Consider the following 143,402-nt stretch of genomic DNA (forward strand, 5'->3'; position numbering starts at 1 on the left):
ATAAAGAAAGCGATTGGGAAATGAGAGCTAGAGGAAGGCATATGGAATTCCAAGGTAGAAGGGTTGGAGACCACCAAGTGGCTAGAATTACAGCTTTGTTAATTGGGTGTAAACCTTGAAGGGTTGTGGGGAGAGTTAGTAGGCTGTAAAATGCAGGCTTTGAAGAGTCTGATAATTATGGGCTCCAGTCTCTCTAAGCCTTTAGAAGCCTGGATGTTGAGCCTGATGCACCAAAGTGGATAGCAACAGTGAGACAGGGTGGGGGAATAGGGGTGGGGGTGGGGGCATGGGGTGGGGTGGGTGTATCCCAAGGGAGTCTGCACGACAGAGTGGTAGAAAGGAAGTCACTTCCACGGGGGCTTTGTGATGGACCGATTGTAGAGGTATGTATGCAACTTTTCCTGAATGCCGTGTTCTGGGTCAGGGGTCAGATAACGAGGAATGTCCAGGGAGGAAGGGGAAAGGAAGGTACTAACAGGCTGCTCAGTAATGGACCTGTCTCTCTGGGTTGAGATAGAATGCCCTCCACTTCAGGAAATTATGGAATTATGGTTGAAAAAAAAAAGGAATAATCTGCCCCCTGTGTCAATGAAAACAGGCACTGTCTTGCTAGCGAGTGACAGTGTTGTCCCAGGTTTGATAAAAGTGACAGTAATGGGAATGGCAGTCTGTCACTTGGTAGCACTTGTCAATCCCGATGAATCCACCTGTCTTAGGAGTCTGGTGTTTAAGATCTAGCAAGGACAGACGCTTAGGGGGACTGGCATCTTTCTTTGCTCTGGGTGATTTCCAGTGTCCTTTTCCCCACACAGAGAGCAGGGGCAAGGCAGTGGCCCCGGACTGGGGCATGTTCTTGTCAGGTGGCCCATTTGGCTACATTTAAAGCAGGCTCCAGGTGTCTAGCCCTGAATGGGGAGAGTGGCACTCCCATGTTTGAGTTGCCCTGTGACGAATCATGGTATAAGGCGGCCAGCAGCACTCGCTACTTCCCCTCATCTTCTTGAAGGTTTTTATTTTGAAGATTCTTTGGTCACTTCTATACAGGCTCTTTGGAGGGTCTAGTCTTTGAAGCTGTTGTCACTATCAGGTGCCAATGGAAAGCTGAAATGAAGGTGTTGATGTAATTTCCCCATTGTTATCCAAGGTCAGGTTGGTCTATTTAGTTTCTGGTAAGTGTTAGGTCCAAAGCAGGCCCCCCTGAAGGCTTCGGTCTACCAGGAACCTTCCTTGGCCCGCCCTAAAGGTCAATTACCTTGGACAAGGGCTCAAGTTCCTGGTCAGTCTGAACAGCTCTGTTGGCTCAAGGACCACACCCTGCTGACTGTCCAATAAACTCCGCTGGCTTTCCCACCATTTCCCCTTCTGTCTGACCGCTGGGAGAAAGCCTTGACAGTTTGATTCCCAATAAACCTTTCTTTCTGCCCCTGGAGAGGTCTTGTTTGGTGATTTCACCGCGCCCTCGCACACAATAAGTGAGAGAAAAGTAAGGCTGGGTTTTCATAGACTCCTTAAGTCATTTCTTTCATCTTCGTCAAAACTAACCACTGTGAAGGCTGCCACCTTCCTGCCAGGAGGCAAGTAATGATGAAGCCTTGTCTGTGGAGATCATCCGACTTGGACTGGTAATTCAATAAAAATGGGTGCATGGAACCCACACAGTTCCTACTACATTATGGTATCCTGGACGTGAAGAATGTTACCACGTCCCTGTCCTTGGGAGACAGGGTAGAGGTCAGGGTGACGTAAATGTCAGGCCTGGTTAGGCTTACAGACTGGGTAATATATTGAAATTGTGGTAGAAACGGGTGCCAGACAAGAAGCCCAAACATTTTTCTATTTGAGAGAGATCAGTGAGGGAGAAGGGGACATGGGCACGTGTGTGTGTGGGGCTCAGGTCCAGCAACTCTGTGGAGTGGGAGATCAGAGTGGGGCTGAATGAGGGGAGTCAGATGAGAGCAGGTGTGTGGGGGTGAAGGGAGGGGCAGGCCAAGGTTGATGGCGGGAAGGAAAGTGGGTGAAAGGCTGAGGCTAGGCCTGGGAGGATGGTCCTGGGAATAGGTCTGGCTGACCAGAAAAGAGGGGTGGTGGCAGGCAGAAGGGGTTATTGTTAGGGGGAAGCAGTGGCAGAAGAGGAGTCTTGAGGTTACCATGTACCTTGGAATCTTTTTACAGTTCTAGGAATTGTAGGAAGCAGTCAGGAACATGCCTGATTCTCACTTACCCTAGGATAACTCCCACCCCCCTACAAACAGTGGAAAAGCAAGTTTGGCCCCGATTAGCAAGTTGATTTCAATATTTCCAATCGATGAATTTGGTCCTTGAATTCCTTGAAGACATAGCAGTTCCTTCATTTAATTAACAAATTCAATGAATGAATCCTCTAACCAACGTTTACTGTGTATTTGCACAAATATCATGATTTTCTGAAAACCGTTCCTGAGTTTTGAGATGAAGGAGGGCCCTGTGGCAGAAAACCACATTTGTAGAGTGTCCGAGGGTCTGGGTTCAATTCTGAGCATCAGAATAAAATAATTTAAAAAAAAAAGAAACTTCCTTAAAAATAAAGTTCCTGGGGCTGTAGACAAGGATAGCTGGTTAATGATAAAGGGATTCAGAAACCAAATGGCCCATTCAGTCTCCAAGTTCTGGGTAAGAACAAGGACTAGGACCCACTTCTGGCTCTGTCATTTCCTAGCTTGTAATCCTGGGCAAGTGACATTGAGTTTTGTTTTTTGAGACAGGGTTTCTGTGTAGCCAGGGTCTGTCCCGGAACTCGCTCTGTAGACCAAGCTAGACTTGAACTCAGAGATCTGCCTCTGCCGCCTCCAGAGTGCTGAGATTAAGGGTGCGTTACCACTATAACCACTGAATCCGAGATAAATTCTTATAAAAGAAAATACCAAAGATTAATGTTTTGGCTAAGTTTGGTTAAGAGTTATCTGGGAAGAGGAACTTAAGTTGAGACACAGTCTGCACCAGATTGCCTGTAGGCAAACCTGTAGGGCATTTTCTTGATTAAGGATTCAAGTGGAAGGGGCGGTGCTCTCCTGGGGAGGTGGTCCTGGGTGAAGCAAGGCCTGAGGAGCTCGCCAACAATCTGTGTCCCTCTAAAGCGTCCCCGATGGAGTGTGGCCTGAGACTTGTCTAAGCCCTCCCCTTCCCCAAGTTGCTTCTGGTCGTGGTGCTTTATCACAACAATAGAACTAAGACGAATTAAAAATGAAAATAAATCCACTGGGGGACTTAGATGAACGTACAGTCTCGTTCCCTTCAGGAGGGTGCGTGGGGACAGGTGCTGCTCGCCCGTTTTTTTTTTTCGTTTTTTTTTTTTTTTGCGTTCCCTCACGTGTAGCAGAAGCATCTGTTAAGTGCATTTTTTCTCAGCTGTCGCGTCCACTAAGAGCAAAGTCCTCAGCACACTGTAAGCATATATCTCAACCGGAACGGACCTATTTGCCTGCGAGAGAAAACCTGGAACTTGGGGCTTGCGCACGAAGCACCCAGAAACCCTTCCTAGAGTGCACCTCCAGCTACAAAAGTGGTAACAGCGCATGCGCAGCCCCGGACCCCCCCCCACGCGAAAGACAGCAGGCGCCTGCGCAGTGGTGGGCCGGGGGGAGGCGGCGGACACTGCGCATGCGCGGGGGAATAGTAAGGGGGGGCGGCGCTGGCCGGCCAGGGGTGGATAAGGGGCGGGCGGAGGGCGGGAGCCGCAAGGGAGACAGGGCGGGCCGAGGGAGCGGCGCCGTGGGGTTGGCTGCTGCCCTGAGGCCGGACTCAACGGATCCGGGCCGCGCCACCGGGCAGGCGAGCTCGCCGCCCGGCCCCAGCCCGGAGCCAGCGAGTGAGCGAGGCGGTGCCGCGCGGTAAGAGCCAGGGCAGGGTCTTCTCCGCTTATGCCGCGGGCATGCTCGTCTCCTCAGCGCCGCCCGCGCGGCCAGGCCCGGGCGGCCCCGCAGACCCTGGCGGCGGCCCCGCGCCTGCGCTGTCCCCCCCTTGCCACCCCCCCACCCCCAGCCATCGGCGCCTGCGCCGTGTCCCTTCCCGGGCGGACCTCACAGCTTGCCGGGCAGACCCCCCTCCCCCACGCCGTCCCCCCCCCCCCGGGAGCCCTGGCTGGCGTGGTACCCAGCTAGTCGGGAATCTCATCCTTGCGGAGAGTCTAGGTGCGACCCTCGTGCTTGGAATCCCCGTAGTGCCGGGGGAGACGGGGCTTTCACCCTGGTCCCTTGCCCTGGGCTGGGACAGGTTGCCTCCTCGTCTGGAGGATTGAGGGTGGGGAGCAGGGGCGGGAAGCAGAGGAACCCCCCCACTCCCCGAAGGCTGCGTCCTACTGTTAGGACCTGGCTGTTTGCAGTTGGCAGTGTTCTTTATTCTTGAGACTTGGCTAATTGTTTCAGGTTGAATATGTGTTGTTGAAGAAATGATGCATTTCCAAGCAGTGGTTACGTTTGAGACATCCGTAGTTCTTTGTTGTGTGTGTGTTTCTTGGTGGGTTTAGCTATTTGCAAACAAAATGAAAATTTCGGTGATCATTCAAATCCAGGCAGCCTTGATTTCTTCACTCTCTTGAAGGATCTGTCCTAAAGTGCAGGTGGGGAAGAAACCCCCTGATAAAATGGAATATTGACTTTGTCATGGGAAAGAACCTTAAGCTTTGGCCCATACCTGTAATACTGGTACTTAGGAGGCTGAGGCAGGATGAGCTCAGAGTCTGGCTGCAGAGTGAGACACCTTGTCTCAAAAATAAATAATAGACGGATCGTGGAGCCCAATAGGGCTTGCCCTTCAGGAGTGAATTCAGCTGTGGACCACAGGCAACAGCAGTTCTTTCTAAAAGTTTGGAGCGAGGGACCTGTGTTGTTACATAGGCGGTTCAGTCCTCCTTAAGTACATTAGGAAAAAGTTTGAAAACGGTATGTCTGTGTTAGAGTCGTACAGATTTTTTCCTTATCCTTTCATTGTACTGGGTTAATATAAGAAACTATTGATGATTGAGGTGTGCTTTGGGATTAAGGGCATGGCAAATGGCTAAGCTATATCCCTAACCCTACTAGCCTCTTAACCTTTAATTGGGAGATAGATGGAGGTCAGACCAAGTATCCCAGACCGCTATAACCCTCACCTTGTTGCCACTCAGGCCTGGAACGTTCAGTCCTGCTTCAGCCTCTTGAGTAGCTGGAATTCGCTGCAAGCCTATCCCACACCACCAGCCTAACTCCATCATTCTGTCTACCCACTTTAGTTCTCTCCAGGGGGCCTCTCATGCCCTGTGCAACCAGAACAAGTGTAATTTTTTTTCTTAATTAAAAAATAGAAAAGTAGTGCATGTATGTTGCGAAGTAGTCAAACCATTGTAGAAGGGGTCTGGAGAAAAAGAATTGGTTTCGTTACAGTTTTTCCTATTGAGAAAGAGCTGGTGTCCTCCTTCCCTTTATCTCCCATTAAAAAGTCTCATTTTCCCCTTTGGATTCCAGTGTACACCAAACAGTGTTCTAACCTCAGAAACTTTAGAAAGCTTGAGAATGTTTTGTATGTTTGCCTATATATTTTCTATGTATGTAAGGATTTCTTTGATGTTTCAGTAAGAAAGGTGATTAACGTGCCGTAGAAAAACTGTATCAAGCTGTCTCTTGGTACCAGTCAAAAATATCCGAGCTGATGCAGAGCGGACAGCTTAAGTGAAATTTGCTCAGGCCGTGACCCTGCATTTCGTTTTCTTGACAACACGTGACTTCTGAAGCAGAGGTTCACTTTCTAACTGACTCAGGTATTTGATGGGTCAAAACTCTTGTCAGGGATGGGTTTTCTTCATGCTCACAACTGGCTAAATAACCATATGCATATTCAAATCACACGTCTGACTTGCAAACATCTCACCCCAATAGAGGAATGGTGACAGTCTCACGAGGTTGGAAAGATTTCTTTTGGCTTTATGTCTTTGGGCAAGTAAACCTTCTTTTCTGGTTCTCACTTTCTCCATTCTGTGTGCATCCATGTGAAGGAGCTCTTGGAGCTTGTCTGCAGTTTTTAGCAAGTGTCTTCATAATGCTATGAAGTGTTGAATTATTCATTTATCAATAAAAACTCGGGAATCAGATATGGGGGGATCTGTATGATCAGAGAAGCGGTGGAGAAGCAGCCCTTGACCCCCCTTTCTCATCCTTCCTTGATCCAAAAGGCTGAGATTATTTGTAGGCTGCTCCCTACTACTTTCTGTGTCTATCTATATGTTCTAGGTTCTCTAAATCTCTATGGCTAATTTTGGTCAGCTAGTAGCTAACTCCCCTCTGATTCAAGGTAAACTTTATTGGCAGAATCAGGAGTGTCAGAGTGTGATCAAAATATCCCACACAACACTGGAGTTTCCTCAAAATTTTGGCTATGTAGTAAGGTAGGTGAGAATGAATTTGGGACCCTCTGGTGTGAAGGAGTATTGAGTAGTCCTTTATATAATAAGAGAAATAAGGACAGTGTTTGGAGTTTTAATGATACTGAATTTTAGCCAATTTTAAGGACCGTCATTTCTAAAAAACAAAGTAAACCAAAACCACTCAGTTTCTTGGTGATAACATTAAGCATTCAGGGACTGGAGAGTTGGCTCAGTGGTAAAGAACATTTGTTGTTCTTACAGAGGACCTGGGTTTGGTTCCCAGCACCCACGTACATGGTGCCTCACAACCAGCTGTAACTCCAGATACAAGGGACCCAACACCTTCTTTGACCTCCCTGGGCACCAAGCATGCATGTAGTGCACATACATACGTTCTTGCAAAGCACTCATACATATAAATAAACCTAAAGCAATCTTAATACAAGCTTGTAGTTTCAGTTATTTCGGAGACTGAGGTGGAAGGATTGCTTGCTCTAGTCTGAGCGATATAGGTAGGCCCTGTGTAGAAGAGATTTAAGTGTCATTTATGGTGGTGTGTGGTGATTGCAAATGCTAAATACAAGATAGTTTGTGGATTGTGAGTGTAGACCTAGAGAGAGCATAAAGTTGTGTTTTGCTGTTCTTGAGTTTAAGGGGAAATGTCTGGGCTGTTGCTTTTAGGAAGATCCAAATACAGCTGCAGCCCTCAGGAGGCCCAGGCAGATGGAGCTCCAGGACAGCTGAGACTACATTAAAGAGACCCAGTCTCAACACCAAGGGGAAAAAAGATATACATACATTTTGTCTGTTTTTTGTTTGTTTGTTTGCTTATATATTTATTTATTAAAGATTTCTACTGTTTGCTTATTTTTGAGACTGTATCTTTTGTAATACAGGTTGCCCTTGAACCCACTGTGTAGCCAACAGTGACCTCACACTTTTGATTCTTTTGCCTCCATCTCCCAAATGCTAGAATTATAGTTGTGGCACCATGTCTAGGTTTTTGTAGTGCTGGGATTAAATGTGGGGATGTGTGTATGGTCAGCAAACACTCCATCAGCTGGGCTATATTCCTAGGTCTGAACTACTACCCAAGAGAAATGACTTTGGGGTGGTTTACCATGCATGTAAAAAGCCATTAAGTTCGATATTAAGCGTGTCCTGTTTTGATTATGTTTAAAATAAAGCTCTTGGGCTGGGGGGTTAGTGGGGATTAAGGCTCTTGCTGCACAAGATTGGGGACTGGAGTGTGGATCCCCAGAATCCGCATAAAGTTGATGTGGTAGTGCTTCTCCATCACTGCAGCACTGCGGTGGCAAGTTCCGAGGAGACAGGAGGATCCCTTGACGCTTGCTCCCTGGCCCGCTAGCTTGTGGTATGCTACAGCACACAAGGGGCCCTGTGTCAAGATGGAAGGTGAGGACTGGCACCCGAGTGGTCTTCTGAGCTCCATATGTGCTATGTGGCACTGGATGTCTGTGAGAACACACATAGACACGCTATGCGCAAACATCAGTGTGTATTTCTTGTGTTAATATAAAATGTCAGTTTTTTCCCTCTTCCATTTGTGTGTGTGTGTTTGTCTATGTGTGTCATGTGTATAAAGTGTCCACTAGTGGAGGTTGACTGGTCCTTGGAATTGTGTGTGCCAACAAAATAATGCTAAGGGAAATTCCTGTTGGTTAGAATTGTTAGTACTGAATAGATTCGCTGCAAAGTAAAAAATTCCTGTCAACTCAGAAGTTTTTTTTTTTCCTGAATTTCTTTCTGATCTGAAACAGCATGATGATCAAATTGGTCTTGGGATGATAGCTTAGTACTCAATATCCCTAGAAATCAGGGACATGCAAATGAAAACTACTTGGAGATACTATCTCGTTCTAGTCGCTGGCTAGTGAGAAATCTGATATGGGGAAAAGGAACTCTTACTCACAGATGGTGGGAGTGCATATTAATATAGTCATTATGGCAGTCAGTTTGGCAGCGACTCCGTACTACTCCTGGGCATTTCCCTAAAGATAGCCTATCAGAGATATTTTCACATCTGTGTTGAATTGCTGCAAGGACGTGGAAACAGCCTAAGTGTCCATCAACTGATGATGGCAGAATGAAAATATAGTGTGTACATACAGTGGAATAATATTCATCGTAAGTAACAGCGAAATCATGACATTTGCAGGAAGGTGGATGAACCTGGAAAGCTTATTAAGCGAGGTGACTCAAACTCCAAAAAACCAGACCACATGTCCCCCCCCTTATGTCAGTCCTAGTCTGTGATGTTCATGGTGTGTGTAAACAGGGGTAAGTGTGGATTAGATCCAGAAGTTGAGAAGGGAGACTGCCAGGTGATGAAGAAATGGGCAAAAGGACATAAGCCATGAGGGAGGACTCAAACTTCCTTTCTCTGGTTTTGACTTGGTCCTGGGTGGCTTTCTGTGTGTAGGGGATGTGAATTAAACTGTACGTATGTTGAAATAGCAATGATCAGTTCTTTCCAAAAGAGTCTACCATGTGTTAGTCTTTTGAGGCAGTGATTGTGATGGTTGGGCTTTCTTTTAATTCCATTGATTAGCACACTATGACATGATTAGCACACTATGAAATGATTAGTTGCTGAGTACATTTGTCTCATTGACCCACTTTTAGAAAAAAAATGATTTTTTAACTGGAAATTTTTCTGTATTTTTTTCTTTTAAAGCTATCAAATCATTCTATTACACTGTTATTTAATGTGTAAATTGTATTGCTATTTATAAAGTATTGTTTTAAGAAAACTTAAGCTTGGGAAGTAGCCTAGTGGTAGAGTACTTGCCTAGTGTGTACAAGGTTCTGGGTTCAGTTCCCAGTATCACAAAAATATGTCAAATAGGCTTAAAGAATTGAAAGGGCGGGAGATATTGAGACAGCTTTGATCCATAGCAAATATAGAGGACTTTGATGTTCATGAAGCTTTTACTACAGATTATGGTAGTCTGTTCTGCACTTACCCTCCAGAAAATACATTTACAAAAGCATACTGTTAAAAAAAAAAAAAAAAAAAAAAAGCAGAGCAGGCAGATCTCTGTGAGTTCACGGCCAGCCTGGTCTACAGAGCCAGTGCCAGCACAGCTAGAGCTACACAGAGAAACTTTGCCTCAAAAAAACCAAATAAATAAATAAATATAAAACAATAAACTATATAGTCAGTTCTGCAGTTAAAGAACTCTTGTTGTAGTTCAGAATAGCCTTTAACAGTGTGCGAATGAGCATAACTAGGTTTCAGTAAAAGTTAAGACTGCAGATTTTCATGTTGTGAAGTAGTACAGATTTACTCTCCAATCTTTCAATAATACAGTAATATAATCTGAGTTTGTGATGGTCTGATTCGGCCAGCTGTAAAGTAGAAATACTTTACAATTTTGAGTTTGCACTTGTTCCTTGCTGTGTATGGAGAGATAGTTGATTCTCACACACTGTGCTGTGCTTAGATTCCTCAGTAGTGCTTGCTGTAGATTCTATCGGCGGTTTCATTCACTGGGGTCTAGGAGTCAACGCAGTTTTATTTCCTCCTCCCCAGTTTGAATACCATTTAGTTTTTGTGTTTGTCTCTCTTTCCTGGCTAGAACCTTTGATATGTAGTAACACAGAAGTGAGAGGAATGGGCTTTCTTTCTTTTCTCTCCTCACATGGAGGCACCAGCTCCCCTGGAACTGGAGTTACAGATGGTGTTAGCTGCCATGTGGTCCTCTGAAAGAGCAGCCAGTACACTTATCTGCTGAGCCATCTCTGCAGCCCTTCAAAATTTTCTTCTAGGACAAAATTCTGTTTTATGGCATTCAGCATGACATTAACTACCAGTATTTCATAGAAACTATATGTCAAGTTAAAGAGATTTATACCTTTCTTGGGGTTTTTGTTTTATTGAATTTTTTTCTGCTGAACTAATTGTATTGCTTTTTTTATTTACGTGGTAGCTTTGAATTGCATTGAATTTTGAATGTTAAACTTTGATTTGTGTATTAAGTTACTTACATATGCTCTTAAAAATTATTTATCCAACCAAAAAAAATTTTTAAAAAGCCAGGCAGTGGTGGCACATACCTTTAATACCAGCTCTCGGGGAGGCAGAGGCAGGTGGATCTCTGTGAGTTCAAGGCCAGCCTGGTCTACAGAGTGAGTTTCAGGACAGTCAGGGCTACACAGTGAAACCCTGTCTTGAAAAACAGCAAAAATTTATTTATTTATTGGTGTATGTATGTATGTATGTGTGTGTATATATGTGAGGTTTGTGTATGTGTGTATACATGAGTGTGAATGTGTATGTATGTGTGTGCGTGTGTGATATACATGCCATAACACAGTAGTACCAGAGGACAAGTTGTAGGAGTTGGTTCACATCATCAGATTTGGTAGCAAATTCCTTAACCCAACAAGCTGGCTCACTGGGACTCATACACCGTTGGCTTTTTTTGTTTATTTTCAAAACAGGGTTTCTCTATGTAGCTCTGGCTATACTTGAACTCCGAGATCCACGCACCTCTGCTTCCTGAATGCTGGATTAAAGGCATGGTCCTGATATTCATTCTTTTTTCTTTTTTTTTTTTTTTTTTTTTTTTTGGTTTTTTCGAGACAGGGTTTCTCTGTGGTTTTGGAGCCTGTCCTGGAACTAGCTCTTGTAGACCAGGCTGGCCTCGAACTCCCAGAGATCCGCCTGCCTCTGCCTCCCAAGTGCTGGGATTAAAGGCATGCGCCACCACCGCCCGGCCATGATACTCATTCTTGATACATAATCTTTGCTTTGAATTGTTGAATTAAATTTGCTTCTTTTGTGATACAAGGACTCAAACCCAGGGTCCATGCTAGGCAAACACTGGTACAGTACCCTCAAGTCGAGTTTTCTGAAATTTTGTTTAGAATTTATACATTCATTTTCTTAAGAAATATTGATCAGTAGGGTTTCTTTTTTTTCGTTGTTTTTTTTCTCTCTCTCCCTCTTCTATGCTTTTGCACAGGCTAATTGATAAAATGAACTGGGAAATACTTTTTAATTTTCTTGAAGAACATTATGATTTGGATGTGTTCCCCAAGAAGAATGCTTTGGAAACTCGATCCCCAATGCTACAGAATTAGGAGGTGAGGCGTAGGCAGCTCTTGAGTCAGAATTCACTCCCTCAAATGGATTAAATGGCAGTTATAAAAAGGCTTGAGGCTATGTGTTCGGGCTCTTGCTCTTTCAGGTTGTCTGTCTTTCACCTTTCTATCATGGGTGAGCCACAGGAAGAGCTGGCCAGATATGGCTCTTCTAGACTAGACTTCTCTATTTCTGTGTTCCAGTCCATTTCTGTTCACAATTACCCAGGCTGAGGTTTCCTATTAGATCAGTTCAGAACAAACTAGCTGTAGAAAATTGATACCGAGAAGTCGGACTGTTCCTGTTATCAATACCTGACAGTATATATGCAGTTTGGGGCCTGAGTGGAGGCTAGATGAATTTAGAGAAGCAATCTAGAGAAAAATCTACATTTCTGTGAATGGAACATTTCAAGCCCCATCCATAGGAGAGCCTGGATGTTAGGGATTGGCTAGGTGGTTGTTATCAGAATTTGCACAAGAAAGACCATTCTGATGAGGTCTCAGGTGGAGCTAAGGACTAGGTGCTGGAAACCTGAGTGAAGGCTCTGTGGTTCCCAGCTGCAAAGATCTTAGTGGCGTGCAGAACCTAAGAATAGTGGCAAGTGAGTGTCAAGGTGCAGGATGACCTTTGGGGGGGTGGTTGCTTATGGTGAAACAAGAGAAATGACAAGGATGGATCAACAAGAGAAGGAGAATAGAAAGGGCTGGAAAATGTAGAGACTAGCCATTTACAAAAGCGTGGAGCTGGATGTAATGGTGCGGGTTGGAATCCCAGCACTCACATGGCTGATGAACCCGTGTTACAGAGTGATACTCTTTCCTCTCTTAAAGAACCCAGACAGCCGGGCAGTGGTGGCGCACGCCTTTAATCCCAGCACTTGGGAGGCAGAGGCAGGCGGATCTCTGTGAGTTCGAGGCCAGCCTGGTCTACAAGAGCTAGTTCCAGGACAGGCTCCAAAACCACAGAGAAACCCTGTCTCAAAACAAAAACAAAAACAAAATAAAGAACCCAGACAAAACCAGGCGTGGTGGCTCACAGATGTGATGGCAACACTTTGGAGGAGGCTGAGGCAGGAAGGTTCCTGTGAGTTCAAGACAGTTTCTGAGCTATGTAGTGAGTTCCAGACTAGCTTGGACTACAGAGTAGAACCCCATCTCAGCAAACCAACCAACAAATCAAACAATGACAACAAAATTCTCCCAAAAGTAAAATATAAAAGTGTGTTAGATAATACTCAAGGTGTGACCAAGGAAACATCTGCTAAAAAGATTAAACAGGTTGAAGAAAGAAGGTTGTATTTGTGAAGAAAACAGGAGAAAGACCCTGAAGACATCTGAGAGACATTGAGGCACAGTAAAGTCTTTGAGGGTTGTGTTTGCCAGCAAGACACTGTGGGGCATCATTTGCTGTGCCGTGCTACCCGTTGACTCTGCTCCCTGAGTTTCCCTTTGCCCCAACTGTGACACATGTAGGTCCACGTCCAGGTCAGCTGTCACTCTGAAAGTGGAACCAGTGAGCCTTGGTGCTGTCTACGTGGTACCATTTGCAGAGGATGAGCTCAGTGCACAGGCTGTGGGCAAAGGGACTGTGCAGTCTCCTTTAGACTTAAGGGGTGGATCAGACAGTCTAAGGGGCTTCGGCAGGAATTTCTTATGGAGTCTGCCCACCGCAGAGCCTTCCGCATGACACTATCAAACTATGGAATTAGGACGCTGTGTAGACTCCAGCACTATAGGACCCATGAGAGAAGCAGGCACAAGGGCCTGGGAGCTCTGTGGCATGGCCATTGCGCGTGAAGCCTTGTGGACAGTGCTGCTTGAAGATCCCACAAGTCCAGAAGGTGGGGTGTAGAGTTGGAGATTACTGGGGACCTTATGAGTTAATGGAACTTTGCTGACTTTTGAACTTTGTGCGAGCAGCTGCTCTTCTTCCTGCACCTAGTCTCCTTACCATTGCTTCGCCTTCCTAGTTTCTGTTTTGAGCAAGGTCTCACTGTGTTGACTGTATAGCCTCAGGTGATTTCAAAATCATCCTCCTATCTCAGCCTCCCTGATGCTGGGACTACAGGTGTGTGCTGCAATGCCCAGGGCAGTGAAGTGTTTCCTTCTGGTTTTAGTTGTCATTGTATTTCATTCTAGAATTGGAAAACAGATCCTATGAAATGTAGGAAGTGTTCCAGGTAGGGAAACCTTAGCCATAAATCGGACTTCTCTCATAAATACTGGCCATTCAGGTTACCTGCTTTCCACCCCGAGGCCATCTCTACTTTAAGGAGCTTTTGTAGTCTGCCTTCCAAGGGATTTGTTTCAGCTAAACTTTTGAACTCTGTGATTTAAAGTGAATCTTAGGTGTAGTTCTCTTTGGCTTTGCTGTTAGTCTTTCTTTGTTTTGCTTACCTTGATTTTCAATGCTTTTCTTTAAAATATTTGAGTTAAATAGATTTATATGTGTATATATATGTGTGTCTATACATTATATATATATGTGTGTGTGTATATATATATATATATAGTGTGTGTGTGTGTGTGTGTGTTAGAGAGAGAGAAACACATGTGTGGCTTGTAGATGTTGTTTTGTTCCCTCCACCGTGTGGGTACCTGGGATTGAATTCAGGTCATCAGGCTTGGCAACAAGTGTTTTTATTCGTTGAATCATCTTGCTGGCCCCTTTTCTTTTTCTCATTTCTTGAAGAAGCAACTGAAGTATTGCTTTGAGTCTTTTCTTTTTCTCATGTGTTGTATTAAAATTTACCCTCAAATATTGCTTTAATATTCCCACACATTTTTGTCATGTTCTCATTTTTATTCAATTCAAAATATGTTCTAATGCCCCATTGCTATCTCTATTATTATTATTATTATTATTATTATTATTATTATTATTATTATTATTATTATTATTATTATTATTATAAATTGTGAAGGGCTCCTGTTGTCAAGCTGACCTTGAGCTCCTGGGCTTCAGCCACCTTCTGCAACCTTCAGAACTGCTGGCCTCCACCACTATTCCTGGCTAATTCCCCATTTAATTTCTCCTTTGATTGTTTAGCAGTGCTTGAGAACTTCTTAGAGATCTTTTTGTTATTTTCTAATTAACTAATAGTCTTTTAAAAAGAAAACAGGCACAATACCTCGGAAAAGAAAGCAATAGTGCACAAGGATAGGAGATCTGTGTTAATCAGAGAACTGTGTTCAAAGGCCAGTGGAGTGCGTCAAGGAGGGTGGAGTGAGTTGATGGCTGAGAACGCGGTGGACAGGTAGATGCCTGGGCAGCCAAAGAGAAGGTTAAGTGTCAGAACTGCTCCACAGGTGGAGGTTATGCTGAGAGACAGCAGCAGCAGTGATGGTTGCCTGTTGGAGCTCCCAAAGCCTCTCTGGTAAGCAAGTGACAGAGGGAGAGCTGTGAGCCTTTCCAGTACCACAGGGAAATAGAAAAAATTTGGAGTGAGCATAGGACAAAGGACATTGCCTACTCGCAGTGCTGGGGGCCAAGGTTCATCATGTCACCCTTGTCGGTTCCCACACGGTATTTAATGGGGTCCTTGTAGAGTCTGTGTCATTTTGCTCTCTAACCTACCCAGCTTATGCTGTTTCAGATTCTCAGCTGTTTGCCCCGCTACTGAGATATGAGTAGTTGTGGGGTGAGTTGTCGAGACCGAATGACAGGTCACACTGCAGTGGAGTGACTAAGTGACCTGACTCACGAAGCGCTAAGCTCTGACTCTGACTGCATGTATTAGCTCTTCAGACCATAGCTTTTATTGTCTGTCTCTCGGGTGTCTGGTTATGGTTTTCATATAGTTGCTGAGTGGTGTCTTTGGCACATGCCCTGTTTGCTTCCTGTGCATTCTAGGAAGAAATGTATACATCACTGATGTATACTTTCAAGCCATTGTCCTCCAAGCACCCTAAGCTCAAGTTTGTTTCTGTTAGGTTAGACCAGCCGTTCTGCCGGTCATGCTGCCTGGGTCACACAGTCACTTCCAGGTGATGTATTATTCCCCTCATCTTCCGCAGCCAGTCTCAGAGGACTACTTCCCCTTTCCCACATCCCATCCCATGCCGTCCAACCCAACTATGTGAGCTACAACTCAGAGGACTTAGTTTTTTTCCCCGTCTCACTGTCTGCTTTCCTCATGAAACCCCAAACACGTGGCTTTAACTCCTAGCACTCACCAGCAGCCCTCAGTGGCAGTTTTGGGTTGGTTTGGGTACAGGTACACAGATGTAAATTTTTTTTTTTTTTTTTTTTTTTTTTTTTTGTTTTTCGAGACAGGGTTTCTCTGTGGTTTTGGAGCCTGTCCTGGAACTAGCTCTTGTAGACCAGGCTGGTCTCGAACTCACAGAGATCCGCCTGCCTCTGCCTCCCAAGTGCTGGGATTAAAGGCGTGCGCCACCACGCCCGGCTACACAGATGTAAATTGATGTTCTTAATTAAAAGTGAATTTTTATGAATACTGTATTGTCTGAGTTTGCTACTGCCTACCAAAATATCTGAGCATAAAGCCATCATGATTTGAAGGGTCTTAAATAAAAATTTTCTTTTTATAAATGCTAAGAAATTGTGGCAGAGGAGGGAATGGCCAGAGAAGACTCACAATTTCTTGGATTCTGACTTTAACTTTGAGAATCAATTTATTTTGGACTAAATCTGCAAAAATAATTTGTATACTCTAGCCGTAAATTCTTTGAGACGATCCTTTCCCAGTCTTGTCGCGTTGTTAAGTATTATCAGCAGTTCAACAGTCTTCCTCAGCGGTGCCCTGAAGCAGATCGCCAGGCCATGATTTCATGTCTGCTATGCTTTTAAAAGCAGTCACAGAAGAGGATGTAGTTGGAGCTTTGGAAACCCCAAGCTGTTTCTATTTGTTTCTTGTATTTCAGTGAACTTTTCTGTGCTAAAACAAAGAACTTCTGAAGACGAACCCATTTCTTGTGGTATCTTCTTAGTTGTGATTTAATGGAAAGAGCAGCCTTTGGGCAGACCAGTCGCTGAGTTCTCTAGCTTTTCTTTCCCACTTAGCCATTATCCAGCTGCAGTCTGACTTGGACACATCCTTCGCTGGAGCTAGCTTGGCTCTGCTCACCATTATTGACATCAACTCCAGGGCCATTTGCACACAGCTGATGAGTGTGTCCCTCTCCCGTGCCTTCCCCTCCAGACTCCCTTTACCATGGCCAGGCAGAGAGGAGGGAGCTGTGAGGGAAGAGAATCTCAATGTGAGGGTCATTTGCAAAATTTACAGTTACAATCTTAAATGCATACATGTTAATAATTTTAGATGTAGAAAAAAACCTGGTCTTAAAAATAAGAAAATACTGTTATATTTTAAACATTCAAAACTTGGCTTTCTTAGACCAGTAAGTATTGAAATTTCTAAAGCAGCGCTAGGCTTTTGCCTGTGGATTTGGACAAAGAAGAGAAACCCATAGCTAAAGGTGCCTCATTCCTGTGTCTCCTTGTTTTAGGCATTTTGGCTACACGCAAATCACATGTATGTAGATTTCTGATATGACAAGGCTTGATCATTCCTCTGGGGGGTCCTTGCTATTTGCTTTGAAGTTACATTCCATATTCTACTTTTAAAGTGGTTATTTTTAATGTATTGTCTGAGTGTTTGTTATAATTCATAAGCATAATAGTTGTGGTGGAGTTGGGCTGGAGGACTGGATCAGCAGTTAAGACCACCTGCTGCTCTTGCAGAGGACCTGGGTTCAGCCACATTGTGTTTCGTAGCAGAGGCTATAATTCTGGTTCTAGGGGATCTAATGCCTTCTTCTGATTTCTATAGACATTGCAAGCATGTGATGCCCTTGCCTAAATACAGGCACAACATTCATACTCATAAAATAAGAAGGGCTGGAGAGATGGCTTAGCTGTTAAGATCACTGGCTGCTCTTCCAGAAGACCCAGATTCCATTACCAGCACCCATAGGGTCACTCACAATGTCTTTAACTCTAGTCCTAGGGAATCTAATGCCTTCTCCTGGCCTCTAAGGGCACTGTATGCATGTGGTGCAGACACATACCTGCCGGCAAAATACCCATACATGTAAAATAAAGGGAAAAAAATGTTTTAAATCTTACTTTTAAAAACCTTTGTTGACGGATCTCTGTGAGTTCGAGATCAGCTTGTTATACAAGAGCTAGTTCCAGGACAGGCTCCAAAACCACAGAGAAACCCTGTCTCGAAAAACCAAAAATAAATAAATAAATAAATAAAATAAAAACCTTTGTTGAAGAATTTAGAGTAGAATTAGTTTATTGCATTATGAATGATTTAATAAAACATTTTTATTGGCTTTTCAAAATGAGTTTGGTTTTTGTAGGCATGATTTCTATCAAATTGACTTGGTTTTGATTCATCTGACACTGACTTACCCTTGGCGTCTCCCATTCAGTTCTCCTTTGACTGTGATTCCTTTCCAGTGTTTAACTCTGTTCTTACTTTATAATATTAAGATAATCTTTATATTTTAAGTACAGAGTTATGAAACTAGATTGCCTGGGTCAAGACCTTTTGTAGATATTAAATGGGATAATGCTAGGCATAAAAATCACAATTAATAAGCAATTAATTTTCTAAAAAATGTTTTGAGCACTCCTTGCTGCTGTAAACAAGTTAGCTGTTTACAGAATGTTGGCCTGGGATGTAATCTCGGTCTCTTGATTATCATTCTGATGGACTCCTTACCATGCATCTGCAGCATTTCCTGGTTTGTAATTTACAGTGGGAACGATCTAGAAGCTTCTGTTGTTTGTTGACATCTACATGCTAGAATATGTAATTTAATGTAAGTAGTAAGTCAAACAGTCTTTAGTCATTCCTTATAAAAGAGCCTCAGCCAGGCATAGAGACACACACCTTTAATTCCAGCATTTAGAAAACAGCTTGGTAGATTCAAGGTCAGCCTGGCAACACAGAGAGTTCTGGCTAGCTAGGGCTACAAAGTGAGACAGACCCTGGCTTAAAGGGAGTAGGGGAAAGATTTCTCTTATAAAGTACCCTTTGAAGTGCTGTCTTAAAATTTTATGTTTGCTTTATGTGTGTGTGGGGTTTGCTTTTGTCGATTCTGTACACGCCTGTGTGCCCGGTGCTTGTAGAGGCCAGAAGAACGCGTTGGATTTCCTGGAATTGTGGTCACAGATGGTCGTGAGCCACCATTTGGGTGCTGGAAATTAACCTGAACCTAGATCCTCTGGAAGAGCAGCCAGTGCTCTTAACTGCTGAGCCAGCTCTCCAGCTCCAAGTTCTGCCTTTCAGTTAATTGTTTGGAGGTGGTCTCAGTGTAGGTCAGGCTGGTCTCACACTTGTGTGTAGCTGAAGATGACCTTGAATTGATTTTCTCTGCTTCTCAAGTGCTGGGTTTCAGGGATCCACCACTATGCCTGGCTGCCTTTATTTTAATAAGGCTTTATTAATACTCAGGATTTATAAGATGTTTTTCTATAAATTTTGATAGCTTTTTACCTATCTGGTCGTCGTTGTGTGCTGTTGCCCTGATAAGCATACTAGGTTTATTATTTGATTATCTCAGCATCCTTAAAAAGTACATACTGTTACTGACCCCATTTTATGAATGAGGGAACTAAAATTTCAAAAGTTAAGCAACTAGTCCCTGGATACAGATTTGATCTCAAGTAGTTATTAGTTTTTATATTTTTGGTTGTGAGCCTAGCCTTTAACGGCTGAACCATCTCTCCAGCCCTAGTTTTAAAACTAAGCATGGAAGTTTTTTTTTTTTTTTATCATCCTCCTCAACATGGAAGATCTTACGATAGCAGTTGAATTCAGATACTTTACAATATCAGTACATCTCTTTTGCAGGAGGAAAAACGATTATAATGAAGGTTAATGTTTAAAGGAAAAGATAACATTCCTGTGTGACATAGAAAGTAGCTTGTATGTTTGTGTAGTGTCCAGAAAGTCTCCTGTCCCTCACTGTTAGGTTGGAGACACCCACAAGCCAGGGAGTGGCTTCAGAGCCCCTCTGGTTTCCAAGACAGTTGGTGTCCTTGATTCAGGGTGGCTTCTCTCTGATGAATTCATAGGGTCCCATTGGCATTGCTTCTAAAACTTGATTGGTGTACCTTCTAGGTTGGAGAGGCTCAGGTTTCTAAACCACTCTCTAATCTTGGTATGGTGTAACATTTTTATAACCCCTGGCCCTGGTGAAATAACTTCTAGAACTAGGATGTAAAGACTTTCCCTCGAAATGGTTTACATGTGTTATTTGTACCAGAAGTCTGTAAGCAAGACTTTATTAATTCTTATTTATTAGAGAGGAAGTTTATAAAGATAAGTGATTTGACCTTGGTAGCATAACTCATAGGCAAAGCTAGAGGTTGGACCCAGGCCTCCTGACTTTATCCTATTTATTAAAACACTGTTATCATATTTAGTATGTATGTATGTATGTGCACGCGTTAGCATATGAACATATGTACATGGCATGTGAAAGACAGAGGGTAAAGCCTAGCTTGACTCTTCATGCTTCTTGCTGGAGAGGAATATCATTCTTCATTGGGTGTGAGGCCCAGAGGAGGCCTCTTTTGGTACACCACAGATGCTATTGTTGCTTTGTCCTATGTAACATTGTTAACAATTAGGTGAATATCTTAGTTTCTTCTCTATTGCTGTGAAGAGACACCATGACAAAGCCAATTTATAAAAGAAAGCATTTAAGAGCCAGGCAGTGGTAGTGCACGCCTTTAATCCCAGCACTTGGGAGGCAGAGGCAGGTGGCTCTCTGTGAGTTTGAGGCCTGCCTGGTCTACAAGAGCTAGTTCCAGGACAGGCTCCAAAGGTACAGAGAAACCGTGTCTTGAAAAGCCAAACCAAAACAATTCATTTAATTGAGGGCTTGCTTACAGTTTCACAGAGTGAGTCCATAACTATCGTGGCCTGAAGCATGATGGTTGGTAGGCAGAGAGGGAAGGAGGGGGTGGGGAAAGAAGGGGAGAAAGAGAGTGGGTTCTGCTTGGGCTTCACACCTTCTCCAACAAGGCTACACCTCCTAATCCTTCCTGAAACAGTTCCACCAACTAGAGACCAAGCATTGAAATGTGAGTCCGTAGGGGCCATTTTCAAACAACTACAGTGAGTTACATTCAGTTATGAGGATGCCTTACACAGATTCCTTACAGTGCAGCTTACTCTTAGTGCAGAAGTAATAATAGCATGCGAGGCAAGGATGGCGAGATGAGTGAACAGTGGCTGATCTTCAAGGGGTCCTGGATTTGATTCCCAGTATTCGGGTGGTGTGTCACCCTCTTCTGGCCTCCACAGGCACCAAGCACACAAGTGATGCATAGACATACATGTGAGTAAATTATCCATGTACATACAAAAAAAATACATGTATGTTTAGAATGGTGTGTTCAAGTCACCTAATATTGACTCTGTCCTGTGGTTATTAGCCATTACTCTTATGCAGATTTACATTGAGAAAGAGGATACAGGGCAAAAAGAAAAATACAGAATGTACAGTTTGAGGAGAAAAAGAGCACGGGGAAATTTGATGTTGGGACCAAGGTGTTGCTGTGCTGAAAGAGGAGGAGAAGCCTGGTGGGAGAATACCGAAAGGGAGTGGTGCCCTCAGGGCAACATGCCACCCAGCTAATCCTGCAGTGTGTGAAAGGAAAAGGTCTGAGGGATTTCCTCCACCTAAAAAGCAACTACAAAGGAATGCCTATGCAATTGTAATTCGAGGAAGGTTCAGGTTCCCTCCAAATCAAATAGACTTGGCAGCATCAGGCGCGTGATTCTGGCTTTAGAACCACGAAAGATACAGGAGTAAAGGGGCTGTGGAATCTTCCTCAGTGTTCAACAAGAGCTGCAGAGGTTGGGCCTGTGGCAGTAGAGGCATGGAGACCCTGAGAAATCACTTTGTGAATGTGAAGCCTGTATTGTGTTAGAGACCACAAAATGTTGGAGGTGCAAGAGCCATGCATGGGACACACGCCAGGGGACACTGAACAGGGAGTGGAACCAGCTGGAGAGAGAAGTGTGTTGTGGTTGGTAAAGCTGGGAGGAAAGAGCCATGTAAGTAAGTCTTTTGACACTGGACACAGAGCTGCAGGATTTGGAGTTTGCCCTGCTGAGTTTTGGATATAGAACTATCCAGCACACAAGGTGTTCTTCCTTCCTTTCTTCTCTCTGTCCGCCTGTCTGTCCTTCCTTCTTCTTTTTTTTTTGTTTGTTTTTTTTAGACAGGGTTTCTTTGTGTACCTTTGGAGCCTGTCCTGGAACTCACTCCTTATTCCAGGCTGGCCTTGAACTCACAGAGTAAGTTCCTTTGCCTCTGGGTTAAAGGCTTACACCACCACTGCCGAGCTTAAGGTGCTCTTTCTACTCAATGAAATAAAGTACATTATAAATCAGTAAAGTATTACATTTTGGTAATGTAATTTAAGTATTGAAATTACATTTCGATAATGTGAGTTTAAGGATTTTCAGCATTGTTTTCTGTTGTGACATCTGTCTTTCAGATATTTTTATTACAGGGTGAAATTCTTTAGAAATAAGTTTTAAAGAACTGTTTTCCAATTTTTTTTCAACGTGACATTCTTTCTTTCTTCCCACAGGTTTGATTGTAAATGCATCACCAAGAGGCAGCCCAGAATGAAGAAAGCAAACAGGAGTGTTGGCTCAGTGCCTAAGGTGTCTGGCATAAGCAAACCACAACCAGTAGAAAAAAGCAAACCTGAGAACAGCTCTTCAGCACCCACAGGAGGCAAACCTGTAAAGCCGGGAGCCGCAGCATCTTTGTCAAAGGTATTACATTAGCATAGCAATATTTGAATATGCAGTGGATTCTAGGCCTGTATTTTAATATGTTGAACTTATTAAATGAGTATTATTTGGGGTTCACTCTCTACTAGGACTAGGAACAGAGTCTTTGAAGGGATCTTTTTTTTTTTTTTTGGTTTTTCGAGACAGGGTTTCTCTGTGGCTTTGGATCCTGTCCTGGAACTAGCTCTTGTAGACCAGGCTGGCCTCGAACTCACAGAGATCCGCCTGCCTCTGCCTCCCGAGTGCTGGGATTAAAGGCGTGCGCCACCACCGCCCGGCTTTGAAGGGATCTTATAGCAGGGAGCCTTAATTGGTGTTTTGGTGTATCCTTATGAATGGAACTAATAACAGGCTCTGCATGAAAAATAACCCAGTGCCTGCTTTATGCAGGGTGTCGTGTGCAGGTGAGCTGGAGGTAGAGTCTGCCTTCAGGGAGCTTGAGGAGGGAAGGATGGCCACCATGAGACGCAACAGGAATAACTGACCCACCACGAAATGCCAGATGCCCAAGACAGTATGGACAGTAGATAATGCTCCTAGCTCAGGAGGACTTTGAAAGGAACTGGCAAGCTGTGTGTTAAAGGATGACTGGTTGTCATGTTTCTGTGACTTCTTGACAGTGTTTCTTCCGTCACACACACAGCATAAATTTTTCTTTCTTTCTTTTTTTTTTTTTTGTGACATGATTTCTCAGTGTAGCCCTGTAGTTTTTGGCTGGTCTGGAACTCTCTGTAGACCAGGCTGACCTTGAGCTCAAAGATTTGCCTGCCTCTGCTTCCTCAGTACTGGAATTAAAAGTGTGTGCCACACACCTAATTTACAGTATGGATTTCTGTCTTGTCTTTTGTTTTCTTTCTTTATTTTTCATTGGTAGAAGGCTGTTTGTGGGCGTCAGTCTGTTGTGGGAGACTGCTTGTTTGTTCCCAGCTGCCCAGACTCCAGAAATAATCACACAGAAACTATATTATTTAAGTCACTGCTTGGTCAGTCACTTAAGTGTATTGCTAGTTAGCTCTTATATCTTTGATTAACCCATTTCTATTAATCTGTTTATCGCCATGTGGCTGTGGCTTACTGCCAAGGTTCCAGTGTGTTTGTCTGCAGCGGCAGCTACATGGCTTCTCCCTGACTTCGCCTACTCTCTGTATCTCTTTCAGCCTGACTTTACTCTGCTAAGCCATTGGCCGAAAGCAGCTTTTTTATTAACCAATGGCAATAAAGCATATTCACATCATACATCACCTCTTGCATCACTTTTCCATTTTTTTCTCCCGGTTTTTGAGACAGGGTGTCTCTATAGCTTTGGAGTCTGTCCTGGAACTAGCTCTTATAGACCAGGATGGCCTCGAACTCACAAGAGATCTGCCTGCCTCTGCCTCCTAAGTGCTGGGATTAAGGTGTGTGCCACCACCACCAACCCAGCTGGATTTCTGTTTTTTTTTCTTTCTTAACAGCTGATCCAGTATTAGTCCTAGTCAGCATTGGGTTTTAATCCAGTAAGAGCTTAATTTTCTTTAGACTTTCTTAGAGAATGGATTCTTTTTTAAGAAAGAATTGTAATTAGACCAGAATCTCTGGGGACAGAGGTGAGTCCATGGCTTCAGAGGACTGTGTTGTAAATCAAAGAATTTGTAAGTGGACAGCACAGATCAAGGACTTAGTAAATGACAGGCAGTAGCAGGTTTGTTGTTGTTGTTAGATTTGCATCTTTTAGCCCGGAATGGATTTTGGGAACATAGCAGTTTTCCAGGGGTGTTCTTTATTGGCTTGGGCTATCCAGGGTTGCTCCATGCCAGTCAGTCTGTCCATCAGTCTGTCTATCTAGTATGCACCTGAGTACATGTGTGTGTGTACCATCTTTGTGTCACAGGGCTTGAACTTAGGTTGTTAGCCTTGGTGACCCACATCTTTACCTGCTGAGCCACAGCCACTGTTCTCAACCTCTACTTTTAAAATGTCTTTATTTTTTTGTTGATGTTATGTCTTGAGACAGGATCTTGCTGTGTAGTCCAGGCTGGCCTCAGATTCCCTGCAGTCCTCCTCTCTCAGCTCCCCAGGTGCCAGGATTACAAGAGTGTTGTTCCGCTAGACCTAACTCCTAGTTCAGTGTTGGATGCTGTTACATAGATCCACATGGGCTTCTCCAGCCCTTCCCATTTAGCACTCATCCCCTTACTCACTTGCCTGCTTCCTTGCTGTAGTGTTGGGATGTTGGGGTCAGCCGATGATACAGGCTCTAGGAAGGGCTGCTGCTAGTCTGACAAGGAGAGACCAAGCATGGCTGACCTCTCCAGCAACCCTTCGTTCAGGCAGAGGGTTTTATTTTTTCTTTTTCTTTCTTTCTTTCTTTCTTTCTTTCTTTCTTTCTTTCTTTCTTTCTTTCTTTCTTTCTTTCTTTCTTTCTTTCTTTCTTTCTTTCTTTCTTTTTCGAGACAGGGTTTCTCTGTGGCTTTGGAGTCTGTCCTAGAACTAGCTCTGTAGACCAGGCTGGTCTCGAACTCACAGAGATCCGCCTGCCTCTGCCTCCCGAGTGCTGGGATTAAAGGCGTGCGCCACCATCGCCCGGCTAGGCAGAGGGTTTTAGATAGGGGATTAATTTTAAAAGCATTTCAAGTTTGGCGGTGGTGTCACACGCCTTTAATCTCAGCACTCTGGAGGCATAGGCAGGCGGATCTCTGTGAGTTCAAGGCCAGCCTGGTCTACAAAGCGAGTTCCAGAATGGGCTCCAAAGCTACAGAGAAACCTGTCTCGAAAAACCAAAAGAAAAAAAAAAGGAAAAAGCACTCAGAGGAACAACATGTGAGGGATTTCCATGCATGTTCTCAAAGATCTAGCAGGAAATTTCAAGGTTATTGAAACTGAACCTGGACTGATTCAGTGGGCGTGGAGGGCCCTAATTTTTTCCTTGCTATATCCTTGATGAAGTTGCTAGTTGTCATCCTGTGGCCTGGGGGGCAATGCCAGGAATGACCTTTGCCCTACTTCCGATAGTCAGAATCAACATCCTGAAGTGTCCCCTGGGTGTCAGAGCTGCCACTCTTTCGTGTAAGAGAGGTGGCATGTTCTGACCTAACTGGTTACTTGCTGGGCTGTCTTCAGAGTGGAGTGCCTGTGTCACAGGAGACCTGTTATTTGTGTGACTGGAAGAACAGGTTGAAATGTTGTTGTTGGATGTGTACCACTGCCTGCCTTCTGTGTCCTCTGTGTCAGATTCACTGTGGTATGTGCACTGAGCAGGCATGCCGCATCTGCGCTGTGGGCCTGAAGTTGCTGGGAGTTCGGTCTTGAACGGTGAGTACTTTTCCATTGTAAAGCCAGCACGCACCAGCTGTGCAGGCTTTAGGCTCTGTTACATTAGCAGCTTTGTTTGAGTGTGTACATGTGTGTTGGGGTAGGGTGGATAGATTTGTATGTAGTAGGGAGGGTCAGATGTCATACTCTCTGGAACACTTTGTCTGAACTGGATCGGTTACTGTCACTTAGAATAAAAACTGCTGTTGATTAGAAATTGAAGAAAAGATAGGAAAGAAAAAAGTAAAATAAGCAAAAGAAAGAAAGAAAAGAAAACAAACATTAAAGGACTTTTTGAGAGGCTTGGAATTCAGCTCAGTACCAGAGTGCTTGCCTAGCATGTGTTATGCCCCAGGTACCTACCATCCCTAGTACTGTGCAAAAGAAGGGGGTTGCCACATCTCTGGCTTGTTTATATTTTGTTTCTCAGAGTTACTGTAGTTCACTGTTCCTCTGGCACAAACCTCCCACAATCTTCATTCCTGGAACTATAATGGAGCATTGATGAGGGGCAGGATAAATGAAGTGTTTTGTTTCTGGTTATTTAGACATCATGTGTACATACTTAACCCCATTCATACATTTTTGTCATTGATCAATTTTCCCATGACCCCTTTCTCGTAGTGTCAGGGTAAAAGCCCTTGAACTTTTTAGTATCTTATTTCAGATGCCAACTCTAGCTGAGAGTTGGAGGATGATCTTGTGACTTAGCGCTCTGGTCACTGTTGATGGTAGAAGATGAGCAGTGAGATAAGGGAGGTCATTCTCACTCCAGCCAGGGGCTGTACAGATCCCGCTGGGGCTTCGGCTCTTTTCCCTGCTGAGGAGGTCCCTCAGTACTGGCATCTGCCAGTGTGCATACTGCGTGGTTCTTCCTAGTTAGTACTTGAAGAAGCAACAGAGTTCCCATTATACTGGGAGATGTTTTTTGTAAAAATTGATGGAGGGAACTAATCAGCATCAGTCAGAACTCAAATACTGATAGTACTGTGTAATTATTTTGATCATCTCTTCTGCGATTATATTTTGTAGTACAAAATACAGGATTGTAGCTTAGAAACAGGCTGCGTGTATAGTATGTAAAAGGCCCTGGGCAGATCCTTAATGCCACACACACACACACACACACCACACCACACCATATATATACACACTACACCACACCACACACGCATAAAATACGCGCAGAGGGCCAGGGCGGGGGAGAGAAAGGAGGTTAAAAGTGCACCAGTTTATGTCTGAAATGTACAGTTTGGAAAGTAATCTTAAAATTTAGGAAAATGTGTAAATTAGACTTGACCATGAGATGTAGGCAATACTTTGTGAGATTTCACTGTCTGAATCTGCAACATTTTTGCCAAATTAATTTAATCTTGCATCTGCTGTTAAGGATGTATTCATAACATGCTCCTTCATCAAGCTCGTGTTTTGGGATGGTAGGGAATATTTACAGGGATGTTCATCTATTTACAGAATCTTGTAGTGCAATCAGAAGAAATGGATAAACAGTAGTGAGCATACAAGCAGTTTACTGTAGAAGGCAAGCTGGAAAATACAGCACTGTTTTGAGCGTGTTTGTACGTTGTTGTGTGGCTGATGCTCTTAAGGCATACCTTGAGCTTAGTGAGTCCTTGTGCAGTGAATGTATCCTGCAGCCATCATCCAGATCAGGAGACAGCATCCCTGCTTCTCAGAAGCCTCTCTAGTGCCTCCCCAGAAGTAGCTACTGCCCAGAAATTAATTTGCCAGTTTTGAGTTTTATACAAACATAACATAATAGGTTAGTTACATTGTTTACTTCTTTTGTTTTAACCACTCAGGGCTGTGTAGGAGGAATAATTTGCTTCTGTTGTGTTATGAATGAGATGGAGCACCTTTTGGTGTGTTTTGTTTCTTCCTTTTAGAGACAGTCTTCCTATGTTACTGAGGCTTTAGACTCCTGGTCTCACAGGCTTATACCACCATGCCTGACTCTACATGTATTCTTTACTAAGAATCACCACATACTAACTTTTATTTCTGCAGTTTAATCATTGTCCTGTGTATACATGTGCAAACATGCATTTATATATATTATGTATATATATATATATGTACACATACAGTTTTTCTTTCTATTTAGTTGTAAATTATAGACAGTAATGGTCCTTTACTGGTGAATATTTCTATTTTATAGGAAACACAAACATTCTCTTTTATAGCCATAGTATAATTATAAAATCAGGGCATTATATTACCATAAGCTAGTAGCTAGTGTATAGCCTCATTGCATTTGTTAATGGCAATAGTGTTCATTACCAAAAATGAGAATTTCTTTTCTCTTTAAATGAGATTTGCTTTTGTGTGTGAAGGTGTTTTGCCTGCATGTGTCTTTGTACAGCATATGCATGCAGTGCCCACAGAGGCCAGAAGAAGGTGTCAGGTCCCCGGGAGCTGGACTTAGCGCTCTGTTTAGATCCTCAGCCCATTTTAAAAACTGAGTCGTTTTGTTTCTTCGACTCTTTGATTCCTGAGTTTCTTGTCTCTGGTGTTAGTCTTCTGTCAGAGGTGGAGCTGGCGCTCTCCCCATCCACTGGTTCCTTCTTCCTCATACAGCGGCTTTTTAGTTTTGTGAGGTCACACTTGTCGATTGTTGGCCTTAATTCCTGAGCAAATGGAGTCCTCTCAGGAAGTCCTTTCCTACACCGGATCTTGTCGGTACTGCTGCTGGTTTCATTGTTTCAGCTTTCACATTGAGGGCTTTGATCCACTTAGATATCATTTTTGTGCATGGTAATAGATGTGGGTCTAATATTGTTTATCTGTGGACATCCAGTTTTCTCTGCACCATTTGTTAAGATACTGTTTCTTACCCAGTGATTTGGACTTTCTCTCTTTCTTGTGTGTGTGTGTAGAGGTCAGAGGACAACTTGTTGGACCTAGTTCTTTCCATCATATATGTTGCGAAGGTTAAACACAGGTCTTCAGGCTGGGTGGCAAGTGAGCCATCTCTCCAGCTCTCTGTATCACTATACTGACTGTTTTTTAATAGCTGTATACCACATTGTGTTGTGTGCCAATATAGTTTAAACCATCCTTTTAAACAAAAGAGTGTGCTATCATACTTTTTGTGTTTTTGCCAGCCTGGTAGGTATCAAGTATTTCACTATCTGGTTTCTTTTCTTTCCTTCCTCTTCGTTTTTATTTGTTTGTTTGCTCATTTATTTATTTTAACTATGATAAGGATTTTTTTTTTTTTTTTTTTTTTTAGACACGGTTTCTCTGTAGCTTTGGAGCCTGTCCTGGAACTAGCTCTTGTAGACCAGGCTGGCCTTGAACTCACAGAGATCCGCCTGCCTCTGCCTCCTGAGTGCTGGGATTAAAGGTGTGTGCCACCACCACCTGGCTGGATTTTAATACTTTCTAAAGTTTTGTTTTTATGTACTTAATTAAGTTGATTGAGTTTTTGTTTAATGATTTCAGAATTTCTGGTTGTAGTTAGAAACAGTACACTTTATTTCTGATGTGTATATATTTCAAACTCATTTTTTTCCTACTTTGTGAATACACAGTTGCATGATATTTTGTTTGTGTTCTGACAAGTAAAGCTTGCCTGGAGCTCAGATAACAGAGAACTAACCTCTAGTTAACCAGAGAGGCCAGGCAGTGGTGGCACATGCCTTTAATCCCAGCACTTGGGAGCAGAAAGCCAGTGGATCAGAAGTTCAAAGCTACTCTGGGCTGCAGGTCCTTGAACCTGTCTAAAAGAATGCCAGGCAGTGGTGGCTCACACTAGGGAGGTGGAGACAGCACCTGGCTCCAATCAGTCTGAGGATTTGTAGAGACAGGATCTCTCCCATCCAGTCTGAGATTTTGTAGAGGTGAGAAGTGACTGTGGCTGGCTGCTCTGCTTCTCTGCTCTTTCAGCTTATTCCATCCCCTAATATCTGACTCCGGGTTTTTATTTAGTAAGACTAATTAGGATCCCACTTCACACGGTTGACCTAGCATGGTTTCTTGTAAAACCTGTGTTTTCCGAATTACTTTTAAAGCCATAAATCAACTATCTTCCTATATGGTTTCTTTATAAATTTTTTGCTTATTATTACTTTGGTTTTTTGAGACAGGGTCTCTTCATGTTAGCTCTTGGCTGGCCTGGAACTCACTATGTAGACCAGACTGGCCTTCAACTCACAGAGCTACACCTGCCTCTTCCTCCCGAGTGCTGGGATTGAAAGTGTGTCCCACAACTCCTGGCTTATACTATCATTGTGGTGCTGAGAGTGTAACCCAGGACCTCACATGTGCTGGCTAAGAGCTCTGCTGCTGAGCTGCACTCTTGCTTTCGACTCTTATTCTGCTTCACTGATTTCTTCTTATGTTCATAATGTGTGATCTGAGTTACACAGTCAGAGTTTGTGATTTGGTATCCCAGTGTGTGTTTGACTTTGTCATTACCTGAAGGCAAATTGCAACCAGAGAAGCGTGACTAGGATTAGTTTCCCTTTTCACCTGACTTAAAGGAAAGAATATTTCAGCCTGGTCTCCAGAGCTAGTTCCAGGACAGCCAGGCTGCTACACAGAGAAACCCTGTCTCGGGAAAGAAGGGGAGGTGGGAAAGGAAAGAATCTTTAACATAATGGGAAGGAAAAATTAGTTTGAAGATAGCTTTTTTTAAACATATGAAAGATAATTTGAAATAGAGTATGTTGCTCTTATGTAACTGCTAGTGGTTGAAGATTGATGGGATAGGGAACTTGAGATTTAAAGGTATTTCGTGCCATAGTTGACGGCAGAGACAAGTCTTAAAGAATGTACATATTTCTGGTTAATTTCCTCCTTTCTTTTTAAGTATCAAACAGTATGACAACCCTTAATTATCAGAGTTTAATTCTTTGTAAATGTTTGAAAAACTGATCCCTTTTCTGTCTAATTTTAGTTTTTAAATGGAAAAAAAAGAGTGTTTTGCCTGAATGTGTCTGTGCACCTGTTATGTGTCTGGTGCTCACAGAGGTCAGAAGAGGTCATCAAATTCCCTGAAACTGGCATTACAGACGGTTGTGAGCCACCATGCGGGCGCTGGGAATTAAAGCTGGGTCCTGTGCCTGTACTCTTAACCACTAAGCTATCTCTCCAGTCCCTTATTTTTCTTTGTATCTTGGTGTTGGGCTCAAACCCAGGTCTGTGAGCATTCTATGACTTTTTTTTTTTTTAAAAAATATTTATTTATTTATTATGTATACAGTATTCTGTCTGTATGCCGGCAGGCCAGCAGAGGGCACCAGACCCCATTACAGATGGTTGTGAGCCACCATGTGGTTGCTGGGAATTGAACTCAGGACCTTTGGAAGAGCAGGCAGTGCTCTTAACCTCTGAGCCGTCTCTCCAGCCCCGAGCATTCTATGACTTAACCTCATACCTAAGTCTTCTCTTTTTTAAGTTTTTCGAGACAGGGTTTCTCTGTGTAGCTTTGGAGCCTTTACTGGCATTTGTTCTGTAGACCAGGGTGGCCTTGAATTCACAGAGATCTGCTTGCCTCTGCCTCCCAAGTGCTGGGATTAAAGGTGTACACTACCACCACCTGGCCATTCTGACTGTTACCTATCTACACTATTGACTGTTGAAGGACAGGAGAGATGGCACAGTGATTGGAAGGACACCCTACTTGTTCAGAAGATCTAGTGTGGTGGCTTGAGTGGGAACTGCCCTCATAGACTTGTGTTTGAATGCTTGACCCATACAGAGTGTCACTATTAGGAGGTATGGCCTACTTGGAGTAGGTGTGGCCTTGTTGGAGAAAGTGTGTCACTGTGGGGGTAGGCTTTGAGGTCTTATTTGCTCAAGCTATGCCTAGTGTGGGACACAGTTCACTTCCTCTTGCCTGTAGACCAAGATAGAGACCTCAGCTCCTTCTCCAGCACTATGTCTGCTTGTGTGCCACCATGTCCCTCCATAATAATAATGGACTAAACCTCTGAAACTGTAAGACACCCAGTTAATGTTTTCCTTTATAAGAATTGCTGTGGTCATGTTGTCTCTTCACAGCAACAGCAACCCTAACTAAGTCACCTAGGTTTGATACCCAGCACTCATATGATGACTCACAACCATTTGTAGCTACAGTCCAGGGGATCCAGTGCCCTCTGCTGGCCTCTGTGGGCACCTGCTCAAATGTGCTGCACAGCCATATATGAAGGCAAAATATCCATGCATATAAAATAAAATTAAAAAGATATGTTAGACAGTTGAGTGATGAGGACAGACATTTCCCTATGGAATCCCTGGTATTGAAAACTGGAAGAAACTTTAGAGATTACTCATGTATGAGCCATTTTAACTTAAGAAGTCAATGATTATTTAAGAGCATTGCTTTAGCCAAAGATAGAAAATCGATCAGCTAATGTGTGCTTTCACCTTAAGTGGAGAAAAGCTTTGAGTTCTTTTTTTTTTTTTTTTTTTTAAGTATTTTTTTTCTTGGTCTAGAAGATATTCAATGAGTAAAGCATTTGTTGCCAGGCCTGACTACTTGTGTTTGATCTCCCGGATCCCACATAGTGGAATGAGAGAATAGACTTGTGGGAGTTGACCTCTGACCTCCACCTGTGTTACATTCGCTGTGCAAGAAAGCACATGCATGTGTACACACACATGCATACACATACTAAATACATAATTAATAACAAGTACTTTTCCTTTTCTATAGTTTAATTCCTGGTGTTCAAATAAAAGGTAAAAAGAGGTCTGTTTAGTTACTTTTGTATTGCTCTGAGAAGACACCATGACCAAGGCAACTTAAAAAAGGGGGAGGGGGACATACAGTTTCAGAGGTTTCAGAACTCTGTCATAGTGGGGAACATGGCAGCAGGCAGGCTGTCGTGATGCGGAAACAGTAGTTGAGAGCTTAAATCTTGATCCATAAGCATGAGGCAGAGAGAGCCAACTGGGAATAGTTTGGAAACCTCAAAGTTTTGGAACCCTGAATCCCACCCCCAGTGACACACCTACTCCAGCAAGGCCGTATCTCCTAATCTTTCCCAAATAGTCTGCCAGCTGGCGACCAAGCATTCAAAGATAGAAGCCACTGGGAGCCATTCAAACCACCACAGGGTCTCTTCACTGTTTTTTCCTTAATAATTTTATTTTTCCCTAATAATTTTAAAGCTGTTATCATCATCATCTATATAGTGTGTTTTCTTTGAAAAAATCCTCATAGTTTAGTCTTCTTCTTTTGTTTGTGTTTTTTGTTTATTGAGACAGGGTTTCTCTGTGAAACAGTCCTGGCTGTCCTGGAACTCACTTTGTAGAGAAGGCTTACCTTGAACTCACAGAGATCCGCCTGCCTCTGCCACTAACACCTGGCTTTAGTCATTTTTATAAGGTATCAGTGTTAGGAAATAAACCTTAGTGGTGTGAAATTAACCCTTGATGTCCCTATGAAGTCCCAGATTTTGTTACTGTATTACATGGGTCTTGAAAAGTTTTCCGGTTTTTGCAAATTTAGCACTAGTGAATTAGATAAGCTAAGATGCATTTCAAAATCATTTCTTTTAGAGTCATTTTAAAGTAATGAAGCTTTACTTGAGTGTTAGTGGCAATTTTCGAACTTATGGCAGTGTAGGCTATCCTCATTGTCACCTGCGTAGTCTCATTGAGGTGATCCCGTTCACGAGTGATGTGCCAAATGAAAGTTATGGATGACGCCTTCCTGTCTCCCTGAATCTGGCACAAGTGGGCACAGCAGGCATCCATAAAATCTTCTATTGTGTGCATGATTTAGAATCTAAAGAAACACTTGTGTGGTTGCCTGCAGCTGTAAAGAGACTTGGTGTCTGATTGTGCAGCACAGTGGTGCACTGCCTGTTTATTAAATGTCAGAAAGTCTTAGTAGAGTTCTGAAGGATAGAATAAAAGAGCCTTGCTTCTCCTTCAAATTAATCTTGCTTCATTTAGTCAATGTTTTTTTATTTTCTCTTGCTTCTAGACCAAGAGCAATGATGACCTTTTAGCTGGAATGGCCGGAGGAGTAAATGCGACTAATGGTGTTAAAGCAAAGAAGAGCACCTGCTCATCCGCAGCGCCTTCAGCCCCTGCCCCTGCCATGACCGTCGTGGAGAACAAATCCAAGATTAGCACAGGTATGGGTGCCTTGTACTTACCTGCTTTGGCTCACTTCAGCCTGACACCTTCATATCCACCCTCCTCCAGGTGTGTGTGTGTGTGTGTGAGAGAGAGAGAGAGAGAGAGAGAGAGAGAGAGAGAGAGAGAGAGAGAGAGAGAGAGAGAGAGAGAGATAAGGCATAAGAAAGAAAACTAATTGGCCACCATTATAGCAGACCCTCTTCAGTCATTATGTAGTCTCGGCCCTTTTGTTTGTGTTGAACTTTCCTAGCCCAGGGTCCTGCTGTCCTCTTGCCCCTTTGAACTTCTGCAGTTTCTTCTTACAGTCCAGATCCCACTCTAACATTCGTTTTAGATTAGCGAGGGAACATTTCCGTCTTTTATATATATATATAAGCATTACTTTGTTTGATCGTCATTGTAGCTTTTGAAGTTTAGGCTGTATTTTCTTCATTGTAGATATGAGATAACTATACTGAAGTTTAGCCTAATAGCCTTGCCAAAAGCCATCCTTTGTTTCTTGGGAGTTCATTTTGTACCAGGCTATATAAGGTACAAACCTGCTGATGGAATGAGGTTTGAACCTTCAGTGTATTACTTCCAAGCCTGAGGTCATCACATTTAATGCTCTACTCAGGACAAGGATGTTAAGAAGAAATACTCTATTCCCATCTCCTCTTTGTGACTTACAGAGCTGAGCAGGTGGTCATCCCAGTATTCATGCGTGGTTGCCTATTGATGAGCATTCCAGTGTTCACGCGTGGTTGCCTACTGATGGTTACACTGACCTTAGGATTCATTCATTACTAGGTACTCTAGTTCAGATTTGTGTGCCTCTGTCAGTCTGCTAATACACTGTAATAAAATACCACAGACTGGGTGGTTCACACAACAGAAATTTATTTTATTATAACGTAGTCTGTAAATCAAAGTCTTGGCAGTTTCGCTGCTTTCTCACTGTGTCTCCACGATGTCTATGCTTTTGTCCTAATCTCCTCTTTTTGTAGTCACAAATCACACTGAAATCACACTGGATCAGGGCCACCCTAACAGCTGTCTTAGTCAGTGTTCTGTTGCTGTGAAGAGAACCATGACCACGACAGCTGTTATGGAAGAAGGCATTTAAATTGGGACTTGCGTGCAGTTTCAGTGGTGTAGTCCATTATCAGCATGGAGGAAGCGTGGAAGCATGCAGGCAGACGTGGTGATGAGCAATAGCTAAGAGTTCTGCTTCTAGATCTGTAGGCAGTAAGAAGAGACTCTGGGTCAAGCTTGGGCTTCTGAAACTTCAAAGTCCTCCCCCAGTGTCACACTTTCTCCAACAAGGTCACACTTCCTCTGACAAGGCCACACCTCTGAATCCTTTAACTAGTGCCATTCCCTAAGCATTTAAATTTTGAGCCTATGGGGCCATTCTTATTCAAACCATCACACAGCTCTACCTGAATTTAATTGACTGGTTCAATTAACCTGTCTACAAAGTTTACAAGAATGGAAGTCTTAGCAGTTCCAGTGTAGTGCTGGAGTCCTTGAGATTGAATCCTGAAGTAGTAGTAGTAGCCTTGGCTACAGGATCCATAAGCTTACCAGAGAGAGAAAGGGCAAGGATACACAGGCACAAGCTGCTATCAAAGGTGTGGCCCAGACAGAAGGTGGGTCTTCCCACCTCAAATGACCCAGCCAAGAAAATCCCCTCACATCTGTGCCCACCTGGTTGGGGTCTAGTTGATTCCAGATGTAGTCAGCTTGACAGTGAAGATTAGCTGTAATAATCTTCTAGATTAATTTCCATAAATATCCCCTTTCCTTGTTTCTTTTTTGTCGTTCTTTTGTGTGCCATGCTCACTTCCACTTCCTTGCCTTTGTCTGTCTTGTAACCAGTCTGACTTCTACCTTACCCTGATTTTGTGGTAAAATGGACAAACCAAGATTTCTGTCAGTGAGTGACTGTAGAATCTATAACTTAGCCAGTAGTCACTGTTGCCTCTTTTGTAAAAAGTGTTTTATACACATTAATCAAATTCATTGAACAAATATACTTTGGAGTTGAAATAGAACCTTAGCATTATCCCCAACTAGCCTGGAACTCAGTATATTGAATCCTCCTGCCTCTGCTCTGCCTCTTGTGTTAGGATTTCAGGTATGTGCCAACCACTCTATCGTGAAAAATTTTTAACTGCTAATGTTTTAAACCTTTGAAAACTGGCATGATTGTTTTGCGTGGTGTAAAAGAAATCGAAAAAAATATAAAGAGCAGTATTTTTTACTTCAAAAAACAAGAGCTAGACCTGATTTTGTAGTCTGTGTCCTCCTACTGTTTCCCCATGTTGGGATGGAACATGAGGCCTAGCAGATGCTAAGATGCCCTGCTGCTGAACCCCAGCCTCCGTCCTCTCATCTTGAGACAGGCTGCCACTGAGTTGTCTGGGCTGGCCTTGAATGTGTTCTGTCCCACGTGCCACCAGGCCCAAAAAGTCCTTGAAACCAGGGGATCATCTTCTAATGAGAAGCTATACATCTGATTTTATACATGAGAAGGGTAGATTTTTATGGTCTGTGTCAGTGTGGCTGGCTGCCCAGCTTTCATCTCAGTAGTCCTGGGTTCTGAACACATGCATTTGGTTTTTAATAATTTTATCTTAAATTCTTTGCTTGAAACATGTAGGCACTAGTTCCTCAGCCAAACGGAGTACTTCAGCCGGTAATAAAGAATCCAGTTCTACCAGAGAAAGATTACGTGAACGCACACGGCTAAATCAGAGCAAAAAACTGCCTTCCGTAAGTCAGGGAGCTAATGACGTAGCCTTGGCTAAGCGTTCTCGGAGTCGCACTGCTGCGGACTGCGATATTCGCATGAGCAAGTCTAAGTCGGACAATCAGATCAGTGACAAAGCTGCCTTGGAAGCCAAGGTGAAAGATCTCCTCACACTGGCCAAAACCAAGGATGTGGAAATTTTACATTTGAGAAACGAACTCCGAGACATGCGTGCTCAGCTGGGCATTAGTGAGGATCCTCTGGAAGGCGATGAAAAGTCTGCAGAGAAGGAAACCATTATTGCTCACCAGCCAACTGATGTGGAGTCTACTCTACTGCAACTGCAGGAACAGAACACAGCCATCCGAGAGGAGCTCAACCAGCTGAAGAATGAAAACAGAATGCTGAAGGACAGACTGAATGCATTGGGCTTTTCCCTCGAGCAGAGGCTGGACAACTCTGAAAAACTGTTTGGCTATCAGTCCATGAGCCCAGAAATCACCGCTGGTAACCAGAGCGATGGAGGAGGAACTCTGACATCTTCAGTAGAAGGTTCTGCCCCTGGGTCAGTGGAAGATCTCCTGAGTCAAGATGAAAATACACTCATGGACCATCAGCACAGTAACTCTATGGACAACCTGGACAGCGAGTGCAGCGAGGTGTATCAGCCCCTCACCTCAAGTGATGATGCTCTGGATGCCCCCTCGTCTTCAGAGTCAGAGGGTATCCCAAGCATAGAGCGCTCTCGGAAGGGGAGCAGTGGGAATGCGAGCGAGGTCTCCGTTGCGTGCCTGACAGAACGGATTCACCAGATGGAAGAGAACCAGCACAGTACCAGCGAGGAGCTTCAGGCAACTCTGCAAGAGCTCGCTGATCTCCAGCAGATTACCCAAGAACTCAACAGTGAGAACGAGAGGCTGGGAGAGGAGAAGGTCATCCTGATGGAGTCACTGTGTCAGCAGAGTGATAAGTTGGAACACTTTGGCCGACAGATTGAATATTTCCGTTCCCTTCTGGATGAGCATCACATTTCTTACGTCATAGATGAAGATGTAAAGAGTGGGCGCTACATGGAACTAGAGCAGCGTTACATGGATTTGGCTGAGAATGCCCGTTTCGAGCGAGAGCAGCTTCTAGGTGTCCAGCAGCATTTAAGCAACACTCTGAAGATGGCAGAGCAAGACAACAAGGAAGCTCAGGAGATGATTGGTGCCCTCAAAGAGCGCAGCCACCACATGGAGCGCATTATTGAGTCTGAGCAGAAGGGCAAAGCAGCCCTGGCAGCCACGCTGGAGGAGTACAAAGCTACCGTGGCCAGTGACCAGATAGAGATGAATCGCCTGAAGGCCCAGCTGGAGAATGAAAAGCAGAAAGTGGCCGAGCTGTACTCCATCCATAACTCTGGAGACAAATCTGATATTCAGGACCTCCTGGAGAGCGTTAGGTTGGACAAGGAAAAGGCGGAGACTTTGGCCAGTAGCCTGCAGGAAGATCTGGCTCATACCCGGAACGATGCCAATCGATTACAGGACACCATTGCTAAGGTATTGCCCAAGTAAAGATGCCCTCATTTGGCATTACACAGTTGCTATACATAGCATGCTTATTGAGAAACAGAAGTGGTTGCTTAATGTGCCATTGCCTTTTATTGACAATCATCTCAAGTTCTAAATTGTGCTGCCTTAAATAGAATAAAAGTTTTCTTTTCACTTTTCATTTTCTTCCCAGATGGTTTATAGTTAAAATGAATTTGTGCCTTTTTCTGGGCAATAGAGAATTTTATATCCTCATCTTTATTATACTATGGCACGGGGTAGATGCTGAGTCAGGATTTCAGTTTTCAAGGATCGGCAGTGTCTGCTGCCTTTTGTCTTGCTATAGTTGTAGTTTCCTCAATATTTTATTGTGAGTTAATTCTACTTTTTAAGAGCATGGTTGCTCCTGTTTCTTGACGGTGTGGGATTTGTTGCTGGCAGAGAGCTTAGAGATGATTCCTTCCTTTGCTTACGTCACAGATGTTCAGTGTAGTGGTTCCTAGTTAGGGTTTCCGTTGTGTCGCCGTGACAACCCTTCTAAAGGAAAACATGTAATTGAGGTGGTGGCCTAGTTTCAGAGGTCCATTGTCATCATGGCAGGACATAGCGGCATGCAGGCAGATGCAGTGCTGAGGAAGGAATGAGTTGGCTACATTTTGCAGGCAACAGGAAGTTAACTGAACAGTGGGTGGTATCGTGAGTGCACACACACACACACACACACATACACACACACACACACACACACACACGAGACCTCAGAGCATCCTTTCGCAATGATACACTTCCTCTAGCAAGGCTACACCTCCTAAAAGTGCCTTTCTCTTTGGGGGCCATTTTCTTTCAAACCACCGCAAATAGTGAAGACTCAGTCAGAATGGCTGGCTAAGTTACTGGTGTTCTGACCAGGGTTTTATATCCTGAATGATTGTGGAAGTGAGTGTTTTTGTACAAATTATCTATTCTATCTGATATTTTGGTTCTTTTTTAATGTGTGTGTGTGCTTGTGTTATTATGACGCATTTGTATGTGCCCAGCCCACAGAAGCTAGAAGGGGGTGTTAGAGTCCTTGAAGCTACAGTTACAGTCACTTGTTGAGATCCTGACATGGGTGCTGGGAACTGAACTAGGGTTGTAGAAGAACAGGAAGTGCTCTTGATTGCTGAGATCTTCCCCACCCAAGTGCCTTGAGTTTTTTTTTTTTAAATATTTATTTATTTATTATGTATACAATATTCTGTCTGTGTGTATGCCTGCAGGCCAGAAGAGGGCACCAGACCCCATTACAGATGGTTGTGAGCCACCATGTGGTTGCTGGGAATTGAACTCAGGACCTTTGGAAGAGCAGACAATGCTCTTAACCTCTGAGCCATCTCTCCAGCCCCAAGTGCCTTGAGTTTTAAAGAGAGAAGTTTTAGTGCATCTTTGATTTACATCAGAAGTGAGGAGATAGAGTATGTGTGTGTTGCTGGGGGTTCAGGACATCAGAGGTGGGGAGATAGAGTATGTGTGTGTTGCTGGGGGTTCAGGACATCAGAGGTGGGGAGATAGAGTATGTGTGTGTTGCTGGGGCGGGGGGCGATGTCAGTCAGGACAACTTATGGGAGTTGGTTTTCTCCTTCTCTCATGCGAGTTCCAAGGATTGGACTCTGGTATTCAGTTTGGCGTGGTGCCTTTCCCTCCTGAGCCATCTTGTCAGTCTGATAGTCATCACTTTCAGAGATACAGTTAGGAGGTACATGTTGAGGGGCGCTACGACTAGAGAAAGACTGTTAGAAATGAAAAGTTATGTTTTACTTATTTTTTGTATGTGTGTCTGTGTGAATGTGCTATGGTCACATGAGGAGGCCAGAAGGTGACTTGGAGTATGTCCTCTTCCTCCACCATATGGGCTCTGGGAATTGAACTCAGGTCCTCAGGCTTGGCAGCTAGCACTTCACCTGCTGAGCCAGATTGCTAGTCTTAATTTTTTTTTTAATGGTTTCATATTTGATTTGAGGTTTTTTTTTTTGTCATAAGTACAGCATTTTTTTTAATGGTAGTGCCAGTTGTTCATCAAATGCACACTTTAAGTCCAAACTGGAGAAGAGGAAATGTCCCCAAAATGCTTCATAAATAATCTGGTTAAGTTCAATGGTACATCAGTGTAATTCCCATCAGTGACATAGTGGGGTTTGTCCTCATGTTGTGTTTAGCTAGGTTTTCAGTCTGCCTGAGGCTGCTTACGCTTAGCCTCCATCTCAAATAGTAAATACTTTGCTAGTAGAGTTTATCTTAAAAGATCTCTCCCTTTAACTGCTACCATTTCTTTAGGTAGAAGATGAGTATCGAGCTTTCCAGGAAGAAGCCAAGAAGCAGATTGAAGATTTGAATATGACGTTGGAGAAAGTAAGATCGGAACTGGAGGAGAAGGAGACGGAAAGGAGCGACATGAAGGAGACTATCTTTGAACTTGAGGATGAAGTAGAGCAGCACCGAGCTGTGAAGCTTCACGACAACCTCATCATTTCTGATTTAGAGAGTGAGTAGAGGCAGGCTCTCCATTTCTTTCTATTCCACCCTTTGTGTGCTTGTGTTTAGTGTGGGAAATAATAATCTGCCTGGCACGCAGTCTGGACACAGTAGCACAGCTGACTGACAGAAGTGTGCTTCCCACGTGAGGGAAACTTTGGGTCTCTATGTTTTGTTCTCAAATGTTCACTAGAAGCATTACTTGAAAATCATATCTAATTAAGCAAAATCATTTACATGAAGAGCTAATGGCATCCGTTATTTTCTAGACCGTAAGAAAGGCCGTTCATTTTCCTTTAATGACTGTGACTGTACAGAACAAAGAAGAAAGGGCCAATCCTGCAGCACCCTGATTATGAGCACTGGTTTCTGTTCTTCTTTTTAAATTTATTCTCTTATTATCCTAAAGATGTTGCATTATGGTAGAATGGAATCTCCATTTTCAAGTTTCATTGTACTTTGCATGAGTAGATTTTTTTTAAACTTTATTTTATAGTTATTTTGGATTTGTAAGAAAGTTGAGAAATCAGGTTTTTATATGAACCTAATCTGTTATCTTATGAATTGTTTGTTTATTAGTTACAAATGAGCAAAAAGAAAAACAACTGCTTGTGCAGTAGGGAAAGCTGAGCAGTCCTTAGGATTTTCGTATGGGTGATGGAGGCACATGGATATTAGGCACAGCACAAGTGAGATGCGTTCTGACTGAGGCATGTACTGACCACTGAGAAACATTAGACAGACAAGGCAATGCATGTCTAATACAGAGGTGTGGAGGGTGCTGTAGCTCTGAACACATTAGTATCATGAAAGAGAAAGGCTGTGGAAATGTCAATATCCCAGACAACAGAAGATTCAGGAGACATGATAATTAGATGTAATTCCCATGTCTAGACAGGTCGATTACTACAGGGAAAAGATGACATAAAGGCACTAATCAAAAATTGAGTTGTGGCTAAGAGATTAAAGATATGTTAATAGTACATTTAGGATGTTGATAATTACACTGTGTTTGCATAAAATATCCCTGTTCTTAGAAACCACACACCGAGTTTTCCAATGAAGGGCTGTGATTACTGCACCCTCAATGAGTTCTGGGAAAAAATGAGGTTAGGGGTAGTAGAATCAGAGACAAGGGGCAGCGGTTGATAGAACAGTTGAGCACACTACTGACAGCAGGGCCGTCTGAATAAGTGGGTTTGTACTGTTTGCCACTTCTTGTGAATTTAAATTATTTCCAAACAATGCATTTAAAAAACTCTTTGTGTGCCTTTCACCTAGCTCCTAAGTTATTAACAAGGGTTACGGTGTCTCGCTCCTGCCTCCTCCTGTGGTGCTGGAGGTGAAGCCTAGGAGCTTGTCCATGTAAATCGCACTTTCTCACCACTGAGCTACAGCCTCATTTCATACACTGTCCTTTACATTACAGAGCTGGAGGCAATGGGGTAGTCTTTTCTGACGCATTAAAGTCTTCAGATTATTGGATGTGTGCAATACTTCTTTAGACACTATTAGTTTATTATTCCTTGACAGCGTTGATTAGCAAGTACAGCATTAGGCCTATTCATAGGTTGGTGGGGATATTTGAAATATTGTCAAAGAAGAACAGGTCATTTGTGGGAAAATTTCAGGTTATAGCTTGGGAATTCTGAGCTCTGGTTAGCTGACCCTGAATCTGTGGGTTGACTAAGGTTTTGTTAAGCATTCTCAGGCCTGTCTGTTGAAATAACCAATGACAGGACAGGATCTTTTTGAGAAGATGATGTTGTGACTGTGTACTCTGGCTGGTTTTCTGTGTCAACTTGACACAAGGCTGAGTCATCAGAGAGGAAGGAACCTCAGTTGAGGAAATGCTTCCACAAGATCCAACTGTAAGGCATTTTCTCAATTAGTGTTCAATGAGGGAAAGCCCAGCCCGTTGTGAGTGGTGCCATCCCTGGGCTGCTGGTCCTGGGTTCCCTAAGAAAGCAGGCAGAGCAAGCTAGGGGAAGCAAACCAGTAAGCAGTATCCTCCATGGCCTCTGCATCTGCTCCTGCCTCCAGGCTCCTGCCCTGCTTGAGTTCCTGTTCTGACTTTCTCCAGTGACGGACTATGATCTGGAAGTGTGAGCCAAACAAACCCTTTCCTCCCCAGCTTGTTCTTTGGTCATGGTGTTTTGTTGTAGTAATAGAAACCCTAACTAAGACAGACTAACATGAACTTTCTCATCTCCAACTTAAAAAAACCTTTGGTCTGATCTTAGTGACGTGTGTGACGCAGTGCTTAATAGTAATGTATTAGAGTTCTGAGCCATCTTCAGCTACCGCAGTCAGATCTGTGGCAGAACAAAAAACAGACAAGAAAGTCAAAGAACTTAAAACTTAAAAAGCATATGTATTTAGGTTTTTTTTAAAAGATGCATTTTTATTTTCTAAATCGTATGTGTGTGCGCATGTCTCTGTGTGGGTCTATGCATATGTGAGTTCAGAGGAGGATGTCAGAGCCCCTGTAAACTGTCTGACACAGGTGCTGGAGACTCTGGAAGAACAGCAAGCGACCTGAACCACTGAGCCATCTCTCCAGCCCTAGATTGAGTTTATATTTTATATTTGAATTTGTTTAATTTTGCTTTTCTTTATTACACATTTTAAAGTTTTATTAGCATATATTATTCTTACATAAGGATGTTTCATTCTGACCTTTTTATGTGTATATTATATATTTTGACCATATTCGTCCATTATTCTATTTGTCTCCTGCTGGTGTCTTCCTCTTTCAGCTAATGTGTGAAGCAATGAGTTTTATTATGGTTTTTTTATAGGAATGTGGGTAGATTTTTTTAAAAAAAAAAAAATCAGGTTGTTTATAGGCACATAGGCAAGCCACCCGTGGCTACACTGCTCTGTCTACCCCCTGCCAGTAGCTGCTTATAAATCTTCAGAGAGGGGCGGGGCAGTTTTGCTTCTTGCATGTAAGAAGGTTTTACGTTTTCCAGATTAACTCTGGCAGTTCACTCAGTGTCCTGTCCATCCAGTAAACCAGTGCTGCCCTATTTCTCAGGCAGTCCTTTCAGTTTTGAATAGGGGAAGAGCGACATCTTGTGGTAACTGAGCACTAGCTAGAAAAAATGTTAGATGATGAAGATTTGGGCAGCAGAACTCTATAAATCATTTTCAACATAAGGAATTTAACTAGAAAATGACTAAAAATCCTGAGTAATTAAAACATCTGTATAGCTTCTTTCCCAGCTTTTTGAGATGAAAAGTATGAATATGTATCATATTGGAAGAGTACTTAGTGCCTCCACTTGATAGTCCTCACAGTGTGTTGAACTACTAACAAGTTCCACCCTATGACACTTCATTCTCAAATATTTCTAGGTATGATCCCTGAAAGAAGAGTTCACGAGCACGTCTAGCAAAATTACTCTTAGTTTCCTACTATCAACTAGTAACTATAATTAGATTTTTTTCAGATGTCACCAAAATGTCTCTATAGCTTTATTTGCTCCCAACCCTTAGTGATTTTTAAAATAATGCTACGGATCTGTCCCAGGGCCTCGTGAATGTTAGGAAAGTTTCATACCAGCAGTTTGGGGTTTTGGCCTGAGACCAGTTTCAAACTCCTCACATTTCTGCCTCTGAGTTTCCACAGTTCTAGGATTATATGTGTGTGCTGCCACACTCTCCTCGCTCTCTCTCTCTCTCTCTCTCTCTCTCTCTCTCTCAGATGATAGTCAGGGTCTAAACAAATTTGACACTTTATGTTGGATCTCTAGAGTTTGATGGCAGTCAATTTTTTTCTCTAGAAAATCCTCACATTTGGAGTTAACTCAGCATATGCTATGTGAATTTGATGACAAAGAATTTTTATTTAAGAAAGCAAAATTTTTTCTGTAGAATAATTTAACAGTCATCACCACAATTCGTCAGTCCCTAAATAAGCCTTGTATTCAATAGTAGTAGCTCCCCAGTGACCCCAAGAAAAACCCATATTAAGTAGAGTAACTTTCTCACCCCAATGTAAATTCTGGAATTGATACATAGGGATTTACGACAGCTCCTAAACTCAAGAATGTGGAGGGACGCATGCTCACAATGAAAGGACAAGTAGAAAACTACAGGGAATTAAAACTACACAACGTGACAAGTAGACACTTTACAACTCCAGATTTAGCATGTATTATAAAAAAAACTTACAATCCTTTAAATATCAAACTAAATGAAGAGTAGTGGAGTTGAGGATTAATCTGCTCATTCTGCAGTATGAGGTATAGGGAGAAAACAGTTGAAGAAAATAAATGGAGATTAATGACCTATGAAATAATCTCAAATTTGCAACACATTTAGAGTCCCAGGAGACTCCCAGATCATACTGGCACCATACAGTATACCTGGCCTTCTGTGCTCTAGGCCATGGCTTTAGCATTTAAGCCGGAGAGGTGTGATGTAAACTCACAACTTCCGGTTCAGAACATGGCTTCAGATCACCACTTTTCCCCCACCACCACCAAAAAAAGAAAATGAATGAAATATAAAAGCCTTGTAACACTAACACTGAGATAGAAAACAGTTGGCTTGTGCCAGTAGACAGTGATTTGGAGTAATTTCTGGAATATGGAAAGCAGATAGTATCGGGTATGGAGAAATAAAACAGAATAGAAAAACCTACAGACCAGGAGAACAATGAGAACCAAAGTAATGTTCCCAGCAAGCTTTGGGTGGAAGGGGAGCGTGTGGCTAGAACTGCCCACTCAGGACTGGGTACCGAGGCTCCCGACTTAGCTGGCTACACCCCTCTTGGGCTGAGAATCTTCTGGATAAAGGAGTAGAAGTGCAGGCTACCATGTGGTCCAGGAGAGAGGACCATACAGAGGGAAAAGAAATCAGTTTGACCCCACCGTAAAATGGATGTACCACCCAGCACCTTGGTTGGAGTACAGTCCTCCTGTTGATGCGTGTCATCAGCAGAGCCTTTACTGTTGCTGTGCCGTGAATGAGAAGCCTGTGGGTAGAAGAGTGATTCCTGCAGTCATTAAGAAATGTGTAAATGTTGCTAATGCTTAAATAAATAAATAACAGGACTTACTGGGCATTTTATTATCTTAAAAAAGAAACAGCCAACTAAAGAAAATCAACTGAAGAACACCCCAGATAGAGCCGGGCGGTGGTGGCGCACGCCTTTAATCCCAGCACTCGGGAGGCAGAGGCAGGTCTACAAGAGCTAGTTCCAGGACAGGAACCAAAAAGCTACGGAGAAACCCTGTCTCGAAAAATCCAAAAAAAAAAAAAAAAAAAAATAAATTAAAAAAGAACACCCCAGATAAAGCTAGGGACTTCATCATCCCTGCTATTCTGGGTGTGGTGGTGCAACATACCTTTAACCCCATCATAGGCAGGTGATCTCTATGAATTCAAGACAAGCCTGATCTAAACAATGCGTTCCAGGCCAGCCAAGGCTATATAATGAGACCCTGTCTGAACATGATGGTGGTGGTGGTGATGATGATGATGATGAGTAGCATCAGGGTCTCGTTGAGACAGAGAGCTGGCACAGTGGGTAAAAGAACTTACTCTGTAAGCATGAGGGCCTGAATTTGAATTCTAGCAATCGCATAGAAATGGGCATGGCTGTGTGTGCTTGAGAGAGCTCACTGGCCAGCCAGACTAAGTGAAATAGCAAGCTTTGGTTCTGTGAGAGACCCTGTCTCAAGGGAATAAGACAAAGAGTAATGGAGTTTAATATATATAATATATTGAAGTAAAAGTTTATGAAAATACAAATCAGAAAAAGACAAAACAAAGATATTTGACATAGAAAAGAAAGTAAAGAGCAAAACAAGATGCCAGTATTCATTGAGCAAATGTGAAAATTGACACTTTACCTTACGAGATGAGGGTAAGACCATTGCAATTTGAAAAGTTCTGAAACTGGTTCCAGAGAAAGACTAAGCATTTTCCTGATGACCCTGCACAATACTGTGAGGAATATTGACTGCAAAAGCCTATTCACACCGCCTTCTCTTATTTTCTGCCCATTGACAAACCTCTCCCCATATTTTGCAAAGAAAATTCACAGCAAAAGTCCACATTATGTCAGCTTTCTCATATTGAGAGCTCTGCTATGCCACTGTTGAGTTTTCCCCAAGATTTTGCCCCCTTTCAATCTTTGCTTCCTTGGACAGATTTGGCAATAGCTTTGTAAGTGATGTGGACAAAATTGCCTACAATAATGAAAACCTACAAGAATTTTTATTTTTCATTTTCCCCTTAGGCATAGTTAGTCTTTTTTTTTCCCCAGGCAGATCATTCTGAGTGTGCGAGTGTGTGTGCACATGTTAAAAAGACAACTACCATGTTAATAAAATATTCAATTTGGGAAAAAAAAAAAGCTTGATAGCATGCAAGAGGAGAGAGCGATCCTCTTCCCCTCTCCCCGCCCCTCCGGCAGGGTGTCCTGGCACTCTCTGCAGACCAGGCTGGCTTTGAATTCACAGAGATCCACCTGCCTCTGCCTCCCAAGTGCTGGGATTAAAGGTGTGCACCACCACCGCCCCACTGGGAGTGATTTTATGTGCAGTTAAGGAGTATGACCACTGCAGCTTTTTAAAAGAGTGTTGATAAGAGCTCCCTTAAAAGATTTAGCAGTTGTCTTCCAGGACCCTTCTGTAGGAACAGCTTTATAGTTTTGCAGGTATCTTGTGGGTGCTTGCTGCAGGACTGCTTTGTTAACACAACATTTGGAAATAGTCTATTATAGTTTTTGAAGATATATATATTTTATGTGCATGAGTTTACCTCCATGTATGCAAGTGCACTGTGTATGTGTCTTGTGCCCCAAGAGTTCAGAAGCGGGTGCCGAAACCCCTGGAACTGGGTTCCAGATGGTTCTAAGTTACCATGCTGGTTCTGGGAACTGAACCTGGATCCACTACAAATGTATCCAGTGCTCTTAACTGCTGACCCTTCTCTCCAGTCCCACAGGCTTACCCGTTGTAATCTAGTAAACAGCGATGGGCGCAGTGTGGGTCTCCTCTGTTCTCATTGCTGTTTTGCTAGCGAGACTGGAAAAGACAGATCTGAGTCTGTTAGCTAGAAGATGAAATCTAACCAGCCATAGTGCACTTCTGTAGTTTAGAACCACTTAAAGTTTCAAACGTAATGTGGAAATGATAGCCAGACACAACAGTGTTCTTTTTAAAACTGCTGATTTCATTATACTCTATCAAGCCATAAGTAAATTAGTAATTTTTCAAAAAAGCAGAAAAACAAAACCCAAAAAACTTAACAAGTCATGTTCTAGTATAACCTGAATTAGCTCATGTTGCTTTTTGTAAGTGTTCCGTCATCATTTCTACTTTTGGAACTTTTCTCCAAGTAATTTCTGAACAACTTTGTAAAGACATTTGCTGTATTTTAAGAAAAAGTTGGAACTATGTTAACTTCATTAGTAGATTTTAAAAGCTAGTTCTGATATGTTCCATTGATGGAATACTCTGGGGCAATCTAGCTGGTGCTGCACATCTGGCTCTTTCTCTGGGGCCATCTAGCTGGTACTGCACATCTGGCTCTTGCTCTGGGGCCATCTAGCTGGTGCTGCACATCTGGCTTTGCTGATAGTGGATTCCATTATTTACTACAGGCTTGTGAAGCAGTACAAACATAATTTTATTGTGCTTAAAAAAGAGAAAACTAGCCAAGTGTGGTGGTACATCTCTAGTCCAGAAACAGGAAGAACATCTTGCCGCTGCAGGAATTTAAGGCCTGCCTGGGCAACACAGCAGGACCAAGTTCAAACAAAACCAAACCAAAATGATAATATTCATATGAAGTCTAGAAAGATGTAAGTCAAATGCAAATAAAGGTAATCTTATTTTGTTTCAATTTCTGTTTTTTTTTTTATTGTGAACATATCTTACTTTGAGAATTAAGAAAAAAAATCTTACTTTTTTTTTTTTTGGAGTTGGGGAGAATGAAGACTTGAGCAAATTTTAAAAGTGGAGTAAAACCACATAAAGTTCATTTGGAGGTCGTTGTGTCTTTCAGGATCTGTGCACAGCTCCCAGGTCTCTTCACAGATTATTTTGCTCTTGACTTTCCTTTCCTCTGAAAATCGCATTTAGTTATTCACTGGGAAATGCTGGACCAGATGGAAGCAGCTGATGGCACCCAGAGAGCTTCCTGGGCTTTGGAGGCTAGGAAGGTTGTTATGGATGTTGTTGATTTTAATAAGTTCTTGAGAGTACCGTAGCCTGAGCCTGGGCCCATGGTAATGCCTGGTAACATCTGCATGATTGGTGGGCATGGAACCAGAGCTAGCATGGATTACTCTTGATTTGTCAGGGGCAACAGGTCACTGGTGGCGAGACAATTATGGAGCCATTACTAAACAGGAAGGGCAGTGCACAGAACTGCTCAGAACAAAGTTAGATGGAATAATAATGCAGCAGCAATTTATCTGATTTCTTGAACAAAAATAGCACTGTAAAAATAGAGGTTTAAGCCGGGCGATGGTGGCGCACGCCTTTAATCCCAGCACTTGCGAGGCAGAGGCAGGTGGATCTCTGTGAGTTCGAGACCAGCCTGGTCTACAGAGCTAGTTCCAGGACAGGCTCCAAAGCCACAGAGAAACCCTGTCTCGAAAAAACAAAAAACAAAACAAAAAAAAAAAAAAAAAATAGAGGTTTAATCTGTAGTTTAAAAACAAGGAGATAATAGTTTTTGGTGGAATTTGAATTGAAGACAGTAGATGGCAGTGTCGTTCATGTTAGGAAAGCTGGAGAGGAAGGGAGCACATTTGAAGGTTCCCGAGTGGGGGGATGCTTCCTTCTCCTGTGACCCCCGATTGTGCTAAGTGGCAGGAGTCTATAAAAAGAACTTAAATAGACACTCCTCCGATATCGGGAAGGAAAAGCTTGTTGCCATTTCTTAATTTTTTATCTCAGAGGAAAAGTACAAACATGATCATAAAGTTTAAATTATATCCCTGAAGACCCGTTTCGTACAGTTTATGATGTCTGAACATGTCCTCTGGCAGCTTTCCTTCCATTTAAAAGGAATAATGGCAGGGCAGTAATTCATGTGTAGTACCAGCTGCAGCAGATGCCTCGTTAAGAAGGACTGTGTGCCATCTGTGGACACGAATATAGAGGTCGGTGGAGAAAGGACCAGAACAAAAGGGGTTGGTGAAATTAGACTGCGTGGGAGTTTAGTGGGCTGCAAGAATCGTGACGGCAGGTGCCAAAGGTGAGCTGGCCTGCGGTCGGCTGTCCTGTGAATTGTGTCTGATGATGTCCTCTGTGACCAGAAAAAAAGGAAAACAAGTTTTTTTAAATTGAATTTAGTTTGTATATGAGTGTTTTGCCTGTGTGGATGTGTTTCGGATACCCTGGAGCTGGAGTTACAGACAGTTGTGAGGTGCCATGTGGGTGCTGGGAATTGAACCTCTGTCATTTGGAAGAATAGCCAGTGTTCTTAACCATTGACCCAATTCTTTAGCCCCGGGAAAACATTTTTTTTTAGCCAATTCAAAGAGAATTTTGTTTTGTTTCACTGTTTTTCTTATAAAATATCTTGTGCAGGTAACTCCGTGAGTTCAAGGCCAGTCTAGTCTCGTAGCAAGTTGCAGGCCAACAGGGACTAAATGGGGAGGCACCCTGGAATCAAAACGAAACAACAAACAACTCTGTCCATCAGTGGACCTAGTATACAGAAAAGCAGACTCCCCAGTGTCCTCAGCTGCTGTCTGTGTCCGGGTGTCTGCATTCACTCCCTGGGAGTTGACAAGGAGCCGGCTTCCCTGCTGGTTTCATCACCTTTGTTTCTGTCAGCAGGGAACCGGGCCATGACTTGTTCACTCGTCATGTTCACTTTGCCGTGATTGGACTGGGAGGCCTGTCCAGCCCTCACTGTCCAGGTTCGAGGAGGTCTGAAGTAGCTTGTAACTTTCACGTGAGGCAGCCTCTAGTTGAATCCTTTGACCACAATATCATCCTGCTTTGCTAGTTCAGTGCAGTCATAACTTTTTTTTAAATCTCTAAGAACGTGGAAACTATGTCTCTTTTTCTTTATATCTTCATTATCTAGAAAATACCCTGATTCATGGTTGATATAAGATGATAGTTGATTAATGAATAAATTTTGAACACTTTGTTTCATGGGCCCTGACTTTACTGACAATTTTGGGGTAACGTTTCCTAGTGGAGACATTAGCTATTGGCTGCCATAGGCAGTCCCTCTGTCCCATACCTCATTTTATTCTGTCCTCTCCATTGATTTACCTCATTTTATCCAACTTTAGAAAATATTATGTGCTTTAATAATAATTCATGCCATTATTTTATTACTGAAGTTAATTCATATCATTTAACAATATCATGGGTTTATGAGTGACTGGGCAGAAGTATTTGCCATGCATGCCTGATTAATCTGAACTCACTTTTGCAACCCAAGGTGGAAGAGAAGAACCAACTCTTAAAGGTGTGTCCCTGACCTGTACACCTGTGCTCACTTGAGTACACAAACACACACACACATTCTCTCTCTCTCTCTCTCTCTCTCTCTCCCTCTCTCTCTCTCTCTCTCTCTCTCTCTCTCACACACACACACACACACACACACACACACACTGATTTTAAAAAAGTTGAATGTGGTGGTGCATGCCCTTTAATCCCAGCACTTTAATCCCAGCACTTGGGAAGCAGAGACAGGCAGATCTCTGAGTTTGAGGCCAGCCTGGTCTACAGGGTGAGTTCCATATATATAAATCATGGCTGGAATGTAGCTCAGTGGCTGAAAACATATGTGTGACATACATGAGGCCCTGGATTTACTTTTATTTTATGTGTATGTGGCGGGAGGAGAAAGAATATGGATGAGAGTGGAGAGGGAACTGTAACATCAATAGGCAAAATCTTAATAAAGGATTATCATCGTACGTAAGAGCCCTTTCTGGTGCATAACCGAGAAGTGACTTATTCCTGAGCTGTCAGAGTTCCGAGTGTGACAGCTGTCCAGAGGGACAGTTACAGCATGGTGCCCGCCTGAGAGATTTTTCTTTGTGCATGACTTTTAAGGCAATGTTTCCTTCCAACCAAACAGTATGTGATTTCCTATTGTATTTACTGGTACTAGTCCATAGACTAATTGGTAGCTCTTTGGATATTACAAATTAGTTGTATAAATAATTTTACTGATTTCACTTTTCTTGAATTTTTTTCTAGTGTTTAAAGGGAATAATGCTTACATGGTTAGAGTGGTAACTTCTCTGATTAAAAGTTTACATTTTAATAGCAGTCAGTGCTATTTTGATTGACTCTGTGCCAATAGTATGTATGTTTATAACAATTGCTTTCAGTTTACTTAGGAAGTGAAGCAGAAACTGTGATCTTGGATTGAATATTTTTTCATGCTTTCAAGTCCTGTGATGAAAGGCAGATAAGTCTTAGCTCAGGAAAACTTTTGATGGTCATATTTTAGCACCTCTTTTATATCATTTCTTTGGAACATGTAATATCATTAAGAACTTGAGGTCTAAGGAGAAATATTTAATCTTTGTGGTCTTTTCAGATACTGTTAAAAAGCTCCAAGACCAAAAGCACGACATGGAAAGAGAAATCAAGACCCTCCACAGGAGACTCCGGGTAGGACGGATCTTCATGTGCTGCCAGTACTGATGTGCTAGTGATTTATGGGTAGTGATTTTAGGGAGATGTAGCATGGGAAGGTATTACATTTTGAAAAGAAAATTTATTAACTTTTGATTTTAAAATCACAAACAAGGCTGTTTCTGTGTAAGATTTCTGCATTCTCTGGGTTGGGTTAGCTGCCAGCACCCAGGCTGCTAGGATGTGGAGGGAGAGAGTGCTAATCATAGACCTCGAGTTCTGACGCAGTTGTTCTGGCTGCTTTCGTGGTATTAGAAAATTGCTTTGAGGTTGAGAGGGCTCATGCAAGGCCCAGCTGTGGCTCTGGGGGAAGTGAAGCCCCCGGGGAGACTTCTCTGCCGAGCCACACCCGCATCCTTCTTGTCTGTGGGAAGCGGCAGACCACTCGGTTCCTTACAGTCTCTTTCTTTGTATGATTGTGTCTGCCTATATTGAGTTCAGTTTTTCTTCTGGCTTCCTCTTCCTTTTCCTTTACTTTAGTTTTTTTTTTTTTTTTCCTGCTGGTTTTTGATGTCAGAGTATTTATAGATTTTCACTGTATGGCTCAGATACCATTTATATACCTTCACAAACCACTTAGGTACTTTCACATGCCTTTACGCACTTTAACATACCATTTATGTACCATCATAATACAGTTTATATACCTTCTTAAGAGTTCAGAGGTAAAACTCTAAGTTTTTAATGTTCTTTATTTTTATAAGACTTGCTTTGAAATTTGCATGAGGAAGGGAAGTCTAACATTTTTTCTCATTAATATTTATTGAGTACTCTGAATACTTGATGGCTCAGTAGGAAGACCAGATGGCAAGTCTTCCCTTCATTTAGAACAAATTCACTGAAAAGAGCTACTTTGTCTGTTAAAATAACAGCACTCTTGGGATTAAAAAAACTCATCATTCAAGAATATGACTCGCGAGGGCAAACTAATCATTAACAAATTTTACTGCTTTTAAATAAATCTCCATTACTCCTTTTTGGAAATAAAAATTAATCTTTTAATGTAGGAAGAATCTGCAGAATGGCGGCAGTTTCAGGCTGATCTCCAGACTGCAGTGGTAATTGCAAATGATATCAAGTCCGAAGCCCAAGAAGAGATTGGTGACCTAAAGCGACGGTTACATGAGGCACAAGAAAAAAATGAGAAACTCACAAAAGAATTGGAGGAAATAAAGTCACGCAAGTATGTTCTGAGAATCCAGTTGTGTGTTTCAGTAACGAACAGTTTAGCCTCAGTCTTGGGATGGGCCTGTGGCTAGTGCTGTCTTGTCTGGACTCTGGCAGTCCACCACTCGTACTTCTCTGTAGACTGCAGTCTGGAAGCACACAGTCGGCTTCGGTCTGACCCTGCCTCTTGGTAGATGTGTGATCTGTTAACAGTCCTTGCCCTGTGCTTCGGTTCTCTCACCTGTGAATGAGGGCAATGTGAATTGATTTATAGTCTTGTAAGAGTAAGTGAACTACTGCCTGCAAAGTGACCGACCAGTAAACTTGAGTTACTGGTTTTGGGAAAACAGCTGATCTGTTCAGTGTAAGTTTCTTTCCCTCACTCACTGTCGGAATTTCCATTTTTCAGTGACCTGCAGAGTAGTACCCCCCACATCTCACAAAGGGATCACTGGGAATCCGTAAAGATGACTGTATCAGGCTTTTCACCTCTACCTAGGAGTCGTCCCACTATTTTGCTACATAGACGGGTTGGTTCATTTGTACTGCTCTTAGGTAGCTCGTTTGGTTTCGGGGTATCTAGCTAAAGGTCTCTTAGTTAGATGTTTTCTAGTTAACTCATTATGCAAAAGGTACAAGGTTTAATCTTTGCTTTTATTTACTTTTAATTATTCTTTCATCTTTCCCTTGCGGTACTTTCTCTATTGCTCCTAAGACAGATTTCTTTCTCCAATACTTTCTTTTGTCAAATGTTTTGTTTTATTGTTACCAATAGTTATATTTAGAATATGTTAGGGCTAGATTTAGTTCATAACGTCCATTGGTTGTGGAGTCTTCTGGGTGTAGGCCAGATGCTTTTGTTAAGCTACATTATGGTTATTCCAAGCACATTTTCCAGTATGCTTACCTTGTTACGACTTATCTCCTCTCATAAAAGTTTGATTTAATTATGTATAGTTTTCGTTTATTTAGTTTGAGCGGTGTGTGCGTACTTCATTGCTCTATTCAATTAAGCTCTCTATTCTTAATTTACTACTAAATCCTCCTTTGTCCTTTAGTTTCATAAAGGGTAGCGTAATGTTCTTAGAAAGAAAATATAGCCCATTGCTTCCCACCTCATTGGCTACATCTTGACCTAACGTTTTTATGGTGATTCTCTTGCTTTTGTTCCTTTTTAGGGTTTGCTGAAGATGGCGGTATATAGGCTGTATTAGCAAGGGGTGGTGAGGTATAGCGGGGTTTATCGATTATAGAACAGGCTCCTCTAGATGGATATAAAGTACCGCCAAGTCCTTTGAGTTTTAAGCTGTGGCCAGTAGTTCTCAGGCAAATAATTTTGTTTCTAAATTATTGAAGTTTAGGGCTAAGCATAGTGGGGTATCTAATCCCAGTTTGGATCTTAGCTGTCGTGCATAAGGTTAATTAGAATTACTTTTGTCATTGGTCTTAGGTCCAGCGATGAATTTTCACATATTGGATGGATTTTTATTCTATTTTTAGTATTTCCAGTGACATATTTTACGCCGGTAATAATTAGTTTGGGTTAATCGTATGACCGCGGTGGCTGGCATGAAATTTACCAACCCTTAGAGAGGCATGGCTTAGTCAAACTTTCGTTCATTGCTTAATTTTTATCACTGCTGAGTCCCGTGGGGGCGTGGCTAGGCAAGGCGTCTTTAGCTATTGTATGTACTTGATGCCCTCTCCTAAGAGTTAGGCTGAACTCTGTGGGATTCTACACTGGTTTATGGATGTTTGCATGTGTAATTCTGCCTCCAACTAATTATAAGGCCAGGACCAAACCTTTTGATGTTTATGGGATGCTTGCATCCATCTAAGCATTTTCAGTGCTTTGCTTTCAATAAGCTACATTAACAGCAAAAAAAATCAGTACTGGAATTGTACTTGAAAATTTTGGGGTGTTGGAGTTGTTTTTTGGTATTAATTTTTTTTTTTTGTCAATACTAAATTTTAAGCTATATTTGCGTGATTACTCGAATGTGCGAGAGCCCGGTTAGGATTACCTTGTTTCTAGAGTTTTGTGGAGTTGAATTTATGTCTATCTAACATGAAAAGTATGCCCTTGGAGGCTTGACAAGAGGTACAAAGCATTTGCATAGTTAGAACGGCTTGTATATATGTCCCGGACCCATTAATTAATATGCTATGAGGGTAATTATGAGGATGAATGACACTTGAATAGGAAGTCCAGCTACACGTTAAGCTGACCGTCATGCCTTGACGGCTATGGTGAGTCACAGCATACCGAAAAATAAAAGATACCAACTGCCCGAGACCACAGTTATGTTGGGCATGGGCTGATTAGACCCGTATGACATGCTCAGTTCCACAGTGAGACTCCACCTGAGTGGGGGAGAGAATTTATGTGTTTGATGTTATTATTAAGATTTGATTTTACTTCACTTTAAATAATTATTAATTAGGCATAGGGAAAGGCAATATATCTTTGAAAGGCTTTTATTTAATTAGTGCTTAGTTCTAATGTGTTGCTAAGTGTTTTTTATTGGCATCCTTGGGCAGAACTTGGAATGAAGCTTAATGAATCTTCATTGGTATAAAGCTGGCATTACTCTTTTCTCTGTATATTATTAAATAAATAGTTTATTAGAAATGGCTCATTTGATAGTTAACCCTGAGTGATTGAACTTGGTTCTGCCTGTCCATCCACCCATCTGTCCACCCACTCACGGCCCACCCATGACCCACCCACTCATTCATCCATCCTTCCGTCGTGCGGTGGATTAATTTAAGGCCTTACACATGCCAGGCAAGTGCTCTATCACCTAGCCCTAAGATTCAGTTCTTGAAGGATCTTTCCACTGGATCCTGAAAGTTTATTAGTCTTTATATTTTAGAGAAATGCCTGTTAAAAGAGGCAGCATCTTGGGGCTGGAGAGGTAACTAAATGGTTAAGAGAACTTCTTCTCTTCCCAGATCTGAGTTTGGGTCCAGCCCCCTTATCAGGTGACTCCAATTGAGGGGACATGTTGCTCTTTTCTGGCCTCTGTGGCCCCACCCCCAGCGCCCCCCCCCCACTATTGAAAAAGGAAGAGATAGCATCTTACAAGCAGTGATTATCAGAGTGATGTTTTAAAGTACAAAACTACCTAAATGAAAAGTGTGGGGTTTCACTCAAAATATCCTTCTTAAAGGGGAAAGTGTTACTTTTACCAAATCCAGTCTTGGAGGGCCTGATTTTCAACCTTCCGTGTTACAAAATGGGAAGTGTGGCAGGCACTTCTGCTTAACACTGTGTTTCCAAGTGTGAGGTGGTCTTGAGGTGGACACTGTGTGTGACCTTTCCAGTTTGAGCTGCTTTCTTCTCATGGAACAGCGTTTTTATTTGAGAATGATTGGGAGAGAAACTGGCTATTCAAACTCTGTTCTTTGACATTTTCTTTGAAAGTGATTAGGACCCTGTCCCATTGAGGAAAACACCTGGTGGTATATGTTGTTGTTAATGAAATGTAGGTATTCAAGGGAGTGGAGAACCTTTATCTGCCATTGCAAGATGATTTAAAAAGTTTTTTTAAATTAATATTTCTTTATTTTGTGTGTGTGCCATTCTGCACATGTGGAAATGAGAAAGCACCTTGTGGAATACACTTCCTACCGTGTGTAGTTTGAGCATCACACTCGGGTTGTCAGCATTGGTAGGAAACACATTTGTCTGCTGAGCCATCTCACTGGCCTTAGAGCATGTTGATGCCATCATTTAGCAAGTGTGGCTCCAATGTATTATATGATTTAAGGCATTTGAAAAGCCTCTGTATTGCCAGTATTTTTCTTATGATCAATATATGATGTCGCAGAATCAGATGGATAAAAAGTCTTTCAAAGTATTTAATTGACCAGCGAATTTTAGTGGATAGGGTAGGAGAAATTTACTTACATGACTTCATTTTCCACATTGAAGCTACTTTTTTCTTCTTGGCGTGCTGGTTCTCAGACAGGGGGCCTCATTCATGCTCAACAAGTACTGTAGTGCTGCACCATGGCTCCAGTCTGCAGCTAAGCTTACCACTTTGGCAGTGCAGATTTAACCCAGGGCCTTCTACCTGTTCAGTCAGGGGCTCAGGACTAAGTTACTTTTCTAGCCTAGCAAAAATTTGGTAACTACCCATTGTTTAATTTTAGTGTACTGAAAAGGTTATTAAAATATTCTCCTGTCTCGAAAAACCAAAAAAAAAAAAAAAAATTCTCCCCTTTTCCAAACACACGTTTGTTTGAGATCTGCATTTTTTATATCTCAGAAGATCAAATACAGAAGAAATGAGAATACAGTTGTCTTCTCAGCAGTTAAATACATACATCATTTCTGTTTATCTGTCTATTTATTTTGAGACAGGGTCTCTGTAGTCTTGGCTGTAGCTCACTATATATAAACCAGGCTGGTTTTGAATTGGCAGAGATCCACCTGCCTCTACCTCATAAGTGCCGGGATTAAAGGCATACACCGCCACACTTGGCTAAATACATATTTTTAAAAATGTAAGACACTGTTATTTTTCTTAGCAATTTTTTGAATTTGGAAAATAAAATTTTTAAAAATATTCTTAGATTTTTATTTACTTACTTTTTTTTTTTTTTGAGATAGGGTCTCATTGTGTAACATTTGCTGATCTAGAATTCCCTGTATGTGGACCAGACTAGCCTAGAACTCAGCTGAATAAAATATTTTATGGTCTTAATTTAGTGAGCTTTTCCAGTCTTTGCAGGGATTCTCTTTCTGTGACAGTTTTGTATCATTCTTAGGGAACTGGAACTTTTGGTTCTGTTTCGTTGTATGTGTATGCACAGTGCGTTAGCCTCTGTGATCTGCTGGTGAATTCCCAGGTGACTGAGAAGGGCTGTGCCTTCCTGGCAGCACAAAACCAGAGATTCCCAGTTGAGTCAGGCTGCGGCCAGTCTGCCTCCCGATTTACTGCTAATTGATTACTGATGTCCTCACCTGACACTTTATGAAAATGGAACTTGATGGCTATTTAACTTGCTTAGGATAACCTGATAGGAGCATTTCAGCATCATTTCCTGGTGTTTACCAGGCAAAGAATATTAGGTCAGGCAATTGCTGTGTTCAACTGGTACAACTTATAAAAACAAAAACCAAACCCTGATACCCTTCAATGCTTTTTAATCAGGAAATTTAAAATGTATATTTTCTCATACATGCAGATGTCTTCATTCCGCTGTCTTTTGTTAGGCAGGAGGAGGAGCGAGGCCGGGTGTACAACTACATGAATGCTGTCGAAAGAGATTTGGCAGCCTTGCGGCAAGGGATGGGACTGAGTAGACGGTCCTCAACTTCTTCAGAGCCTACTCCTACAGTAAAAACCCTCATCAAGTCGTTTGACAGTGCATCTCAAGGTAAGTGAGTCCTTGTCTGTGGTTCCCAAGACTTGTGCTTCTCTGTTTGCTTGATTCAGTTGCCTGATATAGTTTGCTATTCTGTAGTTTCGTCAGCTTGCATATAGGGTTTGTCATACAGTGCCATGTGTATGTAGTGTCACATACGTCATATTAGGTATCTTGAGTCAAAGCAAGTTCTGCAGGGGTTGGGATGCACTGCTTTAGAAAGCCTGGTCTCGGCTGCGCACCCTACTTCCCTTGCCCAGCACTATCTTTTCTCCCTAGATGGATCACACTCATTCCTGATTTCTAGTATCTTCTTTATGCGCAGACTTCCTGATACGTAACTCTAGCTCCTAACTTTCCTCCAAATTTCCTAATTCTGTGTACCCAAGTGCCTCATTGACATTGATACTTGAGCATGTGTAGGCATCCTGTGTTTTCCAGCTTCATCGCTTCTCAAGCCTAGTGTCAGCAAGGGTCTACTGAGTCACTGGGACCAGAAACCTAGGACTCTGACTTAAACCCTTTTGCTCACTGTCTGACTTCCAACGTGGACTTCTTTGTTCTGTTCTCTTTCTTCACTCTCAGTGGCATTGACTTTAGTTCAGGCCATCTTCAGTTAGTAACCAGTAAGCTTCTAGTCTCCTCTTTGTCATCAAGAAAGTCTGTCTTGTTTAAAATGCTGTCGTTATCTTATGATAGAAGGAAGTGCAGATCAAGGTTGTGTAACCGCTGGGCTACTCTTCTTTTACCTTGTACAGCCCACAGTACTGCACTTCAGGGTCAGAGCAAAGCTAGACTCTTGATAAGGTAGCTCTTACAACACTGACCCTGAAGACACATCTGCAGTCTTTCATAAAAGCTGTAGACGGTCTTATGTGACTGTGCGCATGCCTTACTTATTGAGACAGGATCCTACTGTGCAGCCCAGGATGACCTAGAATACTCGCTAAGTATCTCAGTCTAGTCTGAGCTTGTTATCCTCTTCTGCCTCAACCTCTGAAGTGCTGAGATTATAGGTGTTCACTGCTGTGTCTGGCCGTTTATTCTACTTGTTAAAAATACATAAATAATGATGCTGGGGATAGAACATGGAGCCTCTACATGCTACAAGTGCTCTACCCCTGAGCTGCGCCCCATCCCTCTTGTTTCCTTTCTTTAGAGTTCATTGATTTATGGAGTATTTTAGCCATGTGATTAAATAGCAGAAATCAAGTACTGACCTAGGAAAGCATTCGTCTGGTAGGAAAAGAAATACCTGTGTCATAGGCTCTGCCTGTGAGTATTCAGCATAGGTCAGGCATTGTTCCCAGGATACAGTTTGCAGGAAATTAGGAGCACTGGCTAACAGGCGAATCCTTCCATGGAGATGAGTAGGAAACTCCCCCTGCACCGTGATAAGTTTATTATTAACTTTCTCATTTACTATTTTTGTAGTGCCAAATGCTGCTGCAGCTGCAATTCCTCGAACGCCCCTGAGTCCAAGTCCCATGAAAACCCCTCCTGCAGCTGCTGTTTCCCCCATGCAGGTGAGCGCCCAGGATTATCGAAGGCTCAGAAAGGTTGAGTTGCACATTAGATCATCTTTTCCAGTCGTGCATGGTGGTGAATGGACTGCTTCAGAAGAGGGAGTGGTAAGGTTCGCTTGGTAAAATACCACCAGTAGCCTTAACGGAGGCAGTTTATAAATTGTGACGCTCTTCTGGAAAACACTGATGTCTGAGGGACTGTGTAGCTGGCATATTTTATCTTTTGCTTTCTAACAGATCACTTCAAAACTTTGCAGACTTAATGGCTGGAGAGATGGCTGAGCACTTCAGAGCGCTTAGTGCTCTTGTGGAGATCCTGAGTTCAGTCCCCAGCACTCGTGTGAGACAGCTCACAGTAACCTGTAACTCCAGCTTCAGGGGTGGATCTGACACCTTTCCGGGCCTCCTTGGACACCTGAACTCAAGTGTACATCCAACAGTAGTTAAATGTGGATCTACACAAGGCATGAGTGGAGAAAAGAGTTGTTAATTGGAGGCCATTTGTCACAGTTGAGCTCAAGGACATGGCATTGCTGATCTACTGTAAATGACTTTCAGAGTTGCTATTCTTTTTCGTTGTTGGGAATAGAGCCAGGAATAAGGCAGAAGGCTTTTCTCTGTGGAGCTCAAGAGACCCTCTTGTTATGCCATTTCTATAGCCACTTTAACATGGGTGAGAGTAGCCACAGGAAAAATAGCCCCTGAACTAGTATTCTGTGATAAGGATAGCCAGGGCTGCCATTTACCTTAAAATTGAGAGCTTGGGGCATTTTATTTTTTTGACTTCTATATTGGGTTAATGATTGACCCTGTGATTTGAGAGTGGACTTTTAAAGTCTAGGATAAGTGAAGTTTCTCAGACAGTGGCTTGGCATTTGAAAAGTAAGGAAGCACCATGGTTTGGCTGCAGATTTAATGCTTTTTAGATGTTCTCTATTAATCAGACTTTTAAAAGAAAACCTAAAGGTACAAAGCAAGATGCCAAGTAAAACAAAACCTCAAATAAGATGAATAAGACAAAGCTTCTCTAGCATTTATCTGTTATATTTCATGTCTAAGATTTTGTAACATCTTTTTGAAGATAGGAAGATTAAAAATACCTTTAGCTAGCAACAAAACTCATTATAATGCTCTTTAATACGTAGTTAGTCTGTCCAGTGTCTCTCAAGCCTAGCTGCACAGAAAACTGCATAAAGAGTTTAGAAACACATTCCTAGACATTGTCTTTGCGAATGGAATCTCTGGGACAGCATTCCATTTTAAAACACTCCATGGGCAGGAATAATTCTTGTCATGTGAAATAGCAAGAGTTGTCACAAACAAATGGAAAGCTGGACAAAAGCTAGGAAACAGTGGTTTTCAGACATTGCACTGCTGTGGTCCGTGAAAAAATTCCCAGCAGATGAGGGAAGCCCTGGTGTGGCTCACATTGTTTGCCCGGAGGCAGTTTCGAGGTGGAGGTTTAGGGAGGATGAACTAATTTAGGACAGAGAGGACAGACCAGTTGTATCTAAGGTTATAAGCCAACATTCATAGAAAATGAGACCGCTAGAATTTTCAGGGCAGAGTCCCTGGGAAGAGGAAACTACAGAGAGGGTCCAGACATTCCCATGGGTATCCTTTTGAATCTTTGCCTGAGGCTGGCTGCCTAGCTGTATGGTGGAAGCTCTAGAAGGCCTGCCTGGAAGAAGTCTTCAGCAGCAATTGCGGGGACTTCTCAGACACTTTCAGTAGTTTACGTAGGGTAGGGAATAATGTGAGTTCGTATCAGCCACCATGAAGAAATTTCCTTGAACAGATAGGGAATAGAGTACACCGAGACAGCTTTTGAGTCTGAATACTCTACGTCTGCCCAAAAGACCTCAAAGGTACCTTCCAAAAGGATTAGCAGAGCTGGAAGCAGCAGTACTGTAGGCAGTCTATAAACTCTTGCAATGAGCTCATCTGCTGGTAGTTAGCGTTCGTGTTCTTTGCTCTTGTTGAGTGTTGGCTGACTTGGTGATTTGTTTCTAATAGCAGAAGTGTGCAGTGGTGCTTCCGAGAGAAAGTCACAGAACGATTGGATTTTGCTGTGAGTGCGCTTCTCAGGTTCACTCACTCTGAGGGAGCCCTCTGTAGTTGCCTTGTGCTGAGCTTGGTCTTGTGGAGGACCATGGAAGTAAGCTTAGCAGCCACTCTGAGACTCACCATCAAAGAGACCCTACACCTTCCTCCTACCTGTCTTTGTGATAACCTGTGATAGCTTGATTTGTCTTCTCACCGAAGACCTGGAGCTACAATTATCCAGCTAAGCTTTTGGACCCATAGAAATCATGAGATCATAAATGTTTATTGTTTAAAGTCACTGGAAAGTATGGGGATACTTTGTCATGCGGCGTACATCAGTAATGCAGTAGGTTATTTTCCTGCCAGAATGGTCTTACAGACTTTAGTAGAATCCAACAAAATAAAAGGTGCTTTTGTATTTATATGGAAATGCAAAGGGATTTGAATATGTAAAACATTTGAAGACTTGGAGTGCTTGATTTCAACATTTACTGCATGACACAAACATTATGTTTCACTGAAGAGAAATCAGAAAGTGGATAGAGTCCTGGGGTAGACGAGCTGATTTTCAGCACAAATGTCAGGATTATTTAGTATGATGGCAGGAGTTGTCTACACGGGATTCTGAGTAACTAGATAACATAGGATAATACTGTCAGGATTATTTAGTATGAGGGCAGGAGTTGTCTACACGGGATTCTGAGTAACTAGATGAACATAGGATAATACTGTCAGGATTATATAGTATGAGGGTAGGTATAGATTCTGAGTATGAAATATTGAGGTTGACCAGTAGACCCAAACTATATATAACGGTATATAATATAAAGCTTAAAGGCAGGAACATTAGTGAAAATCTTTGTGTTCTTTGAGCACACAAAGGCTTCTTCTTTAGGACACACACACACAAATGAGTCATAAAAGCAACTGATACTTGAACATCAGGATTTTTAAAATTTGAACGCAAAGGCATATTTTATATAGGAGAATATATTCACAGTATTTACTTGTCTTACAGAAGACTTGCATGTGATAACTTGAAAACAGCATGTAATAAGGGGCAAACAATTTATATGAAAGCATAGAAGAAGGAGTTCAGCATCATTAGTCATCAAGGAAATGAAAATGAAATTCACAGTAAGCTATTAGTCCTTATGGCTAAAATTAAAGGTTAATGATGTAAAGATGTAGCAAAGCTGTACTGTTGCATAGGTCTTTTGGGAGAATGAAATAAGTAGCTAGAAGTTAGTTAGATTTTTTTAAAAAAATGGCTGAGGGTTGGGGTGTGGAGGCAGAGGCAGGTGGATCTCTTTGAGTCTGAGAGCAGCTTGGTCTACATAGCAAGTTCCAGGACAGCCAGGGTTACATAGTGAGATTCTGTCTTTAGGGGTGTGTGTGTGTGTGTGTGAGAGAGAGAGAGTGTGTGTGTGTGTGAGAGAGAGAGAGAGTGTGTGTGTGTGTGTGTGTGAGAGAGAGAGAGAGAGAGAGAGAGAGAGAGAGAGAGAGAGAGAGAGAGAGCGAGCTGGAGAAAAGCCAAGGAAACGGAAGCACAAGGAAGAAGGGTGGGTGGCCTGTTCTGTATATTATGGGTTAGAGCAGTAGTGGTGGGTATTTTAGGCTGCTGTGTGTGTCTACATCAGGGCATAAGGAAACTCCTTATATTGCTGTTGGCAGGAGTTCTGAGTTAAAGACTACAGCCTGAACTGGGACAGTTGTCAAATTATCAAGTGGGAGACATAGTTGAGGTCTGTTTGGAACCAGGACAAGAAAAACCAATAAAACCACAATAGAAACACATCCATATTTTGGTTTGGAACCTAATTTTGTGTTTAGCACATTGGCATATGGTAGTTCAAGAATCTCTTTAAACAAAGGAATTAAATTATATTCCGAGTGCCAGAGGCTTTCAGGGTCAGTGGTATGCGTAACTATAAAAGGCCCCAGGGAAACATCTTTGTGGGGAGCAAGTGTCCTGCATCTTGACTGTCTGCATTCTGGTTGTGATGCCTTAATACAGAAGTATAAGGAAATCAAGTGAAGAGGGTGCTGACTGTTAAAACTGTATAAGAATATACATTTTTCTTATAAGTTTATTTACTTTAAAAAATGATTAGTTTAATTTTTAATTTTATTTTATTATCTAATTTGTTCATTTTATATGCAATCATGTTTTGCTTTCATGTTTGTGTGAGGGTGTCAGATCCCCTGGAACTGGAGTTGGAGACAGTTGTGAGCTGCCATATGTTTGCAGGGAATTGAACCCGGGTCCTCTGGAAGAGCAGTCAGTGTTCTTAACTGCTGAGCCATCTCTCCAGCTCCCAAGTTTATTTTTTTTAAGAGTATTGACCACACAGTGTATGTTTATATCAAAGGAGTTATGCATTGTTTGTAACTGACATCTACTCTCTGAAGCGTTTGTTTTCTCTGTGAGTCTCAGTACTAGATTTAACATAGCTGCTTTTATTTCAGAGACATTCCATAAGTGGACCAATCTCAACCCCCAAGCCTCTGACATCCCTGTCGGATAAGAGATCAAACTACGGAGAAATTCCTGTACAAGGTACAGCTAATGCATCCTTTGCATTTCACTTTTTTGTTAATTTTTAGACTCTTTGGCTAACAGCTTATTTTCTTGGTGCTGACATTATGCTTGCCAAGCTGGTGTATGTCTTTTTCAAAGGTTTTTCCTAATATGTCTTAACTACAAGTAGGAAAATGAGTTATTAGCAAATGAAGCTTTCATGACAAATGTATTTTTTCCTTTTGTTCTGAGACAAAGTCTTGCTATATAGTCAGACTAGCGTTGAACCGAGTTCTAGGTCTTCCTGCCTGATGCTCCAGAGTGTGGTGTTACAGGGGCGTGCCACTCTCCAGGCTGGTACCTTTAAATAATGATAAGTAATGCAGAGTGTGTGTCACTGCAGGACATGGTTCACAGCTCTTCATGGAAAGTGTATTGCTGTCGTCTGTATTTTACAGACATCATCAGAACACATAAAGCCTTTAAAAACCCACACTTTAATATACAGGCATAGATAAAAGCAAAACAAAGGAAAAGATTGACCATGGAAGCCAAATGTGGTAGCACATGCCTGTGATCCCAGCACAACAACAACATAGAGGTCTGGCGTTACCTCCTTAGTCTGACATAAAAGGCATTGACCTAAGCACTTGGGTAGTTCAGCCCATATTGCAGTCTCCTCTAGGTCCCCTACTTCCATAATCCTAGCAGGTACCCAGTAATGTACAAACCAAAAAGGGAAATTTTGGGAGAAAAAGATGGGAGCACGTAACTGAAAGCCTGAGGTGCAAGGAATTGTAAAAGTGAGGCTGTCTTCTGAGGGTTTGGTGGTGCTGTGAAGTTGGGTGTCACTCTTTTGTTCATACCTGTGGTGCATTAACCAGAGTGACAGTGAGCTCTCATAGTCATTGCCATCTTGATGATGTCATTAACCAAGGTAGTGACAAAACAAGGTGGTTACTTTTTGCTTATGGTAAGTTCAGCTTCATGGTAATATGAGCCTGTTGTAGGAGGCTGCTTGTTTGTTCCCAGCTGACCAGAAATAACCACTCAGAAACTATATTAATTAAATCAGTGGTTGGCCTATTAGCTCTAGCTTCTTCTTCTTCTTTTTTTTTTTTTTTTTTTTTTGGTTTTTCGAGACTGGGTTTCTCTGTGGTTTTGGAGCCTGTCCTGGAACTAGCTCTTGTAGACCAGGCTGGTCTTGAACTCACAGAGATCCGCCTGCCTCTGCCTCCCGAGTGCTGGGATTAAAGGCTTGTGCCACCACCGCCTGGCTAGCTCTATCTTCTTATTGGCTAGCTCTTACCTCATAATTTAACCCATTTCTCTTAATCTGTGTATCACCATGTGACTGTGGCTTACTGGCAATGTTCTGTCCAGGATCTGTCTCTGGCATGACTACATGATGTCTCCTTGGCAACACCTTCTTTCTTCTGGCATTCAGTTTAATTTTCCCCGCCTAGCTCTATTCTACACCATCACAGGCCAAAACAGTTTCTTTATTCATTAATCAATTAAAGCAACACATATACAGAAAAACTTCCCACACCATGAGCCCATTTCTCATAGGGCACAGATCTTTTGGGCACCATCTTTCTCATAGATTAAAAGATAGACAGTTATCCCTTTCCTTTAAAATGACACCTGAGTTAGGTTACCATGGATATAGGAGACAGTACATTGGCCTAGACAGGTAAGCTCCAAATAACAAAGCAAAGGAGGAAGGAATTTCATGGCGTTAGTGCAAGAAAAGTGAGTGTGTCTTACCACAGAAATTGTAAGTGGGAACACTAAGTGGTGCCATCTGGATCTGGCTTTGATCTCCCGTCAGCTGCCCTCCACAAACTGTTGCTGGGAAAGGAGCTCATGAAGAAATCAGAAGGAATAGGAGGTGTGACCACCATCTATAGCTTGCACTGTTGCTCTGGGAGACATGGAGAAACTGGGACAGAGTCATGACCTTGGTACCATTTTATTCCACTTGAGCATGACTTGAGCTGGGCCAGAAAGATCTGTGACTATTGAAAGGGCCAAAGGAGTTGGTTATCTCCTGTCTGGGAGAATCCCTTTCCTTAGAAATCTTTTTCCAGTATTGTTCTACATCTTGGCTTTGTGCTGTTAGCCCATTGGAGCCTCAGCCTCTTGTCATGGAGGTTTCCTATCTCTGGTAATGTAGGGTTTTTGTCTTGCTTTGTATTCTGAGTTGGAGTGCTTTGTTCATCTCCAACCACTTCCCTCACTTGGCGGTGTTCTATCTTAGGAGCTTTTTAGGAAGCTAAAGTCATCAAGGACACCCATGGAGCTATGGACCAGGAATCTATATTCACTTCATGCCAGGGATATGTCTCATTTACTCTCTTTGTCACCCTCCGGATGTCTTGATCCATCAACAAATACTTTGTGATTCTTTGCATTTGCTACCTTGGTCTTATATATAAGAGTTGGTTCAGTATTTTCTTGTGCCTTCCTGGCATTGCCAAAAAAAAAAAAAAAAAAAAAAACAACTTTCTGTCCTGAGGTTCTTATCGATCCAAAGAGTCACTCACCCTAGATCCCCCATCACAACAGGGGTAGGGCATGCCTCCTCCAAGGGAGAGGATCTCAACCTCATCCCATGTACATTTGAAATCCCCTAGAGCCCCCAAATTGTAGAAAATAAATACTTTTGATGCCACACAATGAAACAGTAATTTGGCAAGTCAGTTTTCCTTTTTTCAAATGGAGGAGACGTCCCCACACCAGGCTAATGAGCACCTGCCAGAATGGCTTCTGTCTTTCCCCTCTGGTAGGTGATGACTGTGTCTTCCCATTGTTGGGCACTCAGCTTCACAGTCTGACATGCTGGCTAATTGAATTAAAGGGGGAAATGGGTAGGCCCTTCTCAGGCTGCCTTTGATAAAAAACAGACGAGCCAGCCTGTGTCTCACAAGTGCTGTCTCCTTAGACTTTTCTAGACTTCTCAGACCAGTCTCATCAGTTCCTGGGTCCCAGAGCCCTTGCTTTTCCTCCCTTGAATACTTTACCACAGAATAGTAATTGTCTTGTTTTTGTTCTAGATTCCAAGTTCTGCAAGGGCAAGCTTTGGTTTCCTTTCCTTGACCCTTGCACTAAGCTTAGCTCCCAAAAAGTGGTAGATGCTCAAATGACAATGAACGATTTAAAGATAAGGCCAGTGGGGTTTCTCATCAGATAAAGGTGCTTGCTACCAAGTCTGGGGACCTGACTTTGATACCTGGAACCTGCGTGGTGGAAGGAGAGAACCAGACGTCAACAGAGTAGACTCTGTCACTGTAAAATAATATACACTAATCCTATTCCCTGAAGAAGGCTAACCCAACTCTTACCTGCAGATGAAAGCAGCTTGTTTACTACAGACATAAACAGCCTGTGTCTTACTGTGGCAGGTGTGTCTCAGCTCAAGTTTTTGGAGTGAAATGCTTTAAGAAATGCCAGTAAACTGCTTTATGACTGTTGAGTCACTATAGATGATTTTTTTTTTGTACCTGGGGATGGAGCCTGGGGTCTTTTTGCACCTGTCGAACACCATTGTGGAGCTGCTCCTCTTGTCTTCCTACACATAATCTTAAGAAGAGTAATTTAGCCAGGCATGGCGTTTCATACCTGTAAACCTGGGACTTGGGAGGCTGATGCAGGAGGACAGCATTTGAGACCATTCTGGGCTACGTAGTGAACTTCTGCCTCAATAAAATGAAATAAAAATTAGTTTTTGATACATTTTTGGAAAGGGCAATTGGGTTATGGCAGGCAGGGAGCACATGCTGAAATGAGACATGGGTGTGGACCTTTAGACATGCAGTGTGAAAACACAAGTGGTCTGATGTGTTGGGTATTAAATTTCATGAAGTTTTCCCCAATTGTGTGCATGTAGGGTAAGATTGGATAAGGGGACACTTCCATGCAGGGAATGAGCGAGTTGTGCGCTACCATCCATAACTGACACTCCTTAGTTTGCTTTTTGAGACAGGGTCGTATTGCATAAACGGCCTGGGACTCTCTATTTAGACCAGACTGGCCTTGAACTCATAGAGATTTATCTGCCCCGTTGAAATTAAATGTGTGTGCCACCAAAACCTTGCTAGACACTACTTGTTTTGTCTTTATAACTTTTGTTTTACTTTCTTAATTTGCTTTGTTGTTTTTTGGGAGACTGGACTTTTAAGGAAATGATCCTTATTATTGGTTTATTATTGACTAAATTTAAAATATTACGGGACTAGAGAGTTCAGTTGGTAAAATATTTTCTGTGCAATTTTGAGGTCTTCAAATGAACCCCAAGCACCCATGTGAAAAATTGAGCATGGTGGTGCACACTTTAAGCCAGCACTGGGGAGGCAGAGACACAGATTCTTGGGGCTGACGGGCAAGCCAGCCAGGCAGTGGCAAGACACTGGTATCAGTGAGAGATCCTCTTAGAAGCCAAGGTGAATTGCTCCTGAGGAACAGCACCTGATTCGACCTCTTGCCTCCACATGTACACACACACACACCACAACACGCATATATAAGTAAATAAAACTTTGATATCTATTTCCTCTTTCTGTTCTGTCTGTTAGAATTTGTGCATGCTATATTTTTCCTGTAAAAGTCGATAGGGTTTTGAACTCTGCTACTTGTAAGCTGTTTGCATAAAAATGATGTATGTTAAATGATAAAATCACTAATGATTTTAATCTGCATGTGTCCTACTCTTATGTATAATGTAAGCTATCCTTCCTACTCCCTGGGCCTCATAAGTAAAAAGGATCAATTTTTATTTCAACCTAGATGCTCCTAAGACTCTTGGAAAATATTACTTGGGGACTGTGGAGATGGCTAAGTGCTTAGGAGCAAACACTGCTTGTTCAGAGGACTTGAGTTTGGTTCCCAGTGTCCATCTCAGGTGGCCCATAGCTTCCTTTAATTCCACTTCCAGGGAACCATTATTTAGAAACAATGTTGTATGCCTTTACTTTTCACATTATGATGGTTTAAGAGTGGTATCATTTAAATTCATAAATTCTTTGGTTTTCCCTGTTTGTTTTTTGGTGGTTATTGTTGCCAATCATTGATCCCAGGGCCTCATGCATACTAAAACATGCTTATTGTTGACCTGCTTTTCCAGTCACTAAATAGTTGCTATGTTTAAAAAAAGAAATAGGTGGGCATTCGTGGAAAGCAAGGCTAATAATAGTCCTTATTAAATAAAAGCCTTATTGTTTAGTTTTACACTGGTCATTTATCCCTAACATACCAGATCCTGGCCAGACAGAATACATACATTCATATCTTCTAGGCCGAGGACAGCCAGTTGGGTTTGTAGTTGTAGATAAGACATGTACAGGAAGAGAGAATTAGCAGGAACAAAGAGATTTCCCCAGTGTTCCCAGGAACTAAAGAGACTCCTAAGAAAGCTTGTGTTCAAGAACCAGGCTGAAACTGTAATAGAGGCGGTATCTGATTGTGCCCTGTTAGCTGCTCAGGAGAGATGAGACTAGACTGGCCCTCAGACTCGAGCTCACAGATGAGGCTGTCGAGGCTCTCAGCCCCATCCTCCCTGGAAGAGCCCCTCCCGAGCCCCTCCTTCACACCCTGTTGTCCATATAATATACTCCATGTTTTATCAAACCAGGTTCTTGTTTCTTCTTATTTGTGTCTTTGCTTCTATTATTGTGTTACTGAAGTGCAGTTCCCAGCCCCCCCTCTTTTTTTTTGCTAGTAAGGCCCAACTTAATAACATTATATATTTCTTTTTAAAAAGAATTTATTTGACTTTATTTTATGTGCATTGGTGTGAAGGTGTTAGATCCTTAAGAACTGTAGTTACAAACAGTTGTAAGCTGCCATGTGGATGCTGGGAATTGAACCCAGGTCCTCCGGAAGAACAGCCAGTGCTCTTAACCTCTGAGCCCTCTCTCTAACCCTATCCATTATATTTTTCAATCCCCATCTCCTATCTGAAATAAGAATGAATTATTCTCCTTCTATAGTTGTGTTATGTGTTGCTGTTATGAAATTCTAACCATACGATGGTAATCCAGGTTTATTTGTGGATACACGTATAGGGGATGTTCCCTCTAAATAGGCACAGAGGGGCAAGGTTTTATTTAGTTTGTTCCGTAGGCCCATGCAATAAGGGACCTCTTAATTTTGATTGAGTTGCTTTGAAGAGCTAAGTGGCACAAAATGATTTAGAACAGTTGTGTGTAGCGTGTCTCACTGTCATCTCCAGAAACACATTATTGACCTGGAGTGTTTTACACAGTCTTTGTCTATGGAGGTTATTTTTAATAAATATGCTGTCTGGGGGTTGCAGGGTCTTGGATTAGGAAGAGGGGTGAGCCTCAAGGTAAAGAAAAGTCAGTCATCTTTCTTGTACTCTGACCACCTCAGCACTCATAGTTCTGTTTCTGACCTTTCCACTTGGTGCAGAGCATCTTCTAAGAACGTCTTCAACTAGCCGGCCTGCTTCTCTACCCAGAGTCCCTGCCATGGAGAGTGCCAAGACCATCTCTGGTAATGACTTTTGTCTCAAAAGTTATTTTAAAAACTCCTGCAGAGGTTTTCAGTTGCCTACATCATGGTAGATGACACGTGAAGGCGCATCTTTGCGGAAGTTGATAGAGCTAGGTGTGCAACGACTGATCTGAAGAGTCAGAACACCGAAGAGTGTCTGGGAACTGACTGTGCCAGTGTGATAAAGCCAGGCTACAGCAATGACTTCGAAGGCTTACCGTGGTTGTCTTCTGGACTAACTCTTCTGTCTTTCAGTTATTCATACTGTTTTCCCTTGTGCCCTTTCAGTTGCACCCGGAAAAGAAAACTGATAACCCTGCCATGCTATGGCTAATGTCCTCCATTACATGGAGTGAGCACACACACACACCTGCCGCCTTTCCTCTCACCCTTGCTCCCAGCTTACTGTAATGAAGGCTTGTCAGCACTGATAGCCTCAGCGGACGTGTCGCTTCAAACACTGACCTAAGACATGCAGCGTACTTGAGAAAAGGAATAGCCACAAAATTATGCTGAAAAACGTAGTATGTTATTCTAAGATCTCTTAATAGGAGAAGGCATCTGCCCCTTCCAGGTCTTTAATGTAACACATTCCTAACGCTGCCCATGTTTGTCCTGACTCATCCAGACCTGGTGTGGCAGCCAAAGTGAGTGTATGCCACAGGCAGCATACCTGTGCCCGCTTGCAGAGGCGAGGCAGGAAGGCTGCAGACTTCCAGGACAGTGTTTTGTTTTGTTTTTCCTATGTCAGGCTTGCAAAATTATAGATGACTGACTTGTTACCTTTTAGTTTTCTGTCTTCCTTGTTTGTTTGAACATGGAGCCTGGCCCAGAGCTGCATGGAACTCTATGAAGAAACATTTTTGCTTCTGCCCCTTTAGCAGTGTCTTGCTACATTTAGAAGGGATGTGTTTAATTGTGGGTGCTGGGTAGGAGTGAATAGTTGCAAATGTGCTCCCTCTTGACTTTTAATTGTGTCTGTATGGTACTCATTGTGTACCTGGTGAGTGCTGCAAGGCTCTTGTTCACAGAGACGTAAGACAGTTCATATCCCACTACCACCCTTTCACAGATTGTAATTTTTTATTTTTTATCACAATGTCTCATTCTGACCCCATGTTCATGGTAGTCCTCCTGCCTCCGTTTTGAAAGTATAGGGATTCTAGTTATAAATTCCCAGCTGTCTAAGTGTTTTGAATGAAAAGTAAATACTGTCCAGTCATCAGTAAGATCAAGTATTAGTTTTTTCTTTCACAAGGTATTATTTGTTCTTTAGGAATCATCAGAAGAAAATGTCAAGAACTCAGACAAAAAAACCCTTAAAACATATATATCACTTTATGCTTTTTAAAGATATATAATTATAATTTTTCAATATATTCACTACATTTCAAACATTTGATGACGCATTCTGGTCTTTTCTCTAAGACAACCATCTAGATGTCAAAAAATAAGATAACTATTAATCTTTCCAAGATATTTTCTTCACAGAGTTTTCATACCTTTTAAAAAACTGAAATAGATTTCATACAGTATACTCTGATTCTATTTCATACTGTATGTTCTTACATTTCCCTGTCCAACTCCTCTCAGATTCTTCCCCACCCACCCAAGTCCACACCCTTTCTTTCTCTCTTATTCGAAAACAAACAGGCATCAATAATAATAGTAACATAAAAACAATCCAGAATAGGGCAAAACAAACAAACAGGAAAAAATATCCAAGAAAAGACACAAGAACATATGCAGAAGCTCACACACACAGAAACCTTTTCTTAAATTAGAAAACACATTGTGTTTGTTCATCGCACATGGCACCATGTCACATGAGGGTTTTCATACAACTCTAAGGTGATCATGTTCCCCATCTCCCTCCTCCATGATTTGTTTCCCTTTAGTTCTGGTTGTTCCCCTGGACAGTTCTGTTTCCTGTCATGTGTTCTTCTGTTAGGACCTGTATAGCATCTAGAAACCACAAACGAGAGAAAACATGTATTTGTCTTTGTGAGACTGACTTAATTTGTGTAAATAATATAAATGTTGTGAGATCATCTTATCTAGAGTCTTAACTGCATCCCTTTCCCTGCAACTGATGAAGTCTTGTTCTTTTGGCTGGGGAAAGAAATCGGCTGTGTATATACATCACAGTTGCTTTGACACCTGGGCGGGTTCCATAGCTCAGCTAATGTGAATAGTGCTGCTGTCCACAGTGACAGCCAAGTAGCTCTGTGCTGTATTGATCTGAACAGCCGGTAGTTCTAGCTGTAGTTTGGCGTGAAGCCTCCGTGAGCTCCACAGTGGCTGGACTGCTTATACTCATGATCACTTTCACAGTGTCTCGACGAAGTAGTGAAGAAATGAAACGGGACATCTCGGCGTCTGAGGGAGCATCACCAGCCTCTCTCATGGCGATGGGCACCACCTCACCACAGCTCTCCCTCTCCTCCTCCCCCACGGCATCAGTCACTCCGAGCACCCGGAGCCGAATAAGGTAGGAGACATGTCCTGTGTATCTTTCCTGGCCTTTCCAAGCAAAGGGTCGGCTTACAGATCAGTGCTGTCTGAGCACTCCCCTTTCTCTGTATTATTCAGTGTTGACTAACTGCATGCTTTTGTTTGGTTTTAAACTAGAAATGACCAAGTAAGTACAGGTGAGGTGTCCCTGGTGTCAAAAGCCAAGAGCCTGCCTTTTTGTGTACCAGCATGAAGGCCAGAATGTTTCAGACTTTAGATTTTCAAAATAGAGATGTTCTACTGGTAAATTCTATGTGAATACCCCCAAAATCTGGTGCTTGCTTTTCGGGAGGGTGTAGCTCAGTGGTTAAATACTTGTTAGTAAGTGAAAAGGCCTTGGGTTCAATTCCCAGTGTCCTAAGTAAATAAATGAAGTTAAGGGAGGGCTAAGAGAAATCAATGTGAGTAGAAGTATGGTGTGCCTGCGGTCTCAGCCTTTAGAAGATGGGGGCAAAATGGCTCGAAGTATGAGCCAACCTTGACTACTTAGGGAGGCTTTGTCTAAAAAAAAATTAAATTAAAACAAGCTGAAAAGGCTCTGAAATCTGAAATACTTTCTGACCTTATATTGTGAAGTTGAACCACGGACATCCTGTTAGAGTATTAGAGAGAGCTTCCTAGGTATGTAGAGCCTTGGTGAAGCCTTGAGGATTGTGCATAGGGACATTATTGGCAGGATACATAACTTGAATAAACATGGGAACGGGATGAGTAAGCATATGGTCAGGGATGTGATCCATGGGGCAGATACAGAAAGTCACAGAACGATGTCTCTACTGTCTCAGGGTGGAGAAGATGTTGTTGAGTAGCTAGCTTTTTAGGAACCTTTTCAAAGTCATAACAGGTCTCTTTGGTGTGATTAAGGGTTATCAAGTGGAGTGAATGAATTGAGATGATAGAAGAAATTTTTTCTTCTTCAGGAGAGTCCAGGGAACCATCTTAAAGGATATTTGTTCTGGTATTGTGGGTCAGAGTTATCAAGTCTGATCAGGGTCCTAGCAGAGTTGGAAAGCTGAAGAAAGGTGGGGTCCAGGAAGTGTCTGCAAAGGCGATGGTTTTAGCAACAGGTTTTTATGTAAGGAATCCAGGCATAGCAGACATGGCAGACGTGAGAGGCAGCTCTGGTTGTTCAGATGGACATCAAACATGATATTACGTTAATCATTGTCAGCAGGACATGAAAATGTGAATTTATGTTTTGTTTCTAGTTCTTTATGGCAGAAGCTGCTTAACTAAGTAAGAGTTCAGAGGAAGGCAGGGATGGTGACACATACTTTTAATTATAACACACAGGAAACAGAGGCAGGTACCTCTGAGTTTGGGCCAGCCAAGACAGATAGTGAGACTTTTTTTTCCTACACAACACACAAAGTTTAGAGAGAAAAGATAATGTCAGAAATCTAGCATGCTTTATTTGTAGGAATGAGAAAAACTTTTGGCTCTGTAGGATTAAGAAAAGAAGGACTAGGAAAGGGCTTCAGAAACTTAGCTGTATATCAAGTTTTAGGGTTAGCTTTAAATTAAGAACTTTTCAAAAAATTATCATTGTAAAGAAAGGAACTTGCTTCATAGCCTAGGCTGGCCTTGAACTTGAGATTCTCCTACCTGTTTCCCAGGTGCTGAGATTATAGGCTATGCCACTATGCCTGGTATATGAACTTAACTTTTATTTGTATTTATTTATTTTAAAAATTGCCTTTATTTTTTACTTTATGTGTGTGTGTTCCCTGCATGTATGTCTGCGAACCATGTGTATGCAGTGCCCATAGAGGCCAGAAGAGGGCGTTGGACCCCCTGGGCTGTCAGTGTGGTTGCTGGGAATCAAACTTGGTTCCTCAGAAAGAACAGCCAGCACTCCTAACCTCTGAACTATCTCCCAGCCCCGTGAGCTAACTTTTAAATCCATACCTCTTTGGTGACCAACCTCTGAGGAATGTGCAGTATTATTAGTAAGTAGACAGTTCAAGGACAAAGTAGCTTGACCATCCTGCAGTGCCAAGGACTTGCCAGGCACAGTGGAGTTCGCCTGTGTCTTAGCACTCAGGGAGAATGAGGCAGAAGGGCTGAGCTCAGGAGTTTGAACACAACCTGGGACATAGTGAGCTTTCCTCTCAAAAATCGGGGTATACAGCTAGCAGTAAACACATGAGATAATTTTTAGAAGTGATAATATGGTTTTGTTTGTTTTGTTTGCAGTGCTGGGGATTGAACCTAGGGCCCTGTACATTCTAGGCAAGCACTCTAGCACCAAACAGCAGCCTTAGCATCTTTAAAAAAAATTTTTTTTATAGGTTAGTTCTTTGTTGTTTGTGTTTTGTGTTGGTGGTTTTTTTTTTTTTTTGAGACAAGGTTTTAAGACAACTCTTCCTGCCTCTGCATCCTAAGTACCCACACACAATGTAATATGTGTTTTTAATGTTTATTGCCACCTCTTTCCCCCCATACCTTTAAAAAATATAGTAAATTATTTTTATTATTTTACTTTTTGATGTGGGTGTTTTGCCTGAATGTATAGCTTTGCACTGCATGCATGCATGGTAGCTGTGGCTGCCAGAGGAAAGGTATTGAATCCCCTGGAAATGGAGTTACAGATAATTGTGAGCTACCATGTAGGTGCTGGGAGTTGAACCTGGGTCCTCTGGAAGAGCAGTCAGTGCTCTTAACCACTGAGCTATCTCCAGCCCTCTAGTTGGAGGCTGCTCGTTCATTTCCTGACCGCCCAGACTCCTTTCCCGGTGCCCAGACTCCCAAAATAATCACACAGAAACTATATTATTTTCAATACTGTTTGGCCAATAGCTTAAGTGTATTGTTAGCTAGCTCTTACATCTAGAATTAACCCATTTCCATTATTTTATATTTTACCATGAGGCTCGTGGCCTACAAGCAAGGTTCCAGCTGGTAGCTAGCAGTCTGTCTCCTACTTGCAAGTTGTCTTCTGTGGAGGCTCCATGACTTTTCCCTGACTCCACCTACTCTCTGTATATCTCTTTCAGCCTGGCTTTACTCTGTTAAGCCATTGGCTGAAAGCAGCTTCTTTATTAACCAATGGCAATAAAACATATTTACAGCATACATCACCTCCCACATCACAGCCTTATTGCCATCTCTTTTCAGTTTTATTTGTCTAGTTTTGAACTAGGCAGTGCTTTAGAATTTTTCATCTCATATAACCTTGTTCTTTATACTTAGAATGAGTGATTTTGGAATTGATGAGAGAATTAAGGTAGTAAAAAGAAGTAAAATAAACCAAAGCATGTTATGTTAAGTAAGATATTGAACCAAAGACCCGCAACAGTTTTCAATGTCGCTGGTGTCACATTGAGCACCCCAGAGTGCATCCTATTTCTTGTGACCACACTTGATGCAGGATCTCTGTTGCTATATGGATGAGGAGTAGTGTCCCTCCTCTTAGACTTGACAGCTGTAGGGCTGTAGGACCAGACTAAAAGCTGACTGTGAAGTTAAATAAAGAACTATGTCTTTCTGCAAAACAGCCTTAGTTTGTGCAGTTATCTATTCAAAGGTGTAATTAGTGCTGTGGTCTCTTACTGTGGTGCTCAAATATTTCAGTTTTGTGTTTCTTATTTTCACAAATTAGGGAGGAACGGAAGGACCCCCTCTCAGCTTTGGCAAGAGAATATGGAGGATCTAAGAGGAACGCCTTGTTGAAGTGGTGTCAGAAGAAAACAGAAGGCTACCAGGTAACCATGTGTTCTCTTTTTCCCTGTGAGCGAATGCTATGCCAACTGTCATGGCTGACTTTGTTCTTATGTACAACACGATTCTTATCCTGACATTTAGGAATACGTTCTCAGAGTCCATACTGAACTTGGTTGAGTGCCCCTGGGACAAAATAAGTTTCTTATGTTTGAAAAGTAACCAGTTTTCCAGGACTTTTGGTGAGCACCTTTAGAACATCTTCCTTGCTTTGTGCTTGTGAGTGTGTGAGGGGTGTGCCTTCGGGAGTTGCTTTTCTGCTTGCACTGTAGGCACTTTCCCCCCTGAGGACTTTCACTGGCCCTTACAGCACTTCTCAAGCCCGGGTGAAGGGCTTCTGTTGAGATGACGTGCAGATTAAAATGGAAAACATGCGTATTGTACTCATAATAGGTTTAGGTGTTTTTGCGTTCATAGCATTTTGCCTTTCCTGTTGTAATTTATGCCTCACTGTTTCCTATCTGAACTGTTTGATATCTTGTCACTCCTTCCCATCTTACTTCCAGCATCTTATTCAGGTTTTATTTGATGTGATATTAAATACAACTGAGAAAGAGATCTAATTCCACACAAATTGAATATATTTATTGTACTCCTAAAAAATGCGATTTAAATTTACCCAGGGTCCTCACATAGGATCTAAGTTAGAGACCTTTCCAGATTGCATCTTTTCCTCGTAATTGTGCAGGGAATGTCAGAAAGTGATTGGAGCTCTATATTCTTGGGTTCATGTCAACAAAGTAGCCAAGAGAACTAACTATATTCACAGAAAACTTTCCTGTGGAGGAAATAGCAAAGCAGTAGAGGAATCGGTGAACAAGATCTACCAGTAAGAAGCCTCCTGTGGACTTTAAGCAGAGACTGTCAGTTCATTTAGGATTAATGAGCCAAGTGTGTGCAGGAGATGCAAGGAGAAGGCAGTAGTCACTGAGCATCTGCCACCAGCCTGCCCGTTTCCAGCTCTTGTTAGCAAACGTGGAGAATAGAGTGAAGGTGTGAACAGGGAGCCGTGCATTGTTAGAAAAAATGTGAAGTGTTACAACTGCTGCGGGAAATAATTTAGCAATCCTTAAAAACATTCAGAATTGCCGTATTACCTGACAATTACATCTTGGGATATATATAAGCAGAAGACTTGAAAACAAGGATCCTAAGAGATAGCTTAGATATTCCTATGCCCATGGCACCATAATTCGCAGTGGCCAAGAGGTGGAAAGTATAAACATCCCAAGGACTTGGCAAATGAGTGGATGTGTAATGTTGGATCTCTGCCTACAGCAAAATGTTGTATGTGTATAATGAAAAAATTATGATACACATTACAATATAGATGAGCCTTCAAGGCTAGAGGAACAAACCAGATACAAAAGGACCAATTCTGCATGATGCTTATGTAAACACCCACAACAGCGACAGAAGTACACACAGGCAATCAAACCATCTTTGTGTGGGTCTAGGAGGGGTGGGAGCTGCTTTAGTAGTTGCAAGATGAGATGGCAGATGGTAATGGAAGTAGAATAGTGAAAATTTCTCATACCACTGATGGTTAAGATTGTAAATTGTATGTGTTCTTCATCAAATAAGATAATTACTGTTAAAGAAAGCAAAGGATTGTTACCCCAAGCTAGGAGGTTATTGTGAATATATTGTTTCTCTGATTCTTTCTGATTTTGTTTTTCCTTTGTATATAAGGAGGCTGCTGGTTTTTATCTGTTAATGTTGTGCCTGCAACTTTACTGAAAGTGTTTACTAGCTATAGAAGTTTCCTGGTGGAGTTTTTAGGGTTATTTATGTATAAAGTCATATCATCTCCAAATAAAGGTATGTAGACTTCTTCCTTCCCATTTATATCCCTTGATCTCCTTCCTTTCTTACTGCTCCAGCTATGACTTCATGTACTATATATTGAAGGGCTATGGAGAGAGTGGACATCCTGTCTTGTTCTGATCTCTGGAAATACTTGAGTTTCCTGCTGTTTAGGTTGATTGGCTCTAGGCTTGGTGTAAATTGCCTTTATTATGTTGAGGTATATCCCTTGTATCCCTAGTCTTGTTGGGTTTTGTCAAAGACCTTTTCTGCACTTCATGAAATGATCATGTGGGTTTTGTATTTCAGTGTGCTTATGTAGTTTATTATGTCTCCAGATTTATGTATGTTGAATATATAACCCCTGTATCTCTGGGATGAACCTAACAAATGATTATGCTGGAAATTGTGTTTGATCTGTTCTTGGATCCAGATTGCGAGTATTTTATTGAGAATTTTTGCATCTGTGTTCATAAATGAGATTGATCTGTGTCTTAGGATTTCTATTGCTGTGAAGAGACACCAGGACCACAGTAACTCTTATAGAGGAAAACATTTAATTGGATGGCTTATAGTTTCAGAGGTTCAGTCCATTATTATCTGTAGGTGGTGGCTGCTTGTTTGTTTCCTGGCTGCCCAGACCTGAAACAATCACACAGAAACTGTATTAATTAAAACACAGCTTTGCCTATTAGCTCGGGCTTCTTACTAACCAACTCTTATATCTTAAATTAGCCCATTTCTATTATTTTGTATTTTACCACGAGGCTCATAGTTTACTGGTAAGGTTCTCAGGGCATCTGTCTTCTTTGGGCAGTTATGTGGCGGTTATGTGGCGTCTCACTGATTTCGCCTTCTTTTCTCCTCTATCTCTACTTGGAATTTCTGCCTTGCTCTATTCTGCGCTGCAGTAGGCCCAAGGCAGCTTCTTTATTAAGCAATGTAATAAAGCATATTCACAGCAAAAAGAAGAGAATCCCATATCAATCATCTTGATGGGACATGACAGCGTGCAGACAGACATGGTTCTGTAGAGAGACTTAGGAATTCTACATCTTTGATCCATTTGGAACAGGAAGTGAACTGAGACACTGACTGTGCCTTGAGCATATATGAGACCTCAAAGTCCGCCCCACAGTGACACACTTTCTCCAACAAGACCAGCAGAGCCACACCTCCTGATAGTATCACTCCCTGTGAGCTTATGGGGACCAATTACATTCAAACTACAATTTTCTTTTTTTGTTTGGTCTTTGTGTGGTTTTGGAGTCAGGGTAATTGTTGCCTTGTATAAAGAATTAGGAAGTGTTCCTCTAGTCTATAATTTGTGGAATAATTTTCCAAGTATTGGTACTAATTATTCTTCAAAGGTCTGGTAGAATTCTGTGCTGATTCCATCTGACTTTGTGTGTGTGTGTATGTGTGTGTTTGATTGGGAGACTTTTAATTATTACTTCTATTTCATTCAGAGCTATGGGTTTGCTTGAATTGCTTATTTGTTCTTGATTTAAATTTAGTAGATTGTATATATCAAGAAATTCATCCATTTCTTTTAGGCTTCCCAGTTTGGTAGAGATTTTTAAAGTCTGTCCTTATGATTCTCTGAATTTCCTTAGTGTCTGTTGTAAAATGCCCCCTTTCGCCTCTGATTTTATTAATTTGGATCTTCTGTCTTTTTCATTTCATTTATTCTTTGTAATTTTTTTGCTTTTATTTCATTGATTTCAGCTTTGAGTTTGATTATTTCTTGCCATCTACTCTTTTTGAGCCAGTCAGTCACCTTTTATTGGACATTAGTTCTCATGATTTGAGTCGTGATTTGGAGATTCAGCCATGATAGAATTCTGCATGAATGGTAGCTGAGCAGCTAGTTGTGCTAAGGTGTGTAACACTCTTCACACTGATCTCTCTTCATGGGGCTTACGTCACCACTCATGTTTGAGTTCCTTGTAAGAAATGCAGTAGCTGAAAACCAAATAGGCTGCCAGCACCATGCTAAACCCTACGATGCTGCCTTTCCAGATGTTGATGTACTTGTGTTGCTGGCTGTATCCTCTCTGAAAGGCTCCCACAATGTCACTGGAGCTGAAATTCTGTATCAATAGCAGCTTGGCAGCTCTCCATGTTTAACCTCTATGAGCTTCTCCTTCAGCGGCACGAGCATCAACCTCATGCAGTGTCCCAACCAGTGTGAATGCTGGGAACTGATTTCAGGTCCTCTGCTAGTACAGTACGTGCTCTTGACTGCTGAGCCATCGCTCCAGCCCCAGCCATAATCTCTTTATTCTAAAAGACTGATCTGTTAGAGCCCTTGATGTGTCAGACACCACGTAAGAAGTGCCAGAGCCCCTCTCCAGACTGGCTGTGTGTGGGGGTGAGCATCTGTGTCCTTAGGCACCAGCAAGGGTTCAGGCCTTGGCTCTCTGCTGCCTCACAGATCTGTTTGACTGTTGTGTGGAGCAAGAGCCATTACGTGACACCTAGTGTGCACTGCTCTCACAGACCCCAAATGAATCACGGATGCTTTATGTCAAAGAAACTGGCTAATGAATGGAGATAGGTTCCCTAATACTCATATCTTCTTTCATGAACTCTTTTAAGTGGCATCCTCACATTACTGTGCTGATCACTGTAATCTTATTAACCACGCATTAGGAAAATAAACTGTTGTGAATATACCTGTTATCTAACAAATACTTTTGTCTCCTTTAAGTTGTGCCCTGCCATTTATTAAGCTCTGTAGTTTTAGAACACCAAAGTTAGCACTGGAAGGACCTTGGTGCCCTGCTTTTGAGGGAGAGGAACCCCTGAAGGACAAAGGACTGCCTCGGTCATGTGACTCCACAGCATCTTGTTTGTTTCTGCAGCAGCACTGCTTTACTGTCGTAGGATGGAACTCAGGACGCAGCGTTGTTAACCGTTTGACTGCATCCCCAGTCCCCAAAATTATGCTTTAAATTTTCATTTAAATATGAGATTTATTCCAACCGATTTTTTAAAACTTAGTAAGTTTTTTGAGAATTTTATGCAGTGTATTTTGATCCCATGCACACTCCTCCCCCATCTCCTCCCAAATCTACCCTCCCCTTTCCGTATCTACTTCACTTTGTGTTTTCTTTTTTTAACAAAACAACAACAGCAACAAATATCAAGTCAGATTTGTGTATTCATGTACTCTTGGATGTGTGGCCTTCCGTCGAAGCATGGTTGATTACCAGGGACCACAGAAGGACACTGGCTCTGACTGTCCCTCATCTATCAGTTCCCAGTAGCTCCTCAGCCAGATTTGGGTCTGTGTTAACTGTCATCTGCTGCATGAAGAATGATAAGGGTTAAAAGATGCCCCAGTCCATGGATACAATGATAAATCATTAGGAATCAACTTACTAATACATCATTTTAGCGGTTTCTTTCCAGGCCCAAGACCCATGACATCTCCTGTTTCTGCTTCCCCAGAGACAAGAGGGGATACAGCTTTTGGTCTTCATGCTTATGAAGACAAAACTCTGCCCGTAGAGCCAGCTTCCCAGCCTGAAACCTTTGTTTTAGAGGAAAATACTCAGTTTCTAATAAATTACCATACTGAGAAATGAGTTAGCTTTGTCTAAAGGTAATGAAATCACTTAATCTAGTACAAAGCAGTTTAATTAGCACAGATTTGAGTCCTGCTTGAGGTACTTGAAGTTTTATTGAGAGATGTGCTCCATTAATTCATTAATACAAGATCGGACATAACTTTCTCAGTAGAGAATTTATGGACTCCAGTGGCTTCATCACCTTTTTTCCCTCCAGAGCTGAGGACCGAACCTAGGGCCTTGGGGCTCTACCACTAAGCTAAACCCCCAGCCATCACTCATGTTTCCTTTCTTTTCTTTCTTTTTTTATTTGGTTATTTGAGACAGGAGTTCTCTGTGTAACAGCTCTGGCTGTTCTGGAACTCACTCTATAGATCAGTTTGACTTCAAACTCACAGAGATCCGCCTGCCTCTGCCTCCTGAGTGTTGGGATTAAAAGTGTGTGCCCCCACTACCCAGTCCATCACTCATGTTTTTCAGAGCAATGCATCATTTACATTGTAACATCTCCTGCTCTGTGCTGGGTGGAAGTCAGGGAACAAAAGTGTAGGTAGTGTTGGGAAGCTGTGGTACAGTCAGTAAGTACACGTCAGCACTTAGTGACTGTACCACACTTATGTGGACTCTGTTTAGTTACAGCACAGCAGTAGGCCCAGACCTCTGCTGAGACTCCCAGTTAAACAAAAGCTGTCTAGGTTACAAAGAAAGGGTACCTTCAAAGGCATCTAACCAAGGCAGTTCCTGCCGAACTTGAAGAGAAGAAAGCACCTCTAGTTGAGTTCATACTCACCTATTTGTTTATCTATTGGCTTTTTTTTTTTTTTTTTTTTTTTTTTGCTTGATGACATCAATATTTTTACTTTGCTGAGGATTTCTTTAAAAAATAAAAATCAAGACTGAGCCGGGTATGGTAGTATTTGGCTTTTATCCCAGCACTCACTCATGAGGCAGAGCTTTGGCGGGGGGGCCTCTATGAAATTGTGGCTAGCCTGGTCTACATAGTGAGTTTGACACCAGCCAAGGCTACATAGTAAGTCCCTATCTCAAAAAGGGGAGGGGTGGAGAGATAGCTCAGTGGTTAAGAGCAATGGTTGCTCTGAGGACCTGTGTTCGGTTCCCAGGACGTACATGGCAGTTCACAAGTGTCTGTAACTTCAGTTCTGGGAATCAGATGCCCTTTTCTGGCCTCTGTAGGCATGAATGTAGTATGCAGGCAAAATATTCATGTATATATAATAAAGAATAAAGAATAAAAATATTCTTTAAATATAAAAAAATAAAAATAAAACCCAAAGCCAAGAATGAATATTGTGTTTCCTCAAGTGTTTTATATGTGCCTATTGAGTTGATCCCATGGTTTTTCTTTTTTAGTTTGTTGATAGAAGAAATTAAAATCACTCCTCTTTGAATGTTAAGTCATCTGGATTCCCAGGACAAACATTAATGGTTAATGGAGTGTATTTTCTCTTTATTTTTAGAACCTGTTAAGGATTTATTTAGAAATTATGTCATTTTGTTTCTGTCTACTTTGTCAGTATATGGTGTCAAGAGATGTTGACTTCCTTGAATAAATTGTTAGGAATTACCTCTGTAGGCTTATGGAGAGATCTGTATAGAACTGGCATCATTTTTTTTATGTGTTCAGTAGAATTTCCCAGTGAAGCCTCTGGACCTGGGCCTTTCTTTGTGGGGAAGTTTTTGATATAAATCTGATTTCTTCAACAGATACAGACTGTTTATTTCTTTATCTATGAATGAACTTAAGTTTTAAGAAATCTGAGTTGTTGAATATTGACAAAGGTATTCATAGTATCTGTAGGATTCCTTTTATATATAATAGTGCAATTTTTATAGTGTCTTTTTTTTCCTCAGACGAATCTACCTAGAAGTTTATCAAATATATTTTTCTTATCAAAGAATTGGTGTTTGGTTTTGGTCTTATATTCTGTTATTTTTAATTTCTGTCTTATCAATCCCACTGTAATTGTTATTTCTCGTTCCTTTAAGTTTTATTTGTTTTTGTTTTCAAAGGAGGAATATCTTGTTTTGGCTCATGTTTTCAAAGTTCAGGGCTTGATCACTCAGCTCCATGAAGCCGGGCAGAGTGTTGTGGTTACAAGAGTGTGTGGTCGAGCGCCGTGTGTGGCAGGTGGAACTGAGGAAGGCTCATTTGCATTTCAGTTTCTTATGGTGAAAGTTGCTATCTTGATTTGAAGACTTTTATCTTTTCCATTAACATTCTATAAGTTTGATGTGTTGTACTTTAGTTTAAAATGCTCTTAACTTTTCATTTCTTTCCTTTTTATTTTCATTTTATTTTGAAACAGAGTTTTACTCTTTGCTTAGGCCTGGACTCCTGGACTCAAGCCATCCTCCTGTCTCAGTATGTCAAGTAGTTGACTAATTTAGTCTTCTGACCCATGGGCTACTTAGAAGAGTATTGTTTGGTTTCTAAATATTTGAGGATTTTTCCAGAGATCTTAGTGTTTCTAGTTTAATTCCATTGTGAGTAGAGAATCCTTTCCAAGTTACTAAGACTCAGACTATGGTCTGTCGTGTTCAGAGGAGCTTGTCTTCTGTGTTGGAGACATGCTTTGTAGATGCCGCTTGGTTTCATTGTGAGAGTAGTGCTCACAGCTCCCCATCTGGCTTTTGCTTACTTACTACCACTTGTTGAGAGGAGGGCGTTAGAATCTCTTGACAGCAGGTTTCTCTACCTGTAGTTCTAACGCTTTGGAGCACTTTGACACTAGTTGGCTGTTGGCTGGTTGTTAGTTTCTTGCTGTATCTTAGGCTGGCCTAGAACTTGAGATTCTCTTGCCTCAGCCTACCACACACTGGGGTGGCAGGTGTGCGCTGCTTGCCTAGCTCCAGACACTTATGGATCCATAGATGCTCAGGATTCTTTCTCTTGAGAAATTTGCCTCTGTTGTTATGAAATGACATTTTCATTCCTGATGATATCTTCTATTCAACTTTCCTTGTTTGTTAATAATATACCTGCTTTCACTTTCTTTTATTCATTCAGCACAGTATGTGTATTTCCGTGTGTGCGCATGTGCGTGCCTGTGCCTGCACCTGCTGCATCTGTATTTATGATTGTGGAGGCTGGACATCAACCTCAGACATTGTTCCCTCTGTTGTCCACCTTTGCCAAGAGGATTTATTTATCAATTATGTGTATATGTATGTGAGTATGTGCGTACGTACAGGTACCCTCAGAGTGCATAAGGAGCTGTTGATGCCTTGCAGCTGGAGCCGTCTGACATGGGCGCTCAGAACTGAACTTGGTCCTGGAAGAGCACTACACTCTTTTAACTACTTCTCTGGCCACCACCCTCCCTCCCTTCCTCTTTCCTCCTCTTTTTTTAGAGTCTCTCAGTGGCTTGAGCTTGCTGATTAAGTTAGGCTGATTGATCAGCGAGCCCAGGGAGCCCTGTTTCTACTTCCCCAACACTGGGCTACTGGTCCTGGGTACTGGGCCTCATACTTGCACAATAAGCACTTGCCCAGCCTCACCATCTACCCAGCTCCTCTGTTGTGCTTCTTTTTGGTTGGCAGATAATTTATTAGTATCTTTATTTTGTTACTGATTTTTCTGAGGTTTATACTATAAATTTTATCATAATTTACTTAAAGCTTGTTCTAATTTTCTTTAAGAAAAAAAGATAGCAGCTTTGCCCTCTTTGCTTCTTCTTTCTCTGAAGTATTAGTCTCCTATTGTCTACATGTGTTACAGACCTGAGAGTATAGTATTGGAAGAAGACAAGGAGAGCTGTTGTTAGCAGGAGGACCACACACCCGCTATTTTTACCTCATATTTTAGCCTCTTTTCATGAAGAATATTTCTTAATTTATTATTTGCCTTTAGATGATTTCCAGTGTTCTAAATGGTTGTTTTTGAAAATTTGATCTTGTTTTGAATTTGCTTTTTAGGGGAAGTATTTCTCTCTCCTTTGCTCTACCACAGCCAAAAATTTCCTAGCATGCTTTATTTTGGTATTCTCCCTGTAACCTCAGTCCTTTTGACTAAGCAGAGTCAAAGACAGGAACTTAATGTTCATTCTTTCAGGGGTGTGTGTCTCCATGGTTTAGAGTCCACATAGTGACAATAGACCATTCACAGACAAGCAGAGGAAGGGGAAGCTCTTCCATAAACTGTCTGAAGTGATCACGCTCATCTCTCCAAGCTTGTCAGTTGTGCATGTGTAGGCGACTCGGCCTTTAAAGCTCAGGTTCCTCCCCTTCTGTCCGGTCCACATGCTGGAGCAGAGCAGGACTCAGTAGGAGTTGAAGCCTTTTCAGCCGACCTGTTCCTTGTTCTTGTTCCTGTTCATCCCTTAGGTTTTACAAAGAGGACTCTTCCAGAGAGACAGGGCAGTGTGAGCCGCCCCCATCCATCCTTCTTTCTCCTTTCTCTTCCTGAGACTGCACCCCCCTCCATGATGAGGATTAGGGCCAGGCAAGAGAGGGTGGATTGAGTCAGGGTCGGCAGGCTGGAGTCCTGCTGGAGACACACAGTCACAACTGCATATTATAATCCGTTTCCTCTCCTACAGCTGACCCCCAGGTCACAGGAATGCCTTCCCAGAGCTCAATTAAAAAGGTGCAAGTGTAGATAAGGTTCTGATCGGAATCAAATCTAAGTTGAAAGTCTAAGTCTCTTCATTTTTCATTGAGTTTTACATGAAAACTGAGTATGTAAAATAATCTTATTGTTTGTAAATATTACTGTGTTCCAGGGGTTAAAAATACTTTAACAAAAGGGAGAAAGAATAGTCCAAATTGCAGCCCCACCTTGCTTTCTGTGGGATGCTCCTGCTAAAATGTGGTACCGTGAAGCACAAAAACGCCAGTAACGTCTTCTGCCCTGACAGTAAGAGGTCGTGGCGGACAGACAAGAGCTTCACATTTCTATAAGGCGCCACCAGGGAGTAGGAGCAGCCCAGGGCTTTTCCTGGGCCTGTGTGCTCTGTGTGCTGCAGAGGTTAGATGGTGGCTTCGTGGTCACAGTGGAGTGAAAGAGCTGTTTCCTGTTTTCAGGGGATTCCTTTTCATGCCAAACATAGCAGCCGGGAAACAGAGTTTTCCCAGAAGCAAGTGTGCTTACTGCGTTTTGTCTAAACATGATTTTGACAGCAACTATTAACATTTATTTCCAGAAATGTCAGTGCTATAATTTTTAAAAGTTAATTTCTTAGTACTGTTACATAAATTACTTTGATCTGTGTCTTGTGTTTTTGTTTTTGAGAAATGAGCTCTCACATTGTAGCTCAGGCTGTCTGTCCCCAAACTTGCAGTTTCCCAAGTGCTAGAGTTCAGTTATGAGCAATCATACCTTGCAAGTGTGTTTTAGCACATAGAAGATGAGACTGCTCAGTCACCTTTTACCCTCCCTGGCTGACACAATTTGATCTTCCTGCATAGGTGAGGAAGTAGAGAAACAAGACCTATTCTTTGAATACCAACTTTGAATGTTTTCATTGTAAGTATTTTTGGATTTGAGGAGCTGTTTGGTAATGATGCCCTACTAGCTCTTTGGTGGTCCTGCCCTGCATACAGCAAGAATAGCTGCGTGGAGATAAGGGTTATTACTTCACCACCAGGGTGGGTTCTCAGAGGCCCAAAGAGAGGCTGGCCTGGAGAGTTCAAATGGATTTTTGGGTCCTTGTCTTTCCACTGGATGCAGAAGTTCTGTTCATTTCCCATGCATTTTGCCTCCATGTAACTTCCACCCGCGATGTAGAGAAAACCTGCTGAGCGTAGTAAAATGTTTGGTTTCCAGTGTTCTCGGTTAGCTTTAAAATAATTGTCTTAAGGATGAATTTTCTTAGATAAAAAGCAAGGCACTAAAGCCACACATGGTGGTGTATGTCTGTGAATCACTGAGACACTGACTCAAGAGAAGATATAGTGGAAGGAAGGAATATGGCTGTCTCAAGTCTGACCTAAGAAATTACACTGTTGAGAGACACAAATGTGGTCTGTGACTTTACAGTTGGGCCTCCAAGCTCTCAGCTGCTGCCTGTTTATATACTACACTACCCCCCAGCAGCATTCTGATTCTTCTGTAAGATTCCATAAGTAGGTATTTTTATTATGAACAATGCTCAGAAATAGAAGGGAAACCAGCTAAGCAGTGTTTTCAAGATATGCTTAATTATTTTATTAAAAGCAGAATCATTAAGTTGCCTGATTCAAATAGTTTTTAAAATATCATTGAAGCCGGGCGGTGGTGGCGCACGCCTTTAATCCCAGCACTTGGGAGGCAGAGGCAGGCGGATCTCTGTGAGTTCGAGACCAGCCTGGTCTACAAGAGCTAGTTCCAGGACAGGCTCCAAAACCACAGAGAAACCCTGTCTCGAAAAACCAAAAAAAAAAAAAATATATATATATATATATATATATATATATATATATATATATATACACATATATATATATATACATATATATATATATCATTGGAAATAAATATGTGTAGTGTGTTTCATCTTGTTCAGGATGCTAGCTCAGTGGTGCGGCAGCTACAGAGAGCTGAAGTTTGACACATTGATTTCATTATTTACATGATTGCCTTGGATTTCATAAATGAGGTTAGCCCGAGGGCATCCTGGCTATTTAGGGTGACCTCTCCATTTGTAGAAGCAGCTTACTTATAAAGATCGCCACGTCCTGATAAATAATTATGGAAAGGACAGTCAGCCATTAGACTTTGTCAGGAGTGGAAGAGAAGGAGGTTTCTTTCTGAATGGGCTTTTTAGGTCTTGAGAAAGACAGCTGGCCTGCGCATCTACAAGCACCATCCAGAACTTAATGGCTTCAGATAATGACTTCATCTGTTTAGCTCATCACTCTGCAGCCTGGGTGGGGCATAATGGGCATATCTCTTCTTCATTTACTTTCCTCAGAGGTGGCTCAGTACTGCCTGGAGCTGGAATCATCTCTTGGCTATCTCCCCCAGGACTGGTGGTTGGTGGCTAATGCCTATAACAGAGCCTCTATACATAGTTCTCCTAGCCATCCCTGCCTTCTGGGGGCACGCGTCATGACAGAGACAGGTAAAAGTGTCTCTCCTTCCGCGACCTAGCCTTGGTCAGAGGGGCCTTTCTGCCCTACTATTTTTCAGGCAGTAATGAAGCTTTGCCTGTTTGGGTTGGGGGCGGGGACGACGACAGGAAAACAGGTGGCATGTCTTGAGAGAGTTGTGACAAGTTTTAAAGAGAATGTGGTCCAGAAAGATTGCTGTAGCTATTTGCCCCAGAGACTTCTTTCTCTTATATAAGTAATCCAAAAAGCTAGTAATATGACAGGCTGGACACAGCCTTATACTCCTTTTTAAAATAAACTTTATTTATTCATTCATTCATTCATTCATTCATTCATTCATTCATTCATTCATAAGAAGGAGCAATCTGGGGAAGTAAAGCAGTATGAAGCTGAGAATGAAAGTCTAGGAAGAATTACACATGAGTCAATCTGATGGGTCTGCAGGACTCTGAAGCACTTACCCAAGATGTAGCTTGTATGCTGGAACACAGAGGGAGGTGAGCCCTGCCTCTCAGTAGCCGTCCAGAGTGTCTTTCCTCAAATGTCACCTTTTTTATCAGGGGTACTTGGGCTGTGTCTGTGCTAATTATAGACCCTCCTACCGTGGTCTCCAGACCTTGGAGTGCAACTGCACATCACCACCATTGGCACAGCTCTGAAAATGAAAACTGAGAATTTCGAGTTCCTGACTGTTGTTTGTGGACCCTGGAATGCCTTTTAAAAAGAGATGTAATGTTCTAAGGCATAATTGATAAGTCCTAGTAAGCTAGATATGAGTTTATAATTTAGTAACTCACGCGTTTTGTATACTTGTTAGACTGTAACCACAGCTAATAGGCACACTAGTACACGAAGGTCCTCATGCATTGTCCCACCTTTCATCCTTGGTTTCCAGACAGCCATCCGTCTGCCGTCACTGTGTATCATTTGATGAAAGTGGAGAAGGTTTACAAGGAGGGAATCTCCTCTTTCCCTTAGCATTATTGTGAGAATCATTTGTGCTGTATGTATTAGTAATTCATTTCCCTTTCTTCTGAGTAGTAGCCCGTTTATAGATAAATGTACCACAGTGTGTCTGTTCATCTTCTAATGAGCATTTGCGTTATTTCCCATTACTGCTACTCTAAGTTAAACTCCTAGGTACCTTCCTGTGCATGTGTTTGTAAACGTAGCTGCTCTTATAAAGTATCATAGATAAACAATGTATCATTTACAAATAAACAAAAGTAATTCTTTTAGATCCAGAGGTAAGATCCAGAGTCTGAGATCAGGGTTTCCAGTGGTCAAATTTTTGTGAGGTTTATGCCCCAGGTTGCAGCTTGCCATCTTGTATCTTCACATGACAGAAGAAAAGATCTGGGAGTCTTTTGTTTATGTTTGGTTTTGAAATAGAATCTGTGTATCCCTGTCAGGCCTGGAACATGCTGGGTAACCAGACTGGTGTGGAGCTTTCATTGATCTCCTGTGTCTGCCTCTCAAATGTCAGGATTGCAGATATTCACTGCTATATCTGACTTGGAATTCTTTTTCTGTTATTATTATTATCATCATCTTCATCATCTTTCTCCTCCTTTCCTCCTCTTTCTCCTCTTTTTAAGGAGACATACAGATTCAAGCAATCTTCTTGCCTAGCATACCACTACCCCCCCCCCCACACACACACACATACACACACTTGAGATCACGGGCATGTACCACTGTATCTGGCTTGGAGTCTTTCAGGACACTAATGCCATTCAGTGCTCTATTCTCATGACTTGATCACTTGTCCAAGCCCTGGCTCCTTATGCTATCACCATAGAAGTTCAGGTTTGAATGTGTGGGTTTGGGGGGACAAGAGCATTATCTGCATATCTTAAATACATGTGTGAAGGGAGAGATCTGAGGTGAATTGAAGCAGCTTAAGAAGCTGCCAAGCTGTCTGTTTGAGGGGCAGCATCACTTTGCTTTTCCACAGATGTTGGAGGTTTCGGTTCTTTCCTATCCTCACAACACTCTGGGCAGCTCAAGGCTTTCATAAAGTGTGAAGGGAGCTTCCTTGTGGTTCAGTTCTTCTAGTGTCTTTTCATATTCTTGTTTGCTCCCATATAATTATTCTTTTGCTTGTCTGTTATTCTGTGTTGTCTGTCGACTTTTTTTTTTTTAATGTTCTGAGTTCAAGCCCTTCATAAAATGGCTGACTTTCAAACATTTCCTCAATTTGTACAACTTGCCATTTTTGCTCTTACTATTTTTTGGAGGGCAGAAGTTCTTGATTTTAATAACATGTAATTTATGAAATTATTTTTAATGGAAATCTTTTATGGATGCTTTGGTGTTACATATAAATGTTTGACTAACCCAAAATCTCAAAGAATTGTTTCTTCTTTTTTCTGGAAAGTTTATACATTTAGGTCTGAATTCATCTCTGCATGTAGTTTAAGACATGAATTGGAGTGAACTTTGTGGCCTGTGGCCTCTTAAGTTGGGGAGGATTGTAGATGGTAGAAAGATTTAAAAGCATCTTAAAGACAGAGTGCATGGTCACACTGATGCATACAGGGTGTCCTACAGTATCAGTGGCCGAGTAGTGTGAAGCAAAGAGCATAGACCTTTCTGGAGAGAAGGATGGCTCATCAGGATTAGCATGGTGGCTTCAGAAAGGATGCAGGGGGAAAACAGTGTTTGGAAGCAGAGTCTAGGTAATGAATGAACTTTCGAGTTTTTACTATTTCAGTGCCCAGTGTTTTTATCTCTACACTCGTAGAGGAGATTAAGTGTAGAGCTAAGGGCCAAGTGGGACGAGGTGTTGCTCTCAGTCTTGGTACTGAGTGACAGTGATACTTTGGGGTTCCACCTGCTAAGTGGGGTGCTTGTTAGGAGCATCTCTGTAATGCCAACCCCTTCAAGTGCCTCAACTTGTGAAGAACCTTTTCTGTTTCTGTTCTAAACCATGACCTATGTACATAACCACTGACCATGGGCAGCTGGAGAGGTGATTAGATACAAGTAGAAACGACTTATAATCCAGAGCATGACCTTTGTCCTCAGGAACTTTGTGCCTTTTCCTGGGCATAATTTAACTGTTTTTTAATGGCTCAGATTTATCTTAGCAAATATTTTTACTTACATCAGCATCGAGTTTTGCGTTCCCTTTGTACTTCTGTTGCCTTTGCTTTTCTTTTATGGTTCTTGACCCTTTATATCTTGTTACATCCTGTGTTGTATACCAAGAAAATAGCAAGAAAAATTGGTAACAAACTCATTTGCAAAATAAAATCAGAAACGTATGAAGTGGCACACACAGGGCATCTGTGGTGGAGTCTATGTTCCCCTTTAAGTCCTGGGTGAGCTCTGTCCACCATAACATACATCTGGTCCACAGTAAAGTCTCCTGTGCTTTCTCTTAACAATCTGTTGTATTAAAGGAAAGTGAATTGTGAGGTTTGGGACTTAAAGGAAGCAAGAGGTGGCAGCACGTTGCCACCTTCTCAAAGGTTTTGCCATTTCCTTCTGCCAGAACTGCTTGGTAAGGTGTGCAGAGTAACACTCACAGGTTTAAGAGGACAACTCGGTCCTTGCTGCAAACAACAAAAGAGGTTCATCGTAAGGTGAGCATGCTACGCAGAGCATCTCTTTCCTGAGATCATTTCCTTTCCGAGCTCCTGTGAGACCACAGGCATTTCACATCCAGGATGTCTGCACTTGGATGGCCTTGGTGTGCTGGGTCAGGCTAAATGCATTACCCACATTTCAGAACTAGGAAAAGAACAATGGTCCTCCCAAGTCTCCTGTGCCATCTCCGTGTGAGAGGTTGGGGCAGCAGGTAAGCTTTCTAAATGTGAGTTCCAAGAGAGAAGTGATGTGTCCAAGTTGCAGAGGAGTTCACCGTCAGTACAGTGGTTCAGATCTTCTCACTTTGTATTGTATTGGCTAGTAGCATGCTGTGGTCTTGGGGTTATATTCAGCCTGTACTTTTAGATGCTCTGGGCTTTCTGGGTTTGTACGTCTTTTGGTGTTTTCTTATGCCTGCATATTATTCATCAAGTCATGGCTGACACTTGAAAACCATCCAATTTTCTGATGAAGTCCTTAGGTAGGATGAAGCCCACTTTTGAAGAGTCGTTTTGGGAAGCAAAGTCATGCAAGTGCTGTTCCCTGAATATACACTGTGAGGGCCCATGACAGAAGCTTTCTTCATGCTGGGCGTGGCTAGAGAAGAGGAATTGGAAACCGCTGTGGCTATCTTTTGGTACCCGGAAGCCTCTCCCATGGGTGGGGAAGCAGTATTTTATATTTGTTCTATGCTTTTGGTTGAATCAACACCTGTCTTGTGGTCAGGAGCAAGGAAGGCAAGAGAAGGTACAATATACCCAGCTCCAGTAAGAAGAGCTTTACCGACTGTCCTGTTGATCCTCATACTTGGTTGTTGTTCTCATTTGTGTGTGAGAAAAGTGAGGCTCATATGAGTGAAAAGCCATGTGTTAAGGTCTTCTGGCTAGAGCATCAGAGGCTCTGCCCATAGGAGACTGAAACTCATGATGCTCTGACCTCACTTGCCCTTTTCAGTGATGTTTACTGAGAAGGTGATTTCACATCCATATTGATTTACAATAGAGAGCAGTTAGCTTCTAAAGAGGTGCATCCCTTAATGGGAGTTCTAGCATGGGTTGAAGAGCCTTCGTGGAGAAGGTATTTGAACAAGGTTTCTATGTTGGTTGCATGAGGTGCCTTGGTAGAATTCACATCCCACACTTTCAGATCCTGAACACAAAATTGATGACTTTTTTCACCTAAAAGTAAACTGAAAAAAACCTCCAGGGATGTTTCATAATGCTTAATTTTCTTCCCCTCAAACATGACCTATTCCCTTAAGTGTTTGGGACAGGTAGTGATTTCCACACAGTCGCTCTCTCATCTTGCCCTGCCAAGTCCTTCCCAAAGCACACACCAGGGCAGATGTTAGAGTTACTGTGTCTGCTCTCTAAAGTCAGAATTACATCTGAGTGGTTAATAACCCCTGGCAGAGCAAAAGTAAATGGAAAGCAAAACTCGTTCTTAACTTGCTAACAAACCTGCTCACACACGGTGTGCCCTTAGTTCATCCTCAGCTGCAGCCCAGCGCCAGTCTCTTCCCAGAAACTCGTGAGGTCTCAGAAAACCAACACTTCCAGTCCTCTGTGCTCCGCCATGACAAAGTTACTGCTTGTTAGCAGGGCTCGTGGGAAGCAAAAGACAGGATCCTTATTTCTTAGGATGGCATTTGCTAACTTACTCTGAACTATCCTCTCAAAATAGGTTAATTTGACTGAAAAAAAGTTTGCAAAGCCATTAACACCCCCAAACATGCCTCATTTTACTTTTTATATTGTTTTTATTGAGCTATATATTTTTCTCTGCTCCCCTCCATTCTTCTCCCCTCCCCTTCTACCTTCTCCCATGATCCCCACAATCCCAATTTACTCAGGAGATCTTATATTTTTCTACTTCCCATGTAGATTAGACCCATGTATGTCTCTCTTAGTGTCCTCATTGTTGTCTCGGTTCTCTGGGATTGTGAATTGTAGGCTGATTTTTCTTTGCTTTATGTCTAAAAGCCACTTATGAGTGAGTACATGTGATATCTGTCTTTCTGGGTCTGGGTTACCTCACTCAGTATGATGTTTTCTAGATCCATCCATTTGCCTGCAAATTTCAAGATGTCATTTTTTTCTGCTGTGTAGTACTCCATTGTGTAAATGTACCACATTTTACTTACTCATTCTTCAGTTGAGGGGCATTTAGGTTGTTTCCAAGTTCTGGCTATGACAAACAATGCTGCTATGAACATAGTTGAGCACATGTCCTTGTTACCTTGAACATCCTTTGGGTATATACCCAAAAGTGGTATTGCTGGTTCTTGAGGTAGGTTAAGAAATTGCCATACTGATACTATGTTTTATTTTTTATGATGCTTCAATATATTTGAAGCTTTAAACTAGCTGGGGGTATTATTATTTGAACATGGTTGTGTCTTTCAAAGTTAGGGACAGCATCTCACTGTTGGAGTTTGGAGAAGCTGTTCATAAGGTCGATGTCTCAGGTTTCTGTGAAGGTACTAGGTCTGCTCAGTCTCCCACTGGTAAAGAAAGCCATTTGATACTCTGCCACTTACCCCATAATATTTTATTTTGTTGTTTTTAAGAAGTAATTTCTTAGGGATGGGCCATAATACATCCCCATAAATAGCTTCATGAAGCAACTACATTTAAGCTATGTGACCTTTTAGTAAATATTCTGAAGAACTAATTGCTACAGAGCCCTACCTGGCATATCGAGATACTGGGTGTAAAGTACTGCAGGATACGTGATAATTTGAAAAATTGTGGGAAAACACATTTATTAAGGGTTACCATTTGTGAATTTGATATCCAGTGGTATTATGCATACAGTGCTGTGCATGGCCACCACTTCCTAGCTCCAGAACTTTCCATCAGCACCCAGTGGAAATCTTCCACACAGGAAGTTGTCACTCTCCTTTCTTCTAGTACCCGGCAGCCATTAATCACGTTCTATGTGTTTCGTTTAGTGTCAAGACTCACTCATGTTGTAATGTATCAGCACATGGTTCCTGTCTATGGCTGACAAATATTCTCTTGTGCAGAAAGACTACATTCCATTTACCCATTCGTGGTTATATGGAGTGTTTCCCTTTGGAAGCTGTTGTGGTTGCAATGTTGCTTTGACTGTTGCTATACAGGTGTTTATATGAGCATCTGTGTTCAGTTCTTCTAAACCTTTAATACAGGAGTACAATCACTAGTCATACAGTGACCATGGTTGGCTGGCTGAGGACTTGAGAGGCTCCTCAGTGACTCCAGTGCCTGGCATTTGTCTTTGGACACTGGTGGTGGGGATGGCACCCAGGACGTACACTGAACCACCGAACTGCACCCCTAGCCTATTTTCCTCTGCTGTTTTTAAATAACAGCCATCTTAATGAGTGTGAACTAGCATCGCATGGTGGCTTCCAGTTTCATTTTCCAAATGATATGTGGTGTTGAACACCTTTTCATAGGTGTATTGGCCACTTTAATGTCTTCTTTAGAAAACTGGCTGTTCAAGTTCTTGCCCATTTAAGTTTATGCAGATAAATAGGTTTTCCTTCTGTGGTAATACTGAAAGTTTGTTCGTCATGGGAATAAAACACTTTCTTGTATACTCCCTCCAGCAACCCATCATCTGCATAGGATCCTCCTACCCCTCCACCAACTGGAGGACTCTAAAACCACAGCTAGCTACTTGATTTCATCATAGCTCCGAGCATACTATCGACTCGCTCGAATTAAGATGCAAATAAATTCCACATTATATTTAGATAGCATGTCCTTTAAAATCTGTCTATAAATTCCTTTTTTCCTTGAGGTTTCATATCAGAGGAACTGTGTCATGTATACGCATCCCATGTTATAGATTCCCTTCTCTAATCCTGGTGCTTTTGTCCCTTGTGTGAACTGATGGGTAGATCTGGAAGGCAGATGTAAGCTGGGTATAGCCAGAATGGTCATCGTTCTGTGGTGTCCCTGCTGGTCACCGCTATTCTTTCTGAACAATGTCTCTCTAACCCCAGCAGTCTCCAGATCATTAGTATAAAATGTCTTTACAGGGAAATTCTTATCAGCTGTTTGGTTATTCTTGCTAGTTTTTTGGTTGGCTTGACCCAGTTTTGGTCAGGAAAGTCCTTTTGGGTTTATTGTCTTCCTTGATTCTCTAGCTTTCAGGCTGGTCTGGTGGGTCCCTTTTTTTTTTTTTTTTTTAATGGTGCCCTGACCTTCACAGCTTTAGGATTGAGCCAGTGTCTTAGTTAGGGTTTCTGTTGCAGTGAAGCGGCAAAGAGACACCATGACCACAGCAACTCTTATAAAGGAAAACATTTAATTGGGGTGCCTTACAGTTCAGGGATTCAGTCCATTATGGTCATGGCAGGATGCAGGCAGGCAAGGTGCTAGAGAGGTAGCTTAGAGTACATCTTTCAGGCAGGAGGAAGCGGTGTGTCTCACTGGCCAGTATCTTGAACATCTGTAAGAGCTCAAAATCTGTCCCCACCATATAGTTCCTCCAACAAAGCCACACCTCCTAATAGTATTTATGGGAGCCAATCACATTCAGACTACCACAGTCAGGTGGAAGAAAACCTGAAAAACTTGGAAGGTGATTGTGGTGCACAATGAGGACTAAGGGTCTCCAATAAGACACGAGGCCCTGCCCTTGGAGGCTCACCAGTTCTGTCATGGATGCCTGACAGGAACTTGAGGAAAGGTATTTGTTGATGGTTTCATGGCTACTTGACCCCATGTACTTGAAGCAGCTGGAGTGTATGGTAGAGACGGCTGTTTACTTTTGATGATGAGGGTTCACAGAACATGACATGGAGCCAGGGATTAATGCATCTCGAGAGCTCACTCCCAATGGGCCTCTTTCTTCCACGATAGTCCCTACCTCCTGCAGTTTTCACAGCCTTCCCAAATAGTGCCACTAACTGGGAAACAGGTGCTAAAAACGAGCCTGTGGGGTTGCTTATGTTTATATTGACAGCAGGTCCCAGTGTCTGACTTCGTGGCGTATCTTCTTCCCCCTGGTTGGTCTCCAGAAGGAAAGAACATGGTGACTCAGGGCTCCCACACCTCCCCTCTGGCCTTCTTTAAACAGCACTGGGGGAACGATTAAAAAAGTTTATTTTCAGTTTTTTTTTTATAAATCCCTCCCCCCAGCATTTCACACCCAAGCTCCCAAACAGCCTACATGCCCTGTCCCCTGGTGAGAAGATAGGCACCTGGAGAAACTCACTCCTGCTCCTGCCTGTTGGGTTTCTTTTTCACTTTATATCACAAAACTGGTTGTTAATGGAGATGGCTGTACCGTGTGTGGTCTACAGATTGTGCTTTCCATAGCCAAGGGCATACGGAAGTAGATGATGAAAGATGAGTCATGCCCTCTGGCTTCTTGCCAGATGCCCATAAAATGGCATTTCCTTAAATAGATCAGACCTTTAATAGCTATTTAAAGAACATGTGGTCTTTCTTTAGATGTGTATTTGGTGGCCCTTAATTAAATTTCAGACAAATTCAAACATTTTTAGAAGTGTGTGTGCGTGTACATATGTGTGTACACTTGCATGCGTGTATGTGTCTGTGTTATGTATGTGCATGTTTGTGTGTACCTGGGTGCACATGCATATGGCTAGAGGTCTATGACAGGTATCTTCCTTAATTGCTTTCTACCTTATCTTTTTGTAACAGGCTTTCTTACTGAACCTGGAACTCAACTATTAGACTAGATTGCCTGGGCAGCAAGCCCTGGGAGTCCTTCTGGCTCTTTGTCCCTGGTACTGGGATTGCAGGCTTGTGCCACTGCCCCCAGCTTTGTATGTGAGTCCTGTGACCCTTGTTCACATGACAAGCACATCACTGACTGAGCTATCTTCCCAGTCCCCAGTTTTAGGTATTTTGTGGCATTTTAAATACATATTGAGATTTCTGTACGTCTTGGCTTTCATATCCTACTCCTAAACTCCCAGTGCTTTCAAGGGAATAGGAAGACAGGCCCATCTGATGGCCACTGGCAGAAGTTCATTCCTTGGAAAAGTAAAGGTACAAGGAACTGGGCTTCTCTGCTCCAGGCCATCTAAGGTGAGTGTCAAAGGTGACATCACATTTAACTGAGGAAAAGGTACTTTCTATATTCGGCACATGTCTTAGGGTTTCTGTTGCTGTGAAGAGGCACTGTGACCATGGCAGCTCTTAGAAGAAAACCTTTTCATCGAGGTGGCGGCTTACAGTTTCAGAGGTTCAGTCCTTTATCATCATGGCAGAGAGCATGGCAGCACACAGACAGACAGGGTGCTTGCTGGCAAAGTAGCCGGGAGTGCTACATCTTGTAGGCAACAGGAAATGATCTGAAAATCACACTGAAGGAAGCTTGAGCAAAAGAGAGCTCAAAGCCCACCCCTACAGTGACATACTTCCTCCAGCAGGGCCATACTTCCTCCTAGTGCCATTCCCCTTTAAAAAAATATTATTTGTTTGTTTGTTTATTTATTTATTAATTATGTATACAATATTCTGTCTGCGTGTATGCCTGCAGGCCAGAAGAAGGCACCAGGCCCCATTACAGATGGTTGTGAGCCACTATGTGGTTGCTGGGAATTGAACTCAGGACCTTTGGAAGAGCAGGCAATCTCCCCAGCCCAGTGCCACTCCCTTTGGTGGCCATTTTCTTTCAAACCACCACAGCACATTACTGTAGACATTTCCTGGCTGAAACTCTGTGTGGCTTCTTAAAGACATGGTTTCACTATGTAGCCCAGACTGGCTTGGAATTCTGGATCCTTCTGCCTCGACCTTGTGAATGCTAGGAGCGTAGGCCGGGGCCACCACATTTGGGTTCTTGTTGGACCTTTCTTGCATTTCCTGCTTTTTCTTTTCTTTGTAACATTTTATTTATAAAACCTGTTAAATTTTTATAATTTTATTCTCTCATACAACACATTCCTCCTACAGCTTCCCCTCCTCCCAGTCCTTCCCCATCTTCTCTCTCCCCCCAGACCCACTGCTCCTCCATTTCCCTTCAGAAAAGAGCAGGCCTCCCAGTGATATCCACCAAGCTCAGTATAATAAGATGCAGTAATCAAGGCTGGATGAGGCAGCCCAGTAGGAGAGCGCTCCTGTTTTCACAGCCATCACATACTCTTGTCTCTGTGTTCTATCCAGACATAGAGCTAACTGCTCTGTCGGGTAGGAAAGCCCAACTCTGGTGGAAACTCTGGTGAGAACCCGCACTAAAGAACTGGAACTGGAACTACTAGAATATTTCTTAGCTTCCTCCTGGCTTGTTTGTCTTAGAAACAGACTCTCATTCTGTTGTCCAGGCAGGCCTCAAACTCGGGATCTTCCTGCCTCAGCCTCAGAGTACTGAAATTGAATTTTGGTGGATGGCTGGTATGCGTCACCTTCCCAGCCCCTCCTGCTTCTTTTTCTGTTCCTTAAAGTTATTTTTTAAAAATATTTATCTTTTTACTTCTAATTACGTGTGTCTGTGTATGGGATATGTGCATTTGAGTGCAGGTGTAGATGGAGGCCTGAGACATTGGAGCTAGAATAGTAAGTGACCTCGTGGGTGCTGGGGACCAAACTTGGGTCCCTTGGAAAAACAATACATGCCCTTAAAAGCTGAGCCATCCTCCAACCCCAAGATTTATTTTAATTATGTGTGTATGTCCATTGATTGCCAGAGGAAGCCAGAGGTGCCCGGGTAGTTGTGAGCCACCTGGTATAGGTGACAGGAAACTGCCGAAGAATTGGCAGTGTTGCCTCGACCAGTAGAAACTCTATACAGAAATTGGTGTGCATGTTTTTCTCCAGAAAAGTAACTTTGGGCCTGATGGCATGGTTCAGTGCGTAAGTGTGACCTGAGTGTGATCTTGGGATTTACATGATGGAAGGAGAGAGCCAACCCCTACAAGCTGTCTTCAGACGTATAGGGTGCACATGCACGCACAGTGGCAGCTGTTCTGTATGGGTTGGGAAGTGACACCTTCAGCCAGGAGCCCTTTCTTAGCCTGCAGTGTAGAGTACCTCTGGGGAGAGCCCCGCAAGAGTGGGATTTGCCTGAGCACCAAAGGTTGCTTTGTAAAACCTAGAAATTCCATTGTAGATCCCTTGAACTAAACGCCTTGTAGAAAGAGTGGCTGAAAGTCTGGCACTATTCCTGTTACAGGCTATGGCCTTTGTGCTATGCTCGCCTCTTAATTGGCCATTGCTCACTGGAACATCAGAGTTTTCGTGTCCTCTTAGCCTCTGAGCAACACTACGGCATTAGTTACTCTCTTCTTGGCCTTTCGTGGTGCTGGGGATTACACCCGGGGCCTCATGCAGTGATAGGAACGTTCCTACCACTGAGCTGCACCACAGCCCTTATCTTCTGAACACCGCCTTCCTTCGCGTGCTAGTTCCTCTCCCACTCTTTGCTCCTCTTCATGCCTCATTAAAGGTTCTTTTCTTCAGCATGGCCACTGCTCTGGGGAGTTCCAAGACCTCCTTTCTCCATCTGCTCCTCTCACCATCCCTGGGTAACTGGGACTGTGGTAGTCCTACATTTTCTCCTTCGCTCAATTCTCTCATGACTCCTGTACCCATATCGGTGCTACTAGGCCCCTCTGTCTGTTTATAAAATAGCTTTAAGTTACTGCATCTAAAATGTACCTCCGGTGTGCTCAAACCCTGTTTCCAGTGAATTCTACTTCTGCGAAGGTCACTACAGGTGTTTGTAGTGACCCTCTGGGGAAGCTAAGGGTTATCCTTGGTACAACATGCACTTCCCCTTCATGCCTCTAACTTGTCACCAAAAGGATTTGCTTTAGCTCTCAGTTACCTCTGTAGCCTGTCTCCCCCCCCCACCCCCGCCACAGATCTCTGCGGTCAGCAGTGCCCCCACACACATACGCAGCCCCAGCCCCCCAACTCCCATTGGCTCTTCTGATTCCCTTTTGATTCCTGTGTAGCCACACTTCCCCCTGTGGCCTTCTTTTGGCCCTGGGCTGTGTCTTCCACACGTGGGCTTGTTCTATTTGTCAGCCACCCCCGAGTGCCAAGGCCTAACCCCAGGACCTGGCCTCTGGTGAGAATCCGTCAGATGGGCAAATGGTCCCCAGAAAGAAGAACTGTGCCCCGCACCTTCCCCCTCCTGTCATCTACCCAGGTTCAAGTCCCCTCATCCAGGTGATCCCAGGTGCCAGCTTACACATAAGCCTTTATTTAGACACAGACCTGAGGTTGTCACTGTCCTCTCAGGGACTCTGGGCCCTTTGCTCATTGCTTGTTTCATCCCTTGAGAATTTTGTACAGTGTGTTTTGATCATACCCCACCACCACCACTCCTTCCAGATCCACTCCCCAATTCCCTACCCATCCGCCTTGTGTCTTTTTTTTTCTCCTTGTTCTATGGTGACCTCGTAAAGCCTTATTTAAGACCTGCAGAAACATCCACTTAGGCGGCCATGCCAGTCTTGTTGTTTTGAAACAAATGATAGATTGGGTGTCTTAGTGTCTGCCTTCTACACAGTGAATAGGCAACTTGAGGACTCTTCAGGTGTCTCCTAGAGACATAGCAATTCATCATGCTGGGCTGACATTTCTGTATCTGCTTTACTGAAGCCAGGGACAGCTGCTATCAGTTGTGTGTCCAGGAAGTGTGAGACCTGGCCCTCCGCCATCCACAAACTTCGCACAGTAGTATTGATTTGGGTTTTCCTGAGTCACAAAATGGTTCAGTTTTTACTAATTGCCAGTCACACCAAAGGGTGGCATTTTATTTGGCCATTGTGGGCAGGTAAAGTGGCTGAGATTGTGTAGAGCAGCACCCCCAGGACGGCCCGTCTGTCTTTGCTCTTGGCCTCCGAGGGGATGTTTAGCTTTGTACTTGTAGAGACAGAACATCAGGCTGCACCTGCCATACTGTGCAGTACAGGAGAGAAACAGTAAGAAACAGCTGGTTCTGGTCGCAGCAGACTTGGTGAGGGGCCCAGGATTTCCCACCCCTCCCAGCAGCCTGGAGCCTCTCATAGTTCAATTTTGGGAACAGGTGGTAGTCTCTGCAGGGTGGGGCCCTTGGGCCTTCACTGGGTGACGAAAGGAAAAGCTGTTTCTCTGGTGACTTGGTGTGACTTTTTATTAGTCAGTGTGTTTCTTCTCCAGTCTGTTTACCAGTTCTGACATTGTATTGCTGGACTGTAATAAGCAGTGGTGGAGAGCTTCACACGTGGGCAGGGGTTTCCTCTCTGACTTTTTAGCACCGAGCTCTTTTTTTCCTTTGCAAGCCAGCCTGGTGTTTGCAGACCTTTGTAAATTCAGCTGACATTATTTTATTAGTAGCAAGACTTTCCGCCCTGACCATTAACAAGAGTTAAACATCTGGAGTGGCTGAGGCAGGATACCTGCTGTCTTAGGCTTGAAGGCTTCTCCCCTCTGTCCAGGGAGCACTCCTGTGTCCAGGCCTGGCATCCCTCCCTGCTGAGTGTTTTGGGAGTAGGTCTGGGCAGAGGCTAAGCTGGTACTTAGGGTTCCTTTGGGTTCAGTGCTTAATGGCCTCACAGCCCTTAGTCACCACCTCACTCCTAAATAGCACACTTCCAGCCACCAGGGGGGTGGGTACTCAAGACTCAGCCAGCATATCTAGATTTGGGCATTATTTTGATCCGAAATGTTAGCACAGAGTATCAAACAAACACCTCTCCCCTGGAAGCCCAGGATCCTTGCTTGGTCAAGCCCGGAGCTGCATCCTGCCTCTGTTTGGAGAGGAGGAGCAGGGGAAGGAGGCCCAGGGACAGCAGCAGCAGCTTCTCCCACAGCAGGGTGGGGCTTGTCTGGAGGAAGCGGGCCTTAGCCAGGCAGCTGAGGTGCAGGAGCCTCTGCTGCGAGACGCAGTGACGTTAGGCACGTCCACAACCCTGTGAGAACTGCCTCTGTCTCCGGGAGCAAAAGGGGGCACCGACACAGGAAGAAGGGGTTTGTCTTTTTCCAGCAGTGAATGACCTCGACTGATACTGCCACAGAACTCTGTGTGTCACTAAAAAACTTCCTGCCCTGTTGTCTGCACAAAGCCTAGGCCTTAGCTTCTACATCAGTCACTTAGATGCGAGCCCGAGAAGGATGATGGAAAGATTTTTCTTTTTAATTTAGTACCATTAGTGGCCTTTTCTCTTTGGTATTCTGTAAACAAGAGACCTTTCATGTTTGTTTTATACCGGATCTTGTATGCCGTGTCATTCTTCAGTCCTGGCCCATTCAGTTCTCCCGTGTACTTCATTCTTGTCTCTTTCCTGTGCCGAAGTCTGGACTACTTTGTAAATGCAGTATGATTCCAGGTGTGTATCACAATGCCTAGCTTGAAAAATCTTTGAAATGTTTTAATAAGTAATGAGGAGCCTCATTGGTTGTCACTGGCATCTGGCAGTCAGTATTGTTACCATAGCAAGCCTTGGAGAGGCCTTTCCATGTGTAGAACAGCTTATAGATCATGTCTCTGGCCCACGCCTTACCAGGCAGGAATACCAAGCTTCAGCTAGTAGGTAGGTGGGTTGCAAGATCACAAAACGCCTAGTGATGGTCACAGGGTAAGTACTGGGACACGGCCCACAGCACGCTCTGGTTCGTCCAGAGTGAGGTCACAATGGGAGGCCTTGGTGTCCTCCTTACACAGCACTCCTCAGAGAAGACCAGAGCTCACACCGCGTTTCTCTTCTCTCTTTCCTCAGAATATCGACATCACAAACTTCAGCAGCAGCTGGAACGATGGGCTGGCTTTCTGTGCACTGCTCCACACCTATCTCCCGGCCCACATACCCTATCAGGAACTCAACAGCCAAGACAAGGTGAGGCAGAGCTAGGGATGGTGCCTGATTAGTGGGTCGCTCCCTCCTGTCTTGCCACATAGCAGCCTGTCTGGGCTCGTTACCCTGGGATTGGCTGTTACCACTCAGCCAGTCAGTCCTGGATCTACCCAGAACTGCCCATTTAACATCATTCCTAGTGGGAGTAGTTGGTTCTTCCTGAGTGACAACTTTTAGGATCAAAGACTAAGAAGTTTGAGAGGAAGCTGACTGGCATGAACAGTCAGGGCAGTGCCAGCTAGCCTGGGCTAACCTTCTGCTCACAGCCTGTTCTATACCATGGGTCTCAGAAATGAGAAGGCAGCCATTCTTCTAGTCCAGGCTGTAGCTGCAGTATCCCACTCAAAGGGTTCTGCAGCTCCCCCACTTTACCTTACTGCAGCCTAAGCCCTGTAGAAAACCCTTGAAGTTCCCAAGGGGGAGAATAACCTTTGGGCAGGCGTGTGCTTCAGCTTTTGGGACCTGTATCCGGTTAGCTGAGGCCCTTGTGCTAGAATGCAGCTTTCTGAGTAAGGAAAGAATAAGTAGATAGAGCTGGAGCTGACAGAGGCGGGTTGTCAAGACCCATGAAGGGGTTGCTGTCTGTCCTTCCTGATCTTCAGATGTCTATTCACTGCACTGACATGATTTCTTTTGCAGAAAAGGAACTTCACCCTGGCTTTCCAGGCAGCTGAAAGTGTTGGAATCAAATCCACCCTGGTAAGCCCACAACTTACTGAGGAGTTGCTGGCAGTGCCTTCTGCCTAGGCGAAGTGGTCACAGGTGGGCTGGGCTAAGGGTGTGGAGTGCTCGTGGGAGCTCAGCTGCTGCACCAAATGCTTCTCTAAGGAAGCATTCAAGCTTGTGATCATGGTCCCAACAGCTCTTGTGTGGGGCTATTCCCCATGATTATCTGTTCCTTAGCAGAATCTCTGGGTTCATGGGGGAAAGCATCACTGTTCAGTGCACTCTGCACAGGGCTGTGTGTCTTTTGCTGGTCTAGATAGAGGCCGAGGGCCAGGAGCATCCTGAGTCCAGAAGACACTCTGTAGGTTGCACAGCCCTGCCCACAGTTCCTCACAGGACATAGGAAGGTGCTGAAGATGCTGCTCATGGTGCAGGACACCAGTGGTGGGAAATGACGTCCTTTCTTAGGCTTCTGCCCTGCTGACCCCAGCGGGGCTCACACAGACAAGAACCTGACAGCAGCTCTTGCTGTCCTCCACAAACAAGCCTGTTGCTTCCAGATGCAAAGAGATGCTTCACCACCTAGAGGGACAGTGCCCAGATTTGCTCCTGTAACCCTGTGAGACACGAACATTCTTAGGGCTCTAGGATACCTGCAGTTCTGCAGGCCTGCCTCCTCTGCCCTGGGTACCCATTACCTTGACCTGCAGCGACCGTGTGGGCTTTGAAGAAGTATTTACATTCTTAGTAATACTATAACAGTGTTTGCCTGTAATGGCATCTTCTGAATTCATAGAAGCAGGCTTGCTTATGGTAGCTTTTATCGCTCCGTGTAGGAAGAGATCAGGTACATATTACAGCAGGACATTTCATACCACATACAAAGTATTCTCATACATGAAAAGTGGCTAGGTGTTTGAGCCTAAAAAGGAATAGTTGTCAAGATTTATTCACCAAGCCTTATTTCCTGAAGTCTTAAGTTGCTCACGCTAGCCCTTCTCAACCCAGACGCTCAGGGACACTTCTGGGTTCCTCGGCTGTGAAATAGCCCTCAGACTACCTGGCTCTGCTTTTTAATTTGCAGCAGGCACTTGTGACAGGTGCTCAGGTCCACACCACAGGTCACTAGTACTCTGCAAAAGGAACTGAAAAAGAAAATCTTTGCTAACTTCTGACACACCGTGGTACTGTGACCCCAAAGGGAAGTCTTTCAGGCCTTGGCAAGCCATGGCTGGAACAGAGAGGAGACCCTGGTGGTGCAGGAGTGTGACTTGGAATGATCCTGATTGGAAGGCATGTTCACAGGGGCTGTTGTGGAGGTAGAGCAGCTACTCAAGGCCTGTCCTCTGAAAGAGGCAGTAAGCCTTAGACTAAATGCTGTCTGTGTTTGTTGGGACTAGAAGCCCACATGACCTGGGAAGGCAGATGAGTCCTAACCGAGCCTCTTCTCTACCAGGACATCAATGAGATGGCGCGCACCGAACGACCTGACTGGCAGAACGTAATGCTGTATGTCACAGCCATCTACAAGTACTTTGAAACCTGAGCACACAGGAGGAGCTGCTGCTACCAGCTACGGACCTCTGCAGTCACCAAGTGACAACACCATTAGCTAGAACCCCTAAAGCTTTCAGCGACTCTGGGCCTCTCTGCAGGGAGTGTGCTCAGCTCTAGGCCTCTGCATCGGAACTGGAACTGCAGACCAGGGCTCTTCCATATGGCCATCCTCGGGAGCAGGAAACACAGCCCATAGCCATCATACTTCCAGAGACCATCAAGCTCCATCTGTGCCCTGAAGTGTAAACATCAGGAAGGCTTGTGCCTGGCTCATCTTAGGAATTAAATTGTGGGAACCAGGGGTTAGTGAAAGCTTTAGCCATTGCAATTCTTGACTGTCATCTCTGTGATTCCCAATGCCGGGACAAAGCTGGCCTTGGTCCCTTTGTGTGGGCCTGGGTTCTAGAAGTGTGTTAGAAGAGAGTCATTAACCTTTCCAAGTGACAGGACTGTCCTAACCACCACAGTTTAATTTAGGAGTGTCAAAAACCCAGCATCTAGGCCCACAGATAGCTGAGTCTATACTGCCACCAAGCAGACTTTGTCATTGTCAAAAGAAGCAAGTGGCACACTCAATGGGTACTTAGCTACTTGCTTCTGGCCCCAGGCAAAAGACTGGTCCCAAGGAGTCCTAGTTAAAGTTGCTGTTTTATCAGAAGCAATATTGGGAAAATAGCTCCTATTCTGTTAGTACCAAAGTTAGTTGTGGCATAGAAATAAAACACAAAATGTGGGTGTTAGCATGGTGAGAATGAGGATTCATGCAGTAGGGAAAGGAGGAGGCGCGTTAGGGAGCCAGAGATTCAAGTCATTGATGGTTGCCCCTCCAGGGCAGGAGTTAAGACAGTGCCTTAGCCCTGCACCAGGACAGCGCACCCACGCCTACATGAGTATCCTGCATGTTGGTGGGGACTCTGGTAGAGGTGGCTCCATGCTGTGCCTGGCATGTGGGGCCTACATCACGAGCCAAGGCCTTACTCAATTCTGTTGATTTCTGGCTGGAATTAAGCAGCCCCTTTTTGGGAATAGGAAGCCCTTATCTCATGTGCCTGACACAGAACTGTTGTTTGAACAATGTCAAGACCTGCAACTTCCAGTATACACTTGTTTGCCACCTGCAAGACACCATGAGGAAGATCGACCATCGGTAGAAATGGGGTCACAGCCTCAATAACTAGATGGGTGCAGGAAAGGCCTCCCAGGAGGCATGCCCAGTTCAGACGTGCACTGAGTGAGGGTCTGTGTTCAAGCGTAAGGCTTCATGCTGGGACTGTGGTGTGTCTGGAACCTAGAGAAGAGAGTAGTTATTAGGACATGGGCTGTGTCTAGGTGTTCATCAGACAGCCAGTCCCTCCCATCCACCCTGCCCAAATGTCCAAATCTGGCAGCTCGCTCTGCAGTCTTCTGGTGACAACCCCTATTGTTCTGGCTGTCCCAGTGCCTCTCTGGTCTTCCTTGGCCCAGTTCTGTTCTTGCTCTTGTTCTGCTGCTGACCACCTGTCAGGGTGACTGGCTATCCATGAGAGAATTACTGTTCCAGATGAGTCCCCACTGACGTCTCTGAGCTTCCAGTGTCTGCTGTCACTTGCTTTCATCGAGGCCTGTCCACTGTGCACCAGGGTGTTGGACCTGAGGCCAGGCTTTATTTATTATGTCATGTTAAAGAGACTTTTCTGGACTTGCAGCCCACAGCTTCTGTCCCTTGCTGAATAATATGAGCCTAGCCTCATGCCAGAGTAGAAGTTGCCAGAGTTTTCTGAAAGTATCTGGAGTAAGTTGACTGCTGCTGAAGATTATGTCCGTATAGAGATAACGTTGATCCAGAATCTGTGGGCCTGGTATAGGCCTGGAGCCAGTAGCAGGGACTGGATGCTAGATGGTGAACTAGGAGGACCCCCTCCCACAGGCTGCCCATGTTTGTGTGAGGGGCCACAAGTCTTTTGCCTTCTGTAATAGGCCCCTAAAAGAGCACTGTTGGCCCTGTAAACAAGCTTGTAGATGGCCATGTGTGTTTAAAAGTAGTGTTTGGGAGTTGGTAGAGTGCCTATCTACAATGTACAAGGCCATGGGTCGATCCCCAACACCACGTGAACTGGGTGTGGTGGTGTATACCTGTAATTCCAATCCTTGGGAAGTGGAGGCAGGAAGATCAGGAGTCCAGGATTACTGTTGATGGCATGGTGGAATCAGTGCCAACCTTGGCATGGGAACCTGTCCCCCAAAAAAGTGATATTTGGAGGGTCCCTCATTCTAGCTTCCTGGGAAGCTCCAAGATACAAGCTTGCCCCTCTTCCCTAAAGCACAAATTCACTACAGAAGGGCCAGTACCTTTCTACTTTCTCAGTCACAGGCCTCTGCTGATGAATACTTTGTCATTTTGTTCTAGTAAATACTCTTGAATGTATTAAATTGTTGTGCTTTGATTTCCTAGTTTGTTCTCCTTCTCTGCTACCCCTCTGATCTTACACAAGCCAGAACACAAGCTCTGCTATGGAATTGGAGTAGAAGGCATGGGTGCCCCTGCCGTAGTACCCTACCATGTGGGCTCAGGCAGCTCTGGACAGAGGGCCGAGAAAATGGATGAGCCCAGAGGTTCTGGCCTACCCAGAAGCCACATGGTATCTGTGGCCAGTCTTAAGATCCCATCTTACGGCTAACACGCCCCACGGTGGAGTCCCTACATGAGTGAAGCCTCCAGCATAGCCCACACATTGGAACAGGATGTCCCAAATGTTTTTGTTTGCTTTTCTTTTCTTTTTATAAGTGTTAGCTTCTTAGAGATGGATTTCAGGATATGTAAAGCTATGGGGTTAGGGTATTCTATCTAGAGGCAGCTAGTTGGGCTTTTTTTTTTCCTGTGCATCTTTTTTGTTTCAGTGCTGGGGTTCAAACTCTGCAGGACCTCGCATGTGCTTTAACAAATTCTATACCTACCTCTGAGCTGTACTCCAGCTCCAAGTGTGGATCTTGTGTGCAGTGTTTTCGAATCCAGTGTGCTGATGTTGGACGCTTTCTCTCCTCTTTGCACATGTCACATGCAGGAGAGATCTATGGACTCAACATCTGTACACAGGGCATTTATGTTCAGCATCCTGCCTATGCATGATACTCTCCAGGATTTGGGGTCCCATGGCGGCCAAGACTCCAGCTGACCTGAGTTTGGATATGTCCTTAGAGTGCCCACAAGCCACAACCTCCAACACTTCAGGTGCCCAGGACAACCCACATGCCCCTAACTCAAGCCTGGGGCAGAGGGCTCTGCAGAATTTTTGGAGCTGTCGTGGCAGGGACTGGACCAGGACTATTCCAGCTCTTCCTCACTCTGAACACTGGATTTGTGTCCTCAACAGGACAACAGGAACCTGTTGCATGGCAAGAGGAGTGCTGACCTTCCTGTGGCACTTTGATCTGCCCCTGAGACGGCATTAGGGTCCTCCTTAGCCCTGCCAACTGCTTGTTGTATGCTGACCCCGAGGCATACATAGTTTATCTGCCGAGAGTTCTCAGTGATGGTATCTTTTCTTCTTTATCATAGATAAGGGATTGCCAGTCCCAGCCAGTACCTGGATAAGGGAGGTTTAGAGCTGTGAGGGGCAGCTCTATTGGAAAAGGAAAATAGGTTCCTAGGAAGGAAGGACTAATTAGAAAGCTTCCCAGACACCTGTATCTACAGCCTCTGGGAGCCAGGGCACCCAGCGGCCACCTCATGCCCCATTTTGACAGAATTGGCACTTCCCCAAAGTCTCAGAGGGGCTGCATTATTTGAGGTGGTTCCTCCAGCGGGAAGTGGTCAGGTGTGAATGGTCTCAGTGTGTGGCCACTATGCTAGGGTGTTGGGTGAAGGTGGAGTCCCAGACTGCTGTGATCCATTCTGATGGAACTCTGACAGCAGCAGGCTGGACTCCCCAGGAGGCCAGGCAGGGATGGGAGAGGAAGCTGCACTTCTTGGGGGTGAATTAGCATGTGGTTTACCAATGACTACCACCAGGCCCAAAGGGGGGAGGACTGGTCTTTGTCACCAAAAGTGCCTAGAGGGTGTCTGCATTGCCCTGAGTGTGAAAAGGGACCATCAGGGTTTCTGAAGTTTGGGAGCTGAGCCCTGGGAGAAAGAGAACAAGATCTTGGAAAGACTACAAGCCAGCGTGCTCTTCATTTTGTTTTTATGTGGGCTGGACCCTAGGGTCTTCCCAAGGTGGACAACTTTTCGAATATGCTGGAGCTGTTCTGACCTCTGTGGGCTCCTACTGTCAAGCATCCTTTAATGTGAGAGAGGCCTGGTGCGTCCCCAGGACTGGGGACGCAGCACAAGGAGGTGACTTAGGGCCATCATTGGGGTGATAAGTGGCAAACCCTGGCATAAGGAACTGCAGAGCACAGTTGCTTCCCACCGTGGGGCCAGGACAAGGTTGTGGACACCTCTGCCATTGGCCTGTCTACAGTACTGCACCAGGTGAGCTCCAGGGTTGCACTCCAGGGCCGCTGCTCTGTCCCAATGGTAAGAACAGTGGAGGATGGAGTGTTTTCTTGCAAAGCGATAGGTTGGGAGGGAATCACCCTCCTGTCTGCCCTGCTTTGGACAATTTGAGCTGCTTCCTCTCACAGTATTTTGCCTTTTCAGGGTGTCCCTCTAAGGATGAACTTAGCCTCTGGCTCACAGGAAGAAAATTGAGCACTTGGGGTGGCGTGGGGTTCTCAAGGGACTTGGCCCAGAGCCGACTAGGTCCATAGTCCCCAGTCTTGGCGTGTCTTATTCCCTGATGTGGCCCAGCTGGCCCTAGAGCAAACAATGAGGGCCAGAGGCCACGCAGGTGCATCCTGGGCAGGAACAAAGGGCTGGGGGTAGGGTGGAGGAGTAGGCTGAGAGTGGAATTCTGGGACACAACAGAACCCAGCTGGCCCCACATTTCGGGCTGAGGGGTTGGGACCTGGCCTTAAGGAAGGGTGGGCAGCTAAGAGACTGCCTGAGGCTATGCAAGGAAACCAAAGCCCAGAGCTAGAAACCAGGCAATCAGGGACCAAGTGCGCTCTCAGGCAGGATCCGCTAGGAACAGGCTTATACCTCTGCCTTTGAACCCTTTTCAGGAAGGCCCAGGCTCCCGATTGATCTCAGTACCCACGAAAAGCCCACATAACTAGGAAGGGAATCAGACCAAGACCAAAGTGAACCTTTAATGCATAGGAAGGCCTGAGTCAGCCTCTCATGGCTCAGCACAGCCCCTCACGGCCATGTGGGCCTACGGAGTTGAAGCCAAGCCAGGCTCTGCCTTACTGTGATGGCCTTAGGGCACAGTTTTCTTTCTTTCTTTCTTTCTTTCTTTCTTTTTTTTTGGTTTTTTTCGAGACAGGGTTTCTCTGGTTTTGGAGCCTGTCCTGGAACTAGCTCTTGTAGACCAGGCTGGTCTCGAACTCACAGAGATCCGCCTGCCTCTGCCTCCCAAGTGCTGGGGTTAAAGGCGTGCGCCACCGCCGCCCGGCCTTAGGGCACAGTTTTCGTGATGGGTTTCTACCCATCAGAACTTAAGGGTGAACTGCAAGGACCACTGGCTTTACTTTCCTGCGGGCCGGTATTGGAAAGGAGGCCTTACTCCTTGGGTAAGACATTGCTGCAGTATACCAGGCAAGACCCTCTAGGGCAGCGGTTCCCAACCTTCTTAATGCTGTGACCCTTTAATACAGAGTTCTTCATGTTGTAGTGGCCCCCAGCCATAAACTTATTTTCGTTACTACTAAGTAACTGTAATTCTGCTACTGTTAAGAATCAGTGCAAATATCTGCTATGTCCAATGGCTTTAGGTGGCTCCTGGACCCATGAAGGGTCGCAACCACAGGTTGAAAACCACTTCTCTAGAGGACTCCTGAAGTGTAAAGCAACCTCTGCTCTCCGCACTAGGAGCTACCGCTATATGCTACGGTATGGTCCTGTAGCACCTGCACTTCGAGACAGGAACTAGGCTGGTGATTTAAAAACATACAGAAACAGATATACAGGGACACGGGTCATCCTTGATGCAAGAATGCCCACTTTATTGTGTTCAGGGGCAGCTTATATAGTGCTCTGGCCACGTCCCAGCTCTCGGGATCTTTCAGCTGCAACCATCAGAAATCACTCCCCTGTCTCGTGCTCAGAGCAGCTGCAAACACAGGAAAACAAGTTTTGATCAGAGCAGCTGCAAGTTGTTTACAGGAAATTCAGGGTCTGAGGGTCTACAGTCCCCAACAGCTCCCCGTTTTCTATATAAGTAGCACTAATGTTCTTAACTGGCCCGAGCGTCGCACAAATATGATGTGAAAAAGGAGAGCAACGAACTAACCACATGCAAATCGCACAAGAAGTACAACTGCTCTTAAAAGCTGGAAAATGCCCTAGCGAAGATGCTCATTCTACGTTCAACATGAATGATATTAAGTGCTGGTGCTGGCTACAAGATAGTTACAGCAGCAGTCCGGCTGATGGCAATTCCAGCTATCGCGAAGGGGGCCCGCAGCAGTGACAATAGCAGCCGCTCGTGGTGATCCCGAAGTCTCGGCCAGGATGGTCGGCAGTCATCCTCAAACTCCAGATCCTCCTGCCTCTGCCTCCTTCAGCAAATTCTACTGCCGAGCGCTACCACAACGGGCCAGGGCTGCAGGCAGGCTCAGGGACCTTCGTGGCTACTGTGCAGGGTCCTCAGGTCCTGCCGGAAAGCCTGTTGCTCGCGCTACAGCGCTACAGCCTCTTGGGTTCGCAGAGCCGGGAACCACCACTGCCTTCTCCTCGCCCAGCTGTAACCTTCTCCATTGAGGCAGCCCAGCCGGGTCTGAGCAGCTCGGGCTTGCCTCGGCTCCAGCACTTGTTGCCACGCCAATGCTCCTGGCACTACTGCTGTGTACCCCTGGGCCCCATAACCTCTATTAAACAATTTTGGGAATTTGGGTGTCATTCTCTATACTACTTCCTGCTGCTTATTGGGTGAAGTTTCTTTGGGGGGCATTCACAGCAACATTTCATGGGGTCCTGTTGCATCAAACCACATTAGCCTGGAATGAATCCACAGATTCTCATCCTCTGTGGAAACAAAAGCAGAACCTCTTTTCTAAAGCCACAAATCCTTAGACCCATATTTTAAAGTCAAGATACCTTCCTTAGCAGTCCCCAGAATCAAATGTCTCTCTCCAGTCAAGAACCAAAAGAAAATATACATCTGTGCACATTCTTCCATCTTTTCGAGGCTTATTATTTCTTTACTCCTTTTAATCTGACTGTCTCTACTCTTTAAAGACTTACTCTTTTTCTTCCATACGCATATACACATACCCATCTTCAATCCACCCTCACCATTCCCGAGGGCGATCTCTCAATATCTCCCTAGTTCCCGTTGTCACCGAGGGCCTTGTACTATTTGCCTATACTACGGGACAATTCAAGTTTGTGAGTCTCGAGCAAGAACCTGGAGCTTTAAACACACAAAGATACAGAGAGAGACGGGGACACGAGTCATCCTTGATGCAAGAATGCCCACTTTATTGTGTTCAGGGCTCTGGCCCCGCCCCAGCTCTCGGGATCTTTCAGCTGCAGCCACCAGAAATCACTCCCCTGTCTCGTGCTCAGAGCAGCTGCAAACACAGGAAAACAAGTTTTGTTCAGTGCAGCTGTAAGCAAGTTGTATGCAGGAAATTAAGGGTCTGGGGGTCCATAGCCCCCAACACTGGAGGAAGGTGCTGGGCCTTGGAATTGTAAGGAGTGGGAAGAGAAGCCTGAGGAAAAAGGAGGAACCCTCAGAACTGGGCAGTAGTTGACTTCTACTTCATAAGTCCCCATAACGCCTTCAGGGTGATTTTCAGCATAGTGTTCCCAGGACATAAGTCCGGGGGGATGGCACTGCTCACTCATGAGGAGGACCAAAGCAAGCGTGCGGTGTCACCACCTTGAGAATAGGCCCCAGCTTGGTTGTGTCCCCATCCTTAACCCTCTGGTAGTAGCTGTTGGCAAGTCCCGGGAGGTGGCTAAACAACCACAGACAGCCCTGGAAGGCATATGGCAATGCATGCCCGTGCCAGGGCAGCCCCAGCAACTGGTTCTGCTTGATGAAGCCTCTGGACTTCTTCACCTGCGACGACAGTCTCATGTGCTCCTCCAGGGGGTCTCAGGTTTAATTCACATTGCATGCAGGTCCCTACTCTAACCAGATCTACACATGTGCACACATGCACGCATGCCCACTCTCCACCCTACAGTTACTGTAACATTAATAGAACCTGGACTCATCTAATGGAAACAAGAGGCCAGACTTTGGAGGGATGAGCCCCAGAAAGCGACAATTACCATTTTACAGGCAGGAATTTGGCTTCTCCAAGGGCTAGGCACCTGCACACTCGCTGCCCACCTGTTTCTGTGATGGAGCAACGGGCTGCTTCTGAAGAACTGCTCCTTCCCATCCAGACCTTAGCCCTGGGGTCTAGCCTGGTTCTCAGCAAGCCTCTCCACACTTGCCTCTAGACGGCAGTCTGTAGGTTCCAGGAGGTTTTCAGAGAGGCCTTGGCCCTCAGTGCCTGCGTGTATGAAGGACTTCTGCTGGAAACAGATGGAGATTAGCAAATCCATCCAGAGACATGCGTCCAAGTCAGGCTTCGTCGTCCAGCCACCTCCAGAACCAGGGTAGTGAGAGGAGGGGATTCCCAGCCCAGATTTCTGAAAGTCCTAGTTAGTCTGTGGTGCAGACGCAACTCCCTTCTTGCTCTGTAGGGAGGATTGTGGGGAGGAGTCACGGTCCGGTAGGCGGCAGGGGTGAAAGAACAGAAAAGGACCCCGGTCTAAAGTCGGGTGTGGAGCGGTAGCTGGAGTAACATAGCACCAGGGCAGCCTAGCTCCGATAGAAGGCAGAACCGTGAGCCCCAGAGTGGCACAGGCAGCCAGCCTGATGCCTTGTAGAGGAGCCACCGGAGAGGGGTGGGGCGCCAAGGCTTCTTGGGTGGGGGCATTCGGGTGGGGGTGGGAGTGGCGCTGGAGGAGGCGGTCAGGATGCGTAGACCAGAAGCTCCCATACTGGGATACTGGGAAAAGGGGTGCTTTGCTGCCAGACCCATCACGACTTAGCCCTCCAGGGGCTATTTCCTCTCATTCCCGCCTCGGGGCCTGGGTTTCCCCCAGCGGCGGGGCGGGGCGGGAGCAGCGCTGGTTTCAAAGTCGCCTGCAGGGTGCGCCCATGAGCGGCGCGGCCGGAGCTGGAGCCAGAGCCGCCGCTAAGACGGTGGGAGCCAGCGCAGGAGGCAGGTCAGCCGGGGGCCTGGGTCTGGGGAATCGGGGGAGGGGGGAGTTGCGGGCCGGCGTCTTGGCGACTGTGGCCGTCGGATTCCGAACGGCCAGGAGGTCTGAGCGGATTAGGACCCTCCCGCCCCTTGGAGCGCCCGCCTCTCCCTCGGACCCTTCCTTCCTGCTGTCGGGAGGAGAGTCCGCGGGTATCAGGGTCCGAGCCTGTCCTGGCTGCCTCGGGAGTGGCCTCAGCTGGGTTCCTTGGTGCGGGTCACATCCTAAGAGCCGTGCCTTCGGGGCGGTCCTCAGCGACCGACCGGAAGATGAGCATGAGCAGGTAGCACGGAAGGGGCTCGAGTAAGGCAGGGCAGCGAGGTTCCTTACAGTCAGTCGATTAGACCAGCAGCCGACGCGCGGCGACGACCGTCGATTTGTCCGCGCGGAGGACTGAACCTGCAAGCTCACAAGTCGTTTTAGGGCGCGTCCCTGCCAAAGCTAGGCTGCGGACGTCGAGGCGCGGCCGGAGGTAGGCGGGTCAGACTCCCGGGTAAGGGGTTCAGGCGGGCACCAGCTTACAGCCAGGAAGGGACAGCGAGAGCAGGGGAGTTTGGAACCCGGGGGAGGGGAGCATCCTGTTGACCGTGGTGGCAGGAACCCGACTTAGGACACTGGAGAGGCCAGAGGACAAGAGGGTGGGTGAGCGTCTGGGGCTGCCCAAAGCAGGGGGCAGAAATGGCGGGAACGGTGGCAGCTCTCAAGGGTTTGGCAGAAGATGGGCAAGGGCTCTGCCTTAGGAACATTTAGACTAATTTTGCCAGTCCATACAAACGGAGCAGCAGGGATTCACAGTGGTCCAGGGCTACAGAAGCAGGTGGTCTCCAGGACTCCTTCTCTGCACAACCGGGGCAGGCAGAGCTCGTATTCTCCTGATGGCTGGGAAGGGATTTGGACCCCTCTCCTTACCCACCCAGAGGCCGCGCCTTGTCTGCCTGAGAAAGGAGCCTGCTTTCTGTCCTTCTACCTGGAATGCCTTGCCTCTGCTGCCTAGCTTCCTCTGGACTCCTAGACTCCGCGTGCCTTTCAGAAGAGTGTCACACCCAACCAATCTTGTCCTTGGTGTCAGGAACTTTAGGATGATCGTGGAGAGATTTTGGGAAACACGGGATTGGGAAGGCTCTGCTTGTTTGGGTCCTTGAGGGCTCCTTAAAGATTAATGGGTCTGTGACTATGATGTCAAGATCTCAAAATTCAGCCCTTACATACTGGAAGTTCCCAGGTTCTCTCGGGTTCTGGAGTCTCTTGGGCAAACCCTAGCCAGTGTGCATTCTCTCATAGCTGACCATGACTGTTCCGAGCTGAGCCGATCTCCCTGTTCATGGCTTGAAGTTAGACTAAGGGCAGTTCACACATGTAGTAAGAGACAAACTTTGGGTCAGGCAGAAGAAGCAGTGGCTGATCTCCAGGGCCCTGCAGAAGGACTAAAGATTTTGGTGTCCTAACCTGGGTTTTGCTCTTGTCACCTAGATGCGTACTAACTAAGTGGCCTTGCCACTGCCCTGGGAATCCATTTTCCCATCTGTAGAGTAGTGATGTTCTTAGTAATGCTGAACACAGGTGTAGAGGAAGAGAGGGGAGATAGTCTTTGGCTGGTTATGGGGATAAATTCAGGGGAAGGGGTTGTGGTCAGGATATGCCAGAGGGAAGGTCAGGGAGCTCTGTGCTTAGGTTGGGTAGTCCTGGATGAAGAGGCACAGATTGCTATGAGCGGAGGGAAGTGTGGACAAGTGTTAGCTTGGGAGCAAGCATGTGGCATCAAGGTGTCAGGTTCTGCAAAGTCCAGGACCTGTAAGGGGAAGCACAGCCCCGGTAACTCGCTTGTTGCCTGAAATCAGCAGCTCTGGCCTCTAACCTGCCCATTCCTGAGCTATCGCACCTCATAGAGGTTACAGTCACCATCTCTGTCTTTTTGATACAACCCAACCGGGGCCTTGACTAGTGTGTGCATATGAGAGTAGAGGGAGAGAAAGCTAGGCATATATATTAGATAGATGATAGATAAATATATGATTGATAGATAGATAGATAGAGATAGATAGATAAATGTTGGATGATAGATAAATAGATAGATGATAGATTAGATAGATAGATAGATAGATAGGTAGATAGATAGATAGATACTGGGTGATAGATGATAAATAGATAGATGATAGATAAGATAGATAGATAAGGTTGATAGATGATAGATAGATAGATAGATAGATAATGTATGGATGATACATGATAAATAGATAGATGATAGATAGATTAGATAGATAGATAGATAGATAGATAGATAGATAGATAGATAGATAGATAATAGACAGATAGGCACAGGTAGGAAGGGTTTTGATGAATATGATGGAGGAGCTGAGGTGGGGCAGATAGACAGATAGATGATGGATGGGTGGATAGATAGATAGATAGATAGATAGATAGATAGATAGACAGACAGATAGACAGATAGACAGACAGGCACGGGTAGGAAGGGTTTTCATGAATGCAATGGAGGAGCTGAGGAGATGGGGACATACAGGTGAGGATGCTCTACCGGCAGGTAACTGAGCTGGTAAAAGAGACTCTCCCCAACTACCATGGAAGACTCTGGTCCCTGGGACACTCTGGGGACCACAGAAGGGTAGATCATGACCTGGGAACTCAGGAGTGGTGAGGGAGCAGAGGTGATACAGTGCTTAAGGAACTGCCCTAGGTCCATACTGGGCCTCCAATAGGAGGAAAAGATTAGGGGTACAGAGAGGGGACCCTGGAACCATGAGGTGCAGAGAGGAAGGTCCCAGCCCTGAATCTGGAAACCATGAGATCCTGCCAGGTGCTAAGCAGGGATGGAACGGGGTGGGGTGGGGGGAGAACAGCCGCCCTCACTCTAGGCCTGGCAAGGGGTTAGACACTAGGATGACGGGCCCTGTGCGGTGTCCCGGGGCTACCTCTATGTGACAGGTCTCTTCCAGAGGCTCTAGCTGGAGGAATCTTTACATTTGACCTCACAGTGACCTCTGAGAGCCATGAGCCCTTCATCTTCTACGGCTGCATCATCACACCCATATCCTAGGGATATGGATAAGCAGTGGGTTTGAACCCCTCATGTCTAGTGTACAGGCCAGCCCCCTGCCAGGGTTCCACCCAGGGATCCCTTGTTCCCTTTTCAGGAGGAACAGTACCTGTTATCCACTATTTATGGCAGGCACAGGGCCTGCTCATATATATGATGCTCTAGCCTGTGCACATGGGAGAAGCCAAGGCACAGTGGGGGGAGTCTGTGATGAATGTGGCATGGACCCCACCACAGGCTGATCCCACCGCAGGCTGCCCTCTGAGCCCCTCTGTAAGGCCTGGATCCCAGGAGGGGTTGTATCTGGAGAAGCAGCCTGCAATGCGTGAGTAACCCCTGAGGTGAGGACTGGGAACCTGTGATCTTTCTGGGTACCAGACCTGGACAAGTGGACATGTCAGGGTCCATTCTAGGACTCTCAGAGGGAGAGAAGGGAGATCTGACCAGTAGCCTTTGAGCCTAAACGAGGGTAGCTTGGGTCCTGGCTGGTGATAGAGAAGTTGTTTAGAAAAACAAGCTAGTGCCCTGGCCTCCAACTGCAGAGAGCTGGTTCTCCCTGCCCACATCCTGTCCCCAGGAACATAACAGCAGCCACACACCCTGGTTGGTAGGGGAAGGACATACTGGTCACCTACTTGTATTCTTGAGGTCCCAGCGTTCACCAGGTATTAGAATTTGGGTGCTGCACAATTCTGGAGGGACCCAGGAAGGGACATGCAGCGTTGAGCAGACTCAGAGTGCACCTGTCTTGTTGATTGGTGTGTTAGGGAGGAGCTCAGTGGGCTTGGGGGTCTTCCTGCAAGTCTAGCTACTGCTGAGCAACTACAGGGCTGTGCTTCAGGTGTAAGAGGTACCAGTGCCTCCCACTGTGACTCTTGCTTGGAGCCATTCCCGCTTCCCAAGGACAGATGTTGAATCTCCTCTATCTAGACTTTGTCTCTGGTTCCTGTAGAAATTCCTCGGGATTCTCTTCCATCCACCACTGCCTCGGGCCTCCGCTGCCTGCAGGGCTGACATCTATCATGCTCTTTATGACATGTTCTTTATTTTGATTCCTGTTTGTCCTGCCCAGGATTTTATGTTGCTTGTTTGTATTTGCTCTGGTGTGCCAGAGAGTTTGCTAGCTCTCATTCTCGTTTATGGCCCTTCCTTTGTAAAATATCTAAATTATCACTACATAGGCCAAATCCTCTCCTGTGGGTTTGATACTTTTATTTTCTCTTTCACGGACTTTTTTTTTTTTTTTTTTTTTTTTGAGGGAGTGTCATCATGTAGACTGGCCTGGCCTCCAACTCAGTCACAGAGACCCGCCTATCTCTGCCTCCCCAGTGCTAGGGTTAAAGATGAACAGCACATCTTTTCTTCTTCATTGTCTTGTTTTCTTCTGGCATCTTAAATCTAGTGTGCAGCTCACCTGAAGTGGGAGATGAGGTCCTGGGGGTCCTGGGCATGACTACTAAGTATCTGAATCTCATAGGTAGCAGCTGTCATTGAAGAAATCCCAGGTTCTTGTCTTTTGAGACCCCTGCGGTAGATTCCAGGACGGCAGGGAGCAAAGGTGGCAGCAGACAGCTCAGAGTTCCCCGTGGCCCAGAAGGTTAGGTAACTGGTGAACATTGCCTATGAGAAAGAGGCAGCCTGGGCACAATGGCACAGGCCTATGTTACAGCACTTAGAGGTAAGAAGCAGGAGAATCACAAGTTCGAGATTATACTTGGCTACATAGCAAGCTTAAGGTCAGCCTGGGCTACAAGTGACCCATCTCACAACAAAACGAAATCGTAAGGCTGGGGTTCTAGAGCCCAGGAAGAAGCCTGGTGCCGCTACAGTGGCCCGTCCCTGCGCTACCCTGTTCTGTGTGCTAGGCTGCACCCAGAGCAGTACATGGAGCACTGTCTGGGAGCACGGAGACACAACCAGCAGGGTCCGGAGGCGCCACCTGGGCATGTGTACACAGAGCCTGGGGTGGGTCAGGAGATATGCGGGTTGGGATTAAGTGGTTTTAATTAAAGTGGCTGGATCAGAGTGGGAGTGGATAGGTGGGAAAAGACAGCATCGAGTCTGACCGCTGGGACCCTATGGCGTTGTCTCTTCAAGTCTACTGATACGTGTCTCGTAGCATGTGCCTGTGGTTTACACGGGACAGTTTCTACACCCTGCCCTGTCCCCAGCAAAGGACAATCATAAGGAAATGCAGCATTATTAATATTTAATTTCCCCTCTTGGCTAGCAACAGATGACTCAAGGATTAATTCGATGGAGACAAAAGAGAGGGATAGGAAATTGCTAGATCCCGGCTCTGCACTGGCCCCTTCCCCTGGGCCCCCAGGCTTCCTGTGACTCTAGAGCAGTGGTTTTCAACCTTCTTAATTCTGTGACCCTTTAATACAGCTCCTCATGTTGTGGTGACCCCCCAACCATAAGATTATTTTCATTACTACTTTATAACTGTAATTTTGCTCCTGTTATGAATCGTAATATAGATAATTTTTTAGAGATAAAGGTTTGTTGAAGGGGTCGCCTCCCACAGGTTAAGAACCACTGCTGTCACAGAGAGGGACGTCGGCTGCCGTATCCCTTAGCGTTCTCCAGGGACTATGCCACCCTCTAACGTCCCTGATAAAGGGGAGAGTCTTTTCACCTGTTTGGGCTGCAGCTTCTCATCTGAAAAATGGAATTCACCAGGCCAGCCCGAACACAGTTTTCAGGCAGTTCCCAAACTCCCAGACAGCACACACCAAGTTCCTCAAGGGGGCCCAGTGTAGCCTTGATATTCAGATCCATGGCCACCTGGAGAGCACGGGGCTTAACAGTGCAGCGGTGGCTGACATCTCTTGGGCCCGTCTGTGTGTGGCTCCGTCTGGTCAGTGATACATTCGTAGGTTTGAATTGGCCCAGTGGGAATGTTCATACTACAAAGAAAGGTTACAAGTCAGGGTGCCCTGGTCCTGGGCTATTTTGCCTGCCTATAGCTAGACAGTCTCAGCCTTCCCCTGCAGGGCTCCTCCCTCCTGTCTGTCCTGAGAATGCCTCTGGCTCCGCCTGATCTGCTGGACTCGGGGCTGGGGAAAGCACAAATGAAAAGGAAGATTCTGGTTTGGCAGCTGCCCAGGTGGCCCTGGGATCAGAGGAGCTTCCCCTGGGATGCGCTGTGATAGCTGAGGCAGGCTGCAGGAATGCTGAAGAAAGGGCAGAGGAAAGGGCCCTGGGACAGGAACCTTTGGCGTGTCCTCAGCCCGTGCAAGGCAGGCCTGGCAGGAGGGCCAGTTGTGTTGAGACTGGAGCGCAGCAGGGTGGCCTCAGGGCAGTCAGGGAGGGTGCTGGTGTCCAGAAATATCCAGCACGGACCCAGCACGTGAGGATCCTTGAGAACTGGGATGACTCGGTCAGGTATGGAGGCTACTGGGAGAACCTCAGCAAATACAGGCCCGAGTGAGGCACTTTCCAAGCCAAGGTTCTGGAAGCGATGGAGTTAGCGCAGCCACTGGCGGGTCAGCCCTGGCGGTGTACCCATCAGCAGGGCTCTCAGCTCAGGGAAGGAGCTGGCTCACCTTGACAGAACTGTGTTACCTTCCGCTCTTCCCACTGGGGACCTTGAAGATAGAGGATGTTTAGTGCCTAGGCTGGCTTCCTAGTCATGGGCTGGTCTAATTCCAGACAGCTCCAATGCCCATCAACACAAATTCCACTAGAGCGGGCCCAAGGGATATGTGGTTACCCTCCCCCCAGAAGATACCAGTTGGGAGTCAGGATTCTTGGAAGGCAGTAGCTCTCCAGGGGTTCACTGGGCCTGACTGGGCCTGGTTGAGCCTGGTTGGGCCTGGTTGAGCCGACAGAGGGCTGCTGCAGCCCCACACGTTGAAAGCTACAGCCCAAGGTAGGAGCTGCTGGTCCTAGGCTTGCTGTGGACCCCTGATGCATGCTTCTGTAAACTGTAAGTCGTGTGCAGAGAGGGACATGAACCCAGAGGCGGCACACGTCCCAGCTCTAGCCATTCTGCTGGGGAGATGCATTAAGAACAACTAGTTGGCCAATGGCTTGTGCAAAGCTGGGATTCATAAGGGCTTAGCTATAGCTGTCTCTGCCTTACCTAAGGAGCCTCAGTGCCTCTTAGGTAGAAACGGTAATACCATCAGCTTCTGCAGACTTTGGCCTCCCGTTCCTAGTCTTCCGTATCAGCTTCCTCGCTGGGCAGAAGGGCTTCCATACCTGCACAGCTGCAGCCGTGTCTCCCCTGGCTCCAGACTGAAGCCCTGGCAACATCACAATAGGGAGCTTGAGGTTTATTTATTGTAGCCCCATCTTACCTCTTGACCAGATTCGAGTGGAGAAGACCCTTCTCCCAAGGCCTGGAGTTCCACTCACCCTCAGTCCTGGCGGATAGAAGTAGGAAAGATGTGTTTTCGTGCAGGCACAACCTGGGGTCCTATAGAGGTTCAGAACTGAAGAGGATGAACTGGGAGCAGAGGGATTTCTTGGTTCTTGCCTGGGGAATAGCAGGCTTACACTGAGTTTTCAAGCTCAGGGAGTAGGGCAGGAGTTTGGGCTTGACTGGGTCCTGCTACAGAGAGAGCAAGACTTCCAGTTTCTAGGGGGTCTCAGCTATTCCTGTGATCTGACGTTGGGACTCCGGGGTAGTCTTTCCAAATCTGTTATTCTTTTCTCAAGGGGTTATGGATAAGCACGGAAATGAGCCCATGTGTCATCTGGGACAATGTAATGGTGTTTTACACTCTGAGTGGAGAAACTGAGACCCAGGAAAAAAAAAAGAGCATTCCTACCCACAGTCCTCCAGTGGGTCCTCACAGAGCACCTGTTTTCGTAAAGCCGCAATCCCAGCAGCAGCTAGGCACAGGGACAGGTGGGAAGAGGCGTGGGAGGAGAGCGAGAGGCGGATCCCTCAGAGAAGGGAAGCAGCCACAGTGCCTGCCCTGCTGGCAGGAGCTCTCAGAGAAGAGCAGCAGCCTTCGCTTGGATCCTGGTTTGCCACCTGTGAGGGTAAGAAAGCTTAAGACATAAGGCTCCCGGGTCCCTTCAGAAAGGAACTCCAGGAGTGTCTGAAGAAGTGTCTGACCTGAGTGACAGTGGTGTCCCTCAGGTGGGGATGGTAGTTCCCTGAGGGGATGGAGCAAGATGAGCTGGGCTGGGAGGCTAGCCCAGTGTGAGAAGGTAGATGGGATTTGGGAAGCCCGATAGGGAGAGAGCTTTGCTGGAGGGAAGGGTCTCACGGGGCTGATCATGAGTGCAGGGACCCAGAGGACAGGACAGGCTGCCGCAGAAGATCTGAAAAGCTACAGAAAAGAGGAGCCAATAGAAGCATCATTTTGCCTTGACTTTAACTTGCTTCCTTAGAGTCAGCATCTTCAGCTGCTAGTCTGGGCTGCTACGGTGGTAATGCGGTACCTGAAGGGAAGAAAGTAGCATGTTGGGTAGATAGTCCTCGTTCTTCCTGTTATCCTTCCCATGTCTGTCCTGAAGAGACTGGGGGAGGACCTGCTCCCCTGAGAAGGGTTGGAAGAAGATCTTGACCAGAATTCTTTGGAACCATTGAGTTCTTCAGGCCTGTATCCTGACTGACGGCCACAGATAGGGCAAGACGGGAGTGGTTCCTGGGCAGACACTAGGCAGAATCTGGAGTGGCTGGGCTGGCTCAGCCACTCACTGGCAATCTCTCTTTGCAGGTACTTCAGAAGCCTAAAGTCGAGTGGAGCCCCGCCGGATCCCTTGGCGTAGTCATGATTTTAGGAGACGCGGAGTCCTCTGTGAGAAAGCCTGTGGCAAACTCTCTCTGGGAACACTCGTGGCTCTTGTGAGGAAAGGGCTGCGAGACTTGAGTAGGTGGTCGGCTGGGCTGCAGCTATGGACCGAGAGCTGGCCCAGACCCGCATCCTTGCTGAGCCTGCCCAAGTGTGGCTGCTCCCACCATGGTCTCCTTGGTGTACATCACGGTGGAGCTGGCCATTGCTGTGCTGGCCGTCCTGGGCAACGTACTTGTGTGCTGGGCCGTGTGGATCAACAGCAACCTACAGAATGTCACCAACTACTTTGTGGTGTCCCTGGCGGCGGCTGACATTGCAGTGGGTGTGCTCGCCATCCCCTTTGCCATCACCATCAGCACCGGCTTCTGCGCCGCCTGCCACGGCTGCCTCTTCTTTGCCTGCTTCGTCCTGGTCCTCACTCAGAGCTCCATCTTCAGCCTCTTGGCCATTGCCATTGACCGCTACATCGCCATCCGCATCCCACTCCGGTGAGCCAGGGCTTGCATATCTGTGGGCACAGAGGACAGGCCTCTGGGTCTTGGTCTGGTTCTTGATAGAACTGGAGGTGGCCATACCTGTCCGGCTTATCCCTATAGGTACAGGGTACCCTGGCATCTCCCCAGGTGCCATGCTGAGGCTGTCTACAGGCAGCCGTGTATGGCTTCTGTCAGATGAGGGTGGCCTGGCTCTGATACTGTTGTGTGTGAGCTAGTCTTCATACCTCTAAGCATGATCTGAGGTGGGTGGGGAACCATGGGGAACCACAGAGCCTTAGCTAGGAACCCGCCTCTGTCACCACCAGCCTTCCCCCAGTGTGTGCTTCAGAAGAGTGACCCAGAGAGGGGAAGTGACTTGGCCAAATGCCACAGTGAGTCATTTGGACTTCTATGCAAATTATGTTGCTCTTAAGGCTGAGAGGACTCTGCCTGCTTTAGGGGCTGGCTGTGCAGAGGGGGTTTTCTGGTGATTCTGTTGTGACGTGACTTCGGCCAAGTATTGTGTAATGAAGATCTTCTCAGAGGCCTCTTCCCAGCCACCCTGTAGATAACCCAGACTCTCCCGGGGACTGTACCTCTGTTCTTCCTAGCAGAGCTCAGTCCTGTAGCCAGGGTGGCTGCGGGCCCTGAGGAAGGAGTCCATAAGGGGAGATTACAATGTATAGCCCCCAGAGTGAGTTTTTCCTACCCCAGTGGAGTTTCCACCCACAAAGGCAGCATCAGTAACTTTACTGTGGGCTGAGGGAGCCAGCGATAGGGACCAGGCTTGGTGAACGGTGAAAATTCAGGGTCAGAGGCAAGAGGGCCTTTAGAGGTCATTTCCTTCCCCTCATCTTCTGGATAGAAAAAAGAGGCTCTGAGAAGGGGGCTGCCTCTCTCACAGCTATCCAAGGAGTGGGTAGCAGAGCCTGGGGAGAAGTGTAACCCGCCATCACGGTGACGCCAGGCTTCCGGGGCCGCCCCGAGTGACTCGGTGGTGTACTGGACAGTACATCACACAGCTGTTGCTCTAAGCTGAGCCCTGAGGGAGAAGCGAACACCCACGCTAGGTTACTCAAAAGGATGGAGCCTGTGCCTTGTGTTGCCTTAAAGACTTCGTCAAAAGGGACTCAGCCAGGCATGGTAGCAAGTACACAGACTTGTATCTGGGAACTTGGCAAAAGCTACAGCCGAAGCATGGCAAGTTACAGGCCAGCCAGGGGTCTGCCTGAAGACCCCTGTTCAAAGAAAAGAAAAGAAATAAGCAAAAACAAAGGGGGAGGGATTTCCGGCTAGCTCTATGAAGGGATGGAGTTAAAGGTCGCCTGTGGGGACAGTCTACCCCATTGCCTCCACCCCGTTTCTTAAGTAGACCAAGGTCTAGGTTCCTGCAGTGACAAACTAGAACCCAGAGGCCTAGGGGGAATCTACATGTGGGTCCCCAAGGGGTCAATGGCATCTACCCTCTACCCTGGGAGTCTCCAGTGGTCAGTGGCATTTGCCCTGGGAGTCAGGCTCAGCCGTGCAGTAGTCACCAAGAGGAGCAGTAGCTTAACGTTCTCTCTTTTCCAACTACGAGGAGCAGCATAGTGGGAAAGATGAGGCTGGCTAGTCTTGGTTTAAAGGCTTCGCCTGGCTCTCCTCTTTTTGGCCTCTCTTTGTCTTTGTCTTCTCAGTATCAAGAGACTGAATCCATGAAATGGGATGGGATGAGGTGTATGTCTGTAGTATGCTAGCCGCCCTGTGCTGGGCCTGTTTTCTCAGGTGTGACAAGAAACACATTTCTGTGTTGTCTCTCTGAGCTCATAAAGAAAGGTCTGCGGCTTCAGTAAACGGGTAGGAATGACTAGGCTGGGCGGGGTAACGGGGGAAGGATGCAGCTCTTTTGTGAGATGGAGGCTTACAGCCATTGCATCCCTGACCCCCAGGACCTCCTGACCTCAGTTCTGCTTGGACCGTGGGTCATCTGAGTTCTGAGTGGGGCTGCGAAAAGCACAGGCTGGTCTCGGCCAGGAGCCGAATTTTACAGCTGCCGTGGAGTGTTAGTACAGTATATCCTTTGAGCATCCTGGTCCAGCTTTTCAACCAGAGCAGATGACATGACTCTTGTGGGAGACCAGAGCCACGAAAGGACATCTCTGTGTCTCCCAACCTGAATAGACTCTAGAGCCTGCCACTGTGTTCCTGGCTATTGAGCCCCTTCACTTGCCTATCCCTTGAAGTTTCTGGTTATTGAGAATGTGGAAGTAACTGTATAGCAAGGTATCTGAGAGCAAGCCGGGCATGATAGGGGCATAGAGGACTCCAGAGGACCAGGCATGGGGGAGGGTTCTAGATAGGGAGCATCCAGGCATGCAGGGTTTCTGGAAGGGACCAGGGGACCAGGCATGAGGGGGATCTGAAGGTGAGCAGGGGATCAGGCATGGGGGGGACCTGGAGAGGACTAGGCACCCTTGGGTAGCTCTGGAGATGTTCTTTAGCTTGGACTCTCATTTTCTTCCCTTCACAGCCAGGAATTCAGCCTCTTCTAAGGTACTTCTTGTTGTATTGGCAAGGTCCATAGACTCCAGCCTTTGATGGAGGCTTAGTCCCAAGCTTGTACCAGGCACCAGGAATTGGAGTGATCAGTTCCCTCCTTCCTGAATGTAGGGACCCTGTTCAATTAAGGCAGGGTCTCTTGGGTGATAAAGAAAATGGGTCAGTGGCAGAGATGAAGTTCTGTGCCTGTAAAGAGTGAAAAGTGAGGTGTTAGAGACCAGACTCCCTCTCCTAGGGACCCTTCACACCACTGTTTGCAGGTCTCACATTGGCCTCTGGGGCTCTCATACCCAAAGAACGGGCCAAAGTACACACAGTTGGTGCAAGACCTGAAGTCCTATAAAATACACTTCTCCATTTCCAAAAGGGCATGAGGGCCAGGCGTATGCACAGTGGGAGAGTGTTTATGTAGCACGCCTAAGGCTTTAAGCTGTGTTGCTAGTACCACAAAAGGGAAATTTGGCCATAAGTCCCTGCTGGCTTGGCTCAGTGTTCAGTGGTAGAACACTAGTTACTTAACATATTGTGAAGCCGTGACTCCATTCTTCCCTCCACGAGGGTGCTGGCGAGGGTGCAGAACTGGGAGACGGTGTGCCCTGAAGGAAGTCTTGCCATATTGGTATTACAGGGTGTGCATGGTCTTGATAGGTGAAGTGGGGGGGTGGTCCTCCAGAGGGTAAAACCCTGCCAAAGGTGCCTAAGGAAGGAGTAAGCGAGGTAGGTGTGGTGTGAGGCTGATTTAGGCTGGTCTCTGCCTATGGAGGGACTTTGAGTTTCTCCTCTGGGCAAGATGCTCTTCAATTCTTAGGTCGTTGCCCCTTAAGGTGACTTAGAAAATTCCACCTTCTCTCCAGTGTGGTGAATACACATGGAAACTTCACCTGGAATTGTGGGTATGTTCTGGAGCCAGTATGGGTGATGAGGATTCCCAGGGGAGGGCAATTTCTACGGTTTGGAGGATATACAGATGCAGAGGCCACTTGAAAATAGGGTTGCTGGAGACTCTGGCACCCACACCCTATATCTCTGAGGCTCCCTGGAAGGACTCCACGTCATGCTAGACAGCCTGGACATCATTTTGGCTGCACAGAACGTATTTATCCAGAAAGCCTCGATGAGACTGTGTTAGTCACAGATATAGGCCAGGATGTGCCCTTGAGACAGCTACGGTCTGTTCGTGATTCCATTTGGGTCCTGATGCTGTTCTAGACCTCAGACTTTAGCTCTATGACCTTGGCTTTCTTGATTCTCCTGCCTCTATTTCCAAGTGCTGAAAATATGAGCGTGGGGTCCTATTTGGTGTGTGTGTGTGTGTGTAAAAATAATGCTTGCATGCACTTAAACATTCAAGAAGACCAAAGTACATTGCCAATATAGGAAAGTACATCTTATATCCTGGGTTCTGTCCCCATAGGGGCTTTCTTTCTAGAATGCAGGGAACACTTCCCCCTTGTGGGTTCCCTGCCTGTAAAAGTAAACTGGACAAACCAGGGATTTCCATGGTGTATTCCCAGAAGCTATCAGCCCTGACGCATTGTCTCCAACAACATTGTTAACTCAGAAACTACTTAAGACTACCGCCTTTCTAACTCCCTGGACAGGGTCAGGAAGGCCGTTCTGAGAATAGTTTGAAAGTCACACGGTGGGAGACCGTACCCCATTCCTAGAAACCCATCACTCTCCCACACAGCCTATTTCTCTGAACAGCAGCTGAATAACTGATCCACCCTGAGCCGTTTCTCTGAACAGCGGCTGAATAGCTCTGATCCACCCTGACCCACAGAGTGGCTCCTGGGGTTTCCAGCCACTAAATTCAGCATCTTGCCCTTACGGAGCAGTGGTGATACATCTAGAATTCTTAGTTTCAGTTTATAAAGGAGGAAATTGAGGCCCAGAGAGGAGAAGTGACGCAGCACTCCCTGCTTACGGGAATGTACCGGCACTAGGACCCAGGAAGGGTGTGCTTGTCCCAGGAAAGATGTGAACAGTAACATAGCTTCCCCTCCCGTGAGGATCATGTAAAGCACTGTTGAGGGGTGCCTGGCACAGAGTAAGTATTAGATGGGGTGGGGGCCCTAGGACTTCGTGTTTGAGCCTGCAGATAGGTACACACACAGTGCTTGGTCTGTGATACTTGGTGGGCAGAGTTAGTCTGTGACCCTGCTGCAGAGGCCCTGTTGCAGGAGACCAAGGGCCCCACTCGGCAGGCCTGTGAAGCTCCTGAGAACATGCCTGACAGTTACTGTCTGGGTTCTGAATTGACAGGGTTGGAGTGATAGCTCAGAGGGAGGACTCTTGCCTCTCATATGCAGGGCCTTGGATTTGATCCCCAGCACCATGGCAGAAGAGACTGTAAAAGATCCTGAGAAATTCATCCAGGCTTCAGTTGCCCCAGGGCCTGTTCATAGGAAGTCCCTGTGTCTCTTTGGGTCTCAGTTTCAGTTTCCCCTAAAACAGAGGAACAAATTAGATAAGTGGTAAGCAACTACTAGGGTCTATTTATCCATCCATCCATCTATCTATCTATCTATCTATCTATCTATCTATCTATCTATCATCTATCTATCATCTATCTATCTTATCTATTTTCTATCATTTATCTAATCTATATAATCTATCAATCTATCTATATATATCATCTATCTATCCATCTATCTATCCATCTAATCTATCATCTATCTAATTTATCATCTATCTTATCTATTTTCTATCATTTATCTAATCTATCATCTATCTATATAATCTATCAATCTATATATATCATCTATCTATCTATCTTATCTATATATCAGCAACATTTAAAATGGGAGATATTTTTGCCTAAAAAAAAACACCCTCTGGTCCTTCTCAAGATCTAGCAACACTGGGTATACATTGTCCTTCTTCCCTTCTTTCTCTCTCTTTCTTTCTCCTTCCTTCCTTCCTTTCTTTTTTTTATGATACTTGAACTTAGGGCCTCACACATGTGAGGTAAGTTCTTTAACTCTGGACATACATGCTGCATCGTGATGAAGATAGGGCAACCACATACCTGCTTTCCTCCTATGTCTTATATCAGTAGGTGCCAGTGTCTGCCACCCGTAAGCCTTTCTGGAGCTGCTTTCAGTCTGGACTCAATAAGTGTATGCGTTTCCTTGTTACCTGCTGTAGGCCCCTGTCCACCAGCTAGCAGTGTAGAGATAAATGAGGCAGGAAACTTATCCAAGATGTCTAGCCTGAATCTGAAGAGTTAAAGTTCCACTGGACACCACCGCAAGTGGGCAAGATCGTCTTGTTTGGCCAGAATCGAAACCATTAGATTTATCCCTTAGATGCTACCAAAGCTCCTTTTTTATCAGAGACTCTTACTGAACAGCAGCTGAATGGCTCTGATCCACCCTGAGCCACGGAGTGCCTCCCTTCTTTCTCTAAAATAATCATGTATTTCCAATGGAGCGGAGTCTATTTTCTGGTGGACAAATCAAGCCCTGTCCCCCACCCCTACCCCGGGGCTGGGAATCAGCACAAGAATGTTTTCATTTACTGCCTTATTTCACACCCCATTCAGTACCTCTTGATTATTAAGAGTGCCAGGAAAACACGAAGACATAATTGTCTCGTTTCTACCAAGAGGATTGTGGGTGGGTTTGGAGGGCAGGGGGGATGATATCTCATTTGACCTGGGACTTCTGCTCCTCCTCCATGACCTGGACAGCCTTTTCTTGAGGCCGGTGGAGATTCAAGTCCGATGGGGACGAACAAGCATGGAGTATAAGTGGCTCTGACCATCTACAGGTCTGATCTTGCTCGCTCTGTCCCCACGCTGGACAGAAGTAGTCCTTCTCTAAAGGAAATCATGTTATCGAAGGAACCACGATTAACCAAACAGAAGTGGCACTTGTCCCCCTAAGATCACCTATTTCTCCCAAACAAAACTCCAGGTGAATCTCATACCTAAGACTAATAACCCCCGAACATTTGTGGGATCGCGTCCATGTCCTGGATGTCCACTTCCCATCACATCCCTACAGCTATGATAAGGACGAGCCCAGCACCTCAACTACAAGAGAGATACTACTGAGGCTAAGAGGAAGGAGTGCTCAGTCAAGACCCTGTAAGCAAAAGAGACAGGAACCATTGGGGCTTCTGTGGGCTTCTGAGCTTGCGGCTCCGCTAGACCTTTGTTGGTCAGGCCTCTAATGCTGGTCCTCTCTCCCCAGGTACAATGGCTTGGTGACAGGCATGAGGGCAAAGGGCATCATTGCAATTTGTTGGGTGCTGTCATTCGCCATCGGCCTGACCCCCATGCTGGGCTGGAACAGCTGCGGTCAGGTCAAGGACGGCCAGAACTACACGCAGACCTGCGGCAAGGGCCAGGTGGCCTGTCTGTTCGAGGACGTGGTGCCCATGAACTACATGGTATACTACAACTTCTTCGCTTTCGTCTTACTGCCCCTGCTGCTCATGCTGGGCATCTACTTGCGGATATTTCTGGCAGCCCGGAGACAGCTGAAGCAGATGGAAAGCCAACCCCTGCCAGGGGAGCGGACCCGGTCCACGCTGCAGAAGGAGGTCCATGCTGCCAAGTCCCTCGCCATCATCGTGGGGCTCTTTGCCCTCTGCTGGCTCCCACTCCACATCATCAACTGCTTCACTTTCTTCTGCCCTTCGTGCCAGCACGCCCCTCCGTGGCTCATGTACCTGGCCATCATCCTCTCGCATGGCAATTCAGTCGTCAACCCCTTCATCTACGCCTACAGGATCCGTGAGTTCCGCCAGACCTTCCGGAAGATCATCCGCACCCACGTCCTGAGGCGGCAGGAGCCCTTCAAGGCCGGGGGTTCCGGTGCCTGGGCCTTGGCGTCTCACAGCACCGAGGGAGAGCAGGTCAGCCTCCGCCTCAATGGCCACCCCCTGGGGGTATGGGCCAATGGCAGTGCCCCCCATTCTGGACGGCGGCCCAATGGCTACACCCTGGGGCTGGTGAGCGGAGGGAGTTCCCAAGGGTCTCCTGGGGATGTGGAGCACCAGGAAGGCGACCCAGAGCATCCTGGCCTAGGGGATCAACTGGCCGAGGGCAGAGTAGGAACATCCTCGTGGTCCACAGAGTTTGCCCCTTCCTGAGGGAAAGACATCTTTATCTTTTTGGTTGGCTGGACCAATCTCACTGAGAGAAGACAAGGAAGACCATGCCAGGAAACACACTGGGCATCTGGTTCCCACTTTGGACTAAGAAGAGGGAGCATTGAGCTGGAGCAGCATGAAGCCCAGTAAGAAAGGCCCGGGGTGGAGGAAGCAGATGCCTCGTGCCGTGGGGCCCTACGTTAGTTAGGCCCTAGTTAGAGCAACATCAGCGTTTCGAAGCCAGGGCCCAGTTCCCCGACTCCAGAAGCATCAGAAAGTTCTATCTTGTCTCTGTAGAGCAGCTGTGGCCTGGAGGACTGGCCTGGCCTGATGTTGGGGTATGGCTGCTTCAGGCCTCCCGCCATAGTACACTACCCTCCCCAGACCGTCTCGGGCTCAGGGAGCTGCTGGCCTGGAAGTTGGCACTTGACTACTTTTTTTTTTCTTTCCAGAAGATGAAAATGTGAGGAAACCCTTTCTATTTTATTGACGTCCCCTCTCCGGCTGCTGGATCTGTCCTCGATCCTGCCCGTATCCCGAGGAGTCACAGGCAACCCTCTCGGGCTGCCACAAGCTGCCATGCACTTAGTCATAGGGCCGTCTCGGGGCAGCAAAGCTGGGCTTGAAGACAGGAACTGCAAAGGGAATGGTGCCAGAGTGTGGGCTCTCAGGTCCCACGAGAGAGGTTAGAGCCGTCAAGCCATGGACCTGAGCCTGGGAAGCTCAGAGCTGCCCCATCAGAGGCCCTGTCTACTGTCTTTCCTCCTGGAGGGACTGATTTCTTTGTTTTTGTTTGTGTTTTTTTTTTCCTGAGATAAAATAAAATGAGCCACATTCGTGTTTTAAATTTGTCCGCGAAGAATGATGTCTGAGTTCTTTTCTTGATTTCCTAGCCAGGCCTAATGCACATACGTGAGCTCATGTGATTACACGTGAGAGAATGTGTATATGGACAGACAGACAAAAGCTACATTGCTCATTTTCCAAGCTCCTATTCTTCAAGGGGACTGGCTGCCCGGGGAACACCAGAATCCAAATGCCTGTGTGTTAGGGTAGAGTGGGGGAGCATGGGGTGGCAAACTTGTATTTCCTATGGGAGACACTGCCATTCCTCACAGGCACCGTGGAAGGTGGGGGTTGTTTGACCATGCCTTTAGGGTCTTTAATCCCTCCTGTCCTAAGGACTGAAAATGAGAATACCTAGGGCCTTCCTCCTCCGCTTCAAGAAGACCTGTCTGTAAGTTACCTCAGAGCCGGGGCCATCAACTCCCACCGTAGCCAAGAGGCTATCGAGGTCCCAGAAACAGATCTGGGCTAGGGCAGAACTGCCTTCCCTTCCTTCCAACAAAGAAACTATGAGACACTGTCCCTTGCTCCAGCCTTGACCCCTGGGTCCCTGCCTAAGGAGATGCTGCTTTCTCATGGTGATGGATGGTGATGACAGCTCGGGATGGGCAGGGAGCCACATGAGTGGTTCTGACAGGGCCCCGAGGGTCGCTTGAGTATTTCTTGGGCTGTGATTTGAGGAAAAGGGTGTTAGAACTTCAACACCACCCTAGGAGCCTTGTTTCACACGCAATTAACAATCCCAGAGAGGTTAAATTCTTGCCCTGGGTTACACAGCAAAACAAGCGGCAGAAGTGGATCTAAGTTCAGGTCTACTCAACTGTGACACTCGTGCTTTGTAAAATTGACTGACGATGATTTCAACCAGGCCAAATGGTGTGAAATAATAGCTGTCTCTTGAACTGGCGTTCACCTTTAATCCCAGCACTCAGGAGGCAGAAATCTCTGAGCTCGAGACCAACCTGGTCTATAGAGTGAGTTCCAGGACAGCCAGGGCTACATAGAGAAACCCCGTCTCAAACAAACAAACAAGCAAAAGCAAAGAAAAACAAAGAAAAGAAAAAGATTACTCCAGTTGATCCTTCTGACTCTTCCATTACCCTCTTTACTCTTCTCCTTCACACAGAGGCAGGAATATGTGCAAACTGCTTCCACCCTCTTTTCTCAAGTTCATCAATTAGAGGTCCTTCTGGCTGACTGAGGAGAACCACCTAGGACACTTCTCAGTAGCTCTGAAGCCTGAGTGAACTGCCCTAGCTAGCTCTCCGCCATTGTTAGTAACCTAAGCCTCTTAGACAGGACAGCAAGGCCAGGAAGTGCCGGTATGAATGTTGAGTGTGTCCTCGTCCTTACCAGCGTCTCCCTCCTCATACCCTAGGTCTGTTCTGGCTGAAGACAGAACAGCGAATGACCCGGGCTGTGTGTGAGGAGGCAGAGAGCAAGGATGTTTCTGGTCATCAGTTGGTCCCCAGTTGGTAGAAGTCCAAAGAGAACCACACATGCAGGAAAGGAAGAACTCTCATCGCCCCAGCCTTTTCTGGAAACTGAGCTTTGGGGCTGAGCTGCATAGGTGTAGGCTTTGGGGTTAGGAGATCAGGATGAGGGGCTGAGAAAGGACTTCTAGGTGCAGCTGTGATGCTTTCAGTCAGCCAGGCCCAGCTCTGGACCCCAGGCTACCTTGCATCTTCAGGATTCAGTGTCCCATGTCCACATCTACCCCATACAGGCTCCCACTGTGAGTGGAGAATTTCAATGTGAGGACACAAGTCTAGACACAAATGTATACATGTTGTTCCTCTGATCATAACTGTAAGTGTTCATACATGGACACTGCAAGTGGATGCACGCCTTTAATCCCAGCACTCTTGGAAGACAAAGACAGGCGGATCTCTGTGAGTTCGAGACCAACCTGGTCTACAAGATCTAGTTCCAGGACAGGCTCAATAGCTACAGCAGAGGTGACCAGTCCATTGTATGACTTAGGTTTTTATTCTGACTAAGAGACAGCAGAGGGAAAAGGCAAAGTGGACGTAGGTCAGCGAATAAACTTGAGTTGGAAGTATAAACCAAGTGACCTCCCGAATAAGAGTGATGGACTTACCCACTATCTGGACAGCCAGCCTATGATCCTCAGTGGGGATCTCGAGGACTCTGTTGGGGGCAGAGGTCACCAGTCTTTGGCTGCCACACAGGACAGCGTCAGCTCTCGGGAGCCAGACAAGAAGATCTGAGAGGTTTTTCTATGGGGGAGGAACTTGAACTGGCCTGCTTTAATAAAGCAGAGATAGCCATCCATCCCACAGTGTGGCAAGGCATGAAACAGTTCTTTGCCCAGTGGCACATGTCACCACACTTGAAGCAAGCTCAAGGTGGCATCTGTTGCTGCCCGTGTTCTTTGGAGATAGCACCAGCTGCTGCTACCAGAAGCTAGTATTTTGTCTACCAGGGAAGACCTTTTTCATTAAACACCTTAAATACCATATTCAGCTCTCTTTGGGGTTTGAGGGCCCCCCGTCTAATCTATTAACTATACCCGATTTGAAACAAACTTTAATTGGTTTTAGTTCATTGCTTCAGGCTTAACCTTGACAACGTATACAGAAGGCTAAAGCTTGTCCCTCTAAACAAACTAATTTGTGCTTAGCATATATACATGACTACAAGTATAATTCAAGCGTGCTATTGATAAGTTTTATTTATTGAATCCAAGTTACAGATATATATATAATATATGTAATATTCTGTAGCAAATTAAGATTACCTACGGATAGAGCTGCCAGTACTTTTTGTTGCATGTTTTCCACACTACCTCCAGCCTCTCTGTTGCAGTCTTTTTTTTTTTTTTCAGTTTACTTAGCTTTATTTTATGTGCATTGGTGTGAAGGTATAAGATCCCCCTAGAACTGGAGTTACAGACAGTTGTGAGCTGGGAATTGAACCCAGGCCCTCTGGAAGAACAATCAGTGCTCTTAACTGCTGAGCCACCTCTCCAGTCCCTGTTCCATGTTTCAAGTATTTTGGTACAGATTTTACAGGCTTTTTTTTTTTTTAAACCACACTCAATGAACTTACAGATCCCGAGATAGAGAAAGTTTAAATAATGGTCTTAGTTTTTCTGAGTTGTTTTGTTTTGTTTTGTAAACAAAGTGTGGAGAAGTCTTAGCGATAAGAGATTTTTGAGACTGGAAAGTAGAGAAAGCTTAGCGATGAAAGATTTTGCGGAGGAGAGTGGGAAAAAGATTTGGGGGAATCATTGTCTTGTGCAATGGCAGAAGCTGTTACAATTTGATACACAGACAGTGGCCACCTCAGCAGGAGTGTCCACAGCAAAGCAGACAGTGAAGGACATTAGCCACAGCATGCAGCTCCAGGAAAGGACCCCCTTGGCCTTTGAAAATGTTGTTTTGAGATAGGGTCTCACTATGTAGTCCTGGTTGGCCTGGAACTCACAGAACTGCACCTGTCTCTGCCTCCTGGGTGTTAGCATTAAAGGTGTGCGCCACCAAGCCCGCTCCAAAGAGCTTTTCTGAGCACATGGGACCATCATATATTCATGTGCTCTGGCTACCAAGCCATCTCCAGGACAAGAATGATAGGACCACAGGGAAGCCCAAAACAAAGACCTGACTTGGGCTGGAGTTCAGCCTATCTCAGTCTGTAGAGAGCTGCGTGAAGCCACATCTGATAATCAGCTCCTAATTATGGCTAAGACCTGACTTATGCTATTATCACGCAATGATTGTCAGCTGCTTGCATATGCGTGGACCTATGGGCAGTGCCCACCTGGCAATCTGGGGTTGGCGGCCCAGGCCTACTTAAGGGCTGGGAGGGTTTGCCCAAGGAGAGAAAGAGAGAGAGAGAGAGAGAGAGAGAGAGAGAGAGAGAGAGAGAACTGTAAAAAGGTCCTGAATAAAACTGCTTAGCAAGAAAAGCTCCAGTGTTGCGTGTCATCCTTGCGGGACAAGGTAGAGCCGTGACATCAGTCCCCTGAGAAACAGGTTTCTGGGGCTTCTCCTTGCTCTGCTCCTTGCCAGACCTCAAAACCCCACCTTTGTATATCTCTCCATTTGCCTGAGGCTCCTTGCTTCTCCATGGGAGGCATCATGAAAGGAGACCTGTGGAACTTGAGGAGTGGAGGAGAGTCACGGGTCTATGTTTGACCATGGAGTGACAAACCATAGGACATGGACGAAGGGCTTCTGAATGAGGAGAAATGGACTATTGATGTCCCCTGAATCGGTTCCCAGAAACGGGAAATTGACCTTCTTTTAAACTCTCATGGGGAAGTTGAGCATGGTAGCTCATGTCTTTAATCCCAGCACTTGAGAGGCAGAGGCTGGTGGGTCTCTGTGAATTCAAGGCCTGGTCTACATAAATAGTTCCAGGACAGCAAGTCAGGGCAATGTAGGGACCCTTTCAAAATAAAAAATAAAAATAAGTTAAAAAAAGAAAAGACTGTACTGAGAACATAGGACCTGAGAAGGTCCACAGAAGCCAAATGTTCAGGAATTTAGTTCTAGGAGCCTACCTGGATTCTGGGTTGTGGGGAAGGAAGGTCAAGATCACTTCTATCCAGACATACTCCTCTGTCTTCTGCTTAGCCTGCTAACATTTTAGCTTAGAGTATAAATGGCTTCTCCCACTGAGATCTCAGCTGCACAAGGCTGCCAACATCTGCTGATGGGAAGTGACTTTTAGTGGGGACAGTGCTGAGGAGACCCAGAAGTTCAGAGAGACAAAGTGACTTGGGTCCTTGCCCTAATCTGCTATTCTGCCCACAACAGTCCCTTCTGCATCTTCAGGCACCCCTCCCTGTAGCTGTATTAGCAGTAACTGTCAGCTTTAGGACAGCCAATCAGGCCCCAGAACCAAGAAAGATGTCCTCTAAAGAGGGGCTAGGGAGAATGTGGAGCCCAGGTATGGGGGTGCCTTTCTTGACCTCTAGCTCTGCCTTTTCCTTTTAAGCAAGTTTTATTTATTTACCTTATGTGAATAAGTGCTTTGCCTGTATGTATGTCTATGTACCACATGTGTGCCTGGTGCCCGTGAAGGTCAGAAGAGGACATCAGATTTCTTGGTGCGTGAGTTAGAGATGGTTGTGAGCTACCGCGTGAGTGATGGGAACCAAACTGGGGCCCTCTGCAAGAGCGCTAAGCAGATCCATCTCTCCAGCCATCTGTCCTTCCCTTCTCTGTAATAAAGTACAGCCTTGTCTCCTCTGCCTCCAGCTGGGGAAGGACCTGGGCATGGGGAAAGAATGAGCAGGCATGGAGTGGGTGTGAGTAAACGCAGATAGTAGCGTCCCCAATCAAGGGACAATGTTACAAGAATCCACCTCTATTACTGTATTTTTGAAGTGAAGGGGAGTCTGTCTGTTTAGCCATCTGGACTGGTACCTAGCTAAGAGCAAGGTTCTTGAGAGGGCTGCTTAGGAACTGAGTCATAAGCCCTGCTCTGTTCTACCTCTAATCACTCAGGGATCCTTGCTGGTCCACACTGAGCCTAGGGCTGGCAACATGCAGAAGGGTCAGCAATCAGTCTAGGAGAATAAACCAGACCTGCGTGATGAGGGCCAGGAGAGAGACATGAATTTACAGAGTTTGGAAGATGAAAAGGTCATATCTCCAGGGTTTCCCAGAGTGAGCCATGTTGAGTTAGCCATGGTTGGTGGCGGTCAGCCACGTTGAGTTAACTATGGCTGGTGGCAGTCAGACAGGATGAGATAGCCATGGGTGGTGGCAGTCAACCAGAATGAGGTAGCCATGGGTGGTGGTGGTCAGCCAGGTTGTTATCCATGGGTGATGGTAATCAACCAGTGAGTTAGCCATGGGTAGTGGTGATCAGCCAGGTTGAGTTAGCCATGGGTGGTGGTGATCAGCCAGGTTGAGTTAGCCATGGGTGGTGGTGATCAGCCAGGTTGAGTTAGCCATGGGTGGTGGTGATCAGCCAGGTTGAGTTAGCCACAGGTGGTGGTGACCAACCAGGTTAAGCTAGCCATGACTCGTGGCGGTCAACTCCAGGACTGTGACTCTCCAATCTGTTAAAGATAGGAGACCCAGGGGAGTCTGAGTAAGTCTACCTGACTTCCATCTGCCTACGCGGAATTATGCCATCCATTTAGAGGCAATTTTCAAGTTAAAATGTTGTCAGGAGGTTGTCACGGCTTTGATGTCTCTTTTCTGTTCCTTTCAAACCACCCACATCAGTAGTTGGGTTGGAAATGGGAACAAGTGGGGTAGAACGTAGTTTAGACTTAGAGATTTTTTTTGCAGTTGTTAAAGGTGGTTGGGACTTTTGGGAACGACTGGGTTTTCTCTTCAGAAACTTGAACTACAGAACCCATTGTCACAGCTGTTCTACTGCCTTCAGGACTTTTAGGGTGACTAGAGAGACCAGATCAGGCGTTCGGTGGTTATCCCACGCTAGCTCCAGGGGTTTCATCTGCCTTGTACTTTCTGTCTCACACAGCGATGCCAGATAACCCCACCACTGTGTTTCGATGAGGCCTCAATGGAAAGTTAGGGTACCAGGTTTCCCATAGACCTCTTGACTGTGAGCTGTCCCTCTTGAAGCTGCCATGCCTTCTCTCCGATAAAAAGAGGACAAGAAGTGGGAACATGCAGGAGATGGTAAATGCGACCTAAGTTCCCAGAATTATAATGATTACAACTACCAATCAACTGATGAACAGCTACAGTGTCCTTGGCATTGAAGGGGAAAGGAGGCTATGAGGGAAGAAAAAAATAGGGACAAAGCCAAGAACTGGTGGCCTGGTTTCTGTGTTCCACTCACCGCCATTGCTCAGCTCCTCCTACATGAAGAAATAGGATGAGCCTAAGTTTCAGTCATATCCGGAGGGTTCTTGTCACGGGGGCTCGCCCCAGGTTCAGTGTGGACCGGCAAGGATCCCTGGTTGGTTAGAGGTGGGACAGAGGCAGGGGGTATGGGTCAGGTCCTTGGCAGCCCTGTCTCGTACTTTGCTGATAGCTGGGTGCCAGTTCAGGTGAGCAGGTGACTGAAACAGGGATCATTTCCTGCTTCCGACCCTGCCCCTTCCCCTCTGCTAACAAAACTCCAGAAAACAGAGGCGCTCGTACATGTGGAAAAGGTGAATGAAGAAGGACAATGCAAGTATCTGGACAAAAAAGAAATCAGATTTCAGAATAGCTTCAGCTGACCAGGCTGATAAAATTGAGCCAGGATCCATGGAAGCCCCACACAAGCTTGACAAGGCAGACCTGTGGAAGGAGATTAATTTGACAGACGGTTCCTTTGTCCAGTTCAGCACTGGATAGCTCCAGGAAGCCGACCTGGGGAAAAGCATCTGGGCTTCAAACTGTACCTTCACCCCAACGAACGCGATGGTACCAGGCAAAGGGGATTGTGGCGTGATCAAGGCAGGAAAAGTCTGGGAAGCAAAAGTGATTGGAGGAAGTACCAGGCAAAGGGGATTGTGGCGTGATCAAGGCAGGAAAAGTCTGGGAAGCAAAAGTGATTGGAGGAAGTGACGTCGAAGACCTGGCAGAGTGGCGGCAGCAGGTGAAGGAAAGATAAAGCCATTAAGAGTCTGTTTTCAGGTGAGTTAGGTGGGCTGTGGTTATATAATGGAAGACAGAAAGAAACCTAAAAGACCCCGAGTGCCTGGGCTGGGAATCCAACCTTGCAGTGACTCTCCAGGGGAAGGACGTTTACTGCTTGCTGGGAACAGTATAAAGCTTTGTTGGGTCCGCATGTGGGCAGAGAACTAGAGACGGTCACGTGCAAGAGAGGGCTAAGCAGATTTTGCCACCTTTAAATGTTTTTATTACATTGATGTACTATATGCAGAGTGTGTGTTGTTGAGGGGAGGATCAGAGGACAATGTGTAGAAGTCAGCTCTATCTTTTGGCCACGTGGGACCCAGAGATGGAAGTCAGGTAGTCAGGTTTGACAGAAGTGACTTTACCCACGGAACCAACTTGATGGTCAGCTTGGGAGCCTTTACAAAGCGTGGTCTTCTCACCCAGTGACCAGCAGAGGGGTCTCACTGCCTCTTCCATCCTGCTGCCACACTTCTGCAGCAGGCTCTTTGGGGGGCCACCAACCAGCTCCCAGATCATGACATGAAGGCTTACTAATTAATGCCTGACCCTATCCTACGCTTGTCCCACTAGCTCTTAGAACTTAAACTAACTTGTTTCTCTTCACCTACATTTTGCCTCAGCACTTTTACCTTTTATTCTGTGTGTCCTACTCTGTCTGGCTGCCTGGCTGCCTGGCCCTGGGCATCTCCCCCACTTCTCCCTCATTCTCTCTCCTCCTAGTTATTCTCTCTGACCACTACCCCCTTGTATCCCTCTGCGGCCAAGCTACTGGCCGTTCAGCTTTTTTATTAGACCAATCAGGTGCCTTAGGTAAGCAAAACAATACATCTTTACATCATTAAACAAATGCAGCATAAACGAATGTAACATAAACAAATGTAACACATCTTTGCCTAGTTAACGTAATAGTCCACAGCACACTTCACTTCCCTAATGCTACTGATAAGGGCTCGTTCCTTATAGTCTCAAATCTAATTTATCACATCTGCTACTTCCTCCTGAACACCTTTGAATCTGTTCTATTTACCCCTGGATGAACTAACCCTCGAATGTCTCAGCTGTGACCCTGTCATCTCTACACATGTGGGTAAAATTCCTTCCCAGGGTGAGATATAATCATAACTGTTTCTCCTCTCAAAGTCCCAATGACAAACCCAGGCACGATTCCATCAGAGTTTACTCCGGGGAACGAAGAGTTTTTTGA

The 143,402-nt window shown here is 44.8% G+C and overlaps 2 protein-coding genes across 4 annotated transcripts; both read left to right on the top strand.

Annotated features, from left to right (window-relative positions):
* Nucleotides 1–3,720: 3,720 nt before the first annotated feature.
* On the top strand, nucleotides 3,721–109,971 carry Specc1l (sperm antigen with calponin homology and coiled-coil domains 1 like). Of its 2 annotated transcripts, XM_057751045.1 has the most exons (16): nucleotides 3,721–3,866; nucleotides 22,074–22,263; nucleotides 33,533–33,686; nucleotides 36,335–37,968; nucleotides 40,273–40,480; nucleotides 52,018–52,091; nucleotides 53,123–53,298; nucleotides 58,507–58,670; nucleotides 60,093–60,184; nucleotides 64,700–64,790; nucleotides 71,184–71,267; nucleotides 73,602–73,758; nucleotides 77,383–77,485; nucleotides 105,201–105,317; nucleotides 105,975–106,034; nucleotides 107,458–109,971. In XM_057751045.1, the coding sequence occupies exons 2-16, from the start codon at nucleotides 22,111–22,113 to the stop codon at nucleotides 107,545–107,547; spliced, it is 3,357 nt and encodes a 1,118-aa protein (XP_057607028.1). In that variant the 5' UTR covers nucleotides 3,721–3,866; nucleotides 22,074–22,110; the 3' UTR covers nucleotides 107,548–109,971. The 2 variants fall into 2 exon arrangements, with proteins under 2 accessions (XP_057607028.1, XP_057607027.1); XM_057751044.1 differs by lacking the exon at nucleotides 22,074–22,263 and having other exon boundaries at nucleotides 3,782–3,866.
* A 6,715-nt stretch (nucleotides 109,972–116,686) lies between these two features.
* On the top strand, nucleotides 116,687–134,510 carry Adora2a (adenosine A2a receptor). Of its 2 annotated transcripts, XM_057751333.1 has the most exons (4): nucleotides 116,687–116,808; nucleotides 125,575–126,140; nucleotides 132,866–133,532; nucleotides 134,222–134,510. In XM_057751333.1, exons 2-4 carry the CDS (start codon nucleotides 125,818–125,820, stop codon nucleotides 134,234–134,236), a joined length of 1,005 nt encoding a protein of 334 aa, XP_057607316.1. In that variant the 5' UTR covers nucleotides 116,687–116,808; nucleotides 125,575–125,817; the 3' UTR covers nucleotides 134,237–134,510. The 2 variants fall into 2 exon arrangements, with proteins under 2 accessions (XP_057607316.1, XP_057607315.1); XM_057751332.1 differs by having other exon boundaries at nucleotides 132,866–134,510.
* Nucleotides 134,511–143,402: the final 8,892 nt, after the last annotated feature.

This window comes from Chionomys nivalis, chromosome 19, assembly GCF_950005125.1.
Source record: "Chionomys nivalis chromosome 19, mChiNiv1.1, whole genome shotgun sequence".
Lineage (NCBI taxonomy): Eukaryota > Metazoa > Chordata > Mammalia > Rodentia > Cricetidae > Chionomys > Chionomys nivalis.

Coding starts and splice junctions, on each gene's coding strand:
- Specc1l (XM_057751045.1), top strand. CDS start 22,111: ATGAAGAAAGCAAACAGGAGTGTTGGCTCAGTGCCTAAGGTGTCTGGC. Junction 64,791..71,183: donor CGGAGAAATTCCTGTACAAG/GTACAGCTAATG, acceptor CACTTGGTGCAG/AGCATCTTCTAAGAACGTCT. Junction 105,318..105,974: donor AACTCAACAGCCAAGACAAG/GTGAGGCAGAGC, acceptor TTTCTTTTGCAG/AAAAGGAACTTCACCCTGGC.
- Adora2a (XM_057751332.1), top strand. CDS start 125,818: ATGGTCTCCTTGGTGTACATCACGGTGGAGCTGGCCATTGCTGTGCTG. Junction 126,141..132,865: donor GCCATCCGCATCCCACTCCG/GTGAGCCAGGGC, acceptor CTCTCTCCCCAG/GTACAATGGCTTGGTGACAG.